General features: G+C 31.7%; 2 protein-coding genes across 13 annotated transcripts; one reads left to right on the top strand and one right to left on the bottom strand.

Moving 5' to 3' along the window:
* Positions 1-5,127: 5,127 nt before the first annotated feature.
* Positions 5,128-20,978, bottom strand: LOC143242959 (G patch domain-containing protein 11-like). Its single transcript, XM_076486572.1, has 6 exons — positions 20,426-20,978; positions 18,128-18,351; positions 10,161-10,414; positions 9,290-9,406; positions 8,958-9,039; positions 5,128-5,427 (listed from the first exon to the last, which is right to left on the bottom strand). Exons 2-6 carry the CDS (start codon positions 18,174-18,176, stop codon positions 5,414-5,416), a joined length of 516 nt encoding a protein of 171 aa, XP_076342687.1. The 5' UTR covers positions 18,177-18,351; positions 20,426-20,978; the 3' UTR covers positions 5,128-5,413.
* An 805-nt stretch (positions 20,979-21,783) lies between these two features.
* LOC143242201 (RNA polymerase II-associated factor 1 homolog) lies at positions 21,784-90,090 on the top strand. Of its 12 annotated transcripts, XM_076485560.1 has the most exons (16): positions 21,785-22,409; positions 23,895-23,971; positions 32,721-32,821; positions 38,395-38,516; positions 41,365-41,431; positions 41,748-41,849; positions 44,624-44,729; positions 50,713-50,781; positions 69,345-69,416; positions 73,292-73,374; positions 75,694-75,771; positions 79,760-79,805; positions 83,595-83,700; positions 85,375-85,447; positions 88,927-89,256; positions 89,955-90,090. In XM_076485560.1, the coding sequence occupies exons 4-10, from the start codon at positions 38,462-38,464 to the stop codon at positions 73,313-73,315; spliced, it is 495 nt and encodes a 164-aa protein (XP_076341675.1). In that variant the 5' UTR covers positions 21,785-22,409; positions 23,895-23,971; positions 32,721-32,821; positions 38,395-38,461; the 3' UTR covers positions 73,316-73,374; positions 75,694-75,771; positions 79,760-79,805; positions 83,595-83,700; positions 85,375-85,447; positions 88,927-89,256; positions 89,955-90,090. The 12 variants fall into 12 exon arrangements, with proteins under 12 accessions (XP_076341680.1, XP_076341681.1, XP_076341682.1 ...); XM_076485563.1 differs by lacking the exon at positions 32,721-32,821; XM_076485558.1 differs by lacking the exon at positions 83,595-83,700 and having other exon boundaries at positions 88,927-89,037.
* The last annotated feature ends 35,036 nt before the right edge of the window (positions 90,091-125,126 follow it).

The following is a 125,126-nucleotide window of genomic DNA, read 5'->3' as shown; positions in this document are numbered from 1 at the left end:
TTTTTGACAAAACATTTTGTTGATATAAGAACGTATTGTGAGTAACCTTTCTTAACCAAAGTAATATATGACAAGTTTTAGAGTTCACTCGTTCCTTCAGTAGAAAAGCTCATTGAAAGCACGTATTTGTAAATATTGTTTTCTGTGGTATTCTCTTAACAGCATTCCAGATCTGTTATTAACTTTTGTGTAAAATCGATCATACTGTTCCTTTACTTACAGATTTACATCTTACCTACAAGTAGAGAGCCACTCTGAAAATAAAAACATTTCATTAAATAAACCAATATGAAACTAGGTATATGAAGTTACCATTAACATCTAATAAATCTGTCCTTTGCAATATTCAAGACAAACGTGGTTACACATTTTATGCACAAAATCTGAAACCTGAGAATACAACCCAGTCTCAACAAAGAATCTGATGAAGATGACCCAAGAAGTTCATTGTTCACAGAAAATAATAAAGAACAGGTTACATGTGTTTAAAAAAGCTCACATTTGATGAGTGGCTTGTCCACAAAACAGTGGTGATACATTCAAGGAATTATTTTATGAGTTGAACTGAGCACAAGTTTTACCTTGTATGAAAAACACTGTCTTGTGTAGTAAGGTGGTTACTGATATAGGCAAATATAAGGTTCTGCTCTAGAACTCCAATGTATTAAGCAACAGTAACTGGGCCTACACATACTGAGCTGTCACTGTCATAATATTTAAACAACACCTTATGCCCTAACTGAGAGAATTCTGTTGTCATAACTTGCAGATGATTCAACAAAAGTTTCAAGAAAAATATTCACTAATCCTAGGTGTGTCCTTTGTCCACTGTCATAAAACTATAGAAATTGGGACTCAGAGAAAAAAATTACATTGTCCAAAAATAAAGGAGTGTGTGATAACATCTGTTATGTCTTCTGCTGTCAATGTACAATACTGTCTGAAGTGAAGAGTAGCTTCTGTCCAGTTGCCCTGTCATTGTAACCCATGCTAAAAAAGTAACTTTTGATGGTACTGAGGCATGTTTATACCTGGTACTGCAACACTAGTGGCCATCTGAGCTCCACTACTTTCCATGCTTATTTTCACAGCATTAAGAGTTCATTCTGTTAGTTGTGGCTGCCCAGAACTTCTTGCTTTCTGACATGACTGGAATGTGATCTTATTCACAGTAGCTAGCATTATTACAACTGACTTAATGATCTTTTGTTAAAATGGACAATATTTAGTTATCTGACATGATGAAAATATGGTTAATTCCCAAAATATTTTCACTCATGACATGGCTCTTTCTAATGTTAGGGACATGTATATACCTAGTGCATGGGATATTTACACCCATAAGTATTAATTTCAAGGACCAAAGTTTTCTAATTCAAATATATCAGTTTGGTGTTGCATTAAAGACTATTTTGTTCTTTTAGGATTGAATAAATTTCTTCCTCAACTTAATAACTTGTTTTGGTTGTTACAAAACTCAATGTAAAGAAAGCATCAAACAAAATTGGGTTAAATCACTCATTTTATCTGTAAAATAACAGTGGTTAGTGTGATTATTTGAAGCATTACTATGTTTTTGTTTTCATGATTTTGGGTGATATATTTTTTGAGAGACCTATATACACAAGATCCTGGATCTAAAACTATTTGGTGTATAAATATTTTCAAAAAGGTGTTGAATACCAAATACTTCAATTACAATTCTCGGGTAAATAATTATATAAACTGTAAATAAGTGCATAAGTCTCTACTAACTTAAATGCTACTTGAAATATATTTCTGCTTTCATTCTTGATACGTGTTTCTAGACTACATTTTATTATGGCAGCACAATTAAAATGATTCAATACTACAGTAAATTACAACCTACTTGCCACAAAGTAAAAGTACATGGAGATCATAACCATGCAAAGAAATATGCAAGATTAACAGATTTTTGTTTATTAAATAATTAAACTCTGTTACACTAAAAATCTGAATAATTTCCCATGAACAGTGTGGACTAATGATTAATTCTTAGAAGAAAAAAATATTGCAATTCTAAGGTTGGATAACTGTTCATGTGAAGAAGCATAATATACTTTAGTAAGAAAAACTGAAGTTTTAACACTTTACACTTTGCAAAATCTATATCATATTTGAGTTATATTCTTTTAACTTAATCATGAAAGTTTGATAACAAAAGTACATTTTTCATGAATACATCTAGCATTTACATTTTTTTTTTTAAAGTGAGGAAAGGTGGTTGATGGACTTTAGCTTCATAGCACCCAGCATACACTATTCTACATAGACATAGGAAGGATGATGAGCAAGTTGATAAAGCTCAAGTTCTCAGCTGGTCATCTTATAACCAACTTGTACACTGTATAAGATACACATTTACATAACAGGTCATCTTATGAACAGTGATGACGAGAAACCCACTTGTAGAGAAAAAAACATCTTATAACCAACATATACACTGTATGAGATACATTTTTATATAACACCATAGATCACTGCAACTTAAACAAAACCAAAATGTTAATGTGGATGTATTGTTTCAAATCTGTTTTTGCAACATAAGAATGTAAGGTCAGCATACACATTTTACATGTAAATAACTTGCATGTTATAAAGAAACTCAAAAGCATGCAAATACCTACACATTAATGTAATCAGTTAATTACTGGGCTCTATTAGTTTAGACCTTCAGAGAGAGCTTGTTTGATTCCCACATAGCCATACTTATATTTAATAAATTTCTTAAAATAATATATAGTGTATACATAAACACCATGATAACTTCCACAATTAAACTATCTAAAGTCTTCTTGGGTCACGTTGTCAATCATTGACTTAATATGACCAAATATGTTTTCATATCACTATTTACAATTCAACAGTTCTTGGAAGTACTTCATGTTTATAAAATAAAACAAAGATATTATTTTAGTTAGTTCAACTACAGCACATTGTTTAATTTTACACAATTATATTTCAAAAATTTACAAACATTATTTTTTTACAATTTTAAATGGTACAGAAAGGTTTTTTTTCCAAACTAATTTTTGTAAATTGTTTGGGAAACCTTGATTATATTAGTCAAACTAATGTTGTAAGAGACAACACAGATAATGAAATTTTATATCAATTTCAAGTGAATAGAATCTGTAAATCAAACAGGCATCATAAAGGCAATACTATTTTGATACAAAGTGTATTGCTTCAAGTTTCAAAAGTAACAACTTAAAACAAAATCTTAGGGACAGGAAATCACCTTGCAAAGTCTAGTGATTATACATCTTATTACTCCACAGGTACAAAAATCAAGCAATTAAATTTGTTTTCTTGTCCAGTAACATGAACTTGGAAGTTTTGTTCCAACAATTACAAGAATTCCCTTGAACCAAAAAATGTATAATGTAACATTAATTTAGTTAGAAGATGGTACCTAACACATTACCAAACAGTGTGAAGAAAAGATAAGACAGAAGTATGTATTGAAAAGCCACCTTTGTACCTCCAGGAGAAAAAGGTTAAGTTAAACTAAAAACAAATGCATGATATGAAATTAAATAGAATTTATCAATGTTATTTGGTAATTAAAGAATTTTTTATTGTTTTGTAGATGGTATTAAATGTTACTTTATGTTTAGTATTAAATTACCATGATGCCTACTTAAAACAGCAAGGAGGAAATTGAGAATATATAACTACAGCATATAAAATTATCATGAAGATAAAATAAACTGGTTATTTAGCATAGCTTTAAAGAAACATTTTAGACAAAATATTCATGCATTGTGTAAGAATACAGGTGATTTCCATAAAATGAGTTATTACAACTGAATGAAATTTATCGTATCATTCTAAAAAAAATACTTGGTGAAAGCAAATAAGTCAATATTTAGCATTTTGAATTTACATTAAACAGAGCATTGCATTTTGTTTTTATGCCACTATAAGTTTATTAATATATGACAATGAATACTGTTCAAAATGTCATATATTACTCTCAACAGTTTAGCCTAATTTTTGTTTAGTGTTTGATCTCAGTTTCTATGAAAACTGACATATTTTAATAACAATCATATCACAACTTTAACAAAGCTAACTTACAATTCATCAACATCTTTTATTTTCACATATTACCCTATATAACATTTGGTGAAAGTTTGGAATATTGTCTTACTAGAGGAAGAATAATCCCTGCATGAAATGATGATAGGTTAGAATTGACCTTCATCTGTAAGTAATATGGGTGTCATCAATTTTGTATCGATTTCCAACACTACTGGATGATACATAGCCCACTGTTATAGCTATTTTATGTTGATTATAATCAGAATTCCTTCTATGATGCATGAACAAACAACAACCAGTCAAATGACGCACATTTAGTAATTCCAGCCATGCACATCCTCAGTAATAGTGAAAAATCTCAACAACCCTGGCAGTTGATAGGCTTAAAACTTAAATAACCAGCTGATAGTGCACATCCACACATTACTCTGATGCTGGTGTACATTAAAAGAAATCATTCTGCAGATGAATTGAAAAATTACAGGGAACATTGTCAATAAAAATGTTTTCCTCTGTATCACTGAAAAAACTATTGTTTATATACAAAAACAAGTTAACTTCAATATTTTGTTTTCATATTCTACTTACTTTATACATTGTGGTTTGAAATCAGATAGATGCAATGAACAGCAGTTCAGATTTAACTTCTGTCTTCCTCAACTTACAACATAATAAGCATTTTGTTTAATATCAGAACTCATCAGCTGGAATGGATGAGACACAAGAGATTCTATGTAATGCTATTTATTCATGTAGTACACAAGTTACCATTTAAATACTGAAAGCTGGCAATGTATTAGGAAGCATAACTGTCCTGAGGTGTTGGTTATTTTCATGCAAAAGGAGGAAACAATCAATAATAATTGCATTTTATACACACGTTATTCATTAATTTAATAATGACTTCCAATACTGTATAAATCAAACACCAATTAAAAAGCTAAAAACCTTTTTATACAGTTCTGTTTTAAGTACACAGCAATTACTTTATTACACAAAGCATAACAGTACCAGCCCAATCTTTATATTAAATGTTTATTGTCAGTAACATAGAGATTTTGAAGAACATTCACAGGTAAATAATACAGAAATAGAGGAAAATAATTGTTTCTAATAGTGATATAAAATAAGGTGTTGTGAGCCAACCTTCATAAAATATCATTGAGGTCGTTCAAGGTCCAAAATGTCTATTACAAAGATGTAAACAATAACAAATGTAACATTCTGAACCACATATTACCCAAACTGTACTTCAAGATCAACAGTCACAGGCATAAGTCCAGCTTTCCACACACACAGTTGTACTACACATAGGTCTGAAGTACAAGGTCAGATTTCTGGGTAATCAGTCCACTGCACCTTCAAAGGATTCAGAGAGATTAAAAGGTACTGGAGAAAAGCTCCCTACTTGAGGTAGCACACTGCTGCTATTGTTCCCCAGTCATCTAAAGAATAGTTAATATAGTCCACAGCATATTACCAGAATTTCCAAGCTGCTCTAACATGGTATATTGAATGGTTTCTGGATGTCATCCTTCACATATGATGGAAATAAATGTCAGTAGCTATGTGATACAGGTTCATATACTCATAACTGATGTACAAACAGATCAAAACTAAATTTCACAACCTCCAACAGTTACATTTAAAATTTAATTAAACTTTAGTATCAATGTATATGAATAAACTTGGCATCAAAACATAGTTAAACATCAAGTCTTAAGATTTTACTTTTATAAGAAAACATTTAAAACCACTCTTAATATCCCTAGTATGAGAATTACAATATTTTTTTTCTAGGTCTTTCCTCTTCTCTCATTTATTTACAACCCTTCTCTGAAGTACAGAATTCAATCTAAATTAATCATTGTGATGTAAATATTACTCAGGGAAAGTCCAATTTTTATAGTTTTAATCTTATTTGCTAATGGAACCAAGCTAGAAAATCTAACCCTCTTCCCATGCTCACCTGTTATATCCTCACAAACTTCCAACAGTTCTCTCATTTTTTTATACTATATGAGTTATAACCAACAGAGAAGCCACGTTTTAATCCCTGCAATGATGTATAATACTACTTTTGTATCAGTACAGAATTCTGTGAACTGTCTTCAATTTGAAAGTATCTCATCATATTCAGGTTGAGCAGTTAAAGGAACTGATTTAAGCCTCTCTTGTATTAGTTAGAAAAACCAGTTAAATTAAAATAGTTACAGGACACTGTTTGCATTGTATGCTATTATTCTATCTTAGGTGCATTATGTAAATAAACAAAATAATAATTTAGTTACCATCAATATAAAAAAGTAGGTATTAACTTTCACCAGCAACCAAAAACAAAAGAAATGAAGTAAAATATATTGTATTCATTATAAAAGGTATTATATTAATTGTAAAAGGTATTATATTCATTGTTTTCCATAAATATTTTTCATTTATGTGTTACAAAAGTAAATCAAATGAAAAAATTAGAAACTTTAGTTTAGACAAGTTTATATCAGTTAAGATTATGAAAACAAAAATCTTCATGAGGTATACTCATGAGTAATTTGTACATTAAATCATTCAATAAGGTAACATAAGCTTCATGTTTACCAAGCTATGGGATTGTGTGGCGGGATTATTAGTTATATATAATTCAAAAGTAAAAATTATAATAAAATTAAATATAGATGAAAGTAGCTGTGACAAGCTTTTAATTTATTTGAGATGAAGAACTGTAGTTTTCTGTTACAAACAGTAATCATTTTAGAAAGATAAAAAAGGTAATTTATGTTTTTTTTCATGGTAGTTACAGGGTTGGTCAAATTGATCAAATCTGTATAGTTAGGGTGAAGAAAATGATATAAAATATACAGTATTAATGAAAAACAATGTTTGAGAACTATTTAGGATGTTTTAGAGGTTATGCAAAAGATATTTGAATATTTTCAAATGAAATGTATTTCTAATCTGAACACAAAATCACTTTAAAGTCAGAGCAGTCAATACAGTGATTCCATATATTCACTGAGAAATCTTTAATAAAATTACTTAAATAAAAATATTATTTTTTAAAAACAAAAGACTTGCCGAAAGCTTGCCAAATTTTGTGAAGATAGACACATGAAATACATTAACTCTTAGACAACAAGCTTGCTCCCAAAGACTGACCTCATAACCATTTTGAACTTATGATTTTCATGCTATAAAGTCTAATACAGTATGTGTTTCTCCATGAAATTTTGTTGATCATCAGCAAACATTACAAGATTTTCATATGCAAAATATAAGATTTTTAAGCAATGCTTTTCTCATGCACTTTTTATTCTAATGTTGACTATCCAACATGCAGAGACATTTTGATTTTAAGATTAAAAAAACTTTAATGCATGAGAAAATGTTCATATTTCACAAGTCTTTGTAATCATCAGGTAATTATCAAATTTTTTAGAAAAAACTTCATATTTTATTGTCACTATTGTATCTCTGTACAGATGATAACCAACCTCATAACCAACATGAAAAGTTTGGAAATATATATAAATTATGTTTCTTCATTCTAGAATGACTACATTCTAGGATGAAAACATAAATGTTTATTCTAAATAGCTTAAATCTTAATGTTATACATCTAACAGATTTATTATTTTCATGTTATTGACCTTTCAACTGTGCCTAACTATTAATACAGAAGTTGCAATGATACACCACATATACACTCATGTTATCATATCCAAGAGATTAAAACTGGTCATTATATATTGACCTGTCTTTGGTGTCTTCTCCTGAGCCAGTACTTTGTAAAATATAGTTGTATTTCAATTATAATACATTACACACACATCATTACAAACAAGTTCTTAAATTTCAGTAAATAAAGAAGTATAGAAAACAATTATCTTTTCTAGTTACAAATTGTGTACTTGTTTGCTGCTTGCTGTAAGCTGCTAAGCCTCATCAACTTTCAAACATAGAGGATGTAAAATAAAATCTTTTTAGGTTTTATATATACATTTTGAAATAACAAAAATCATAAATTATTATACCAATACCATATAGTTCCACTACAATTTATCAAGCTTAGTAATTAAGCTATATTTCGGTCTTAAAAAAATATGAATTTTCAAGCTCACCAATGTCTTATCTTACTACTTGAAAACTAACATAAAAAGAAAGTTTGCCAAGCAAATACTTTCCAAAGGCTGAGAAAACCATTTATGGGACATTCTCAGCTTTTGATTGGTTATGTGCATGTTCATGGATGAAACAGGTGTAGATATGCAAGCATTTAAAAAAAAAAAGTGAATTGATTCAATAAATATATGAACATCTCAGAAAATAGAAAAGATATATTTAAGTTTGTAATTATTGATAATTTGAATATCTAATTCATAAGTAGCTATAGACTTTGCATCTGAACATATCAAAAATCTAATTTCAACCAATGCTGCATTTAACTTTTCATGTAACATGCAGAAATTGATATTTAGGGTGTTTTTTTTTAGTATTTATTTTTAAATTAAGAACCTAACTAATGTATAATACTAAATTTAAATTAAATGAACAATTTGATGCCAAACGTATTTACATACAGTCCCAAAATAGTTTAATAACATTTTGTATACACGTCTATAAACACAATGGCATGGCCTGTGACCATAAGAAGATACGTCAGTAGGATTAAAAGTTATAGTATGGAAACTATGATAGTAACTTTATGATCAGGTTACTAATACTGACCAACCATGTGGAGAAAATTAATAAACATATTGATGGATGCAATTTTGAATTATCGTGATGACATTATAACACCTCATTTGAAACCAATAACAATCATTTTTGTATATCTCTGTGTTTCAGAGTTATTTGTCTCTCACCCAACATATATATATATATAAAATTCTCACCTTCATGTGCTGTTCCACACCATACACAGTAAAAATGTGTACTTCTGAGGTAAGCTGTCAATATTTCCAGTTTTTCTGATGGCTATAGTAAAGAAGACCATTATCAATTTCTTTATATGCTAATTTAAGAAAATAACACTTTTAACCAGAAAAGAAAAAGTTTATACATTTCTATGCTAATATATTTTGCCAGCAAGTTTTTCTGATAATACTCATTTTAAGATAATAATTTTATCTGTGGAATTATTTGAAACACAAATGAACAACCTCTTACTGATTAATAGTTTTTCACCTTACTGGAACCAAACACTACTCTAATACAGTATACTCACATCTAATTCCTCTTCTTCTTCCTTTTCAGCATTACCATCATCATCAGATTCATTCAAGTTGGCATCAGTCATTTCACTGTGTGGCCAGAACCACGGTTCATGTGGTACCTCAATATCCTGAAATTCAGTGATGATTATAACTGTTTCTAAAAATTTCTGAGCAGAAAAGAATAAGCTATATACTCTAAGTTCTTTCTTTTTAGTATGAGTTGTTTGATGTTACATTACCCACAATGTTTCTAGAATATTTTCTTAATTCACTTCAGACCTGACATGGAACAGTAAAATGTTTTTGAAATATTGTAAGAGATGAAATAATTGACAGGTTGGTGCCAAAGTTTTATGAAAGAAAATTGTGCATCTGTACATATATATACTATAATTTTGTGATTTTTTTTATCTGAAAGAACTAACTAACTAAATTGATTTATCAGATGATACTTATACCTGTTAAAATGAAAGTGTTTCAACTTACTGTAACAGCAGAATGTTCTAACAGTTGTGGTACTAATACTAATCACTCATTTTAAAGTTACCAACAATCCTATTAGGATCAATAATGTCAATAATTTGAAATATACAATGACAATAAATGTGTTTCTAATCTTTAAAAGATATTTTTACAGTAAATATTAGAACAAAACACAGTTCAAGGAATAAGAAATGATACAGTCAATATATTTATGTATCTATCTCAAGCTATTGGTGTCAAAACTATAAATAAACCACAAAGTATCCAAAAAGAAACTTTGAAAGTTACTTTGAAAATTTTATTGAATGAGGGTTGAAGAAAAATTAGATTCTAATATATAGAAAAAAAGGAGGAGAATTGTGATCCATATCAAGAACTAATTTTTATCAACACACTTACTATGCTCTTATCCAGTTGTTCACATGCTTTCTGGCTATTTCTCAAGTCAGCAAGAAGTCTTTTCTGAGCTATTTTGTTCCTTGAATACTGTTGGAAGTTGGTTTTTGCATTTTCTGCATCTTCTGCTTTTCTTTTAACCATGGCTAGGTAGAAAGCTTTCTTTTTTTCAGCTTGAATTTTATCTTCTGCTTCTTTGCCAAGTCCAGTTCTATTTGCTTTAACTACCAGAGGTATTGGCTGTTGTATTCCCGAGTCTATTAACAAAACAAGAAAAACAGTGTCTTCTATACATTTCAAAAGGCAGTTACATTTAACCTAAGCTTAGGCCACACAAGAAAAGTGCTACAGAAACCTTTTAAAAATTGATAACTTTAAACATTAATAGATATACTTGTTTTGTTCCATGTTTTACTATTTTTATTGTCTTTTGGTGTTTTAAGAATTAACTTGTTTATTCAAACTTGGATCCATTAGTTTAAATTCATCTTATAGATATTAGCAGGTTATAATATAAATCAGGCTGCATTACAGCAAATACATAAATACAATTTATTATTAAAATTAAGTATATTGTTAGTTCTAATAAATTATGTTCTATATAGTTAAAGATAAGCTTTACTACTTCAGTGTGCAGACAAACTATTCAGAAAAAAACTGGTTCTTAAACATTAGGCTTAACAGTAACAGTAAATAATAGGCTACTGGTATTTGGTATCAACTATTTATGTTCTGGTTATAAGTTTTGATACAATGTTTATGACTAGTATAAGAGTCAAGCATTCACAATTTGTAGGATTTATTTGGGAACCGAGGACTTGCATGCTCTTTTAAGGAAGCTAATAATGAAGATGTGCAATTTTTATGTAGAGTTTATACATTGGAGCCTATCATAATTTAACAAGAGGCAACAGATAGAGATATGTAGACTGTGGGAAATGGCAGCAGAATTTCAGGAGGAGCTTAAGCTTTTATGTGCAAGGAATAAATCAGCTAGTAGTGACTTTCAGGAAGGCACAATGAAAAGTATTAGAGTAAAAAGTAATAAAGTTAGTTACAAAGTGCCTATTCTGTTGAACCTGAAGACTAGGAACTATTAGAGGCAGTTACATTTAACCTAAGCTTAGGCCACACAAGAAAAGTGCTACAGAAAGAAAAACCAAAGGATCAGCAAAGGATGTGGATGATGAGGAGGATATAGTTATAGGTGATTCCTTGAAAAGGCATGTGTGTGCAATAACCAGCATGTTAAAAAGGGAGAAAAGAATCACATCATGTATTCTAAAGATGGCTGGTATGGGTATTAAAACTTTTATTAAAATAGAGAACAATGTTAAAGTTTTCTTAACCTGAAGATGACCTAAGAAGGTCTATTTTAATAAGTTTTAATACCTATACCAGTCATTTTTAGAATATACTTCTACTTCAAGTAGGTTTCTCGTCATCACAGAAAATCAGATTATCCTACCCAGTGACATAGAAGGAGAATATAACTGACAGAGCAGAAAATTTAATAAAGGGAGCTTGCAGAGATGCATTTAGTTAAGAATCATTTAATGAAAAGTGTCATAAGTTAGTTTTATCAAAGATGCTGCCAAAATTAACTGTAGTGATGAAGCTATAAATAGGTCACTAAGGATAAATGCTTGGTTCAAGTATGAACAGCTTTTCTGGTTGATTTATGGGATACATTGAGTGGAAAAAGATTTATTGTAATGGATGGGTTATATTTAAATAGGGTAGGGGCAGGCTTGTTTGTTATAACTCTTAACTCAGCTATATGAAAAGAATTACACAAGGTCTAAACAATTGTCAAGGCCCAGGAAAACTAAATGCAAAATTAATAAGAGGCAAAGAAATGTTTAGGATATGTAATAAGCATAGGAGTTATAAGATTAAGTTTAATTGTTATTATTGTAATACTAGAAGTATAAGAAATATAAAAGATAACTTTAGAGCACTAGTAGGAATGGATCATTTTTATATAATGAGAATAATTGAAACATGATAATTGTAGATGATTTTGATACAGAAGTTGGTTTGAAATAAAGGGTTTCTGGCAATTTAACAGGGATGGAGTGTTAGAGATAGCAGAAAAGTGGCTTTACACATAAAATGTGACTTTCAGGAAGTTAAAAGGAGTTATTAGAAATAGGAACAAATTTGGTTATAACAAGCATTGTCTGTTGAGCAACAAATTTCAGCTCTTAGCTTCTGCATATGAGAACTATTGGAGAAAAGAAAAACAAAAGGATCAGAGAAGTATGTGGATGAAAAGGAGGCTATAGTTATAGGTGTTTCCTTGACATATGGATAGGATAGTCTGTGGAATAAATAGGGAGAAAATAATCAGGTTATGTTACCCAGAAGTACAAGTGGAGGATATTGACAGAGCAGGAGATATAATAAACAGAGATAGCAGAGATGCAGTTTTTGTGTGGAAGTATGGGTTAATGATGTAGGGATAGGTAGATCAGAAGAGCTGATTAATAAGTACAAGGTAGTGATAAAGTTCATAACTTAATTTTGCCAAGAATACTGTCCAAAATTAACTGTAAGGATGAAGTTATAACTAGGTCATTAGCACTAAATGTTAGGCTTAGATTAACCCTCTTACTATGGGCTCAGTACAATACACTGCTGGCCAAAATTTTAAGGCTAATGAATATAAAGAAAAAATATGTATTTTGCATTGTTTGACTTGACCACTTATTTGAGTAGAGCTTCAAAAGATGAAAATAAGAAAAGGGAAAATAAAAATAAACTTTTTTAGCATTTAATAAGGAAAATGTGAACACGAGATTAGCCGAAATACTAGCTGGTCAAAATTTTAAGATCATACTAAAAAGAAGTCCTAAACAGGGTAATAAATGCCCAACAAGAGGTCTCAATAGTGAGTTGCATGGCCATCATTGTGAATAACTTCAAACATTCGCTTTGGCATGGTCAATATAAGCATTTGCAGAAGGTTGGCTGGAATGTTATTCCAAGTGGTGAAGATGGCTTTATGAAGATCGTGCACTGTCTAGAATTGACATCCATTTGTATAGACTTCCCTTGCCATTCACCCCCCAAACATTTTCAATGGGGTTCAGTTCAAGAGAACACACTGGATGGTCCAAAGGAATCACGTTATTCACCATGAAAAATGTCCTTTGTCCTGCAGGCATTGTGGATTGCAGCATTGTCCTACTGAAAGATCCAGTCATTTCCACACAAGCAAGGGCCTTCAGTCAATAAGGATGCTCTCTCCATCATGCCAGTGTAGCCAGCTGCTGTTTGATGCCCCTGTATAACCTGAAGCTGCACTGTTCCATGGAAGGAGAAAACACCCCAGATCACTATAGAACTTCCTCCACTGTGTCATGTAGAAAATGTCTCCAGTTGGATATCCTTTTTGTGCCAGTAACACTGGAAGCCATCTGGACCATCCAGGTTAATTTTTTTTTCTCATCAAAGAACAAAACCTTTGTCCACTTTTTTACATCCCATGTTTGGTGCTTCTCAGCAAAGTTTAACTGAGCTATCTTGTGGTGTGGAAGGAAGTGTGGCCTTTGAAGACGTTTACAGTTTTTTAAAGCCTTTCTCTTGTAGATGCCTTCTTATTGTTCTTGAGCTGCATTCTGTGTCCTTAAGGACCTTAATGCGGTTCGACAATCTGCTGGTGTGTTGCCAGACAACCCATCAAATCCTCCTGCTCAATGCTGGCAAAATTTTCTTAAGCCAATCACTTGAAATTCTCATTCTGTATCTTTCAGGGTCTTTTAAGAAATTTGCAACATCAGTTTTACTACTCCCAATCTCACCAGTGATGTCACGTTGAGAGAGACCTTGCTCTTGCAGCTTGACAATTCTGTCACGTTCAAACTCTGTCAACTTTTTAGCCTTTGCCATGTTTTAACCCAATGTAACACAGGAGATGTCAGTGGGAGATGTTGACAACACTAGTGCTTGAACACAGATGCCTAAATTTCGTTACGTGTTTACTAATTAACGCTTTGTTTCAGTATGGTCTTAAACTTTTGACTAGCTAGTATTTAGGCTAATTTCATAGTGTTCACATTTTCTATATTAAGCACTAAAAAAGTTTTTGTATTTTCCCTTTTCTCATTTTCACCTTTCGAAACTCTACTCAAATAAGTGGTTGAGTCGAACAATGCAAAATACATATTTTTCCATTATGTTCATTTGCCTTAAGATTTTGGCCAGCAGTGTATATACCAATTCATCTACACATTTGTACATGTTAAGTATTTGCACTAACTTTTGACACAACATGTATATCTACCTAAAGTGTGGTAGATATTTAGCAAAGATGACAAGTATTTTGTAAATGAAAAATCTGATTTTTTGATGAAATATTTTTATTAAAGATTTGTTTGTGAAAATATAGTAGTTTTTGTTACTAGTCTCAGTACAAAAAGATTTCATGTTATGATTAAAACACTATACTTTGTCCCCAAAATCTCAAATATTTTTTGTGTAATCTCTAACACTTCCTAAATACACTTCAAGTGTTTGTTTTGAGCAACACTTTAAAATTTTATGTTATCTTCTATACTCTAATAACACTGCACAACGTGTATGCTTCTTGAACACTGTTGGGTGTTCCTTGTAGATTTTTGGCTGCTGATCAAGAAAAGCACATCCAAGTTTGCCCATTAAGTACCGTTTCATCTAAATTTTCAGTTTTGCTACAACGCAAAAAATTATATCAGGGCAACTGGAATCCGTCAATGCTTGCTGACTACTGTTAGACACTGCAACATGATGCACCAGACATTGAATACAAACAAAAATCAGAAGCAAAACACTTAATGATATTAAACTTAACAGTATATTAGAAACATAAACGCAATTAAATACATTATTGCTAGTAAACAGTTAACTGTCTACTTCTCAGTGTTCCTACATGATGAAGCAAAACCAAAACTATATTTGTGCATACCCACTAGGTACCTGTCACAATCAGCAAAAACCTTTCAGGAAGCAAAAGGTTCAAAAAAATTGTTGTGCAGTGTAAGTGGAGGATATAATTGATAGAGCAGGAGATATAATAAAGGGAGATACCACAGATGCAGTTTTTGTGTGGATGCTTGGCTTAAGTATGAACAGCTTTTCTGGTTGATTTATAGGATACATTGAGTGAAAAAGAGAGATTTATTGTAATGGATGGGTTACATTTAAACAGAGTAGGGGCACACTTGTTTGTTATAACTCTTAACTCAGCTGTATGAGAAAATTTATGGTAGATGGGAATAACCAAGTGTTACAAGAGGTTTGGTTTGTTCTGAATTTTGTGCAAAGCTACATGAAGGCTTTGTGTAATAGCCATCAGTCTCTGAAGTCATTCAAGAAGTGTGCAAATAGGATTTCAGATTGTATCTGCAGAAGTACTGAATACAAGTCTATAGAGGTTATAATTTCATTGTACAAGCCATTGGTTAGGCCAAACTTTAAATATTATGTTCAGTCTTGGGTTCCTTACCTTAGAAAAACACTGATTTTGTTGGAAATGGTTGAGAGAAGGATTAGTAGAATGGTGCTTAAGATGAAGAGGTTGTCATATGAGAACAGTTTGAAATCTTTAATTGTTCTCTCTTAAAGAAAGAAGAGTTACGGAGATCTGTCTGAGGTGCTCAAGATTGTAAAGGGAATTTATAGTATTGATGCATTGTTTTTCTCATAACTAACAGTGAGAGTAGCAGGACTAGGGAACACAGGTATAAATTTTGGCAAAATAGGAGTGATTTTTAGCTAATTAAGACAGTTTTATTTTTCTAAAGGTGGTCAGGTTTTGGAATGGGTTGTCTTCAGATGTTGTGGGTGCACCAAGTTTAAATGAGTTTAAGAAAATGCTTCACAAGTATATAAATAAGGGCTGGATTTAAGATATTTAAAAATATATACATTTTAGCTTAGAGAATGGAACAGCTGAGATGGACCAATAGGTCCCATGTGGTTCCAAAACATTATGTTACATTAAATCTATCATGACCAGATAGGTGCATTCTGCTTAAAGGGAAAAATTTAATTGTAAAAAATGAACTTGTAGTCATTCTTGGACATATTAAAAACAACACTTAAAAGTTGAAATTTATTCAATAAAATGTTTTACTTATTAAATCTTATTAATCAAAATCATAAAAGAATTCAAAATTTGATTATGAGTTCATTTCATCTTGCTTTAAATGAAATCATTAGTGTCTGTGAATTTCCTGAAATTTTTCTGGCCATAATACCCTCATGGAGGAGAGTTAAGCTAGTTCCAAACAAATAATGCTAATTTGATCTAGTAACTTGAATACAATTGTAGTTATTTCGATTCTTAGCCAACAATTGTTTCTGAATATTTGTTATGGTGTAGTATAATTGCTTTGAGAAGTCAACAGTTTGTGATTTAATCATATTATAAACACTGTTCTGTTCAAACATATATGCAAATATAGAATTCAGTGGGGTTTCAAGTAGAGACTGTAACAAAGTGATAAAAACTTAGCTTGTTGATATGTTGCTTTATAACTTTAAATTACTTTTGAACTGTAATACTGCAATATGATAAGAAATGTTTTCACAGAACATGGTGAGGTAGGTTTAGCTAAACCATGTTGTACTCGACTATACCAATTTACCTCTTATCAACAAGTCAGCTGATTATGGTCTTGTTTGATTAAGTTTTATCAACCATGTTACAATTTGAATAGGCAAAGGCCATCATAAAAAAGAAACTTAAAAATATTACATATTCAGTGAAACCTTCTGAATAGAAATTCTTTAAAAAGTTGGCTAGCTTATAATTTTGGTATAACAAAAGAAATGAAAATGAATGTAACTTTTTTTTCAATTAAAATATATATAAAATTTAAAGTTATAAACATTTAAAAACTTTACAGGAAAGGTTTACAAGAATGTAAGAAAATACAAAAACCAGGAATTAAAATTACAATACAGGTAAGCATTTCTGAAAAAAACATCACAATGAAATATTTTCAAAATTTCAAAGCTGCAAATTGACACAAATATCACATACAGAAATAAGATATTTTAACTGTATAAGCTGCTTGATCAGTAGAATGTTCATCCAGTTCTTTTTAGTAGGGTTTGGTTTGGTTTGAATTTTGTGCAAAACTACACGAGGATTATCTACACTAGCCATTTAACAATGTAAGACAAAGCAGCTAGTCATCACCACCCACTGCCAATTTTTGGGTTACTCTTTCACTAAGAAAGAGTAGGATTGACCATCACATTATAATGCTCCCATGGCTGAAAGGGTGAGCATGTTTGGCCTGATATGGAATCTAACCCACAACCCTCAAATTACAAGCCGAGCGCCTTAACCACCTGGCCATGCCTGGCCTTTTAGTAGGGGCAATAAACAAACCACACAACAGCTGTGTTGTTCCCATTAATCCAGTTCTCCCAGAATTAAGATTTTGACTCTAAAGAAATGTTTTAACAATTAAAAATAGTAACCAAGGTGTTATACAAGCCAACATTATCGTAAACAAGCTTATAACATGCAAAAAATCTTAGATTCAAATTCATCAACTCATCAAATGTTTAAAATTCATATGAATAAAAGACAAAAATAATACTTGTAAGCAAATCTTATTAGTGTTAATGACACAAGTACATATACTTTCAGGAGTTATTACTGAAAGAAAATGAAATGATTACAAGCAATACAATATATTTCCATGTGCTTATTTGGTTGCTATTAGTTCACACAAAGAGCATCCATTAATTTCTGCTTAAATGCTATTTGTTGTAGTATTTTGTCTGTACAAGGATAACTAGTTTTGTAAATTGCTTATTATGATATATAGTTATATATTATAGTTAACTATAATGAATCTAGCTGTCAAACAAAAGAACAATAAACTGAACTTGATGAACTAACTAGTATTATCAAAACATTTTGTTACATTCTATTGCTGTAATGTGAATATACATTTAAACTATGTTACCTTTCTTTCCCAAACTCATTCCTGGTTTGTATCCCATCTTTTGCAACATAGCAAACCCTTTATTATTTTCAGGAAGAGCATTACTAAGTCCTTGTAAATGATTTTCTTCCTCTAGCTGTCTTATAGGCTTTTGAAAATTATGTTTTTTACTTTCAATTTGTTGTTTCTCTATTTCATGTTTTCTCTTCAATGAGTGGTTTAAAACTAATCCAGGTCAAATGTCACTGATAAAAAAAAAAATGTCAAAATTATATGAAAATATATTTTTATAGAAACTGAATACTCGAGAAGAAAGCCAAAACAGATTTATTATAGGGAAATCTTACCTTACTAATCTGTTAATTTATTTGTTATCTAGATTATCTAGATGACAGAAAGTCTGGACTTAGTGGACTTCAGGTTTTTAAGAAATATTTTAAGAGTGCCATAAAGAAAATTACCTAGGAAAGTCATAAAAAAGGGTTGGTGAAAGAGACGTTAACTGTAGTGTACAGTAATTTGGATGGGAAGAAACAAAAGGTTATTAACCCATTGTCTTACCTTCTCCTTATACCTATTTAAAATGTTTTTCCTAATCAATTTGGGTTTATACATACTTAACTTTACTGTTTTATAATCACATATATAAATTTTGCATTATGTATTACAAGTTGTTCACTATATGCAAAAGTAATATTAATGAATTCATATTTTAAGGAATAAAGTAAGGGTACAGGATCACCGAGTCCAATCAAACTTGAACAATTATAATCAAAAGCATGATCATCCACAGTTTGTGGGGGGTCAGAGCATACTGATTCCCTCAATGCAAATGCTCCCCAAAACAACTCACATGAACCAAAAAATCCAGGAAAGTAGGAAACAAAACTAATAATCTAAAGACTAGTCTATTAGAAGAGCAGAGGCAGAAGACAGGAAACTGGGAATAAGGACATAAACTGTAACATGCCTTAATAACCAAATCCATCAAAAGGGAAGAGGCCTGACACAATATGCAACTGAGAGGTACACTCAGGAGGGAGAAAAATGCTGTTCAAATCCAAAACTTCCCAATCACTGAAAACCATGATGGGACAATCATCAGTTTATTATAATTGCTGTGTGAAATTGATCAATTTCCAACAAACCAGAGCCGTCGCTTCATGGGTCAAGCATTTTGGTTCAGACCCATTGGATGTGGTCAATAATAGTACTTGCAGCAGTTGTCATCATTACAATCTGAACTGCAGGAGCATAACTTATGAACTCGAAAAAAGGATATAAAATAACTTGTAACTTTCTACAAAGAAGAATAAAAATGGTAACGAACAATGTAACTAAAGCAGAAAAACCAAGAAAGTAAAAACTTATAAATTTATTAAACTTCAAGGAAAAACATTTATTCAATAACACTGCCAAGTAAGTAGTTAACAGCTGCAAAATTATTTGCATGTTAGTATGCAGATATGCAAGTTTCAAAATCAGCACCGACAGAGAGCAGTACGAGTTAGAAAAAAACACTTTGTGAGAGGAGATAAAATAGTGTACTCAAATAACATTTTTGTAATACAAAGCAATAAGGACTAAGCCTAGTTCTTGTTAGGTGTTGAAGTACACGATATTACAGAGCATACTGATAGATTTAAATATAAATAGTCGGTGATCAAGAGGTTAGATTTATATTGGCTATCAGGGGCTCCAGAGGTAGAAACATTATAATAGACAATTTTTATAGATCACATGTTCAAACAGAAAAAAAAAATCGATAAGAAATCCTGTGTTTTCACACTTCCAAGTGAAACTTTTTTCAGATAGTTCTGTGGTAAACTTATTATCATGACAGTAACAAGCAACTGAATGGAATTAACTTATGCGTGTTGCTAACAGTGGGAGTTGTCGTCTTCTGAGTCGAATTGTCCGAATCTGTCTTCATGTTTCTTCTAATTAGATCTGGACTCGGCGGTATTTTAGTAGTTTCATGTTGGAAGATTTCCGTTGGTTGTTTGCGATATCTGGGTGCTTTGTTTGAACCAGTATAAGTGGTCGTCGATGTGGGCGTTCGGCTCTAAAGTGAAATATATGATAATAACAGCCGTCACGTAAAATACAGTCAGCACTGTACTTCGACGTTGTCACTATCTTCATGAAGTGGGTGGGATGGTTACTGTTCTTAGAAAAAATTCGATGAACTGCATATACCTTGGCTTGTATTTGGGGTTCTATGCTTTGTCTAATTTCTTCTGGTTGAATTGATGGGTCGACGCCCCTGAGGAATACAGAATAAAGATTGACTGGACTTTTAGTGGGGGAACAACTTACTTTAAATTCAGTGTTCCATGGCTGGCACAGATAAATTTGGTCTGCAGCAGTGGCTGGTTGGATGAGGATTCCGCCCCGGCGTAAAATACGGGTCCTGGACGGTTCGATGGTTGCCCCAGGCTTGGCTCGGGCGATCAATGTGGCGACTTGGTACGGCATGAGGTTCGGCGGTAGGCCGTCGACAATTACCGGCGGCACTAACTGGCGAGGATGAACGTTTCGTTCTGAATAGCATGTTGGCAGAAATATTGGCACGTGTGACTAGCTCAGGCCCTCTCTCCTATTACTTATTATGTCAACTATGCTATATATATGCTCGCAGGCATAAGGAGGGTCTTTCTTTGCGCCCCTACGTCGTAGAAAAACCATACGATTTCCGAGGGAGATTGCATAAAATAAAAGGAAAAGAAGAAAAAGAAAAGAAAAACAAGGGCAAAAAGATAAAAACAGGAAGAAATATGGATCGGATAGAAAGACAAAAAATCATAGTTAGAATATCAAGATTAAGGTTTGATTTTTGTTTCTTCTTCACCCATTTCCTTACCGTCGGGGCGCCAGCGCATGAATTTTAGTAAACAGTTGAACAATGGATCAAGCGAAATGATCCAAAGACCTCTCAATTCTGTATTATTCTTTTTTCTTATACGTTTCCTCTTAGCCATGGGAGCGTTATAATTTTTCAGTCAATCCCACTATTCGTTGATAAAAGAGTAGCCCAAGAGTTGGAGGTGGGTAGTGACGAGTAGTTGCTTTCCCCTACACTACTAAATTATGGATGGCTAACACAGATAGTCTTCAAACAGCTTTGCGCGAAATTCAAAGCAAACCAAATCCTTTAAATGTTATAAAACATTTTTTACCCCGGTTGAAAATCTGATTTGATGCTAAATAAAAATCATTCGGGCTACCCATATATCATGATAACTTAAAATATAGATACTTTTAGTTTTTAGGAAGTTCAAATGCTTCGCATAAACCGTGCCTCATGGCCAGCTAACCTAATTTGAGAAAAATACTTGAATTTATATTAGCACTACGTTTTCTGCAAGCAGCTGTTTAATGATTATTCGGTTCACTAAACAGATCACAGTTCAGCTTTTTAATTTAAGTTTCATTTATATTGACTCCTTCGAAAGAAGCAATATTTTAAACAAAACGGTGCAGTTGTAAATATTATCTCTAACTTAAAAGAAATATTCACAGTAAAGATGTTTAAAATGTTATAGATGGAGCGTAAAAAATAAGGGGAGAAATATTTATTGTTGATAAATAAAATACATTTTCAGATGTTGTTGTTTCTTAATAATGTCTGTGTTAACGGCCAGGCATGGCCAGGTGGTTAAGGCACCCGACTCGTTATCCCCGTCACATCAAACATGATCGCCCTTTCAGTCGTGGGGGCATTATAATGTGACGGTCAATCCTACTATTTGTTGGTTAAAAGAGCCCAAGGGTTGGTGGTGGGTGGTGATGACTAGCTGCCTTTCCTCTAGTCTTAGACTGCTAAATTAGGGATGGCTAGTGCAGATAGCCCCCGATTACTTTTGCTTAAAATTCAAAACAAACCAAGCCTGTGCTAGGACTGACTGTAAAAAAGTTGCTCGTCATATGCATACAAAATTATGTATATCTTTTTAAAAAAAGATAAAGACTGCAAAAAATACCGCTTTTAGTGAAAGTTTACGAGCTTTAGAATAACTTTTATTGATATCTAGGTGTTTTCATGCAAAAGCTTTGGTGACCAGATTCGCACCAGAATGGTGAGGAGGCTTCATGCGAGAGTTTGATTTGAACGAGAGTACTTAGTAGTGTTATCATTGGACGTGTTGTTCGTATTTTAATATTAGGCTTAACTATTTTATGTATGTTAGCTCGTTATTAGTTTATTTTAAATTTTTATCCAAGTAATGCCGCTTACAATACAGACGGGATCTCAAGCAAGCACATCAGAACGAGATAGAAAACTAAGGCCCGGAGAAAAAAGGTTAGCTAGATAAGTTAGAAGTAAAGTTACATAATGTACATTAAGCTGCAACATACTCGGTTTGCTTTTAGTTTGACTCATAAATTCTTAAAATTACACAAGTTATCCAGCTAAGTACTTTTTTCTTCCTTTCTTTTTAACAGAACAAACATGACATCGTTGGTTTTAATTACTAATACTTTTAATTAATGTGAAGCATGATAATAAAGAAAGAGTTAGTGCCATAACAATGTTATAAGTATGAAGTAGAATAATAATATTAATACCAATTTAGTTTTTTTCTTGTGTTAGACGTATTATATAATATATTATTGATCTAATGGTAGGAAGATGTAAATGAAACATGTGCAAAAATAATATTAAAATAGCAAGATTATATATTTTTACAATCTTTCAAAATGATTGCTGCGGAGAACTGAAATTATTTTTATACTAGGAGTATGAAAGAATTGTGAAAGATGAAAGTATTAACTTCAGTTGTAGATATTTAACAAGGAAGAAGATGGTATTTTCAGGTCTAACTGTTTTCTTTTAGAGTGACAAGATAGGTCTACAGAATAATAGGAGATTCAAAAATAAATTAAAATGTAATTTTGAGCTATTCGAGTTTAACAGAGTTTGTAAGAAATCAAGAGACTGGTCACAGTTGTACAAAAACATAATGAAGAATCTTCATTCAAAACACACAGTGTTTTATTTATGTCTCCCAACCAGACAAATGAATTTTGCTGGAGAAATTGATCGAATTTCGTTTTTCTCTCAAGAGTGATTAAACTTCATGTTTTTTAGTTATATTAGTAACATTAGTCCTACCCATAGCTACTAATATTCTGTACATGACTGGTAATTTTCATTAGAAAATATCTCAGACAGTAACTTCAAGATACCAGCTGATCTACTGTTGGAGAAAACAGCTGTCTACTTTAAAACTCAAGATGCAGATTGATATTTATTATTCCCATGGACAGACCATGTGCTGTCACTGGGGTATGACATAGAAATATAGGCAGAAATAATAATAGTGACATGAAAATTTCTTGAAGATTTGTAAAATGTTGCAAAGACCAGAATAACTGACATATTTTGAAAAATCCTATATTAAAATACAAAGGTAGAAAATGTATGTAATGCCTACATACCACAAAGATATGAAATGTGTTGTGAAAGATTGACTTTGTAACAGAAAAATTACAAAAACTAACAATTGGGAGTTATGTGAAATATGTATTATTGTAAAATAATTTCTCTAATAAAGTATATCAAAAGTGTTATTTTAAGCAGATAAGACTGGTCATCAGGTTAAGTATGTTAAGATTATAATAATGTGTTATGAATTCTTAACATAAAAATCTAAATTTTAAATTACTTAAATAAAATTGATGATTACAATTCATTCATATAACTTAGTTCTTATCATAACAGCCATTGTTCATGAAAATTGATATATGTTTAGAGTCTATACTACTGTATTTGTTGTTTGCCCAGGCAGTCTGATGAGCACTGGTGTTAGGATAAAGGCCTTGTTGGTACTAAAGAAGCAGGTGTAGTGTAGTTGGTATTTGGTATGTAACATATTTTCCTTTGCTATCACTTATTGGTTCTTATTATCATCAGTGACAACAAGAACGTACCAAAATGCACAATAAAGAAAAATGCCAAAGGACATGTTAATATATACAAAACATTATTTTTCCTTCCATTGCTATAATAATGTGCTTTCAATTATTATATCATTAGGAAATAACTTTTTATAACTCATGTTTATGTAATAAGCTTTTTAGTGTAAAGTCTGTTTTAAATATGTTGAAGAATTGAAACTGTATCAACTGAAGCTCATTGATCTTACCAATTCTTAAAGTATTACCTTTTGTACAACTACTCTCAGAATACAACACAAAAAAATATGAAATGAAATATGAACAGTTAACAAAACATAAATAATAAGTGTCAACAACTGTAAATTCAAAGGAAATACACCTCTCACTGCATATTGTCATCGTATTTTTCCAAATATATGGATAAAACCTAGCAAAGTGTGCTACAATACTTTTTAGTCAACTGGATCAGATGAATGATTTTCTTGAAACATTAGAGAATCCAAGAATCTATTTTTTTATATTGGAAAGCAAGGATCCCAATGTTCTTTCAGCCAATGATTGTTCTATCATTTGGCCATCCTAGGTAGCTGTCATCTAGTATTTGACAGGTATCTCCTCCAGTGAAATTATGTCTTTTTGTAATGCTTCTTATGTTTGTTGACTTAACTGATTGGCAAACTCCTGCATGAATATGTTTAATGAATAGTCTGTAAACTTCTGTTCTGTTACTCTGTATGCCATAATAATGTAAGATAAGTGCTCATTCCAGGTGGTTTGGCTGGAATTAACAAACTAGGCATGCTTATGCTTGGAAATTTGTATTATCATCAGATTAGGGGTGATTAGAGTAAATGCATATCTTCACCACATTTATTACTTTAAACAGTTTGATGTACAATTTATTGTTTAGATTAGCTTCCTGCTTTGTGTGTGAATATATATTAGTGTTTTAAATTGTGCTATTCAGTGTTCAGTCAATATAACAGATACAGGTTGTGCCAATGTATTAACTAATGGATAAACCTAGGTCCACTTTGAGGTAGGATTCCCATGCTGGAACTTTGTTCTTCAGGTGTTATTCATGGAGCTCTTGAATTTTCAATTATGGCACCCAACCACTAGTACAATCTCCAGCTGTATGGCTTGACATTGCTATGATGGAAATGGCTTCACCTTCCACAGTGTCCAGGACCAGGACATTCCATGAATTGACAGGATCTTGCTGTGAAATTAGAAAATTCATCTGCATTTCCATGGTGTGCACCCAGGAGGTACATCATGATAAATGCAATGGTATAAACCAAGTGCTTATCATCCCTTCTATTCTGCAACTATAATAAAACAGCTCTGATATCATTGTTGTTGGTGCCAGTGTCTAGCAGGAATTCATTATTTTAGTATGAATATGCTAGCTCTGGAGCTCATTAAAGCAAGTTTTAGGGAGTTGAATGCTTGTTCATATTCCTTACACCATTCATATCGGTTATAATGAGAACAGTGGTGTTGATATCTTGGAAAGCTTGGTTACAAACCAAAGAAACTGCAGATGTCTCTTTGTACAATATAACCTTGAATTACCACTTTTCTACACATGCATGTATTTTCTTGGTTTAATTTTCAAGCTTGCTTTCTTTATATGGTAGAATACAATTCATGAATTTTTAACTGTAGACTCAAAAGTGCAGCTAAACATCAACTTATCATCAATGTTGACCAGACAGCTTTTCCATGACAGACCTTTCAGTGTGAGCTTTATTGGCATTTAGAATAGGTTGGCATGTGACACTGGCTGAATGGCATGACATAATTCGTATATAAGCTGTCCTTCAAACCAAAAAAAGTCTTCGGTCTGCTATTTTCATCTGTCTAGATATCAGAACTAAGGTTTTGAACAATTGGGAACTTCTAATAGAACCATATGCTCTTCTGTTTGCACCAAGTGAAAAGTGTCAGAGGGAGTTTTGTGTTCACCCAACTAAAATTGCAGAAACTTGGTATACTTTCTTTTTATCCTAACAGTTGCTACTGGAGATGATCAAGCACTCTCTAATGGTTTCATTATCCAATTATTTAATATTAATTGTATCTTGGCTCTGGATACATCTCTTGTGTTCCAGGGAAACAGGTCTGGCAGTAGTTTATTTGGATAGGTGTTGCATATGTATATATGTTATGGCAGATCACTGTTGTACAACTCATTCAACTATCTGTTCCCATAAATATAGGTTATTTGTTTTTTTTCATTACATCGTCTGAACTGTTTGCACAGTCCTCAATCAACAATGTTGGTAACTTCATACTGGCTTCTGATTGAAGTTAGAGGAGTGAAACCTTAGCATTGCAGCCAGATTTGGTTGCATCCTTTACACATAGTGTTTTGATGGGCATTACAGTATTAAATTAGTTATCGGTTTGCCCACTATAACAGAACAACAAAATTCATCCTTCTTCAAACAGGCAATTGCCTGAGCTAATGCTGCTTAATTTCTGGGTGTGTAAAGTTCATTTCACATGTGGTTTCTGTAACCATGTTACATGATGTCAGTGCAATTGACTTAGTGTTAGTAAACAATTAAACACCACTTGTGTATACAGAGGTACTATTAATCTCTGTGCTACGTACAGTCATGCAGTCCATTGCTCTTGGGCTCAAACCGATTAACTAGCTTTGGAAGATAAATGTAGGTTACCAGAGTAACTTGGGAGTAAGGTGGAAGTAGCCTGTTTCAAGCTACTAATGTATGTATTGATATACAAAGTGGATATATATATATGTAACCATAATTGTATATAAATAAATGTCTTTTAGGTGCATCTTTCTTAGGTAGGTGATGGAATCCAGGGCTGGACCTCCAAGTTTATCATCATACATTATTCTTGCTGCTCCTGAGACTAGCCATTCCATGTATTAACTACTTGAAATATGTCAGAAACTGGTTTACATATTCTTTTATTACACCTTTGAACATTAAGGACAAAATCTGCTTTGCTTCATAAATGGGTACCTGTGGTGGTAGTCATTGGGTAGCTAACATTATGGGTATGGGTCAGCAGGAGTGTCCTTAGGATCCGACTCTTAGATAAGTTTGCACCTCATTCAGAGCTTGAGTCAGAGTAGGTTGAAAAGTGCTTTTTATTTTCCCATATTTCACAGTCTTTACTGATGAGTACTGTTTGACCTGCCAGAGAAATAGCTCTGATTAGCATACTTCACCCACCATACAATACTGACAGAAGCTGAAGTTGTGTTATTCTGGTTGGTGACAGGCTCGGAGTCCTGCATAGACTGTACCCAAGACTAACCAAGAGGGACTGTGCCATTGCAGGAGGATGTTGACCGATAGGAGCTGTTTCACCAATAGGTAAGATAGGGGAACTAAGCAGCAAGACATTAAGAGGAGCCTTGAGTCTAAGTCCACATGTATCCTGTAAGGATGACCATATATGTCATAGATGACAGAGAAACCTGAGTTTGCATAGAGCTAGAGGATAAACTGTTAAACACAGATTATCTTTTTTCTTCCTTACAGCAAGGGTATACCTTTTTACATTGTTATCAAGCCTACTTGAATGTAATTATTACAATACTCCATGAACAGGTTTTATTAGTTTGGTGTTGGTCAAAAATCTGATAATCTTATGACACCCTCAAGGGCCAAGCATATTTCTCCTCAACATTAAAGGGTGAAGCCAAGGAAGGCTTGGGCTGCTTTCTTAATCATTTCCAACAAATCACTGTATGGAATCTGTGGTTCAGAGTTTAATTTAATCTAGTGTTTGGATAAGGTGGAAAAATGAGAGTTTACTTGATTTTTCATGATGGTTTAAATGAGGAAATGAAGGATCTAGAAGCAAGAAATAGTTCTAACCATTGTTTGAGCTACTTGTAAGTGTCTCCTTTTCAATACAACTGGAGTTAACTGTACCAACAGCTAGGATAGTAATTTGATTAAATGACTGAAAGGAACTAGTGTTCATTACATTTTAAACTGCTGAGTTAGGATAGCTGGTGCCAGTAAATTTAATGCCTTGTGTGTCAACGGCTTTGGCAATCGAATATGATAAATAGGAGTTCAAAAACTCAAAGAACATTGCACGCTTTTCTCTCCAAGCTGTTGGATAGTGTTGTATGGTAAAATATATGCACTAATTGTGTGATTATTATGTATCTACCTAGAGTTAGCAGTTTGCTGATTGTAAAAACAGTTGAACTGAAAGGATTTCACAAGTTTACAACCCTTACATTATAACATTGAGAAGTTTTAATATGAGAGAGATTCATGAGCTATTGGATGAGATCTACTTGATTTTCCACTGTAAACCCTTCCATTAGGGATTGAGTGGAGTTCACAAAAGTATCAATTTCAAGCAGATTAAAAACTCAAACTACCTTCATGAGTCCTGTTTTAAAAGAAGGAAATGATGACACTTGAAAATGGCTGAGAAAGCCACAAGGGAACATTCTGAGCTTCCATTTGGTTATTTACATTTCTATATGTTGGTAACCTTATACTTTAGCCTCATTTGCGTGTATAAAAGGAGCATTTCTGAAAATGGAAAGAAGTGAGTGAGGCCATTGTCTGATTCAATACAGGAGAAATATATCAACAAATAGAAAAGATAAAAGGTTCTTATTTGATATTCTAGCTTTTCAGTATTGGTAAGTTGAGTTCCTAATTTGTGTGAAACTAAATTTTTACATCACAAAAATATAATTTGAACTAGTGCTGCATTCATCATATCATGTGACACATAAATATCAATATTTAGGTGTTTTTTTAATATTTACTTTTAAATTAAGAAATTAACTAATGTGTAATACTAGAATTATATTTTACAATTTGATACAAAATTTATAAACAAACATCATGACAATAAAGTATTACCTGTAACCAAAGGAAGACCTATCTTAGTAGGGTTAAGATGGCTGGTATTAGTAGGTGTAATGTAATACCTAGCCCATCAACAGCTTGCACATCTGAAAATGATGGTTTTAAGTATGGAACCTCAACTGAAATGACTTTTCAATCTCTGGTTTTTTATCTTTTGAGTAGTTTTCTGATGTGAAATGTTTAACGTTTTGTGTGAGTCACTTTGTTCATTTAGCCAGTTGGCAGGAGCTTAATGAAGCATACCACAAGATCCTTTCCAATACACTAAGAATGTAATTTCTTCAAAGTGAAGTTATTCCACCAGTTTTTGTTTATTTTGTGATGTGTGTATAGTTTGATTCATAGATGTCAGCATATTAAGGTAACATAGCTACAGATATCTATCTTCTGATACAGTACTTACCTCTTCTTACAAGATTAGCTATTATCATTAAGTGCTGCTTTCTATATGTGAACTTTTTTCTGTATACATGCCACAAGCCTTCTGCTTCACTACCCTCATTGGAATTAGAAGATTCCAATGTCTCGTGCAAATTATGTATCACTAATTAACCAATAGGAGCATGACATGCTCACATGATGCATGTGGCTCTATCTACACTTCATTACCAAACCTTCACTTGGCAATTTGGCAGGAATGAGCACTAAAAAAAGTGTGGAGGAAGAGTGGGAAGTGTGAAAGTAGGTAGATACTCATCAGAAATATATTTTCAGTGCAGGAAAATTATAACTTCCAATAGGGTACTTACTTCTTCACATAAGATTAGCTAGAATCTCACTGGTGCAAAGGAGGAAGTGAAGCATTCCTCTAAACATCTGGAAGATACCACTGATGACAAGAGAAAGAGATCCATAGAAATTTTTGTCCTTGTGAATAATTTGGAAAATACAAGGTGCAGAGTGGCAGGTTAAAAATGGTTCCACACCAAATATACAATATCGGACTGCCACTCGTGGACTATGATGAGTAAAGCATTAAGGAACTTTGCCCTCCCTGCTAACCTCTGAATTCATACTAATGCTGAGATCGGCAAAGAAGAGAAGCATTTGTTGGGATAAAACTAAAGTGCACCAAGTACACCCACACTGATCTTCTGTAAATCAAATAAATTGATAATTAAATGATGAAAACATGGTTTACTCTTATGATATGGGAAATAATGTTTTTATTTAAAACATGTCACAATTACACTTATTAATAATTAAGTAGTCAGTAAGACAGTGTATTTATAAACATTGTTTAAATATGATTTGCATAAAAACAATATCCAGCAATGATTTGAGTCATCACAATATTTTGCATTCTTCTATCATGTTCATTAAACAGTAAACATACTTGATTTCATGACAGTTTCATTTTATTTGATGAACATCATAAAATTCTTTTGTTTACAAACATTGTAACTCAATACAACAGTAATGTATATATTTAAATTTAAATGTTGTAATTTTTAAACTAAAGCACATATAAAAAGTAAGGCAAATGCTTGAATATCAAGAAATGGAGAATATATTCTCAAAATATAATAAGTTCTTAGTTAAAATAGTTATTATTTGGGACTGGAAGAAAACTTCTGAAAAAAAAAATGTAGATAGTTTCTCTTCAGGTAAAATTCTTTGTACCTGTGTAGAAATGTAAATATAAACTTTTTTTTCTTCAGAAATTGTACTAAAAATCAACATGGGGCAAAATATTGATTCTAAAATATTTTTGAATTAAAATTGTTTAAATACTTACAAGAAAAATATAAAATTGTCTTCAAAATTTCTAACAAAAATATATGAAAAGCTAGAGGAAGTCCTGTCTTTGGGTACAATAATTTTTGAGAAAGTTATTTTGTTTATCCTAATCTGTTATAGATGAAAATATATTTTATATGCAATGTAATACAACATTAACAAAACCTGTAACAACATGAAAATACTATTAGTTGTATTTTGTGGGTTTCTTTCTACAACCTTTAAAAACCACTAAATTTTTATTGATGAAAATAAGTATATTACTTTGTGATATTTGCAAATGAGTTCTCATGAATTTTTTCAATTAAAAAAACAAAAAAATACAGTGAACTTCAGCTATATGCCTACATTGTGTGTAAATTAATGGATTACTCTTTCACTGTTTAAAATAAAATTATTTTTCACAATATGAAAAAATCAGTTCACAATATATGACAAACAATAATGATGTTCATAAAGAAAAATAAGATAGAGAAATGTCAATGTTCTGTAGATGGAGTGCATACATTGAACATTTTTCAAATGTATGATTTATGAATGTTTCAAATAACATTAGAGGTCCATATTTTGAGAAACTGTTAGTCAAGATGGAGGCAATCCAGAATACTTTAAGGGGGGAGAGTCCATCTATATCTGTATAAGTACTACTGATAAAAACATGTTACTTTCATTATTTCTTTCTTTTAGCTGCACATTGTAACTGACTTTATTACTAAAGTTAGTAGTAAAGAGTATAAAATAATTTTGAGTAGCTCAGTTGGAATATGTTTGATGGCTTCATTGCATATATCTTTATTTCTAATTACGTGATTTATATGAAAATAAGAACAGTTAAACACAAACATTTCAAATTTTGTAATTAAAATTAAATATTTATAATATAGAATAAAATTATAATGTCTACACCTAAATTCATATTTTGTGTTTGTAAACAGGATTTCTGTTGTTTTTTTTAAGTCATCTTACACTGTCATAGTATTTGCATTTTTGTTTATTAGGGTATTGACAATACAAAATCATCATTCTTGCAAGTATTACAACTTTCAAACAATGAAAAACCAATTTTGTAATAAGTATATAAAGAACTACAGGTGTCCTGAGAAGTGCTAATTGTAAACAGTTCTCATACTTCACTTCTGATGATGCTGCAGTGGCATAACATTGGCTGAAATAAAGGTTGATTATTATCTGGAGAGTAAAGCTCTTTTTTGTTTAATAACTTTGTTACTAAAATTTCTAAATCCCTTCAGTATATACTGCATGTTTTAAAAAAGCAAATAACAAAAACTATAACTTTGATAAAAAAAATAAATCTAAGGTCTAGAGCACATATGCAATGTTAGTGTCTAGAACAAGCAAAGGCACCAAGGCATGAAAATATACCATGGAAGGGTTTAATTGGGTTTCATATTGTTGTATTTACTTAGGAATAGTATTTGACTGAGGTTGTAATCAGATTGTTTTATACTCCAGTTGTGTTAATTTCAGAAAATTTTTTATATAAATTAATAGACCAAAAATAAAAATTGACATGTCTAAAAACAGCCAATAATATCAAAAATAATTAATTTCTTAAAGAAACAAAAAAGGGGGAGGGGAGGAATGAGGTGAGAATATCACTCCCTTAGACCCCTCCCCACTAACCCATGCATTCCTCTCCTAAATCCATGCCTGGTGATACAATGTCAAATAACATTGTTATTAATTTCTTAAACAGTAAATTAGAGTCCTCCTTAGGCCCCTTTACTAGATCTGAGCTTGCTTATACAGCCTTTAAGAATACAGTTATTAATGTCTGAGAAAAATTTAGTTCAAACAATCAAAAGATGCAGTGAATTTCAAAAGACCCAAAACTTGAATGCTTTCAAATGGTAGACAAATAATAAGGATGTTTAGAGACAGGTATGGTTTTAGACAGAATTATTTATACACTAGAAAATTTAGATAGTGGAATAGTTTACATTGACAACTTTAGGTTCTGAGTTTGGATTTTTAGGGTATAAATTACATGCTTAGCTTTCTTGTAAATTTAACAGGTATCTTTTATTTTTATTGCTAATATATTATTAAACTTTTTTCAGATCTGAATTAGTATGTCATATGAAATTTTGTAATACTTTATATTACAAAATATAATTCCCTTTGATCCAAAGTTCATCACATACCCTTTTGAGTCAAATAGGTAAGCATTTATTAACTTTTCTAAAATTGAAATGTGTGGGTTATGCACTGTTTATGTGAAGCTATATTGTATGTAAATACTTATATCTGTTGCAGGAGAAGACTGCTATGAAATTAATATAATTATACCTGTATTTGCATAATACATTAAATGCATTGTAATTATTTGTTAATCACAATGTGTGTGTGTGTGGTTTTCAAAATTACACAAGCCATATAGTTGACAAAAATACATGTAAATAAAAATAAAAATTAATTGTTAATTTCATACAATTATATTAAAAAATACAGTAACTGGTAATGATTTGATATACATTTAAAGTTTTTTTAAAACAGGACTAACTAAAACAGATGTGTGGTATATCACAGTCCCATTATAGTTTATATTTTACCCATGTACAAGTAGATTAATGTATGCTTTATGCTCTCTTTCCATTTGAAGATTAAAGATTATTTAGGTGTGTACTAGAAAGACTTTAAATTGTGGATAATTTGCTAAATAAACAGGAGATTAAAATACACTTTTAGGAAAAAATTAAATTTTAAAACCCATGTAGTTATAAATCATTTTTATAGCTTGAATTTTTAACAGTATTTTGAGCTATTATCTTATTATAATGAAGCTTGCAATGTATACATCCAAAACTCAGATCTTGGAAACTACCAAACTAATTATTATTAAACATAACTGGGTAATATTTTTTATAATTGAGAAATAAAAATAAAACATTTGAAATTTCTACAACAAATATATTTCATATTTGATAAAAATTACAAACAAAAAGGAGTAAGTTTCAAATATAAAATAATCAAAAACAAACTTGAAAAAAAAGTTTTTCTTTAGTTAAAATCTCATGAGTGTTGCTACAGAAAAACAAGGCACTTTCATTGATAAGTTTATCTACAAAGAAATACTTCAATAAAATCTAATCTGTGATGTAATGCTATGATAATAATCCATTTTAAGCTAAAATATCATTAAAATATTTTTCTCATGGATGGTTAACATTATTATTGAATGGCATGTTATGAGTACAGTGTTGTAGAACTCTCAGACAAATCTAGAAGACTATGGACTTGTTTTTGGGTCAGTAGCCTTCTGCTAGTGTCTCTCTCAGTGTGAATTCCTGTATGTGGTGAGGGGACCTTCCAGGGAAGGTTCTGTTTTTTCAGTTTACCTTCTCTGGGATCTAAACATCCACCCACATGTTTGCCGTGCGTGGCAACCTGTTAAGGGGAGGAGAGGATCCTGGTGGTTGAGGGGTTCAACCCTAACATGCCACTTTGGCCTTAAATTCCTGTAGATGTGTAGCCTTGTGATGGCCCCCCTTGACTCAGTCAGCTGGCCCACTTGAGCTAGGGTCAACTAAGTATCAGTGTTGGATGTTCTCAACAGTTATTGTGGACATTGTATCTGATGCTGGTGTTTGGGTATGGTGCTTACGAAATCCTGGTGCTGCTGTATTGTCTTTGTTTGACATCGTAGAATATCCCCTCATAGGGGTCCATGGTGGATGGGGTCAGTGGGCACTGAAATATTGCTTATTTTATAATGGATCTTCCAAGTAAACACTTAAATAAAATAGTGAAAAAACAGTCCATAGGTAAACAATGTTTTGAAGATTTTGAGCAGCAGTCTTCAACATCTGTACCACCTGTTGTACCTCATTTTCTTATCCTACATTCTCTTTCAGACAAACCTTTAGGGCAGATGTCTCCCTTTTTCATTTAGAAGGGAGTAGAAGGACTTTCTGGCTCACCAAAGTCAGTAAAGAAGCTTCAACCTGGTGACATATTGGTGGAAACATCCAGATCTGAACACAGTGAACTCCTCTTGCATTCAAAGGCAATTGGGGATATACTTATTGAGGCTACATCTCATACTACTTTGAATTCATCATAAGGAGTTATTGTTGAGAGGGATTTGAAGAACATCCCTTAGTCAAAGATTCTCACTGGTTTCTCCACTCAAAGAGTTTTTGCAGTGAGGTGTATCTCCACTTGTAAAGATGGAATTATGATGCCAACCAATATCCTTATTCTTACATTTACATCACCACGTCTACCTGCTACCATCAAGGCAGTTTATCTTAATTGCGGGGTACAGCCATACATTTCAAACCCTCTCCGATGTTTCCAGTGTCAGTGGTTCAGTCACTCGAAGACATCATGTCGTGGTTCCTTGACGTGTGCTCATTGAGGTGGCAAGGACCAAGATACCTATGAACATGAAACAGACCCTCATTGCATCAATTGCATTGCCTTTCACCCATCCTACTTTTGTTCTTGCCCTAAATGTTTGGAAGAAAAAGAGGTGCAGCATTTGAAAACGATTCATAACATTACTTATCCTGAGGCTTGAAAGTTGCTCTCCACAACTTCATCTCAGATGTATGATGATGCACTTCATTCCACTACTACAGCGGGAGTGCAGACAGATCTCTCTGTACCTCCAAAAGAAACGTTCTCAAAACAAATGAAAAGTCTTTTGACCTCCATGGTTAAAAAAGTTTATGAATCAACTTCAACACCCATCTCTGTCATTTACATACATTCCATCAAATCCCAGGATTCACATCCTTTGGTTCTGAGTACAGGCATTTCCTTGGATACATCTTCTCCCATCCCAAGATGCAAAACAATCATTCGTTCATGTCCTCAGTCACTGGAATCCTCTTCTAACAGCAAAGACATGCCCAATTGACCCAGGGCAGAATATATGGAGGTCGATAGATCTCCCTCGAATTAGGACAGTAAAGAAAAAAACATGGTTATAAACAGAAGGGTTCTCCACCCATTTTGCCTACACATAAATAAAAATGGTTACCTTGATACAATGGAACTGTCGAGGTTTACGTTCTAATCTGGATGACATCAAAACACTGGTTGCTTCCTACCATCCTGTATGTCTTTCCTTACAGGAAACATTTCTGAAACTTGCTGATACAGTCATCTTTTAGCAGTTTTCTTTGTATAGAAATGACATGTTGTGTGATGGACGAGTGCATGGAGGGGTGGCACTGTTGGTTGATCAGCATGTGCCCACCCTATCTTGGCCACTTAACACACCCTTGGAGCCCATAGCTATTCTTGTTTCCTTAGATCATACCATTACTGTTTGTTCTCTTTACCTGTCAACTGGAGAGACCTATGATCAATCAGACCATGTTGCCCTAATCAAACAGTTGCCATCTCCCTTTTTAATCCTGGAGGACTCTAATGGACATATCCCCTCTGGGAAAGTGCTGATATTGATAGGAGAGGCTGTTCTGTAGAGTGTATGCTCTCTGAACACAACCTCTCTGTTTTCAATACTGGTTCTTCTACTTCTTTTCATGCACCTAGTCAGTCCTTTACTGTTATTAATCTCTCAATTTGCTTCCCCTTCACTATTCTCCCATTTTACATGCAGGGTTGACAATAATCCACGAGGCAGTGATCATTTTCCTATGATTTTGAGAGATACTGGTTGTGGTCAATGCCACCAGATCCATTTGCCCTAGTGGAAGCTGGATCAAGCAAACTGGCCCTCTTTCACTGCTCTCACACAGCTTCATCTTGCCATCATCTGTAAGCCATCAATAAATGACTGTATGGCAGCAGTAACTGACTGTATTATACAAGCAGCTGCCCAGTGTATTTCTAAGGTATATTGAGCAGCAGCTACAGACTACCCTTCATTGTTTACCCAAGTGGACCACAATAAAAGGCTTTAATTTCTCTCTCTCTAAAACCGTTTGCATACACTTTTGCTGCCAACTGGGTATTCACCCTGATCCTGAACTCTATTGGTGAAGTTGTGCTGCCTGTGGTCCCTGAGACAAAGTTCTTGGGGCTTATCTTTGATCATAAGCTGGCCTTTGTACTACACATCAATATGCATGCCATTTTTCCACTGAAACGCGGATTTCTGCGGTTTTCAAACGGCCAACGATCACCCACGAGATTTGTGTAAATTCGAGGAGAAATTATGAGCGATTTGGGGGGCCGGGTAGGTGGTTTTTGAGGGGAAATCGTATTTTTTCAATGTTTATTGCAGAAAAAAAAATCTGACCGCCATCTTGGAGGCAGTCTCGTTTCGTCTCGTTGCAGGTCTCGTGGTCTGGTATCGTGTGCATACCAGACGATAAAATATTCTCTACGCTCCAAAGAAACAACAGCGATTGAAATGTTTAAAAGGAAAGATGTTCATTTTGATCCTGTAGACAAGAGAATGTGTAAGGACATTAGATCAGCAGCCTCAAAGTATACCTCAAAGCTGAGGGAGAATCAGAAGAAAAGGGCAGAAAGGCTTGAGGCCTATGGTTCTGTGAAATCTGGCCCAGCCACCTTGGCTAAAGAAAAAAGTCCAGAAAGCCGCAGAGGCACAGAGAGCTGCCCATTCAGAGAAGGAGAGAAAAAAAGCTCGGAAGAGAGCACTGGAAACCCTTGTCTCGAAAAAGAGGAAAGTAGCCAAGATTGATTAAAGGAAATTAAGTGATTTGAAATTTGACTGTAATTTATGCAGCAGAGCAGAAGTTGATATCAGTGACTGAAAAACATTTTATTATTATCTGCAGCATACAGTGCCAGTGGTTTATTTTAAAGCATATTATTAATTTTATTTTGAAGCAATGTCAAAGCTTTCCTTGATTTGCTGTTTCAGACCCTGGACCCCCATAGTCAGGTGCGGCTGCGCCTCGCTGTGGTGCCTCCAGCACCAGGCTATATACCTTTTCCTCTTTTTTTCATAAATGTCATTGGCATGCCTGCATCAAGCAGCTATGGGGCAAATGTACAATAGCACTGAACATCCTCTGTGTCCCCTCTACCACCACTGGGGGGAACATATTAATGTTCTACGTTAAAGATATATTGTGCTCTTATTTGATTGAAACTTGCCTATAGATCACTGGTCTATGGCTCTGCCAAATCCTTGGCCTTAAAGATGCTGGACCCTATTCATCAACAAGGACTTTGGCTCTGCACTGGGACTTTCCACACTTCCCCAGTTTAGAGTTTATGAACCTTCTTTGCACCTCCACTGTTTGCAAGTGTCCTTACTATATGCTTCAAAACTTCATTACTTACCAAAGCATCCTGCATGGGGTTGTATTTTCCTTCCTCAGTGGGCCGTATTTTTTCAGAACAGATGGTATGCCAATGCTCCTGTTGGCCTTCATATCCAGGTGCAGTTGGATGAATTGGGTCTGTCCTTGGATAACATTGCTCTATCCACTGGTCAGCCCATCCCACAGTCCCCAAATGTGACCTTTCTGTAAGTCATCTGAGAAAAGCAGATACTCCAGATTGGAAGTACCGTATTTATTTGGTGAACATCTTTCAAACCATCTTTCCATTCCTATTTATACGGATGGTTCAAAATCTGATAAGTTTTTTTGTCTGAAAACTAATCCAAGACATGTTATCCATAAAATTAAGAAAATTGAATTTCTTAGGGAGGGTGATAATTAAAAGAACATTATGAAAATAATTTTGGCAAAATGCATAAACAATTGTGGGTTTAAAGAGTTAAATTCTTGTAAAGTTAATTGTCACATTGTCTTTATTTCTTATTATAAATTGTATTTGTAGGTTTGTGGAATACAAACCAACATCTTTAGAAAGAAACTACAAGCATGACCTTTTGACAGAACATGATATGGGTGTTGTTATTGACCTAATAAACCCAAATACATATGCTGTGGATTTGAATGGTATGTATTAAACCTCAGTAACAAGATTTTGCATTATTTTTAAACCATTAAAACGAATTTTCTGAGCCTCCATTAAATGATTTCTAATTATGGTCTCAGTTTATTCATAATTCTGTGAATTGACTTTTTAAAACTTTCTTCCATTTAGTAATAAACCTTATGCTACTGTTGTTACTTTATAGCTGACAGAATGCCCATATTGAATAATACTTTCATTTGGGTGTTTATAATTTTTCATGCATTTTTGCTGTATGTAGATTATTAAATAGGTTAATACGTTCAACAGAAAAGTAAAATATAAAATCACTAGCAAATTCTTATATTTCATAATCTGATTTAGGGAACAAAAGTGTGCTTCTGGTGGCTCTTTTCTTAAAATAATTACTTTTTTAAGGTGTATAATAAATAGAGCATCTATGGCCAGTAATATGTATGAGAAGTTTCTGAAAGAAACTTAATGATATGTCTTTTTGTTATGAAAAACTATTAGCAAGATATATTAATATTTTTTTTAATGTGACCAGAAGTGTATTTCATATTTGGATTAAAAGAGCTGACTTGCATACTATACAGATAAACAAATGAAAAACATCATTAGTTAACTTTCTTTGCCCTAGTAGTTGTAGTTATGTAGCCATCCAATAAGCTAAAAATACATGCATTAAGACACTAAATTTGACTTTCTTGTGGTTGTTACAAGTTAATGTTTGTTCAGCCACTTCACTCTGTTTTAGCAAACTCTCTCTTAAGCAAACCCTGTATTGAGCACAAGTATTATCATATTAATATGTATGTACAGTATGTTTGTAGATCATATCATTTATAGGTACTTGCTTCTGTTCCATTTAATGTTAAGTGTTTTAAAATTTATCTTTTTTAAATGTTGATTTATTTTAAAGAATAACTCATTGACATTTATAGTAGTTAATGTTTTGACAAAATAATTTTCTATTTTTTTGTATTATATTTGCAGTTTTTTACCTAAGTCTAAATCAAATAGATTAAGATAGATATCTTGTTGATGACTTGAATACCACAAATTTGGCAAGTTTTTGCTTATTAACCCTTAAACAGCAGCCATCACCAATTGATGTTTTCCTAGAAAAAGATGGCAACCATTAGTTGATGATTTCATGCTTTATGTTCAGTACAGCTGTTGTTAATTGATGATACAGGTTAAAAACATTAGTGGGCAACCCCCATCATACCCACTCAAAGCATCGCATTTATTCATTTTTTTCAGTGTAAGTCATGGAGCAGGAAAGGAAGGGTATGCCAGCTAAGGGAATGAAGCAAAAACATTTTTTTCATCAAAAGATGAAATTGAAGTATTAGCATGTGATAACACTGTGTAACAAAATTTTTAATTTTTCTTGTTCCTGGGCAGAAAGTGTTATTTCCCAATTGCTTATGCCTAAAGTAAATGGAAAAGACCTATTTTTCTCTTCAAACTTTGCTTTTGTAACCTGGAAGCATATAACGAAAACATGATGGGAGACTATATTTGGGGGCTGATATGTGAAAGGGATTTACATTATAGTTGCAAATCTCGAAAAATTACTCACTTCTAAACATTTTTATATAACTTTAGTATAAATACATGGAAATCTTGATTCATGTGTTGTTTTATTCAGACCTTATGTAAATTAAAATGTGCAAGTTTGCCCATTTTTACATAGAAAATAGGTTAATTTCTAAATTTCATTATCTAGGTCACAGAAGCAAAGTTTGAAGAGAATAATGGCCATTTTCTATACTTTTACAACATAAGCAATTAAGAAATAATACATACTATCCAGGAACAAAATTTGTGTTTCATAGTGTAACTATTCAAATGAAGAAGAAATATTTTCATCATCATCAAATATAATAATTTAAAGCTTTAAATGCAATTTAAATAGTGAATCAACATCCATTGGTTCCCAGTGGGTAAATTGTCATGATTTGGATCCATTTATTCATTCTTTTGATGGTATAAATGCTGGACTCGCAGATAAATTTAGTCTCATGGATGAATCTAAAGAATATGAATTTTTTTTACTGCTATATTTGATCAAAGTATAATGAGTCATATTTTGTGAGAAACACATATTATGAGTTTTAGAGATCCTTGAATTCTGAAGAAAGTTAAAGTAACACTCCCTCTACTTCATGAAGTAAGAAATGGGAAGATACAAAGTATTGAGGAAATTTACACTTTTTTTTTGCTTTGTCGATGCTTATTTCTCATTTAAAAAAGCACGTGTCGGTTGATTATTGGAAGAATGACCTCTTGTAGGAACTCCGTTTTTTCCAAAATACATTACTTGAGATTGATTCATGAAGATCCTTAGATATTTGCACTTTGAAATAACAAAAAACCAAATGCAAATGATTGATTAAATTATGGAAATGTCATATATATTGATAATTATTACACAAGTCTGGAATTATGCAACATTCTCTTTGAAAGTAAGACATGCCTCTGAAAAAGGGAGATATTAAGAAGAAAGGAAATATTTTAGCAATTCAATGGAAAGACAAATGTTGTGTTACTTTGATTACTACAATACATGAAGGTGAAATGAAATACAGTGGAAAGGATGATTACAAAACTAAACAACCAATAACTAAACCTGGTGTGGTTTTAGATTATACTATCAAAATGAGGCTAGTTGAAAAAGTGACATGCAAATTGGATAAAATGGTTGCCTTTGTAAATGTGTGAAATGGTACAAGAAGCTCTTTTTTCACCTTATTAATATCTCAATTTTGAATTCGTATAAAATGTGTCTAGTAAATACTGGTGAAAAGCTATCATGATTTTTATTTTCAGTAGTGATAACCATAACTTTATTATTTTTTTCAGCATCATTAGACCTTGAAGATGAAAAGCTTCTTGAAGAAGACAACCTTGGACCACAAGATTCCAAAGGGTTTGTTTTGTTAATCAACAAACTGGTTTAAGTATCTTTGTTATATAGGTTCATTGGTATATCATGTAAAAAAAAGTAATGTGATAACAACATATTTGCATGTGATACCATCAGTTGCATATTTTCTGATTTTCTTCATTAATACAAGTAATATATGAATTTTTGTTGTTTTAGTAAGACTTGACAAAAGTTGAAATTTTTGTTTTCTGAAGTTAAGTAAAAAGATAAAACTGAATGATTATTGAAGTATAACCTTACTGTTCATTTTCTGAAAGAATTTAGTCAAAGGTATTAAGATAATTTATTGTGTGCCTAGATCACGACATCACAACAAAGCTGTACCTTGGCTGAAGAAAACTGAGTACATTTCTACAGAGTTCAACAGATATGGAGTTTCTAATGACAAAACTGAAACAAAGTAAGTGTATACACGAGTACTGAAAATGGAGTATATTTACTTGTGCATAAGAAAAATTAGGGTGTAATATAATGCTTTTGGTATTCTGTTTTTGTACATTTATATTATTTGTAACTTTGACTGTTGCTTTTCCATGTGTAATGAAATTAATGTCTTTACTTTTTTTGGCATTTTAAAAGTATTAGCTTCTGGTATTATTATTAAATACAAAAGCAAGTTCTGTTACTTCAAGATCATTATTCTGTACATCAGAATGCATGTATAATTACAACTTTCCAACTTAAGTTTCTTCTACAACAGTCAGTTCTTATTTAAAAAGCTAAAGCTTATTTACATACCAGTTAGGTATATGTATTATGTTTCATTATGTTTTATAAAACTTTGAGCTGTGGTAACATTAACACAGTGTTCCATTTTTTCTCTGATCTTTTTTCACTGGATTCATTAAACAAACGTGTAAGGTAACAGATATTTTCCTTCTTTAGACAGCTGTACTAAATGTTTTACATTACTATTTTCTAAGCTAGTCCTCAATCTGTTTTTAACTACTTAGCTTTTGATATGGGCTAGGTGTACTGCACTTAACTTCTGAGCATTAAAGTAACCAAGAGATTAGTGATGCAATAACTTTTGATAATGTAAGCATATATTCATTAAATTTCATGTACTATTAGTACATTTTACGAGTCTTTTGGAGATAAAAGTTGGAGTTTTTAATTAAGTACTTTTAAAATAAATTTCTCCAGGAACGTGTGTAGTCAGTGTTGACTGCTCTGAGTTCAAAGTGAGTTTTATGTTAGTGTCAAAAATACTTTTATGCATCCTAGAATTGTCATAATTGGTTTGCATAATTTGTGAAATCTCATAAATAGGTATGATTTTTTTTTAAAGGAAATCATTATATTTTAGCTGTTAATTTCTCTACCCTAGCTTTAAACTGGGTTGATCAATTTGACCAACCTCATAACCACAATAAAAATCAGGAAATAAATCTAAATTACTTTTTTTCTTTCTTGAGTGACTGCAGGTTGTAACAGGAAACTGTATTTGTTTATCCTAAATATCTTAAAATTAATAACTGTATACACCAATTTATATGTTTTACTGTTTTATTGATATTTGAATCATGTCTTACTAATAATTCTGTCAAATAAGTTTTAAATTATTCCATTAACAAACAGTTCCCATTATACTGGTATCAAATTATTTAATGCATGAGCTGCCTGCTAGCATACCCTGTGGAGAATTTTTGTTTTTGCTTCATTATCTTACCTAATCTTGCCTGATCTAATAAGTTTCTAATTTTTATACATTTTAGTTACTTTTATAATAATAGTTAAAGAATACTCATGAAAAATAAGAAATATATTACTTACCTGGGTCTTCTCTTTTGGCTTTTGACTGGCATTGCATCAGTATAGTTATTTATGACTTGTTGGTTATTCAACTGTTTATATAAAACCTTACAAATATTTTGTTTGGTATCATTCACATTAGAAATTTTAAAAAAACTTAGCAATCTATGACCAGTAGCGACCAAGTTCAAAGGTCATAACTGGAAGAGATAATTGTTTGCTTTACTTCTTTAGTTATTGTTCTGTATTTTAAGAAAAGTTTCAAAACTTGTCTCTAAATAGTAATAATGTGTGTGTGTGTGTGTGTGTTAATAGTTTAAATGTTACTGTATAATACAAAATATTAGTCCACTCAAACACAACCAAGAATGGGCCAATTTTATATTATTGGATACGGTAACATGATTGCATTACATTACTAAAAGTCTGCCAAATTTTATCTTATAGCAGTTTTAACATTTATCATCTGATTAATCATTCATAAACTTTAAAAAAATGTAATGAAAGTATAGGAGCTTAAAATATTGAATAGGGCTAACATTTAGGTCATAACAGCATATACATGTATTGTTCAAGCATATATGTCTAACAAGAGCTGCAAGCTGAAAATATGTGCACCCACATGTTAAGGATTATGTATTGAATTGGTTAATGAGCAAACTTGTAAATTTCAACCAAGAAAATTTGTATGTCCTGTACATGCCTTTTGACATGTTTTCAATTTCTGATAATATTCTTGAATCTGATCAGCAAATACACTGAAAAGTCTTCATTGTAAGTAGCTCTGAATGAGACACATAGGTATATATAAACAGTGATTTAATTGGTTGGTATTTCTCTGATCTGTTATGCTCACTTTATGTTCTTGCCTTATGTAGTCTAAAAATATTCAACTTCAAATGTTCTTAGTTGTCAGACAGTATAATTTTTGAAAGTGGTTATACAGTACATAGGACTTAGACAATTTCTCGTATTTGAAATTGAACTGAAATGTTTTACACAGTTTACCATCTTAATGTAACCATTAAAAAAGCATATTCTTGAAATTCAAGTATATTCTTTTTCTTTTGAAGTATGTTTTTTCCAAACATATTGATTATTAGTTAAATTTAAATAGGTATTATCAGAGTTTTGAGATACCTGTCTTGCAGTTTTTACTTAATTATACTTTTAGTATATGCTACTTTACTGTTTTTTCTTAATATTTAGTTAATTGTCTTTTAACATTTGTGAAAATAGCTATTAAATTAAATTTTACTGTGATTTAAAAAAACTACATTCTTGAAGAGTTTTCTTATTCTATAATATCTCTAAACATAGGTTTAACTGTAGTTACTGATCAGTCATACAATACACTCATTAGACTCACACTTTACATTTGTATTTCAATTATTGTTTATTTCACCTACCTTTCTGCAGAGTTGGATACAATGTCAAGAAATTGTTCAAAGAAGAAAACCTTTATATGGACAAAGAAAGTAAAATTAATGCTATTAATAAAACTTTTGAAGATGCCCAGACACCTGTAAGTAGTATAATAACATTTTAGTAACTCTCCTAATACATAATATATATGTATGTATGTGTGTGCATGTGTGAAAATAGTCAACAAGCACATAATAGTAAATGTATTTATCCTTCTACTTTTCTGTATGTTGTTAATATCAGTCTGATCTTTTGTCCTGTCTCAATGAGAGTACTTGATAAAATGCAAAGAACCTAGCACAAACTTACTAAATTATATCTCATTTCTGCTTAAATAATGTGGTATAATTTTTATATCTTATTTTTATGGTTTTTACAGGTTGGGAAGTTTTCAAAATTTTGTGAGATGTTGTTTTGAGATAACATTAAAATACCTTATTTAATATTTTTCAATATGTACTCTACATCTGTCCAATTGATTAACATTCATTTACATACTTCTTTTGATACTTTACTAATTGCAGTAGTCATTACTCTTAGCTATAAGTCACAAGAAAAATCAGAAAATTTAACAAAGATCTATTGATGACCTTGAATCTCACCTTTCTAAATGACATCACTATTTGTAATTTTTACTAACAATATTGGTGGTCAAATTCAGCTTATATTTAACAAATAAAGTTTTTAATAAGTAATAAGTTTATTTCTGTGAATTGTTTGAATACAATGAATTCAAATGTGATAAAAAATATTCAAAAAAAGCAAGATTTAATCAGTACAAGAAATTAAAACATTTCATAATATTGAAATTACCTAATGACAGTTTTGTCTTTAACTGTTCCATTTGCTTTTTTTGTGCTGGCACTGACCAAGTGAAAGTATTAGACAGCCTATATAAAATATACAGTCCTCTACCCTATAGGGCAGTGATTAATTTGTTAATGATTTGCATCATTTCTGCCAAATAACTTTTCATGATCTTGTTGCTGAGATTTAAGGTTATTTATTGGTTGCTCTTTTAAACAGTTGTTTGCTTTCTGACAGTTTTGAGCTTTCTGTTAGAACAATAGAATGCACACACATCTGATGTAAATCCCAGTAATAGTACACCTTAAAAAAATATCTGGTTCTCATTACCAGCAGAATTTTATCCTTGATCAGAATTCTCATGTTTTCAAGATGGTGGATGATACACAAGTCTTTGGCATGTGTTCCACTGTCCATTGGACACTTGCACTGTGGGAGGCATCCTCTCTCAGGACATAATACATCCTAAAGGTCATTTTCTAACTGTTTGTCTACATTTATTCATATTTTCTCAATATATTTACAATACTTTAATGTACTTTAACTCAATGAGGTTTTTGTGAACTGCTTTGATGTACCTGTTGTTAAATTGCATTACAAAAAAAAACCAACGAAAACAAACTTCTAAGGGAAATACTTTGGAATTTCAGAATTACTTTCTATAGGTTGTATAGCTTCTGCAACTAAAATATTTTTTGTTCATTTTTGAAGTTATTAGTGCTGACTGAAGGATAGAAACCATATTTCAGAATTAGAAACAAGTTTAGTAAAATGTATTTTTTACTCAACATTTTATAACTGGTGCTTTTTTTCAAGGATTTTTGAGCATCATATGTTAAAAACTGATTTTAAATAGGAGTAACTGGTTAATATCCTATAAAATGACTTCTGTAATGTATGTCAATAAATAACAAAAAGAAAGTGTTGGGTGAAATTTATCTTTCTTGAATATCTTGTTTTTATATGGGATATATTTGAATTTGCAGCTTTGAAATTTCAAGATTTCATTGTAATATCTTTTGCTTAAGTATTCTACATTCTTATAAAACACTTTGTAAAGTATTTATTATATAAAAATGTATATTTTATCTTTGCTTTAAATTGGAAAAGTAAAACTGAAATTACAAAAATTAAGTATGATGTACAGGTGGCAATGCTAGAAAATACACAAACAAGGGAGGGTTGTAATATTAACTCGTAGCTACTTGTGTAGAAAGTTTTGTATGTTTTTTTTTTGTATTCAACCGTACCTTGTTTCTGTACTTTCTAGCACTGCCATCTCTACACTATACTTATTTTTTAAAAAATCTTTTGTTTGCTACTTTATAAATTGGAACTTTCAAAACAACAATTAAAGAATTTGAAAATTGAAGTAAATGGGAAGTATTTTAATTGTTTTTCAAAATAATGTCTCACAATAAAAGTTCTGAAATTTTAAAAAACCAAAAAAATACTACTAATAAGTCAAATTATATGGTTTGTTGCATGCAGAATCTTTATACGTTACTTAGAACTTTGTACTGTTCTCATGCAATTTAACTAAATATTTCATTGTAAAAAGTGAAGGACAAGGATATCAGTTATATTTTTTCAGTATAGAAAGGGTAAACATTTCAAGAAGGTCACCATTTGAATGAACAAATCAGAAATGCTTTGTGCTGTGCCTAAACAGTCCAGCTATTGATCAAACTAGACATTTAGAAGATGAGTAGCCTAATGACTAACTGTGGGAATTTTATCTGAGTTGTCCCAACATTTTGGCTTCATAAAGAAATGAACCATCATTCAAACCAAGTTCAGAACTCAAAAGCAAAAACTTCAAGAAAGTTGACTGTTTTTTATAAATGACTTGCACTTCCTAACTGGATTACATGTTTCACTATGGAAGCTGCAAGTGTCAGTTATATCATTTTCTATAAGCTTTTTAAGGGTCACCCTCCTTTACTGTATGGGGATATTCATATAGCTTTACTTGCACTAATTACCATTTCTGTGTCAACTAGATTTGCAGTAGTTATATCAAGCTTTTCACATGTAAGGAAGAAGCCTACATCAGTAGTTTCAGTGGTACGAATTCAACCAGAATAATTTTCAGAGATCACAGCTGTTTGTGGATCAGTCATGACTATGCCAAGCACCAAAGAGATCCACTATATGAGCTTTACATCTCAAGGGTGTACTCATGGACCATTTCATCAAGAGTCCATCAGATAAAACCATGGGATGCCATGCTTGAGGAAAAAGTATCCATTAGTAGCTTTGCTAATATTCCTTCAGTCAAATTAACCATTAGAAATGCCAGTATCTCAAAATGCTTGAACTCAAACAGACTTTCCTTCTACCAATACCATCTGAATTTTAACTCTGGTCTTTTCAGAGCCTCTGTGATTAGTTTTTCATAGCAGCATGAAGTGTTTCTTCTCCACATCTCTAGGTGACTTTTTGAACAAGAGGGATGAAGTCCATGCTGTGACAGTAAACTAAATGCACATTTTGAGAGGAATTATTTGTAAAATTATGTAAGGTAAGAGAGGGAGAACATGCAATTCTATAAAATCCCACAACAGTCACAGGAAGTCATATAAAGCCACAACATAAATTAATGATGTCCATGTTGGAGTTTGGGTATTGAGTTGGGGAGTATAAGAGTCTGTTCGAATTCCAAGATATGGCGATCAGTTTGTTTCATAAAGGACTGAATGGCATTTATTATATGATGATAAAATTACACTGGTAGAAAGTGAAAATTTTTGGTTGGTGTAGGATCCTCCAGAACTCTAGTTGTTTCTTCTTTGTATCAGGTACTTCAAGTAAAACCACTACTCTAAGAGATGAATATGGTTGTCTCTAATCTAAAATTAGGCACTGGTATCTAAGGTTTAGACTTGTTGTGGAAATTAAAATCAGCATGACCTATGAAATAAGCTTTGGCCTTTTAATGAAACAATCCAGTGCCAACATGTTAGCATAAATATCTTCAGAAAGGAGCACTATTACTTCTCAATCTATAAGTAGTATTTCAGATTCTTTTAAAAAGCCAGTTTAGTGTGTAGTTGGTGTTTGATGTGGTAGTGGAACCAATATGTGAAACACATTGTTTTTGTCCATAAATAAAGCTGCATTTGTTCACAACACCAAAGGCTTGCTTTGTGTCAGTACTAATCTGTAATTACAGGAAATGGCTATTCATTTTGCTGCTAAAATAATTATCAGCTCATTGAATGCAATGGAAATGACTAGAATAAACTGTTGCTAGTGTTGCTTCAGATGCATTGTGACCAAGGACAGATCCATGGGTACCTAAACATCTGACATCACTATTTGAGAATTGTACAGATAATTTGGGCTCATTGTAGTAACAAGAACGTAGTAAATATTGAATAAATTTTCCAACATGTATGTCGGATCTTATAGCCAACTGAATCCAATATCAGTAACATGCGCTACATAGTCAATAGATGTATCTAAGTAAGTGTAAACAGTATGTGTGTATCTAGTACTGAAAGGAAGTGTATGTGGTTAAATCTTTAGTGTGTGTCTGGTCAAAAATAGGGTATTCATGTACATACTGGAAGATGTCCACTTGTCTAATGCATTACACCTTGCTTCCAGGAACTTGCTAGTGAAACAAGAGCAGATGTAAAACTGCTCCCAGATTAAAAAAGTTTTTTATAAACTTTTTGTTGTACCATTTGGGTTGCATAATGTACTTGCCATTTTTGAGAGTTTGACAGAGAGGATTAGAGTTGGATAAATGTCTCATTTATATGGATAACATTTTAGTGTTTTTTTGTAGACTACAGTATACAATCAATGGTTTTTCAATAGGTAAAGAAAGCATGCTTGAAGTACATATCAGAATAGTATGTGCTTATATGTACTCTTTGAATTTCTCAGTCACATTTTGAGGGGGGGTTGGAATGTTTATGGATCATAACAGTAAAGAACAGCTCCATCTTGTGAGAGAATATTGTGCAATTTCTCCAGCTGAAGTAAATTTTAGGTTGACTATCCAAACTGTTCAGTCAATCTAATGGGATTTCATTGTTAACAAATATTCTAGTTAATCATAGCAGCATTGTCAGGATGGAGTATAACATGTTATCCTGTTTATACAAAGAATTAACTACTGTCATCTTGTATTTGTCAAACCATAGTATCACTGATTGTATGGTATAAAGTTTACCATTCAAATGAACCATATATCATTTAAATGGCTTATGAATTTCAATAATGTGTAAGAGATATCCACATTTAGAATTACAATGCTGTATGAGGACAACCTTGTACATTTTCACTAGGTAAAGCAGATGGATTGTCTACCGAAATAGTGAAAATCCAGATTCTGAAATACATTGCAGCAGCAGTGACAACAACCATATACTTTATGATGATTTCCTTGTGGTTGTACTTCACATTAAAAGAGCTCTGGCAGGAGCTTTCCAAAGATTGTGATCTAACTTGAGTGTTACTTGTCATGCAACAATAAGAAGGGTAACTATTAAACATTGAAGAACGTAGTCTTGGTTCCCATACCATTATATGACCAATTACAAATGCAGGTAGTGCATACTATAGAGTAGTGGTTTTGAAACTGTGATATAACTACTGGTCCCCAGAATTCTGAGGTAGGAGATACTATGATGCAAAAACTGAAAGCCATTAGTTGTGCCAATGTATGGAACTAATTTTTCAAGCTACACCTGCATTAAGGTATTACAAGAGAGTTTAAACTCCTTGTTAGAGTTGTATGTTCAACTTTATAGAAAATAGATGTAGATAGTTCTTTACTGGAAATGAATAAAAGAGATTAGTATGTACAGTTTTTATCAGTTACTATATTAAGGAGTCAGTTTTGTTACTTCAACACAGTCTCTTGCTAATTAGTGGAAAACATAATTTTGAGCAACCAGATTGTTCAGTGACTCAGTTTTAACAACCAGTACACAAATATGTACTTTTTTTGCACATTTAAAATTATAAAATTTACCAAGAAGAAAAGTAAATCCAGTTTATCATGTAATATTTTTTACTTGCCACTAAAATAAACCATTTTTGATTGATTTCTGGGGATGGGTAAATAGAAAAATAAGACTTGGACATCATATAATACTGATTTGTAGTGTATGTCTTGAAAACAGCACACTGAATCAAGCCATTTACTTATACAATAGAAAACTGTTTTACAGTTCAGAGTAAATAGAATTTTATGCAGCATATACCACCTATACAAACAGTGGCAATATATATATATATATATTTTTTTTTTTTGTTAGATTGAGAAACATTACAGTAAACCTGGAATTTATCCACTGGAAGTATTGCCTCTATTTCCTGACTTTGAGGTTAGTATCAATAATAGCTTTATTCAAGAGTCTGTAAGTTATCCCTATTATTATTAATAATTGTATTACCTATACCAATAGGAAGTATTTATAAAATAATAATGATCTTAGCCACAAGAATGGAAACTTACCCTTATTTAACCCTTCATACCCAATGCCTAATTTGCACTTAACATGTGCAAATACGTAGACTAACTCGTGTATATTATATTGAGTCTGTAGTGAGAGTTAATAAAATAAATAAATAAACAATAAAGGAAACTGTTAAGTTACTACTTTTTCATGGCATACAAATAATAAATTTTCAATAACTTATAAGACAAAACCCTGCTTAACTTTGAGATGTCTCAAAATGTATTTAGAAATTTGAAAATTGCAAAAGAAAACGTGGGAATAGTTGCCTTTTAGAGTTTTTGACATGATCAAATTCTCTGCTTTCAAATTATATGAACTAAGATAGCCTTAAACAAATATAAAATTACTAGGTTTTTGGCTTAAAGTCTTTTACTAACAAATTGCACTTGCATAGGTGTGAAATTTAATACGTACCACCAACAATAAAATTATAATGGGAAAAAAATTAGGGCTAACAGTTTCTATTCTTTTTTAAGGGGTTTTGTGTTATAGTTAAGAAAACTATTCTTCGTTGTAAAAATCTTGGATATTATTTGCTTAATCTCTAGAACCTCCTAAATACATTTCAAATGTTTGTTTTTAGTAAGATTTGACATTTCATGTTCTTTTCTATACCATTTGTGGGGTCTATGAACTGACCAACATCATAACCATCATAAAAAAAAATAGGAAATATAAATTATTTTTGTTTTCATGCTGGAATGATTACATAGTATAACACAAAAATACAAATGTTTAGTTTAAGTTGATTAAGTCTCATAATGCTATATAGTTAATATTTTATATTATGTTGATTCTTCCAGTCATGCCCAGCTAACATTACATAAATTGCATTGATGAGGTGCAAGTGTATTCATGATATGTATTCAATAATATAAAATTGACCTTTAGTCTTCTCTGTCTTGGCTGTGTTTTAGTGGAGTAGTATTTTGTAATATACAGTCATATTTCAATTATTGTACATTATATATGTATATAAATTATTACTATTTAGGAATAAATTATTAAACTTATGTTTATTGAAATATAAAACAATAAGTCAAGAAATAAAGCATACAATTGTCTGTTGTCGCTAAGACTTGAAATTGGTTGCTGCTGGACATAGGTTGCTAAGCTTTTTAAAATTTTGAATGTGGAAGATGTTAAACAAAGTTTTTTTTTTAGGTTTTATATATATATATATATATATGTGACGTCCTTTGACCCATGACCCATCATAAAAGTAACTGTCATGGGCATTTTTTTCCCATTAAAATAACTGTTGTATATTTCAAGGCCATTGTAAATATGGGTATCATAAAATTTGGCTTTGAACAAAGATAAATATTATGAGGTCTACTTTAAACATGTACATAAAGTTGTAAAAAGAGGACATAGATAACTTTTACATTTTAAAATAGTGAAGTGAATACTGTATTTAAAGTGGTTTTAATGTTTTAGACAATTTTATTCACTGCAGCAGTTCTTTCAACAATGCCTCCCAGTGACTCAATCTTATATCTGCAAATGTGAAATTCTAAAAACTGGGTTTCAGTACTCATTGTGGGCACAGCACAGATATTCCATTATGTAGCTCTGTGGTTAACTACAAAAATCTAAATATTTCAACAAAATAGCCTAGAGCATGATGTTACTAGGCATGCTATAGTATATGTACAAAAATTGGCTTTCAGGTCAACAGTTGCAGGTCATGCATAGCCAGGGGTGTAGATCCTGGGGGGATGGAGGGTATACATCCCCCCTTCATTTTAGGTAGGGGGTATAGTGCATACAATCATCCCCCCCCTTCAGTTTGGTCTGTTGAATTGTTTTATTGCATCACAGACCTACAAATTGTGTGTTTGTTCTTGTGATTCTCGTGTTCTTACCAATCGAATTACATAATTAGGCCTAGATGTAGGCACTTTCAGTAGCCGAAATGTACATCTTTAATATAGGCATGCTTCTGAGCTTTTCGATCTAAGCGATAGTTCATAAGTATCAGACAGTAGACCTAAGTATACATGCAAGTATCGTGGCAACAAGATTACTCTGTAACTGCATGTTTACAGCTTTCAGGTTCACGTAATCACAGATTACCAATTTGCAAATTTAACAGTCCACATAAGTGGTTGCAAAAATCATCCCCCATCGGGTATAAAAAAATCTACACCCGTGTGCATAGCTACATACTAAATAGTTATATAGTTATTTTTATTGTATTACAAATCATCATTTAACTAAAAAAATCAAAATTATAATTTAAAATATCTCAAAGTGAGCAAGGTGTGTTTGAAGTTTCTGTATTTTAGTTACTGTGACTTTTATTACTTATTGACTCTCACAATCCAAGGCCAAAGGTGGCATTATACTACCCACTAGATTATAAAGGGTTACACTGGGGTGTTAATTTTATCTGAACTTGGGATCATTTTGGTAATATGACATATTGTTAATCTGAGGGCTTGCGTTTTACATTCTGTTGCAACAGAAATGTCTTGCCTTTTGGGGTTGCTGATGTACCGAAATGTTGGTTTTCAAACCCCACTATTCAGTCAGATGACAATAGGCAAATCTTGCCTAAGAATTGTTGTGCATATTGGTTAATTTTTATTTTTACAGTCTTTTCTTTTTATCACTCTTTATTCAAAGTTTAATGCCACAAATCCTGTTTTAAATCTTTACTTATGAACAAATTAGTAACTTTTTTTGCTTCCATGTAATTTCAACAGTCACAATTTCAAATGTAAATCATTAGAAAGCATTCTCACATTAAAGTACAATCACAAAGATGCCAACTATTTCAAATGACTGAGCATAATGATTGTAGACAGAGTCCTTTATCATTTGTGGCTACTAGGCCTGACCAATGTCTCTAAGCTGTTTATTATTATATTATTATTATAACTATTATTATTTATTACTGCTATAGATTGCTCATTTATAACTGTGTTTTGTGTATTTAATAAATAAATTTTAAAAAATATTTTGAAATTATGTCTTTTATTTAGTTCAGAGTAACAAATGTACTGGTAAAACAACACTGAACATGCACAAACAGTAAGCAGAAAAAGCCTTTGTGTAAGGACTAGTTTATATCATGTTTATGATGCTTATTGTAATAGTTTTGCAGCTGTTGCAGCCTTTGCTTTCATGAGAATGTCTCTGGATGGTTGGGAGTTACAACAACATTGTCCATTTGACTGCATACACATCTTGTGCATTATAATACTGCTCAAAACTGAGGTGCTCAAGTTTGGTCTGAACTTGCTTTTGTTTTTAGTCACTAAACTAAATATCCTTTTACTGTCAGCATTAGAATGGAAGATTGTAAGAATTCCAAGCATAACCCTACACAGAAAGTCATACTTCTGGTTACCATTTCCATCCTTAACTGTAGACAGCTGAACCCAAAACTTGTCAACATTCAACTGAAGGACAGTTTCTGAGAAAATATCAATTTAGTAGTTCAAATATTGACCTTTCATCTTGTCAATAGTGTTGTGCTCATGTGTATTTGCAAGGACAGAATACCTGTCTGTGAAGAAGTGTAGAGAAGAGAAATCTTTGCTTACTTTCAGTTTTGGATCAGCAACCTCTGCATGAATCAGAAGTTCATCATTTAGAGGGAAATGTTTCATCATGTAATTTGTAGCTGCAATATAGTATTTATTGACACTGGTGTAGAAGCTGATCAGGTCCAGGTCCTTTTCATATTTAACAATGTATTCCTTGGCAGCATTTCCAATAGAAACTGCCTCATCAGATTTGTATAAGGATTCATTGTTGTAATCAAGTTCAGTGATGTTGCCTTCACTGGCTTGATGTATCTGACAAGTATATTTTTAACTTGTGTAATCAGAGTTCTATGCATAATGTGTATGCAAGGTTCTTCTCTTTGCAATATCAAATTGGCTTTCTCAAATAAAGGAATTGCCGACTGAAGAAAAAGACAAAATAACAAGTTCATTTTGTTGTCCAAGAAACTGTCAACTTATCTAACTTGCTCTGCACATAACTTTTCTTGGTTACTTCCTTGCTAGCTTTTGTTTTCTTCTCTTTTTTCATTGATTGTCTCTTCTTTAGTTCAAGGTAAGACTGCCTAAACATATATTGAGTGATATCAAATGTTTCTTTGTCTGTTTTTGGAGACTCTTGTCTTGTGTCCCTGTGTGGCTGAGAAGATATCTTGACTGTGTCCCTGTGTGGCCGAGAGGGTGTCTTGACTGTGTCCCTGTGTGGCCGAGAGGGTGTCTTGACTGTGTCCCTGTGTGGCCGAGAGGGTGTCTTGACTGTGTCCCTGTGTGGCCGAGAGGGTGTCTTGACTGTGTCCATGTGTGGCCGAGAGGGTGTCTTGACTGTGTCCCTGTGTGGCCGAGAGGGTGTCTTGACTGTGTCCCTGTGTGGCTGAGAGGATATCCTGACTGTTAGTCTTGCTACCTGACTGAGCTGCATGCCTTGCTCCTTTTGAATCTAGTTTTTCCTTTTCACAGTGAAAAATACTTCTTCAATGGCTTCCACATGTCCAATATTCTGTTGAGGCACATCCCAAGTGATAGCCATCTTGTGTTAACAAGTTGTAGAGTTTTTCTTGTTTCTTTGTCATACAATCCTTGAAACTCTTTGAAATGTTGTTTTCTGCTAGCACTTTTGTCCAGAAAATAGTAGATGTATATCAGAAACTAGGCAGGGCAGTTTTCTGGAAGCTTTCTGGGCAGCAATATTCATGAGGTGACAGGCACAGCCCATGAAGTAAATGCTGGGCTGTCATCTTGAGATGTGTCCCGTCACACCTTTACCTATACCAGCCATTGTCTGAAGAAAAACTAAGACAGATTTCCAATGGAATTTTCCTCTTTGTCAGTTCATGGTCCAAAAGCTTAAATATTCTTTCCCGTTGAAGCTTCTTTCCATTCCACCATTGTCAAAAGAGAACAAACAATTTTTCCAAGTAAAGGGTCAAGATATCGTACAGCCACTGGATACAGTTTTGAGTCATCCATATCTGTGGATCCATCTGTGGCTAAACTGTAAACACTGTTAGTAAGTATGCTTGAAATCATTTTGTCATCTTCACAACCAAACATTTGTACAATGGCTGTAGTTTTAGTTCTAGCACAACCATATTTTTTCGCTATATCAGTCTGGGAACATTTTTCTGAATAGATGTCCTGCATGATCGGCTACAGCTATGGGTAAATTATGAGCAATAACGAATTACATGAACATCACTTCTGCATTTATGGTTTCATATTCTGAATTTTTACTCATAAATGTCGTTATCTGCATTGTTTTTGTCTTCACCTCAGCCTTTTTATGGTGAGATGCTAATTTTGTATGCACCACAAAAAAAATCGATATGACAAACTGTACAAAACACATAACTGTCACTGACTTTTGATGCAATGACCGAAAATTTTGCACTATACTCTTTTTCTAAATTTTTGATTCACAGTTTTAGTCCTTTTAGATTTGCCAGAAACAAGACAATCTGGTGAGCGAGGCCTCTTTTTTTTTTTATCTTGTGAACGATCACATTGGTGTTTCTATGCCAATAGAAATACCCATCTACACGAGCGCTGAGTGGCTGACAAGCACTGATGACGTAACTATAGATTCCCCCATGTACCTAGTATGGGGAAGCACCACACTCAAACTATTGGTAGAGGTCAGAGATACAAATATTTTTTTATTATTTCAAGCACAAACATGATTATTGCAAGTAGCCATTTGGACTATGTCTTTTATTTATTATCAAAATTTATCTGTATCTCACTAGAAATTTCCTTTTCACCCCTTTCAAGCCCTGGGGGAACAATTTATCACTTTATTGTATAGGCCTATATAATATATAATAATTTGGGAGTTGCAACAAGTCGTAATATTTGTCTGGATGAACGTATAGTCATAATGGTTACGCTCAAATCGTAATGGTTGGCATCTCTGCAATCAGTGTTTACCATTTTAATTGTAAAGCAAAACTTGACTTTAATTTTACTTTTCAATTATTTCTAACATTTTACATTGCTAGTGCTTTGTTTGCATTATTTGTTACTTTATAAAGTGAATGGATTTCTCTTGCTGTTCTCCTTTATTCAACTACTGTAATGTAAATAACTGAATCCACAAACTAGACTTTGTATTTCTAGCTATTGATCACAGTTTTATTCTAACACTTGATGATTAAAATAGTATAAAATTGTGTACTGTGTAAACTCTTAATTTAATTCAAATATAATATTATCCATTGAATTGGCACAATGATGATTTGAAATTTCTATTGGCTACTTTCACAGTAATTTTATGATCTATATAGCATATTTTACTGAGATAACATGTAAATGGAAACCACAAGTATACGACATATTTTAAGTCTACTGACCTTTGATGAAGTTTTGATATCATAGATTGTAGAATGTAAACATGGTAAAGAAAGGCTAAGTGTTTTATAGTATGTTAAAACTTCATACAAGTTATTTTCAATTAATAATCTATGAGCACAGCATATTAAGGCTTAACAAATGATCCAACTACTATGTAGGTAAAATAATATGTTTTAAGATAGAACTCAGAGTTGTTGTCTTGAAAGGGGTGATTACAATAAAATTTTGAAATGACATCAATGTGCAATATTAAAGTTTCTTTAAAATAATATAAAAACCTGAACTTACTATTTCAGGAAAGATGTTATGAATAATTGTTATTTTGTTGTAACTTATTTTATATAGGTTTTAATAATAGAAGCATTAGTTTTTTATAAATATATTGTTAATGAAGTTGTAAAAATGATTAAAATGACTTTTATCCAGTAAAGTCAGAACACACTTCAACAGATTATAATTTTCATTATGCTTTTTGACAGGTTTCCTTATTCATAGAATCTGTAAATTAATCATAGATCATAATATATATAATCCATGTTTTAAAACTTAAAATTACAAAAATAAAAATGTGGTGAGAATTTATGCATATATTTTAAAGATGTTATGCTTGAAATTTAAATTTTGGATTCATGTGAGTAGGATCTTACCTTATCATTATGAAATTTCGCACAAAGCTACACGAGGGTTATGTGTCCCTAATTTAATAGTGTAAGACTAGACAGAAGACAGATAGTAATCACCACCTTGGGCTACTCTTTTATCAGCGAATAATGGGATTGACTACCGCATTATAATGGCTGAAAGGGCGAGCATGTTTGGTGTGACGGGGATTTGAGCCCAAGACCCTTGGATTACGAGTCAAGTGCCTTAACCACGTGGCCATGCCCGAGCATTGTAAAAAGTTGGATTTATACTAGTGAACATATGCAAAGATATCCAAAGGTACTATCATATTCATGATGATAAGAGGTAAAATGCAGTGGTAAGTTTGAGGTAACTAGATACAGTTAAAATACACGATAACTTATTGCGGAGGACTCCAGAAATTGGATTTAACTAGTCTGTATAAAAATGGATCTTTAAAACTTTAAAATTGATTTTGAGATTAGGAATCTCACAGTATTATTGAAAAAAAAAATGTTATAGAAGGAAATACAAAGTGTAACAAGCAAAACAAACGTTGGATGTGTCACTTTTCATTTTTTTAATGATAATTTATGGTAATTTTTTTCACTAATTCGTCACCCAGCAATCAATATTAGAGACATGACAGAGGTTTGGTAAAGCACAACATGAAACTGTTTGGAAAGTCTTTCGATGACCTAAGTCTTTTACTATCAGTTAAAGTAAATAATTTTGTGTTTTAACGTACAAGGTAACAGTAGTAAAACTGTATTAAGTTTACTAACAGTAGAGTTAGTACTGTATTTACTTGGGAGTGCTAATGCCAAATTACATCTCATCAGACGAAACATGACTTGCTACATGTTTGACTGAACATTAATAAACTATGAATCTTGAAAATATCAAAATCACTTTAAAAAAAAAACTACAGCACAGTTCTTAAGTCTCAGAATGAGCCAACTGTCATAGAAAATGTTCTTACATGAAATTAGTACAATAAGTATCTATTTTAACTAAAAAACGTACAGAACACCCACTTCCACCACGGCGTTAATGAACTGCTTCCCTACCACAATTATAGCTAACTGTAAAGAGAGATCAAACAAACACCCTCCTGTTCTACACTAGAAGGAAATGTAGAAAAACATTTTCAAAATTACTGTTATATCACTTTATAAAATATCTCAGAAAGGACACAAGACTGAAAAGTACAATAAGGTATAAGTTAGTGAGAGCTCTAATAACTTGTCCAGAACTAAATGGTCCAAAAAAATAATGTTTCAAACCTAAAACGTTAAAGAATGTGTGTGACTAACATGAAAAACTTTGATTGATTCTTCATTGTTTAACTTTCTCACGACAGGCTCAATCCCAAGAACTGACCTAATAATTATTCTGTGCTTGTTATATATAGTATTACAATGTATTCATAATTATTCTGTGCTTGTTATAGTGTTACAATGTATTCATAATTATTCTGTGCTTGTTATAGTGTTACAATGTATTCATAATTATTCTGTGCTTGTTATAGTGTTACAATGTATTCATAATTATTCTGTGCTTGTTATAGTGTTACAATGTATTCATAATTATTCTGTGCTTGTTATAGTGTTACAATGTATTCATAATTATTCTGTGCTTGTTATAGTATTACAATGTATTCATAATTATTCTGTGCTTGTTATAGTATTACAATGTATTCATAATTATTCTGTGCTTGTTATAGTATTACAATGTATTCATAATTATTCTGTGCTTGTTATAGTATTACAATGTACATAATTATTCTGTGCTTGTTATAGTATTCATAATTATTCTGTGCTTGTTATAGTATTACTTGTTATAGTATTACAATGTATTCATAATTATTCTGTGCTTGTTATAGTATTACAATGTATTCATAATTATTCTGTGCTTGTTATAGTATTACAATGTATCCATAATTATTCTGTGCTTGTTATAGTATTACAATGTATCCATAATTATTCTGTGCTTGTTATAGTATTACAATGTATTCATAATTATTCTGTGCTTGTTATAGTATTACAATGTATTCATAATTATTCTGTGCTTGTTATAGTATTACAATGTATTCATAATTATTCTGTGCTTGTTATAGTATTACAATGTATTCATAATTATTCTGTGCTTGTTATAGTATTACAATGTATTCATAATTATTCTGTGCTTGTTATAGTATTACAATGTATTCATAATTATTCTGTGCTTGTTATAGTATTACAATGTATTCATAATTATTCTGTGCTTGTTATAGTATTACAATGTGTTCATAATTAGTCTGTGCTTGTTATAGTATTACAATGTATCCATAATTATTCTGTGCTTGTTATAGTATTACAATGTATCCATAATTATTCTGTGCTTGTTATAGTATTACAATGTATTCATAATTATTCTGTGCTTGTTATAGTATTACAATGTATTCATAATTATTCTGTGCTTGTTATAGTATTACAATGTATTCATATTATTCTGTTGTTATTCATAATTAGTCTGTGCTTGTTATAGTATTACAATGTATTCATAATTATTCTGTGCTTGTTATAGTATTACAATGTATCCATAATTATTCTGTGCTTGTTGTTATAGTATTACAATGTATTCATAATTATTCTGTGCTTGTTATAGTATTACAATGTGTTCATAATTATTCTGTGCTTGTTATAGTATTACAATGTATTCATAATTATTCTGTGCTTGTTATAGTGCTTGTTATTACAATGTATTCATAATTATTATGTGCTTGTTATAGTATTACAATGTATTCATAATTATTCTGTGCTTGTTATAGTATTACAATGTATTCATAATTATTCTGTGCTTGTTATAGTGTTACAATGTATTCATAATTATTCTGTGCTTGTTATAGTGTTACAATGTATTCATAATTATTCTGTGCTTGTTATAGTGTTACAATGTATTCATAATTATTCTGTGCTTACAATGTGTTCATAATTATTCTGTGCTTGTTATAGTATTACAATGTATTCATAATTATTCTGTGCTTGTTATAGTATTACAATGTATTCATAATTATTCTGTGCTTGTTATAGTATTACAATGTATTCATAATTATTCTGTGCTTGTTGTTGTGTTACAATGTATTCATAATTATTCTGTGCTTGTTATAGTATTACAATGTATTCATAATTATTCTGTGCTTGTTATAGTATTACAATGTATTCATAATTATTCTGTGCTTGTTGTTGTGTTACAATGTATTCATAATTATTCTGTGCTTGTTATAGTATTACAATGTATCCATAATTATTCTGTGCTTGTTATAGTATTACAATGTGTTCATAATTATTCTGTGCTTGTTATAGTATTACAATGTATCCATAATTATTCTGTGCTTGTTATAGTATTACAATGTATCCATAATTATTCTGTGCTTGTTATAGTATTACAATGTATTCATATCATTTTGACAGGCTTTAAGTAAACACAAGTTTTTTGCACACCAAAGATAATATTTTTTAATGGAGTATTTTTACTAAAAATGTATCTACTAATACTTACATATGTATAAATATATAAATAGAGAATTTCTGTATACCAGTCTGAGTGTTCATTTCTATGTTTGGATTAAAAATCCTTTTTTTTAGTCTCAAAAATTACAAACTGATACATGTAGTTATAAAAAAAATAAGGAAAAAGTAACATACACTGGTACATATAGCTATATAAGAAATACAAAACAACATACACTGGTACATATAGCTATATAAGAAATACAAAACAACATACACTGGTACATGTAGCTCTATAATAAATAAAAAACAATATACACTGGTACATGTAGCTCTATAATAAATAAAAAAACAATATACACTGGCAAATGTTGCTCTATAAGAAATAAAAAACAACTTACATTGGTACATGTAGCTCTATAAGAAATAAAAAACAACTTACACTGGTACATGTAGCTCTATAATAAATAAAAAAAAACAATATACACTGGCAAATGTTGCTCTATAAGAAATAAAAAACAATTTACATTGGTACATGTAGCTCTATAAGAAATAAAAAACAACTTACACTGGTACATGTAGCTCTATAAGAAATAAAAAACAACATACACTGGCAAATGTAGCTTTACAAGAAATAAAAAAAATATACACTGGTACATGTAGCTCTATAAGAAATAAAAAACAACATACACTGGTACATGTAGGTCTATGAGAAATAAAAAACAACAGACTGATATCAATAACAATATCCTGACATTATACCACTTCAAGATCAATAACAATATCCTGTCATTATACCACTTCAAGGTCAATAACAATATCCTGACATTATACCACTTCAAGATCAATAACAATATCCTGACATTATACCACTTCAAGATCAATAACAATATCCTGACGTTATACCACTTCAAGATCAATAACAATATCCTGACATTATACCACTTCAAGGTCAATAACAATATCCTGACATTATACCACTTCAAGGTCAATAACAGTATCCTGACATTATACCACTTCAAGGTCAATAACAATATCCTGACATTATACCACTTCAAGATCAATAACAATATCCTGACATTATACCACTTCAAGATCAATAACAATATCGTGACATTATACCACTTCACTTCAAGATCAATAACAATATCCTGACATTATACCATCAAGATCACAACAATATCTTGATATTATACCACTTCAAGATCAATAACAATATCAGTAACAGTATCTTGACATTATACCACTTCAAGATCAATAACAATATCCTGACATTATACCACTTCAAGATCAATAACAATATCCTGACATTATACCACTTCAAGATCAATAACAATATTCTGATATTATACCACTTCAATATCAATAACAATATCGTGACATTATACCACTTCAATATCAATAACAATATCATGACATTATACCACTTCAAGATCAATAACAATATCCTGACATTATACCACTTCAAGATCAATAACAATATCCTGACATTATACCACTTCAAGATCAATAACAATATCCTGACATTATACCACTTCAAGATCAATAACAATATCGTGACATTATACCACTTCAAGATCAATAACAGTATCTTGACATTATACCACTTCAAGATCAATAACAATATCCTGACCACTTCATCACCACTTCAAAGATATCCTGACATTATACAATAACAATATCGTGACATTATACCACTTCAATATCAATAACAATATCCACTGACATTATACCACTTCAAGATCAATAACAATATCCTGACATTATACCACTTCAAGATCAATAACAATATCCTGACATTATACCACTTCAAGATCAATAACAATATCCTGACATTATACCACTTCAAGATCAATAACAATATCCTGACATTATACCACTTCAAGATCAATAACAATATCCTGACATTATACCACTTCAAGATCAATAACAATATCCTGACATTATACCACTTCAAGATCAATAACAATATCCTGACATTATACCACTTCAAGATCAATAACAATATCCTGACATTATACCACTTCAAGGTCAATAACAATATCCTGACATTATACCACTTCAAGATCAATAACAATATCCTGACATTATACCACTTCAAGATCAATAACAATATCCTGACATTATACCACTTCAAGGTCAATAACAATATCCTGACATTATACCACTTCAAGGTCAATAACAATATCGTGACATTATACCACTTCAAGATCAATAACAATATCCACTTCAAGATCAATAACAATATCCTGACATTATACCACTTCAAGATCAATAACAATATCCTGACATTATACCACTTCAAGATCAATAACAATATCCTGACATTATACCACTTCAAAATAACAATATCCTGACATTATACCACTTCATACAATATCACATTATACCAAGATCAATAACAATATCCTGACATTATACCACTTCAAGGTCAATAACAATATCCTGACATTATACCACTTCAAGGTCAATAACAATATCCTGACATTATACCACTTCAAGATCAATAACAATATCCTGACATTATACCACTTCAAGATCAATAACAATATCCTGACATTATACCACTTCAAGATCAATAACAATATCCTGACATTATACCACTTCAAGATCACATTATACCACTTCAAGATCCTGACATTATACCACTTCAAGATCAATAACAATATCCTGACATTATACCACTTCAAGATCAATAACAATATCCTGACATTATACCACTTCAAGATCAATAACAATATCCTGACATTATACCACTTCAAGATCAATAACAATATCCTGACATTATACCACTTCAAGATCAATAACAATATCCTGACATTATACCATTTCAAGGTCAATAACAATATCCTGACATTATACCACTTCAAGGTCAATAACAATATCCTGACATTATACCACTTCAAGATCAATAACAATATCCTGACATTATACCACTTCAAGATCAATAACAATATCCTGACATTATACCACTTCAAGATCAATAACAATATCCTGACATTATACCACTTCAAGATCAATAACAATATCCTGACATTATACCACTTCAATATCAATAACAATATCGTGATATTATACCACTTCAATATCAATAACAGTATCTTGACATTATACCACTTCAAGATCAATAACAATATCCTGACATTATACCATTTCAAGGTCAATAACAATATCCTGACATTATACCACTTCAAGATCAATAACAGTATCCTGACATTATACCACTTCAAGATCAATAAACAATTTGTTTTTAATATATATCTTTGACTAATTAGCTCGATCTCAAGATAGTTTTTATTCATTGGTTAAAACATGAGGTTACATCTTATGTGACCCCGTATTTTTCATAATATTGTGTATTGATATGTGAACCTTAACACTAGGAGAAACTTCTGTCAGTTTAATAAAACATACACTCTCAAAATCAAATATTTCTGCCTACATTTGTTTCTAAATTAGCGAGAGCTATGCCTGAACTTAATGGAGCTCCACGTGTGGTCATTTGGGTCATCTGTCGAGCAATAAAAGTGTAAGAAAAAAAGTTCATGTTTTTGGTTTAAATCTAATTTCACACAGATTTTACGCTGAGTTAGTTTGTTGGTAAATAATTTGACTTAAGTTTAAGTAATGATAATTTCCCACTGTTGTTCTTTTAGTCAGTTCAAGAGGCTTAAGAATTATAGTCAGATTGTTGTGGTTATACATACATTGACATACCAGATAAATGATTAATAAATATTCTGTCAGACAGTTTCCGTTTTTGTAAACAGGAATCAAATTCTAACTATTGCAGTCCATCTGAGTTTTTCATCTGTGTGTTGAGGAACAGTACTGTGTTATACCTTAAACAATTCTTCGTAAACTTGTTGTTATTTGTTGTTAAACACAAAGCTACACAAGGGGCTATCTGTGCTCTGCCCACCAAGGGGATGGAAACCAGGATTTTAGCAGTATAAACCCACAGAAATACTGTGCCACTGGGGGCTCCTCTTAAATTATTTCAACATCTGTGAATTTTTTTTATTAGGTAATTGTATGTTATGTCCTATATTACCTTGTGCATAGAGAATGCTTTATGGCTGCCAACTGTAACAGAAATACTTCCAAAAACTTGTGATTCAATTTTCTGATTGATTAACTGCACAGAGAATGTGAACTGTGAGAACCATTCTGGTGGGCAAGTACTTGATGTCTGGTCTATTGTTCCTGTTTATTGTAGATTCTGCTGATTTTAATACATATTTTCTTAAAGCCAAGCCATCCATCATCAGCATATTTACCAGTGAATTTCTTTTTTTCTACTGTCAATTCCTGATACATACATTTTACTTTTGAGAGGCCAGCAATCATAGGCTGAGTTATCAGTTATTTCTAGAATTACCCCTCAGTTTTTGTTGTGTAATAGCTTGGCTTTTACACTTTGTCCACCTTTGGGCTCACTTTACATAATACTACTGAGTTTCACAAATTTCCTACAGGAGCATTATTTGTGATTCAAAATCAGAACTGTATATTTTCAACTGAGATCTGAAGGCATTCACATGGAGAATGTGCTCACTAGGTCTGCAGCTTCAGCCACTGTATGGACATATGGAATTCCCAGTCCTATTCTGAAGTCATTATCTCCCATGACTTTCTTTTTATTTTGGTAATCTATTCATTTGGCTGCTGTTGATTCAGTACTGATTTCTTCAATATCTGATTACTTGCTGAGTGAGCTCAACCTTCTTCTTTACATTTTTGACATATGGAGCTACTGAATTCTGTCATTATTCTCTTACTCATGAGGTTCTGTATGTTTTGAGGTCTTATGCATGCTTTGTTTATGTTTCATTTTATAGATTCTGCCAAATCAGTAGAAGATACCATGTGATCATAATTTTCTTTTATTTCTTTATCTTCATTGCTTTAGCTCTTGCCTTCCTGTTGGCTTTGATGTTTCCCCATAATTTTGGATATCCATCTTTCTCCATACCGCTTATACTACATCTTTCACAAATGAATTTCTATCTTGGTGTTGCAGTTGAGGATATTTTCACTATTTTCAGTATCTGGTTTCCACATCATTAATTCTGAGATGGTGACAATTCCATTGAATTTCACAGTTGGGCAAAGAGTATACATGACCCAAAAGTGGTGTGGTTTTACTTTTTTGATCTTTTGATCTGAATATCTTTTTTCCAGATGTATCATTTGGATACTTTTGGAAGGTATTTGTCATTTTCTCATGCCAGTCCCTCTTCCTTATCAACATGGGGTTCTCATTAATCTTTTGTGAGGAAGTAAGTACTGTATCAAAAGCTATTATTTTCATATACAGAAAATGTATTTATGATAGGTAATATCCTCTTTTCACACTTCTCTAGTGCTGTCATGTTTTGCCAAACTTTGAAGTGATAGTTCAGTAGAGGAATGTAGAGGGAGTCACATGAGCATGCCATGCTTATATTGGTGAGGAGGTGATGCATGATTATTTGCATGAGCAACATGATCTAATATTACAGTTCCAATAGGGGGAATCAGAAGACTTGTGGCATGTGTAAAGAAGAAGTTTGTATATAGGGACAGCACTGAATCAGAATAGATAGTCTTGTGACTGGATGTCAGTGTCTATCATAAATACATTTTCAGTATAGGAATATTATAACTATTCTCAGTAGAACCGTTTTTTTTGTAAAATGCAATCACTTTGTTACTGAGTTGCAAAATATTACCATTTGGACCTTGCAGTGACATCATAAGGTTGTTGAGCTGAGTAAAAATATTAGCTTGATAGCACAGTGCAAAAAGCCACTTTTCATCCATAAAATGTACTACTAATGTAGGGCTACAATCTAATAGAAAAATACAAAATTATTTTTTCATTTGTATAATGTAACTGAATACTTTCCTTTTAGACAACCAGCACACCTCTGTATGCATCAGAAGTCGTTGTAGATGGATCACATTTCTACAACAAATAATGAAAAGCCACCTGCTGTCAAAAAATCAAAGCTCTTTGTTTCTCAGAATTTACATACTTTCAGGGACTTTTAGCACTTTCTTTGCTTCACGTTGCATAGTTTTAGGTGTGTAACCTCTCTATCTGTTTATTTTTCAGCATACAATTAACCTCTGCTTGTTCCATGACTGACCCAGTTTTCCCATGTTTTTGCTGCTATATTACTCACTGGCAGTGACGTTCAGCCAGCAGTTTTCAAACTTGTTCATTTTTAAATTTGTTCAGATGTAATATATGTGCTCTCATAGTCCTAATTACATATCCCATCCTTCACCAACCACCAATCCCCCCACCCTGGGGCCACACATCACAGTTTGAACACCATGGTTCTTGCTTCCTGTTATTGGTCATCCATTCCTTTCACAATCAATGGCTGTGTGTTCCTTAGAAAAATAAAAATTATCTGTAATGTGCTTTCAGATGAGTAGATGTTAGCTTTGTGCTGCATGTTTGCTGCATCATTATACATTAATATAGGCTACATAGATTTTGGGCTTTGTTGTTCATTCGTGTATTTGTCTTACATACATGCCCGCACCTTGTGTGTCAGTGGTAAGTTTTGTAACTTACAATGTCTAAAATTGGATTTTGATACCCATAATGGACAGAGTACAGATAGCTCATTTTATAACAACTTCATCATCATATGCTGAATCTACAAGAATGAATTCGCCTTGACATCTGTAAGTGTAAAGCAAACAATTGTCTTGTAGTTAACTGTATCTAAAACACTGGTCTTTGTAAAGACTTGTATAAAAACTCAGAAATATAAGTGAGGTATGAAGAAAAGTATCTGTTTTTATAACACCACTATTTATAAATGTATCAATAGTGATAAACTGAAAACTTACTCTGTGTACATGGCATTTATGTCACCATATGCACCTTATAAAGAAGGTATTCAGTACTGTTTATGTATTATAAAATATTTGAAGTATAGTTGTAACATGCTTTGATAGAAGATCATACATTTAATTCTTATATTGACTGATTTAGCCACATCCATCTAACATGCTCATATACATTGTTTGTAATCTTTATTGTTTTGGCTGCCCCATAAATTAATGGGAGCATTACATATAGCACAGTGAATAAGAGTTTATTATTGACACCCTTATATATTATGAGTTTGTTTTATAAATAAATCATTGTTTTGTAATTGCATTTGATAATGAGTAATATGATGTCTTTTCCTACAATTTATGACTATTGTATAAATAAATAAAATTAACTTTAGTAAAACTATTCTTATAGCAGTTTTCAAACAGAGAAATGCTACAACTAAGTAACTTACTAAGTAATCACATAGACAATTTATAATAGACAGGGTAACTTTGTTTCACAATTTATGGAGGAGAAAGAATGGAATAAACTAGTACTTTCTAGGCATGTGATCATTAATGCAGTGGATGTCAATGTTACACGTTGTAGCGTGAATCAGTTTGGCATTGTTAAATAAAATTTGATTGGCTGTATAATAGTTCTGGTTACTTACCATAAAGTAATATATTTTTTTGTGAAAGGGTAGAGTTTTATGGGGTTTTTTTCCACACTTTATTTGGTCCAATATTTAATAAAACCCATAAAACTACTTTCATTTAAAGAGTGTGGGATTAATCTGTGAACTTGATTGGGCTCATCACGAATGCTTAAGGAAGATGTGTAGCTGCTTATAATCATCTACAAGAACTAATGTAGTGTGTTATAAAGAATAGCATGATTATAAAATGAATCATTTTGACTGATTAAAAAGTACAATAAACAGTAAATGAACTTTATGAATGAACTATGCATGTATTGTTATAAGAAATTGAAAAAGACCATGGAAAATTAAGAATATGAGTTCTGTATGTTAGTTTGAATTTAAGTGCTTTATATGTTGAACATAATGTGGGATGGCATAATAAAATAGTGTGTATATACATGTATTTTTTGTACATTTGTCAGGTTGTTAACCTAGTCCTAGATGATCTGTTAGGGAACAAAGACTTTGTATATGGAATTCTAGATGTGTTGTGGGTAAGTTGAATATGTTTTTGATTATAGATTGAATCCAAATTGTAAAGTTTCTGGTGTAGTACAGTACTTCTTCTTACATGTATAACTATTTTCATTCAGTGCTGCCTTCTGTGTGCAGAAATGTTTGTCATGCCATAATCCTTGAACTTCCATGTGGCTCAACTGTGTCTGGCATGTAAGTTGTCATGTAAACTCTCAATAGGAGTGTGACACACCCTCCTGACTCCCTTTACAATGAACTGTTACTTCTTATTAGACAGTGATTGAGTGCAGATGTTTTTCAGTTGTTAACTCTTTTCCTTCAAGTGTTCATTCCATTTCTTTTGTGAAGTAACGATTAACTTGATTTGCTACAGTTAATTGTTTCTGTAGTCGTTTGCAGAGATAATTTACCTTTGTTTATTAATTTTGTTTTCTCTTTTTTGAATTCTTCATGGTTTAATATGACTTCTTAAGTTTGTTTTACAATTTCTGAAATTATTATTGTTGCTTTGAGCACCATTACTGTTTTCAGGTCTGAGTGTCTCAACTGAGGGTTTCCTAGTTTTAAACTGTTGGGAGATTGGTTGTTATAAGAGGTGTCTTTTTTCTCCTAACAGTGTTTGTTTTTTTCCTGCAATGCAAAATGCCACACTGGTACGTCCCTTCACACCATCATTTGAGTGTTGGACTGTTGTATGTGTGGGTGGTTGTGGATTTGCTCTTTTGCTTCTTTTAGTAGATTGGTTAGGCATGTGTATAATACTGTTCTACTAACCTTGAGATAAAGATGGTGGGGATCCTCCTCCAATCACAAGTCAGAAATAGTAATCCTGATGCTGCTTGGGTTTGGACTGGAGTTGATGAGCCACTTGCCTTAGCGACTCAACACATTTTGAGCACATTTCTCACATATCTGATTGTAGATGGTTCTTGTCTAGTCTTTCTTCATGGGGACTGAGATTCCAGTGTATTGTTGTTTGGATTCAAACTCACTTAGTGTTTCTTTCTTTCTCTCCCATTTGATTGTGCTCTTCTCACTTTCCACCCATATATGTGACACCTGTTTCCACACTTTGCATAGTGTATACCTGGTACAGAAGTGGTGTGGTTTCCCATGTGTGTTCCTTGTTGGGATCACACTTATGATGTCTGTCATGTGCTTTTGAAGGATACTTATTTCTATCATTGTCACTGGACTCTGCCTATTCTAGTTACACATTTTAGTGGAAGTAATGCATGGGTACAACATTGGGTGTAGAATATACCTGTAACAGAAGTTGTGTGGTCTCCTACATAGGATCTTCTACTTTGATGATCTCCTGTTTTTTTGCATGTTCTTCAGAAGCTTGTGATGGATGCTTCTTTTTTTCTTGTACCAGTCAAGAAAACTTACTTGTTCAGTGTGAGATTCTAGTTGTATATGTGAGAAGAATATATTGAAAATATATATCCTATAGATACTTGTCACTCCTCCTTTATACTGAAAACTGGTGATTACAATTTCTGTCAAAAACAGTAGAATGGAATAGAGGGAGGGTGTGTTGCACTTGTATTAGTAGAGTGCTGTCTCTTGATCTACATGTGAGGTGCAGTTGAATCACATTGATTGTGTGGTTTGTGAAAGTTGAAGACTTGTGGCATGCAAAGAATTTTGCATATAGAGGGTAGCACTGAACCATATTGCTATATTTGAGAGAGGAGATAAATACCTATTGCAAATATATTTTCATTACAGGAAATGTATAACTTGGAAGAAATAACCAGTTATGAATTAATGTCACATTACTCAAGCCTTCTGAATTTTTCTTGTTGCTTAAATTGAGTACTGTTACATCATAATGTCTCAAATTAATGCAAGTATGTTTGTAAAAGTGAAGTTAGATTGACTTTCGGTTTAAGTCATAATGGACAGTTTCTTAGGTGAGTTTCACAGCTTGTAATAACAGATATAGAGAAGAAATAAATTGTCTTATTGAATGGCATTTTGAAGTTATTGAATCTGTCTTGTGGACTTTGATGAAAAGGAGAATTATTTAATCCTTTAGCTACTGACTTGGTATTATATACGACTTCACCTTCAAATTTGCACATGTTAAGTATTTGAACTATAACTTTTGTTATTGCATGTGTATCTTCACAAAATTTGGTAGACTTTTACTAAATATTACAAGTATTTTGTATACAAAAAATCAAACTTTTTAATGAAATATCTTTACTAAAGATTTGCTTGTGAAAATAGGGTGCAAAGTGATTTCATGTTATGACTGAAAAAAACTACTCTTCATTGTCAAAATCTCAAATCTTTTTGCATAATCTCTTAAAACCTCCTAAATACATCTCAAACGTGATGTCATTGTGTTTGTTGCCTTACATTCAAAATTTTATTGAACTACTATTTTATGAATTTAGGTCAATAAATTTGGAATCACATTGTAGAATATAATTCAAACTTTAATACTATGTACATACATAAGTTAATTTCTTAATTTAAAGGTTAAATATTTAAAGAATCTGAACATAGATTCCAGTGAGTCGTGTAGTACTTTGAATGCAGTATTGGTTAAAATCAGATGACTGTGATCCCAAAATACTAAGTCTATAGTTTCATACTAATTAGAAACTCAAATTATTAATATTATCAGGCTAGAATGAAAAATAAGAACCTTATATCTTTTTATTTTGCTGAGATACGACTTGCATACTGAATCAAACCTAGCGGCTTCTTTCACCATATGGTTAGTTATATACACTTACTTCAAAATGATATGTGAATAACCAATCAAAAGTTTAGAATATCCTCCAGAGTAGTTTACTTAGCTCTTTTAATCTGTAAAAAAGCTGCCACATTCTTTCAAACCAAAATTTCAAGAAGATAGGTTGTGTCTTTAGTCTGCTTGAAATTTCATATTTTACTAAATCCAAATAAGTTTTAGGTACTAAGCTATATAAATTACAGTTAAATTCTATGGTATCAGTTCAGTTATTTATGATGTTTTGGTTATTTAACTGTGCATATATATATATATATATATATCTGTGTGTGTGTGTGAAGAAAACCTAAAAAAAAATTTGTTTGATATCCTTCATATGCAAAATTTTAAAAGACTCAGAGCAGCAACTGAGTACAAAAATTGTAGCAAGAAGAGATAATTGTTTGCTTTACTTCTTTATTTTTTATCATTCAATATTTAAGAATGATAAATTCTTATTTCTTTTGATTATTTTATTATTATTTATGTATTTCTTCTTGTGAAACTCACAGTTGAGTTTAAAACTGACAATTCATTTATCCCCATCACAGTATTGGTTTCTACTTCTTCAGTCACCTCTGAAACCTATGATACATTTTATATCCCATGTCTGTACCCTAGGGATTCTTCTGATTTGTTCAGTTTTTTTATTTTTGTTTATTAGAAAATATATACTTGCACACACACACACACACACTGGAATAAGAATATTTTATCAGATGTTTGTCAATGGTTGGTATTAAGTGTTATTAACTATTGTCAGCTGTAATTTCATATCCTATTAAATGAAATCTCAAGAGTGAAACATAACCACCTTGTCATATATTTATATTACAGTACTTTTGATAATATAGTATGTATGTAATCCCCCAAAAGAACAGTGAATTAACAATGAGTGTTTTGTGATGAGAAATTCACTTGAAGTAAAAGTTTCTCAAAACTCTCTTTTTTTAACCTAAAGAAGGTTAAGGCTTAAGAAGGTTGAAATGTTGTTCTCTACTTTATTTTAATAAAAGTTTTAATACCCATACCAGCCATCTTAAGATAAATTTTAACAATGAGTGTGCTTATCTAACAGTTTAACTTCTATGGTTTTTTACATGAACAAAATTTGTTATTTATCATATACATTTATTTTCTCAGGTAGAGATGATGGAGGTTCCTTGATTTATTCTTTGCTGATGTTAGCATTAGAAAATAATTGTCCAGTCCAGCTGCTTAGACAGGTATATAACTGTGAACATTATAAAAAACCAGCTTTATGAATTGGGTTAATTTATACTTTAGATGGTATTTCTCTGTGTAGCTGTGTGTTGACAGCTTGGCCAAGAGAATTCTTCTTGATCAGTATTTAAATCATTAATGTTGTTGTACAAATTGTGGATTTATTATGGGCAAAATATTGAACAGTGGTAGATGAAAACAATATTTGCAGTATTTTAAGGTTGTTTTTTGTGTACAAAATAAATAAGAAATTAGGTATGAAATTTAAAATATGAACATGGTCACTTTTGATTAAAAGGATTTTTATTTTAAATTTAAATAGTCAAAGTAAATCATATATTGTCATAATTTATATTTCATTTTTAATTATATATTTAATTTTAGGATTTTGATCTTTTGAATAAAAATTTTAAATATTTTGCTACTAAGAAGAGAACTAAACTATATACTGTCATAATTTATATTTCATTTTTAACTATATACTGAATTTTAGGATTTTGATCTTTTGAATAAAAATTTTAAATATTTTGCTACTAAGAAGAGAATTAATTTTATTTAAACATAATAAAATGGTGACAATGGTATTACTCTTTCTTATTCTAAGTAGCTCCTTCTTTATTTGAAATATGCTTAATATAAATTAATTTAGTACATAAAGATAACATTATATTTTGTTTTTAAACTTATGTACTAAAATAAACATTTCCATTCTGAAATATATAAAATAAAAATAATGTTTTTCTTCAGGTATTACACTTAATTCATCACAATATTAAATATAAATGTGAAGCCTATTTGATTTACCAACTGTCACTGAGTTATAGAAAATCCTATATGAATATATCTTTTCTTTAGTTAGTAAAATACAATTACACTTAATTCATCACAATACTAAATATAAATGTGAAGCCTATTTGATTTACCAACTGTCACTGAGTTATAGAAAATCCTATATGAATATATCTTTTCTTTAGTTAGTAAAATACAAATCAAAATACTACATATTAGTTCATCATTTAATTAAAATTGTTAGAAAAGTGTAATTTTATTAATTCCTCCTTTTTGTATATTCTGGTTTGTAATCATTTTATTGTTCACTTTTGGATTTATATTTTTTTTACATTGTTTATGTTCTCTTACTTGTTTTCGTTTAACACTAAGGATCAAACTTATCAGCAATGCATTTATGGAAAATACATTCTTTATGCACATAAATTAATAATAGTAACATGAAATGAATGTTCTTATTTTATGAAATTTACGTGCATGAATGGTCATAGAACATATTGAATAATAATAACAAAGAATGTGGTAATTAAATTATGATAAAAGAGTCATGCATCACTCTGATTTTTGTAAGTCCTGTTTATAACTGTTTGAAATGTGCACAACAGATATCATGGATTAATGTTATAACAGGATTATTTCCACACATTCTTGGAAGGTCAGTGACATTGGAGTCAGTTATTGTTGTAACTAGAGAAAGGGGTTTGGTAGAGAAATACAAATTTTACTAATTGTAATCATAGTAAGGGTAGATCTTAAAAACAGCTTAACTTCTGTACCAACAGATGTTTTGAAATATTAATAGTAAAATATTTATTTCATCCTCAAAATTTAAACCAGACAGAGTGATGCTTCTAGAACTTAAGAACATTTGTGTGATGAACAGTTCATATTGTTTCTGTAATTAGTGTATATATTTTGAAGATAATCATAAAAACCTGTTGGTTTAATTGATTCTCAGGTTTTTAAGGCAAAACTGAAATTCAGAGTTATCAATCAAGTTAAAAACTTATTTTAATAAAACAACTTCTGTGTCATATTCTTATTGGAAAGTTCAAAGTTGAGCCATAGCACTGCCAATGGTGAGCTAGTTTGTGTTAATAATCTTTGTTTGTGTAATATTAAACAACAAGTTTTTATAGTTGTTGAAATAACTTTTCATGTAATCAGTTTAAGTACAAGGTATTTATAATTTTGTTCATAAACTCGTGGGTCATCAGAAAGAAAAATTGTTGTTTTGAAGGCTCTTTTACCAGGTTAATAATGACTACATCATGTTGTTGTTCCTTCCAATTTAAAAGTTGATAAGTTAAAAAAATTTCAAGCATAAATTACAAATAGTCAAATTATAATCTTAACTGTGTGTGTTTATGGATTTTGACATTTGGGTCAGTTTTGAGTTGTTTAGATTAAAATAATATTGAAATATCCAATACTTTAGTATCAAATAAATAAATTTTGCTTTTACTCAGGTGCTCTGATTTGTATAATTTGTTATTAAATTTTTTTTAATTTGGATATAATTTTTACTACAGACTATGGTGTGTGCAAATCAGATCAAAACAGGCTTTATCTGCATTCTTTGACATTGGCAAGGAAACCTCGAGTATAATGTAAGAATTCTTTTTTGTAGTAGTATTAAAATTAGTGTTGATATGCAAGGTAGATTTTTAATTACTATACACAGGTATTTTATTGCAAATTCAATGTAGCTATAAGATGTTGCTTGTAGTATTACATCTCAGGTTTTAGAGAAGTATTATTACTGTAAGTAATTACTCACAACAACTCGTTCCATAACTCAATGATCCTGTTAGAAAAATGAAATTACCTTAAATGTAATTCATTTGGTCCATTCCAAGACCTAATCTGTTGTCCTTTTAAGTTATCATCAGAGTATAGCTCAACAAAATAAGATGAAAGATCTTACCCTGCCCCTATAAAGTAATCCTTCCATCCCTGGAATAATCCTAGTTGAACACATTTCATTAAGTCAGTATCTTGGATAACAAGACCAAAATTGTTCATAGCATTCCAAGTGAGACTTAACATAAAGAGGTATTTCTTTAAATCGTTTAATTGTGATGTTTTAAAATACATCATAAATTATATTAGCTATATTTATAGCAACAAAGAAGTACTTTTTTGAATGGCTTGTGAGAATTGTTTTCTACCATGTAAAGACATTTTTCTTTATTCATGCTTTGAGCTAGTTTCCATCTTTATTGGATGTGTGATCTAACTTAAGTCAAATGAATTATCCTGTACTTACTGTATTTAAATGTCATTTAACAAACATTTGTTCAACTTACCATTTTACTTAGTTCATTCTGTAGTACCTCAGAATCTTCAATACAGCTAGATGTACCCAAAGATTAATTTCACCAACAAATTAAGATAAATTGCTAATTATACACTTAAAAGATAACTTAAGCATTAATCCCTGAAGTGCTTCTAGAAACTAAAACAGCATCAGTTGGTAGAGAAAATCTGAACCACTCCAATAAATCTTTCTCTCTGTTACATTCTATATGATTCCATTAAATGTGTAAAATTAAAATCTTCCATGATTATTGAATCAGTTTTCTTATCAGTAACAATTTTGATCTCATCATATAATATACCATATGTATTCAACATCGTGACCAGTGTTTTATATTTTCAATCCTAACAGGTTACAGTTCATGTCAGAAAAACACATTCATTTCTTTTAGTAATTGTCCCTATTACAACATCACATCCTAATGCAGCTGGCTGCCTCTATACTGCCTCTCAATTTGGCACTTGGATGTTAAGAGTTAAGATGTGTCCAGTTTTTTTTTGGTTTTTTTTATTGCTTGCATGAAACTTTTCAACATCAATTTTTTATTTGATACTGAATGATAAGAGTTATCAATTTAGGCAGGGAACTGTGAAGCCACACATGTGGCTGCTCATTCCAATGTATTGTTGTTAGGCCCAGTAAATCATTAACTTATTCGTTTTTCAAATAGATCTGTTTGTTGTAGGTCTATTATTAGTAGTTTTGAGTAGACATTTTCGGTGTGTTCACTCACTGATGATATACATACATATATATCATAAAAATATAATAATTTTTTTCTACATTGTATCAAATAAATCAGCCTGTATCATGAACCTGTGTTTAGACCTAATATATGTCTGATGGTTTGTAAAAGGAACTCAATAGGCCTTTTCTTAAAATAGTCTTTGTCTGATTATTTTGGTACAGTTTAATAAAACACACTGATATCACTGTAGCAATCACCCCTTGTCAGCAGCTAGTTCAACCTTATCTTGAGAAAATGCAATCAGACAAGCCCATGACTCTTCTTCTGGGTGGTGATGTCCAAAACTGTGCTCATGTATCTTAGGATGACTGGTTCGGGTGTTAAAACTTTTATTAAAATAAAGTAGAGGACAACGTTTAAACCTTCTTAGGTCACGTTAATAAATGTTTTAATATCCACAGGGCCTGCCTTGAGATACATTTTTACTTCAAGTAGGTTTCTTGTCATAAAAAAAACTGCTCAATCTTGTTATGAAACCAGATATATTGAAAACATTGAATACAAAGCTCAAATTGGATTGATATAAATTGCAGGAAGATGATCTCTTGGCTTATAATAAAATCGACATTAGGTTTTCTTCAACAAGGCTTCTTTCTTAACTAGAACTAAGTGACAAGCACAAAAATGGTGTTCAGAATACAGTATAGAATAGAATTACTAGCAATGGCCAAGACGTTGTTGAAAAAGTGCTAATTATAATAAGCTGTAGTGAGAGACAATATCTGCTTTTTCCCAGCAAGTCTTGCTGTTGTAAAGTGTTACATTTCTTAAAGGAAATTGAATAAGATTCTCAACTCCTTTGTTGAATTTGACAGAGTTAAAATAAACACTGATGAAATCACAGAAGAGTTTACTCAGTTTCTTCACAATGAGTTCATGGCTAATTTCAGTACATTTAGTGATTTCAACTTGGAGAATAAAAGAGCAGATGCATTTTTTGGAAAAGCACTTTATAAAGTATCCAAATTTGTAGAGTGTGATGGAAGATTCTTTCTGTCTTGTCACATGGACAAACTAGTGTGGAGACTGGAATCTCAGTGAACTCCAAGGTGAGAATGCCCTAAGCAAAAGGATACACACGACACAAAAAGTAGTTTATGATGCTAATAAGCATACTGGAAGTGTGCTGTAAGTCTAGATCATTCTACAAAGTATTATATTTGTGAAAGGGGTGAGAAAAGCATTTGGAAACAGAAAAGTTACAATTTAAACAAAAGTAAAAATTGGTATAAAAGTGAGAAAACCTAGATTAACTGAAAAAAGAGAAAAACGATTGTGCTTTGACATACAAACCCTAGAAGTCTCAAGTGATGAAAAATGTGAAACCTGCAGCAGTAGAGATGAAACTGAATCTATTCTGAAAGGTCATTAAGAGAAAAACCATGATTGGATCAAGTCAAAGAAGAAATGGAAATGTGACACAGACTGGGACATTGATCTTTTTGTGCATAGAATATTTATGTCAGTGAAAATTATTCCAAACATTTGTGAAATTGAAAACATGCCTTGGACAGTTGATGTTTTATTGATACACATATAATATATTTTATTAAATAATTAGAAATACACCAAAATAGTTTCTGAATACTGTCTTTATTTATTTTGCAAATTAAGCTCTTAACATTAATACTGTGTACTCATTTGTCAATTTAAAGCACAATTATAATCATATTGTTAAAATGGTAACCTTCATGACAGTGTGAATTCTGCTTTCCTGGCCCTTGAAACCCAAAAGAAAGTCTTTATAAAGTTCTGGAAGTTGTTCTGCCAAGTTTTATCCATTGATAAAACTCATAATTCTTCATCCTCTGTTGTTTCCATTCTTATCCCTTCTCTTCTTTCTTATATTTGTCTAAGGCAATGCCAAACCTTTCAGGCAAAGTTACTGTCAAAAGGATTTATCACCCTTTCCCAAAATTTTATTTTCATCTGTTTCTCATATCCCGTAGCACTGGGGGATTTGGTCATCATTCTGTCTCATGTTTCTAGACCTTCCTCAGTTTATAGTGATGAGTTTTCTCACTTCTCAATGTTCTTTTTTGTTTGAAACTTTGGATGACCAAGATTGATGTTTCTTCATATTCCCATTTTTGCAACATCCATATTTTGTTGTTAGTTGAGTTAAGAAAGTTGAAAATGACAGCAGGTAGAGTTACTAGTTTTGTCACAAATATAAATGGGAAGTAATTATAAACATCTGAAAATAAGTTGTCTAATAAAAAATTTATAATTACTGTTATAAGGTAAAAACCTGTCAAGTAACATAGAATTGAGAAAAATAAAGACAGCTGTATGTTTCACAAGTATTTGCAAAACAAACTTGTCTTTGCTTTTGTCAATTCTGTAATTATGGAGTTTCTCCAAACACTAATAGTTTCAGTTCTTAATCATATATTAAGTGATATGTTACTTCTTTATACATGTATACAAAATTTGACTTGTCATAGATTTTTGTATTAGCTATGGAAACATTTATTTAGTTATAGGCAGGTTATTAATTAACTATTGTGTTTTCTTTCTTTGAACATAGGGTGTATTCATTCATCTGCAAATCTGTTACTTTTGGTGGTTACTAGGTGTGTATAAATTTGATATATAATGTTTAGTAATTATTTGTATACTCTAGTTCTTATTAACAGATAAATAATTGTTTGAATTTATAATATTTAATATTTGTAATGAAAGACAAGGGGTATATATACTTTCACACTAACAACAAACTAATTTGCTATAAAAATTACATCAAGGTGCAGGAACATAAATTTAGCCAAAACCAGTTTATAAAATGTAAAGTGTGTAAGACAGAATACATGTGAGCAGTGATACATCAGAATTTCAGTTTGTATTGAACAAACAACTGTGGGTAGTTTGCTACAAGACTGTTACAAGTATATATTTGGTGCATTAACATGTCTTAAGAAGCTCTGTTATGTTTTAAATAAAAATATAATTTCTAAGTTCTTGCAAGCTTACTGCCTTAAGGAAGTTTAACTGTTTTATTATAATTGCATAAAGTTGTTTTTTTAGTAAAGGTTTCAGTTTTGTCATAAGCATTTGATAGCATGACAAGTGGTGAATATCAGTACGTAGATATAATATACTTTAAACTTGATGTTATTTCTTGAAACTTTGTAATAGAAAACAAATAGTTGAAAAATCATTTGTTTTTCTTTAATTCATTCATAAAATCTAACTTGAAAATTGAAAAATGTGGCCATAAGAAAGAAAGAAACATATCAGGAATTTAAAATTTACTGAAAATACTATATCTTTCTTTTTTCTCAAAATTAAGTTTTGTCAACTCTTAGTTTAGTTCAACAACACTTTCACAATTAGCTTTTTTTCTCTGTTCAGAAGTCTGAAACAATATATGATACTAGGATGTATTTTATTAGAATAAGATATTTATGTTTGTTTATATACTAAGAAATAAAATTTTGATTACTCTAAAATATTATTAGAAATAAAAATGAATCATGAAGCAAGGTGCTTAAGTTTAACTCTTTCAATCTGGCTATTGCTTACTATGGATGATGGAGAGTTTGTGTCTCACCTTTTGTTATTCCAGTTACTATGGCATGAAAACTTAGCCAATAATCTATATCTTAATAGTATGTAAGTTTTAAGTTCTAATTCTGTAAGGAAATATGTTTTGAAATATCCTGAATTCCCCTAGTGTTACACAGTAACATATTTTCTCTTTTTATGTAAAAGTCTATGGTTGGTCGTCGCTTAGTGGTTTGTGTAACACCAGTTAATGGCAGTTACGAAACAATGTTTCTCCAGACTTTGGGAACATAGTTGCACTCTAAGAATCATGGTCTCTACTTGGTCTTATATCAATAGACCATTAGTAGATACTGTGTATTAGCTGTCTTCTGTCATGTAAAAGTTAGGGACAGATAGTTTAGATAACCTCTGTTTAGCTTTCAAAAATATATAAAATAAAAATAAAATGAATAAGCAATGTCTATTAAAACCCTTTTTAGAACTTTTAGTTAAAAGGTAGGAAACCAGTTGAGTCTTAATAAAAGTTGTGTTTTCAGATTTTTAAAAAAAATGTCACCATTCTAGCTACTTGAGCTTTTAGAGATCATAGTCATTAATAAATGTGTATGTATGTATCTTGTTGTACATAGTTAATTCTCTTGACTCAGTTGCAGTATTCATGCTGACATGTAGTTTACAGATTTAATACCATTCTTATCATGTTGGCCAGTTGTTAATGAATTCACTAGTTACATCCTGTTATCACAAAATCTGCTCCATACCTTTGCTTTGTAGGTTTATTACAAGAGTATCAGTTGAAAAGAATAACCTGAAACTTTGCTGTTGACCAGCTGCTTTCCTCTTTATCTGTCAGTTTCAAAATTAGGGACATATATATTGCTGTGCTTGAAAATGTTTAAGACTGGAACAACAATTTTTAATCTCCTCATCAAGACTTGAATTCTCAGTTTGATCTTAGTTTTTTGCAAATGTTAAATGCTTTTTCTGACCTTTGTTCTATAGGTAATGTAGTTTTATTTTTTTGTTGGAACAAATGTTAAACAGCTTTTATTAAATTCAGGTACTCCAATTTATAAATTGTACTCCTTTCCAGGCCAATTCAATTGAACAAAATTAAAATAAGGTAGCTGCTGTAGGATTTTAAAAATCATACCCTTAACTGTATGAAGAAAAATTGTTAGTTTTTACATACAAATGTGATCAGTGTTTGTTATTATTACCTGTTGTAACGTTTGTTATCAGTCACCTGTTGTAACGTTTGTTATTAGTCACCTGTTGTAACGTTTGCTATTAGTCACCTGTTGTAACATTTGTTATTAGTCACCTGTTGTAACATTTGTTATTATTACCTGTTGTAACATTTGTTATTATTACCTGTTGTAACGTTTGTTATTAGTCACCTGTTGTAACATTTATTATTAGTTACCTGCTGTAACTAGATAATTTTAAAAATAATTATTATGTTGTGTAAATACTATTTATGTATTAATAATATTGAATAATTTTATAGTTGTTTCTATTACAACTATCAGACTAAAGAGCTTACCACAAGTTTTGGAGAATCACTCATCTTCTGTGTAAAGACAATGTGATATTAACTACAATATTAATGATATTTGTGGTTAATTGTTTTCTGGGAAGGTTGTAGGCTCACAAGTAATATGATGGATAAATAGTTTAGAAAAATGTATTAAAAGGGTACATGTGGTTCATGGACACTTAGTAATTAGAGGATTAAAAATTATAATTTTTCTTAAATTATCCTTTCATTTATTTCACCTTATGGATAGGCCATTTGGCATAGTTTGTATTGAGATATGACAAACAGTGCAACAATATGATAATTCTGAGCTTTCTTAATATATCTTCACAATGCCTGGCAAAATTTTGTTAAAGATTACAAATAACTTGCAAACCGAAAATAATAATATTTTAATTAAAGGTTCTTTATTTTTGTATTCTAGTTATTTGCACTCAGAATTTGAATATTTTGAGTGTTACCATCAACATATTGTGCAATGAAATATTTAAAATTAAAAGTAGAAAAAAATATACATACATTTTAACTTTTCATCAAAGGATGTTATATTCTTAATAGTAAGTTTTTACTTTGTCACAAAATTTAATATTTTGATGTTTTAGAATCCAAAGAAATTTATTTCTCTTTCCTTCCAGTGTCTCCTAAGTAGCTTGAACAAAGACTGTGTAAACAGAGCAGTTAATCTAGATTCTTTCTGTGTACTTGCTATATCTAACTCACAGCTAGAAAATCTAACAGTTAAAACTTTGTGAAATTGTTCATCAAACTGAATTTTAAGATTTCTCCTTTAAGGGTTGTTTTTAAATAAAGAAATTAAAACATAGATAATATAAAACTTTGGACTAGAATGTAAACTGTAATACTAACTTCATTGATAATAAGATTGCTTTATTAATTTTGGAATGTTAGAACATAAATTCTTATGATGTGCACAGTATAAAGGTGCCTGTAATTATAAGGTTAATGTGTTTTTATATATTTATATTTAAGATACACAAATTTCTGTAAAACTTTATGCTTCTGTTATGTAACAAAGGTTTGTGTTGGAGGCAGAAGATGTGATTTCTCATGACAGGTTAAGTCAGCTAAGTTTTAATATGCAGACACTAGTCTTTGTTAAGATAATATTAAATTTGTCAATAAAACCCTTAAAATGTTCAAGAACATATGCGGTGTGTACCACGTTTCACATTTACAATTCTATCAGCTTATGTTTTCATATGTGGTATAATTTGCTTTTAGGGGTGGGTGTATATATGCATAAATTTACACACACTACTATTTATATTTATAAGCAACACATTATTTTTAATAGGTTCAAAAACCATATGATTCAGATCTGTGGGTTGATTTTAACCTGGATGGTCAGAGTTTATCACTTTACTGTGCAGACCTTAATCAGGATGAACATGCGAGTTTTTGTGTGTAAAGTATTACTTTTTTAGTGTGAATTTCTTTAGTTTAATATAACAACCATGCAGTTTTACTAAGTGCATTATAAGTGTAAATGTGTGAATTCCTTTTTTATAAATATCTATTTGGATCTATGAATTTAATGTTGAATAAACATCACACCAGCCAACTTGTTTTTATTTTCACTTTCTAAAGTCTAAAAGGTTTTGGTGTACTTATTACTAACTGCTTGGACATTATGAGTTTAAATTTCCTCTCAAGTGATTCAACAACACATTTGGAAAAGGGGAAACAAATATTGAGAACTTTTTTTATGTATACTTTTGTCACCCTAGGATCTATTGAAGACTGCACTTGTTTTAATAAGTTCTAAATTGTTCAAGCATTTTTGTAGGTTTGTTTACTCATAGTTTTGTCAATGAATGCTTATTCTCAGTTTTCTGTAGGTTTGTTCACTCATGTAGTTTTGTCAATGAATGCTTACTCTCAGTTTTTTGTAAGTACAAGATAACAAATAAAATAAAACTAGATGAGTGAACTTTAAAGATAGTAGAGATTATTTTCCTAATTCAGTCACAAATTTGTTTACTGTCTGTGAAGTATACATATTTCATTAGATTATTTTCCTAATTCAGTCACAAATTTGTTTACTGTCTGTGAAGTATACATATTTCATTACATTATTTACATAGAAGCACCATTCCTGTGTACTGGATAAAAGGGACAGTATATAAAAAATACACATTTATACAATAAAATATTAAGTTCTGTTGAGAAGTCCTCACTAGTGTGGATACTCATCATATGATTAAAAACTTTATTTTTAATTACAGACATATCAATTATACTTTGTAGTTATTGTTTAGTATACATTATAATTTCAAGTTTAACATCTCTTCTTTGTATTATGTTGTACTAATGAGTTAAAGCTGGAGACAGTCTACATGCTACCTACAAATACATGAATGAACACATGGAATTTAACTAGGAGTAGATATCACTTAAATAATCTAGCTGAGTCCTTGTATCCAGTTATACAATGAGAATAACAACTACCCCATATTTTTTGAAAAGTTTAACTAAAAATTCTCAACTCTAGATTATGGAGCTTTTATTAAAGAAAGCCTCTAATAACATCAACCCCTTCATATTTAACCATTAACAGTTTCTCATTGTTTTTATTTGGTTGCTATTATTATTTTAAAAGATGCAATATTTGTACTTATCTTTGATCCTTTCTTTATAATATCTTCTCTTAAATATATTGAATCTGTGTATGTATTATGTTTATTGTACCTATCATTATATTGTTACACTTAATGTTTATTTTTAAGTTAATCAGAAGATTGTGATCCAACTGTTTCAGGTTTTAATGTTGGTGTTGGAGTTTTAAGGCAATACTGTAATGAAAGATGTATTTTGATATTACTGTGTTTTTAATATTTATTATAAACTTTTATTTCTACTTGTTGAATCAGATGCAAAAACTTGATTTGTTTTGAAGCTGTTGACTAAATGTCCAGTATATCTTTGTTTTTTATAGAAACTAGAACATAAACTATTGGTATATATATCTTTATGACTCATAACACACATTTGTCATGTATTGTAAAACTTATTATATTGTTCATGTACCCATGAAATAAAATATCTATAATATTAAAATTAATATTTTATATTAGGTGTCTAACTCTCAGAGCTTATGGGAAACTATCATGTTGGAGAAAAACAATGTTGTTTGCTGTAGCACTGTTTGTAAGTGTATCCTTTCAATATTAATTATATTAAAATTTTTCCTGATGCTCAAAACTCCTTATAAACAACCACATTTATGTTCACACATGTATCTAGTATTTTTACCTAAAAATAATTAATATGTAAATTTGTATGCTCATTTAATAGGACCAATGCATTTCCAAGTGAGAACACAAGTTAAAATAGTTACTAAATTTGCTTTTAGCACAACATGACAGTTACTGAGAGAATACTTGCTATCATACACAAAACTGCTATTTCGCTCACATGTCAGTCTATCAGATTTACATGCCACTAGCCTTGTGCTAAATCCTATCTAAAGTTGTGTGTTTAATGTGGACCATGATGACATCATGAAACAATAGTTCTCCAACAAAAGGAGGGCAACACAACATACATGTGCAGTAAATTCCCCTATATGCTTGCACTCGTGATAACTTCATTCATTTCCTCAGCAGACCTGTTAAAACATTTTTGAGTTGAGTTGGATGAGATTTTTATTTCTTTATGAAACATTGATTTGCTTTTTTTTGGTTGTTGTTGTTGTTGTTACAAAAGCTTTAATTTTTGTCCTGAATTTTCAAGGGATAATTACTTCAAATATGTCTTGTATGGGTGATGTGTTACGCACACAAGTTTTATTTATACTTTGTTTATAATGGAGTAGGTTACTACCATTGTACAGCATTTTGTGGGGAAGCTTGTTCATTATGGAGTAGGTTACTACCATTGTACAGCATTTTGTGGGGAAGCTTGTTTATTGTGGAGGAGGTTGCTACCTTTGTACAGCATTTTGTGGAATCCATCATGCATCATATTGCTTTCATTCTCTTCAACCAGTGTCTTGTGATCATCATGTTCTTTCCTCAATGATCCTAATCCTTGTGATTATTTAATGCTTTCTTCTTCACCTGACAGTAGGGTTCATGCTGATTCCTTTTTTTGAATAGCTTTGCATATGTTCCCACATGCCTTGACTTTCACATTTCCATGTCCTAACTTACAACTGTTTGTTCTTTCCCTTTTTTAGATTATCAGTTTTTGAGATCTGTATCTGCTTAGAGAGTGAACCCTTCTCCTCTGTTTAGCTCTTTAGTTCCCAGTTTTTGCAATTTCTTTTTCCGCACCCTCCTATGGTATTTTTCCTTTCTATACTTTATGTCTGAGGTACTTCATTGTGCTTCAGAATGATTTTTAGAGATTTATTCCCCTCTTTTGACCATGATGACCTGTACCCTGTTTGATTCATGATGATGAGAAAACCCACTTGTAGAGAAAAATATATATGTAAAAATGGCTGGTATGGGTTGAGAAAATTCTATGTAGAGGAGCGAACAACATAGAGTTTTCTCAACCCATACCAGCCATTTTTACATATATATTGTACCCTACTTACTTAGTTCTACTGTTGAGACCTGTTTGGTCAGGATACAGTCCTTACCATTGCATGACTACCTACTTCTTATCCTTTTTTTGACCTGATGTCTTTAGTGGTGTTCTTAATTCTCTGCAGTCCATGGACCAAAGCAGCTTGGCATCAGCCTTATTTACTTTCTCTGATTTCTCATCTTTCACAGCCTTGCTGTTCCTTGACAGGCTCAGTCTATTCTAATATATTTGTTTCACCTCTAAAACTTTCCCCTTCTTCCTGTCCTCCCACTACTCAGTGTCAGATTTGTTGCATGTCTTGTCAGCAACTATCCTGTTTGGTCATGCCCAATAGACACACATCTGTTTGTCACTCTTCTGCACTTACATGTTGACTCTACAAGTTCTCACCCACCTTCTTTCTTTCCACTTCATTTTTTCTCTTCTCATTTTATTTTCTACTCCTTCAGACCCACAATCTATCTTTGTTTTCAAGGATGTGATAAAAGATCTTGTGGCCAAAGATACTGTCAAGGAGGTATAAAACTTTTTTGGGTTATACTTTTGTCTCTTTGTGCTCCTTAAGAAGACCAGGGGCTGGTGTCCAGTAACACCTATTGTCCTTCAACTGATCGTTGGCTGTTCCATAATTTTAGATAGAAGATCTCTTTTCTCTCCATTGGCCATTTTCACCTGAACTGTGGATGACCACATCCTGATTGCCCCATCCTCTAGACATTTGATACAGTTTGTTCATCACAATTGTGTTTTTCAATTTTATGCTCTTCCCTTCAGCACAATGCTTGCTCCTCATATGTTAAATTGAATGAGGAAGACCCTCACTTGCAACCTTTACAGCATGGAACTGAGATTCCATTTCTACATTGAAGAGTAGCTCCTCTTAATCCATTTCCAGATGGTATCTTCTTTTAACACCTTTCTTCATTTACAGGAGGCTACTATTTAGAATACCTTGGTATCTTCTTCAACTATCATCTCAGCCGAGCTTAGCCTTTTCCCCTTTGCTTGCAAATTGTGGAGTGTGTAATCATTAATACTTACATTTTTTGCACTGTATGAATGGTTCTATTACTTCTGGAAAGTCTGGTTTTTCTGGAACTCCTTACTCCTTTGGGTCGTGTACTTCTGCCAGTGGGCCTTGCAAGACCAATGGAGTAATTCTTGGGATCATTAGCCCTCAGTGATAAATCTTTTCTCAACTCAAGGAACTGGTCCCTTTGTCTTCACTTGTGGTAGTTATCTGGTAGTAACATTCTTCTTGTCTTGTTCCTATTCCTTTTCACTTTGTGTCTGTATAAATATAAGTAATGGTTCCTTTCTCTTTGGTCCATCCTTTACTCCTGTTTTCCTGACTGTTGTACTGTAAAACATCTTTCAGCCTTTTTTGCTTCACTGTTCAACCGTGGTTTGCTGGTCTTCACCATTACTTTTGATCGGGCAGCCTTGTCTACAACATTTCACCTTTCCTTCATGCTTCATCAACTTCCTTGCCAAGCTCCACCTTAATATGGTTTTGTATACTTTCACACACGTCCCATTAAATCTGTTGGCTTCTTGCTCTTTGTACCATCTTTCTTTTAGAAAGTATTTCCTTCTTCTAACCTGTGGTTTCTGTCATTTAGATATCTATTCAGATTTTACCTCTTGCACCTTCTTCTATCACACTTATCTATTCTTTTTCCCATGCTAGTCTTTCCTTCCTAACTCTTGAAAAGTACACTTATTATTGCAATGTTTCATCTCAGTATTTGTTTGTCTTTCTAGTGAGGGGATACATATACACCCTAGCTTTGAGGTACATGGTTCTGAATAGATTACATTTCGAGTGTTTGTGTGAAGAGTTTTAATTTTTCTGTAATGTAACCTTTTTGTGTCATCCATTATTATATACATTGTTCATTTAGTTTTCTTAAAACATTTGAGTATAGAATAAGTTTAAAGAAATTTTTCCAGCTTAAAGTGATATATTTTTAATTTTTTGGCCCAGAGAGTTTTCAACTGTTATTTTAACATTAAATTTTTCAGTGAACCATTTTAACTATATTTTAGAAGTTATTGTGTTTGTTCATGTATATTTTGCTATCTCACAGGTAAATAAGAATATTCTAAAAAGTAATAGTTGTCATACACCATTGGAAGAAGGATTGAAGTCTTCAGAGATGTTCATATGAGTTCTTCCAAAGTAGAAGTAAATCTTCCAGGTATCCAGTTTTATTGTATTTCTCTCAATTGCTTTACAACTTTGACTCCTTTATCAGTTTCTGGTCATTTAACTCAAATCAGGAATAGAACTTGCAACACAGATTGCAGTGAAATCCACATCAAAGCAGATGGAAAATCATACTCATGTGTGCCTCTTGTGCAGACATGCACACATTTCTGTTGTTCTTGCAGTTAGTAAAGAGTGATTACAAATTGTGGTAAGGTTATTATGAATAACACTTCAATAATTTAAAATTCATAATAACTTTCAGTGATTGTAAATTTTTTCGAATATTTATTTTTTATTCTTGTGATTCATATTTCCATGCTGTTAGTTGCTACATGTGTGTTTTTACTTCATCTTCATTTTTGTAGACTGTTTTGGTAGGAGATTTATGTACATTTGAGGTACACTCTATATATTTTTTTAATCATATCTTTATCGTGTGAATTTTTCTACACTTTTGTAAACTTTATATTCAATGTAGTACTTTGTTGGATGATACATGTGACAGTTTTGAGAAGCTTGCTTCCTATTTGTTTTTTTCAGTGTTATTCAACATGAATTAGATATTAACCAAAAGGATGTAGAATTAGTGAATACTCTAGGAGAATTCCAACTGGGAAATGAAAATTCACCCAACAAACAACACACTTCACTTAAGACATCAGTTTGTTTTTCAGAACCAGTTTTTGTTGATGAACAGAAAGAAAGAGGAACAGGATAATTCCTTCAGACAGGAATTATCTAAGAAATAATTTCCATAAAATCTCAAATAAACATTCAGGGCTTTATCTTAATGAAGTCTATCTGACAAAAGACCCATCAAATTCCATTCTATCAAGAGATCTTTCAGATAAAGATACCCATACAAAATATATTCTTGTGTCCTCAGATAATTTCTGTAATATAAAGGTGGTATCTACATGTGCTGCTGGAAAACTTAATCCCCCTAAAGACATCAGCTGGGAAATAATCACCTCGTCATACCTTCACAGTAAAGAAAGTACCTCAACAAGTCGTTCTAATGAAGTAACACCTTCAAAAAGAGGTACACATGTTTTAAGAGTACTAAAACACCTAACTGTAAAACATGTAACCAACTAATACTAAGTTGATTATTTAATTTTGATAAAAGAAACTTTGTTCAGACATGATTTTATTTATCACTTTTATTATTGATATTTTTGTCTTGAGAAACATTATGTGGGTGGAAATAATTGGTAAAGTTGCTGATTTCCTTTGCTTCATTTGAAAACAGATGTCACATTTGAAGAAACTTCTCATAATTAAAATAACTTTACTAGATATGCTATAATATATTAAACTGTTTGTTTTAAAATAAAGCTTATTGTAATGCTTAAGAAAAGTGTAAAATTATGACAACATTTATAAACTTCTTGAGTCAGTTGAAAGCATGAATTGTTATAAACTGTTTCCAAATTAGATTTTGTAGTCAAAGAATTAAGAGAGTAATTTTTAAGAATTGATTCTTCAGGTAGAAGGACATAGTTACATCTGTTAAATGTAGCATGAGGGTGTAATGTAATAGAAAATAATTGTCAGTACAAAGCAGTAAACTTACAGAAACTGCACGTCTAGGTTGTTTTATTAATGCAGAAAAATAACCTGAGTAAGGATAAACAGACATGAATTTGTTGATCTTTGGTTTCTGGAATTTTTAATATGATAAAGAACTGAAACTAACAAAAAGTAAATTTGATTCTATATCATTATTTTAATTCAAGATACAGTAAATATCATGAATAAAGTTCTTTGTATAAGCATTTCATAGGGATGTGCTTTACATATCAAGCTAAGTGAGCTTTGAATGCTTAACTTTCATTATGCAAGTTCAGAACTTTATATTGTCATCTTAGCTAGTTGTCTTTACTTTATGTCCTATGAAACTATGTCTTAGTGATTTGTATTTTTTAGAACCATGCAGGAACATTGTTATGAAGCAAAATTAGATTTTATCTCAACTTTTTGGGTTTGTTGACAATAACTTATGTTTTAGCAATGGTACAATATTAAGACAGTGTAGATAGAGTACCTGAGTGTTTATGAAGTGGTTGATTGGTTAATATCCACAACTCTAGTTGTATAAATATCATTGTGAAGTGAAACTTAACATTTATTGACATATCTAAATAAGCAGAAGTACAGTTATGATTTGACCCTAACTGATTACTAATGAAGAATGTAATTATCTGTCTGTTTATTTTTATTTCAATCTAAACAGAAAAAAATTACAGGTCAAGAAGAGTACAGACAACTGCTAACAGTGAATTGTCTGCTGCAAAAACTTTATAGTAAGTTTCTTTTTCAAATTTTAAATATTGTTTACATTTGATTACCACTTTTGGAATGGCTGATTAATGTATGAACAAGTAAAGAAAAAAAACTTTTCAAAAAATGAAGTAAATGTAGGAATGGCTAATACCAATCCTTCAAAAATAATGTAGTAAAAAAGTGGTGTTTATAGTAACTTGTGATGTTTTTAAAGAATTAATAATAACATCCCTATATTTATATTTACTTCATTTCTTGAAAAGTTCTTTCTTTTCATATTTACTTGTTTTTTGATGTAGTGTTTCAACAGACATTAAAAGGTTGTACTAACAACAAAGTTCTAAACACAATGAGGTTCCAATCAGGTACATTTCAAGTGTATAAGGGTACTGAACATTCTCTGTGCCCTCTCGTTCACCACTTGGGGAGCAGATTGATGTTCAATGCTAAAAATCTATCATGCCCTCATTCAAATAAAACTGGTCTATGGCTCTGCCTGGCAATTGGCAGTCGACTTGGAGTGAGCAACATGATAACAAGCTTTTCCAGATAAAACTCTCAGTGTACTTTGGCTGTCTTGTATCCTTGAGAATCAGAAAGAGGATGTTATTCTAACTAGACTACATGTTGGTCACAGTTTTTTAACTCATCATTTTCTTTTATCCGAGACTAATACACTAATGTGTGGTCTGTGTGACACTCAAGTCACAATATTCCACATTTTACTGTCATGCCGTCATTTTGACTCCAAACAACAGCACTGTTTCAAACGTTTTTGTCCACAGGTTCACCCCTAATACTGGACAATGTCACTGGCAATGGTGACACTGTCACCTTACGAATGTTTTTAATGTCCATTGGTGTTTAGAGTCCTATTTAAGTTTTAATTCAAAAATTGGACTTTACTGGGTTTTTTAACATGATTCTTTTTACAAATTTTAATAATTTTATCTTATTTATAATTTTTTATCGGTTATTTGGTGCAGATAACTCAGTTGCACTATAAAATGCCAAACAACCAGCCAGCTTCAAATATTTTTTTACAATATATGAGATTTTTATGTTTGACCAAACTATTCAGAATGAGAGAATGTCTTTAGTGTTGTATCCTATTTTATACAAGGGTTTTAAATGAGACTTCAGTTTATTTACTGAGTTACAAACTAGAGTTCATCTCAAATCAGTAGATGTTGTAATTTTATTAAGAAGCACATTGTGGATCACAAGTTATTTTTCATGGAAAATTGTAATCAGGCATGTCAGTAATTGCTGTAATTTTAATAGCAAGCTAAAAATTAGCTAGTCTTTATGTGAGTCTTCAGAATACAAACAGTGATCTTTCTTTACCTTTGTTTGGTAGTAATGATAATATTTTTACAGTCTAAAGTTTTGGAAATAATTATATGAAAATGAACTGCACAGTAGTTTAAACTGTAGTTGGTTGTTATGTAATAAATTTAAAGTGCAACACCTATAAAAATGCAAGCAATCATACTCTCTTCAGTAGTAATGGTAATAATCCCCTAATAGCTCATAATACTGGAGATCAAAGTTGTAGTTGGCTAAGAATATTCTATGCAAAACATTGTGGTTAGGCTTTCTATTTTTGTAGAATATGGTATGTGATACTGGTGTTGTTAATAACAAAAGTTGAGGTAGAAAACTAAAATGAAGTATTTTAGTGTATATTCTTTATGTGATAGGTGAAGGTTGAATACAGATCTTTTCACTGTGTTATCCCAGCTACTTAAAAGAGTTAGTGGTTGAAATGAATATTGAACCACAGAGTGGAATGGGAAAAGCTTTTTACATATAAATCCAAATTTGAATTGTTTGGCAGAAATAAGTGAAAGTTTGTTTGATGATGAAGTAGAATAATAGTGAATTAGTATCATCTACAATGCATCATGGTGAGAGTTCAGTGCAAGTTTTGGTTTGCATTTCAGCCAGTTGTGTCAGTGATCTACCCTAAACTCATATCCTGACAGCATTGCAATTCCCTGAGGAACATGACACATTATGTAGGGATTAATCTGCAAGTAATACCGTGATCTTAAGCATGTTGTAACTTTGATGGTAAAGATGATGGAACATAGCTATGGCTTAATCTGTACTAAGTTGCAGTAGGAACACATTTAAATCTCTCTGTGTAACTTTAAACACTGGCTGAATTTTGTAAAGCAATACAGAACATATGGAATAATATTTGACAATGGTACATTGATAAATTGTGTGGCAGTATAAAACTTAGGTGCAGTTCTGTGTAAAACCAAGGGCTTCCATACAAAATATCAATGCTTTGTACAGTTTATTCACATTTTTTTTCTCTCTCTCTCTATAATAATGTTTTGTATCATTAATAACTTCCCCATCTGGCATGGCATGAAAAGTTAGTTATTGCACATGGTTCAATCGGGCTTAGTTTAAGTTTCAAAATGTAACACCCCATTATCATGTGACTAAACCAATAAATGTATAAAATATACACTTGTCTAGCTTCAATAAGAAATATGCCTAGAATTCTGGAAAATTTTGGCATTTTTGTAAATTAGGCTTAAGTGGATCAGCTTGTTTTTACCATGCTGCAAAAAATTGTTGTCTGCTAGTTTCTTCTGTGACATCATTCATGCATAACAACAGCCTTAACATCATGTGATGTTTTTTTGGCTAGTCATAGCAACAAATTCATGCTAGAGGATGGATTCATTGTTTTTTACTTTTGTATGTTTATTTAATTATTTCTGTTAGCACAACTTAAGGACATCAAGGGGTTCTCCAAGACTGTCCTTCCATGCCCACTCTTAGCAAAAGTAGAAATGTATGTTCACTGTTGTTCTTTCTAGAAAGTTATTAATTGTCCTCTTAAGCTCTTCTGTAGTGCTAAACTCCATTGGTACCAGTTACAACTTATCTCATGTTACATGTCACATGTTAGAAAAATTAAATTGGCTTAATAAACTAAAAATAAGTATTTATTTATTTTTTAAACAGCACATTTACAGAAGATAGTGGTCTTGAAAGTAGTGTTTCAGCTAAAACTCGAGTGAGTATCCTAACCAAATATTCTGTAGTGTTTTAATTATCAAGTAGTATCTATTTAATAATAATACTAAAAAATACAAAACCAAAGAGTATCCTAAAGGTGAAATTATTTTTAATGCAAGTTTCAAATAATTTACGTTACTATTTAAGTAACAATTCATTATTTACCCACAATAACAATATTGTAACAGACTTCAAAGTTAAACAAAAAGAAATTCATGGAACTGAATAATGTCATTTTCTAATTGTTACACATTTGAAATTGTTTTTAAATGTTATTGCTCATCAAAACTCCAAATTCATGAATGCAAAAATATACATGTTTACACTTCTAAATGACAGGGATATTTGTTCATCCAATTGTATTCATAACAGTCAAAAACTTGATGTCTTTACCAGCTTAATGATCCATGTAGATTCTCACTTTCATTTGTATGACTAATTTGTGTTCAGTATCATGATACAGAGTTTAGCTGGAAACATAATTATGTAATTTTCTTATTTGCTAAATTCTACTTTTGTTAGAAAAGATTAAATATTAAGAATAACTAGAAGTGTGTACATACTGGAGTGTTCATTATATCTGAACACCACTTCAGGATTCCAGTGCTTGTCAGACACTAGTACTAGTATAAGTGTAAGAAAATAAAAAAGGTTTAAGAGCATAGAAAATAACAAAGGCCAATTTGAGAAACAAACATGTGGTATCTCGGAACAGCTGGTATGGGTACTAACACTTTTACTGATAACGAGAGAACAACATTTCGACCTTCCTAGGTCATCTTCAGGTTAAGAAAGAGTGTTTGAATGTGACCATTGATGGGCGAAAGTATAAACGAGTACTGGATTGTAGGGGGCATTGCAGGTGGAGGTTAGGTTATTAATTGGTAAAGTTATAATGGTGTTTCTTTATATTGGTTTAATTTTGGTTTTAGTTGCTGTATAAGTAGGGCTTCTTTGATTTTGCATTTGTTTATATTTATTTCCCTATTTTGTATCTGGGAGTTTTCTATGGTTATGTTGTATTTATTTGATTTGCAGTGTTCAAAAAACATGTGAAGGTGTTTTTTTGTGTTCTTTGAATCTAGTTTCCATTATTTTGCTTGTTTCTCCAATATAGAAGTCCTGGCAGTTGTTACATTGCATTTTATAAATTATGTTGGTATTGTGTTTGTCAGTGTAGCTTTGACATAGTATGGACTTTAGTTTTTAACCTGGTTTATGAATAAATATGGTGTTTACTGGAATGTTGTGTTTTGTTATATGTTTTGAAATTTATTGTTGTTTGTTTGTTGTTAATCTAAGTGTGTATATAATTTTTTCCATGGTTTTTTGAAGAAATTTGTTAATGTTGATGAAATGTTGTTTTATTTTGTTAATTTTATTAGGTGAACATAGTTTTGTGGTTGTGTATATTTTGTTTCTTAATATGTTGAGTTTTTGTTTTGTTTCATGTGCTGAGTCCCAGGGAATGTATAATCCAGTATGGGTGATTTTTCTGTGGACTTCTGTTTTGAATTGTGTATCAGTGCTAGTGATCTTAGGGTTAAAAAATTATATTTGGTTCGTTTTTTAAGGTGAACTTAATTTTGGGTGTATAGAATTAACGTGATTGAAAAAAATTAAGTATGTGTTCTGTAGATGTGAATCCAGCAACAGTGTCATCAACATACCTGTACCAGTATAGTGGTGGGTGGAAGGCTGAACTGATTGCTTGAAATTCAATCTGTGTCATAAAATTGTTGGCTAGAACTAGTGGCATGGGATTCCCCATACTTAGGCCATTTATTTGTAGGTAGTTTTGGTTATTGAACATAAAGTTAGTTTTGGTGGTAGTGAATTCTATAAAGATTGCATTTTCGTTGCTGGAGATGTGTATCAATGGGTTGGGGCCTTGAATATAAAGTTCTAAAGCTATCTTGCAGACTTCAGTTGTTGTGACTTCTGTGAAGAGGAAGATTACATCAAAACTGACCATTAAGGCAATGAAACAAAACAAAAAACTCAACATATTAAGAAACAAAAGCCACGAAACTAACATAAACTTAACAATGAAACCAACAAAATAAAACAACATTTCATCAACATCAACAAATGTCTTCAAAAACTGTGGAAAAAATTATACACACACACTTGGACTAACAACAATAAATTCCAAGATACAACAGACTACAAAACCTTATACTTCTCCATACCATATGTTCCCAATATCAGTGAAAAAATAACCAATATTTGGAAAAAAACTTATAACAAAACACAACATTCCAGTAAACACCAAATTTATTCAGAAACCAGGTACCAAACTGAAGTCCATGCTATGTGAAAGCTACACTTACAAACACAATACCAACATAATTTATAAAATACGATGCAACAACTGCCACAACTTCTATATTGGAGAAACAAGCAGACAAATAGAAACTAGATTCAAAGAACACAAAAAAACACCTTCACATGTTTTTGAACACTGCAAGTCAAATAAACACAACATAACCATAGAAAACTCCCAGATACAAAATAGGGAAACAAATGCAAAATCAAAGAATTCCTACTTATACAGCAACTAAAACCAAAATTAAACCAATATAAAGGAACATCTTTTATACCTATACTAATTAACAACTCAACATCCACCTGAAACACCCCTACAATCCCATACCCTTTTATGCTGTCGTCCCTAAGACGTGTCCAGCAACGGTCACATTCAAATACTCTCTCTTTCTTAACCTGAAGAAAACATTGTAAAAAAACAAGGTCAAAACATTGTACTCTCCTTATCAATAAAAAGTGTTAATACCCATGTTATGAAATAAATTTTTATTTCAAGTGGGTTTCTTGTTGTCAGGAGAAACATATGATATGATTCTGATTTACTGAAATTAATCAAACTTGTTTTCTGTTTTTGATACCTTCCATTTCTTTGGTTGTTTCTGTTCTTTGCATACATTACCCATTTATCAAACCCTATTAAGGAAATATCTACTTAAAAATGAGACTGTCCAAAACCATTTAGAAAAAAGTCACAATAAACAACATAATCAATTACTATTATATTAATAAAATTATTGATATTGTATAATTATACATTTATGTACTGAAAAATGTATATATACAAAGAGGGAAAACGAAAGAACTACAATAAGAAAACATTTTAAGAAAAAGTGGATTGTAGTATATCTGTTGTACCTTTGTTAATTTTGGGTTTTAAAATGAACTAACTTCTTTACATAGTGAATGTAAAATTGATTCATTTTTTCAGAAAACTTTATGATAAAGTAAAACATGAATTTGATAACAGGAAGTATTTATTAAACATTTCATAATCATCATAAATAATTTATCAGTAATCTAGATGTAGAAAAACAAACTGTTAATAATTAAAACAAAAATGTTAACAATTTAAATATGCAATTTTAACATGAGAAAATAAAAAAAACTGATAAAATAGGTGTCAATCTTGTGATGACTGTGTGTTATTTATGGATGGAAGGAATGTTTTTATGTATAATGTTAATTTACAAAAGTTCAGTATCATGTTTGGCTGTTGAGAGAATTTTAATATTTTTTTAGTGAGAAATCAGATGTTCTGTTTTTGTATTGTGCTGATAGTGGAATTGGGAAGATTTCCAACCTTTCTTTCAGGTTTTATAGATATGACCAAGTGTTCATGTGTATATTTTGAGGTGACAATAGGTTGCACCAATATAGAGGACTTTAAAGTCTCCACACATGTATAAGTAGAGAAGACGTGAATAGTGGAGAGTCAGCAAATGATTTTTATAGTAGAAAAATTGTTTTAGTCTGAAATTGGGTATCATAATAACTTTTAGATCAATTGGGAGATAGTAAGAGTTACATAATTTCTTTCACTGCTCTGTGATAATGGAGTTCTGTCTCCTGAGATATGGTAAGCAGGTATACAAGGTAAATTTGGGTACAGTGGGTATCTTGTGTACAAACAAATTAGTCAAGGATGAGATAGTTATTTTTTCCAAGAAATGTAGCTGTTCTTTAAGCTTCTGGCCTGTTATCTATAGAAGTAATGTTGATGAAACATACCCAAACCATTGACTGTCTTGATTCATATCACCCATCTATACAGTTAACTCATGAAATTGAGACAAATAACTCTTGTATGTTTTCTTTTAACCATAATGTTTATGGCTTTTCAATTTCTGTCTGTTGTAAAAACAATTAAAGACCTTCTTACTCAGTTTGACACCCTTTTCTTTAAAATGCAGTTTTATTCTCTGTTTATTAAATAGAAACTAATCTTATCTCATCCAGTCTAGCCTTTTGTAAAGATATTACTTTCATTCAAAGCATTCTCTTTCAAAATGGCTACCCTATGCACTTATTGGAGAAAATAATTTTCTTATTCTTAATTTATTTTCCATTTTCTTGTGTTATAACTGTAAATTTATGTTGCTTATTTCTTAAGTACATATTTCTCTTGTAATTACAAATATTGTTTGCTTTGTATCTTTAGATTATTGGTGATTTAATTATTATGATTTTGAAATGCTTCCTATTATCACATTTGTGTTTTGATTTATCATGAATGTAAGATCTTTTAATAAAGTCAATTTCTAGTATGTGATATCAACTTCTTTAATTGCCAAAAGTTTACTAGTTTCAGTTGTGTGTGTTCAGATTAAACATTTTCTGAAAGTGTTTTGATTTTATGTTTAACATAAATTACAGCTTTTACTTATTTTAAATGTGTTTACCATAGGCATTTCTAAGATAACATGCAAACATAATATAAAATCATGAAGAAACTTCTTGTATATCAAGATTATTTACATTATGTGTACAGGCAGGCTAGTAACCATCTTGTCAGTAGATTGTATAAATAAAGACACCATCAGTGGTTATTGAAAGTACGTACATATTTTATTTGCTTGGATTGTTATCTTGGTATTGATATTGAAATGTGAAAATTATTGTAATACTGATGAAGGATATTATTCTGTTTGAACATAAAATGTTTTAAATAATGATTGCACCTTAGGTGTTTTAAAAGCTTCTTGTTTTAAACAGATTTTAATATGCTGTGACCATATGTTTCACAAGTTTTTATGGCATTTGTAAAAAGTTCATAGTACAGAATGTATAATTTATTAAATCTTTTACATGTATTAAACCTTTTATCACTTCAAAAGACTTAATATACCTAAAACAAATTTGCTCTACTAATGCTATGTAATAATTTAACACAGTTGTTTTACTGTTATTTAGGATCATATCTAAATAGGCCCTGCATGGCCAGGTGCTTGATTCACAATCTGAGGGTTGTGGGATCAACTCCCTGTCACACCAAACATGCTTGCCCTTTTCAGTCATGGGGACATTATTATATGACAGTCAATCCCACAATTCATTTCTGAAAGAGTAACCTAAGAGTTTGCAGTGGGTGAGGATGACTAGCTGCCTTCCTTCAATCTTGCAGTGCTAAATTAGGGGCAGCTAGCCCAGATAGCTTTTGTGTAGCTTTGTTTAGATATGTTTGTTTATTCTTCAATTTTATGCAAAGAAATGCTTGAATGTAACATAATTAATCTACGTTTTTGTGTAATAGATGTTACTTTCACATAATTTTGAAACCAGACGTGATCGTACTGAGAAAATGTATGATGTAAACCATATACATATTTTGGAGTAGTGTAACACCAAACTTCTTACATTAAGACACTGACACTGTTTGTCAGTAACTGTTTTTTATATAAGTGAATGAAAACTTACAGAATCAGAAGATTATTAATAAGTTGTTAGTTTTTAAGATTTGTTTCCTGGTGGGACAGTTGCAAGTATTTTGATTTACAATGCTAAAATCAAGGGTTTGATTCCCCTTCGTGGACATAGCAGATAGTCCAATGTGGCTTTGCTATAAGAAAATACACACAGAGATTCAAGTTGAATTAATTTCTCACAAAACAATTTGACAATACTTGTCCACCTCAACATTGTTTCAGTGAATATCTTTTTGTTTAAGATAGTGATTGTTGCCTCATGTTTACTTTTTAATCCATTTTGTTGAAAATATAGCTTATTTTGTAAATATATATTTATTCTTTTGAAACAAAATATATGTAACCAATAGTATTAATGGGTAGAAAAGCGAGCAGAGAAAATAAAGTCAGTATATTCAGTATGATGTTTGTGATTTGTGTGTTATATTCAGATATCATTCTAAAGTAACATACAATGTTACTGATGTAATTATTTTCAATTATCATAGCATTTCATTTATATTTGCAACATAAGTCAAAATAATTTAACTTTTTAATTATATCATTCCAGCAGCTGTTGTAATAAAGTACCCTTTTTTCATGTTCTAAATCTATTTTTCATTCAACCTCTGTTTGTAAGTTTTTTATGCCATAGCTTTTCCTCCTTTTTTACATCTTCTGTGTATCCTACATTCCTCTCCTCTCATGTTAAGAAGGCTTCTTTGGATCCTAAATTCCCCCCTCTTCCTCTCCGTAAGTATCTTGTGAACTGTAGGTTATTTAAGTGTCGCAGTCCTTTGGAAGCCTTACAAGCACAGCTGAAAAAGGGTTCTCATTTCATCACGTTGAAACAAAAGGTGTGAAACTTGGAATTTTAACATGTATTTTATGATTGCAAATGTTTCAGAAATGGATATGGTCATGTTTAAAATTCATGAAATTATTTTTGTATGATACATTAAAAGTTAGCATTAGAATTTTCTACTTTTTAGCTGTTTCAATTGGAACTCTTCAAATTAATTGTTAAATTTTCTGAGGTAGTTTAAAAATCTAATATTTCTAAATTGCAGTTTTACATTATTGTGTAAAATAGTTCAGGATGTTAATCCTGACAAAAGGAAATTCTAAAAAGAAATATTCTTTGGGACAGAAATTGTTTCTAAAGATATGTTGCAAGAGACTTCTGATTAATTTTTATATAAAACTGAATAAATTTTCTTCATAAATTTTTGAGTACATTATGAAAGTATTAATTGAAATATTAGCATTAATTAATTGTTATTAATGTAAAAAGAGTAATATCTGGAAAGACATATGTATTTTTGTTTTTTCTGTTAAAATATCTGTATACCTACTTATAATAGATGAATTGTTGAACCAGTGGTCTGCATGCCTGTCATGTATCCTTTGACCCTTAGGCTCTTTCCTGAGAGTGACATGGATGGGTTTAGATCTGACCACTGTATGTCACTTTTAGAGGACCTGTGTCTTTTCCAAGCCTGATATACCTTTAAGGCTCCTCCTGAAGAATGACATATGAGAATTAGCATTTGTATCTGATTACCACCCTCTGTCACTTTCTGTAGGTTCCTTTATCTTTCTTGTGCTTTGAACTAGTATGTCAAGTGGTATATATGTGTGTACATACATGAGAAATATATTTGTAATTACTTTTAAGTTTTATCTACGAATGATAGTATTTTAATAATAAACACACGTGTATATTTATATGCAGGATTGGAAATAATTATAGTAATGGTGCAGAAAAAAGTTGTAAAAGTCTAGTACTACAGGATTGACACCCCTTTATCTTGTGTACACAAACTACATCAACATTCATTCACATATTGATAGGTTACACTACAACTGATTGTCATCTGGCTAGTCAGAAATTTCTACTCTAGAATAAAGCTTATAAAAGTAGAGACAGTAATACTATGCCCAGTAATAGTAGTGTTAATCCAGTCATGCTTCCCATGAAATACTACAAACTTGTAGAATTCAGATTTTTTATTGAACATATTTTATTCAACATACATATAAGTATTATATCAAGATTTTCACATGAGAAAAACCTGTGTGTTTTAAATTAACTAACAAATCTTTGTTTTGGTGTGTGTGTGTACTTATGCTCTGAAGACTGGGTTGATTGATGATAAACCCTACAAAAAGGAATTCTGGCATACATCAGAAAGTTCTAGTGTTTCTTATTGTTACTTTTTGAGTTTGTGGAGTTAGGTTTGTACACGGTCATGTATAGCAAAATCGTATGGTGTACAGTCGGACTAAATCAGCCTGGTAGTGAACATGCAGGAAGCACTTAAGTTTAAGTGAATGACGTGTTGAAATTATAAAAAGAAAATTGCACAAAGATGTAGTTTTAGTTTCAAAGTTTATATGGCTGTCTGGTGTGTGTGGTCCAGAGTTTGTTGGTTAACACCAATTTCATTAGTTACAGTATACAGCAGAGAAGTGAGAGCCGGTTGTAACATGTATTTTAGGAAAATGTTTATACCTCTTCAAACAGAAATTTAGAATTACACTTTTAGTAGCCTGTACATGGTGGTGTAAAAGTCAGACCCCATAAGGATTGTGAATAAAAATAAAACAAAAATACTTACATTTTTATTTGTTAAGGTAAATATTCTAGTTGCTGGCCATTATCTTACAAGAACATGCTGATTTGGAGCTAATGGCCAGCATTGTGAACATTACATTAATAAACAAATTAGTTATTACTTTTTTATTCTTGTTTTTTTCAAAATCCTTATGGGGGTGCAACTTTTGCACTACTCTGTGAAATCACTTGACCTAATTCCTTAGTGTTTTTATCCTAAATTTTGGTTGCTTGTGTGCTGTCATCTTCAGGGAAATCTGAGGATGATTTTTTTTTGTATTGGTAGTAGTAAGGATTCAGTTATGAATTTTACTCTGTAGAAAGATCTGGATGTCAGGTTTTTGTAAAAATATGAAGAATAGATATATGAATTACAAATAGTAATACAATGAAAAATAGAGATGTGGGTGGGAAGTGGTGGGTAATACAACGAAGAATAGAGATTTGGGTGTTAGATGTAGTGAAGGACAAGAATAGATATTGAAGAATAGATAATGAAAGTGCTAATGCCCATACCAGCCATCTTGAGAATGAATAAAGTTTGTTTGAGTTCAAATTAATATTATTTGTGCTTGAGTAAGTGTGTTAAAACTGACTCTTGTATGCTTATTTTGAATTACCAAACTGGATTTTTTTTTTATTATAAAGAAAAATGTATTGAATGTGAAATTTTTAAATTTTTGACAATGCATGTTGTTGTCATTCTACATGTTTGTGACCCCCCTTCATTGAGCAGTGCTGTGTTTATGGACTTGCAGTGCTATAAATTGGGTTTCAATACCTGTAGTGAGCAGAGCACGGACAGCTTTTTATGTAGCTTTGTACTTAACTCTAAACAAACAAATCGAAAGTATTATGATTTTAGAAAATTATTAACATAAGTGTTTACATAAAATTGATGATATTAATGGTAATCACAAAATGAAATTTAATTTTCAGATAGTTAGTAGATACAAATAAAACTTATATACCAATGTTTATAGGATTATTTTCACTGTTATTTTTAAAAGTGATATGTATGGTGGTGGTACGAGTTGTCTTTTACTCACCGTATTAAACCTGTACATAGGAATAAAAATATTCATAAAGTTTGCACATTGCACAGTCATTTTAGTGACTTTCAAAAACAAATTAAATTTGCTTAAATATTTAAGTTTTATCACTTGTTTTGGACTAGTGAGTAAAAGATAATTTAGTTAAGAAGCATTGAAACATATTACAATATGCAGATTTAAGTTGCAACTTGATAGATGAAATGACTGAAGTTTTCTTAATGAAATAGCTTCAAGATATAAAGTTTCAAATATTAACTATTGTTATTGGTACATTGTGTTTAAAACTTGAAAATTGTTTGTGAACTGTCATGATTAGCGTACTATGTAAAACAAAATTAACCAAAAAGGCTGGAAGTGTTGGGTATTTTTTACTAACAAAAATATTTGAAAAACTGTTTGTAATGGACAGTCTTGTATCTGAAAATGTGAAATCTTTTTTAGTAGTCAAGAGGAAATATATATTTCTTTTGTGAATTAAACAACTCAATTAATGACTTATGCTACTCAAATGAAAAGTTTACCTAATATTTTTGTAATAGACCCACAAGGATATATTTTGACATCAGGTGAAAACATGTTAGCATACACTAACTGTAGTTCTGTTTAAACAGTTTGTCTGGTGATCACCATATAGTACAATAGTTTAAATGTTTCAAGAGTTATTAATTTTAAATGTTGACTGGTAACATTTAAAAATAAATTTCATTATTAATTTAATATTTTGTTTTGGAACCTCTTCTACTACAACTTAATTTGAGACCAGCTGTTACTTATTTTGTCTGTAAAATGTCAGCATTCTTAACATATGTATGCAATAACATAGGACAATATCTCTACTCAAATGTGTATGTTGCACTCTATTTATTCTTGTGTCATTATAATTGTAACTGGACTGTCACTGTTAGAACAAATAAGCTACTTTTTATTTTCATAAGTTAGGGTATAATATAAGCTAACTTTGGGAATGGTTAACAGTTTTTGGGTGCAAAATTTCTGGTACTCAGTTTCTAAAAAAATCATGTGATGAAAATGTTAGGCCTAAAATGATAAAATATTGGGTTGTCCAGAAATAAATGTCGTTTTTGAACTGTGAAGTTTGGAAAAGTATAATCCAGTGTTGTAAAACATGCTTTAATCAAAGTAAGCACCATTTGCTTCAATACCCTTTTACAAACTTGTAACGATGCTGTTTGTGCCTCTGCTGTAGAAATCAGACTTTCTGCAGTCAGTGAACTCTCTGAAAGCTTCTTCTGCAAATGCCTGGTTTTGAAAGCATTTATTGTTCAAGAAGTTGTAAGGGAAAGGTTTTTGGAATAAGGTGGATGAGGCAGATCCTCGATTTCCAATTCGTTTGGAGTGTCATCCTTGACAGTTCTCATAATGCCAGTTTTGTTTATTGTCAGTCAGCTCATGCAAAGCCAACTTCTTCACCATTTTAGTCACAGTCATATGGTTGGCTATGCTTGATTTGCTTGTGTCTAGCTTTTCTGCAAGCTGACATACTGTTGTACAATGGTTTGTCTCAACTGCTTCCCTTAATGTGTTTTCATTTAAGGATGGCTTCCTTCCACAACCTTTGTGGTCTTCAAGACTTTCATCTCCATGTGCAAACCTTTTTAACCAACACTGAACTGTATGTTTAGTAACAGATCCATGGCCAAATGCTTGGTTGATGTTCCTTGTAGTTTTGGTAGCTTTTCATCCAAGTTTGAAGGAAATCAGGTGAAGGTTTTTCTTGTCTATGCTGCCTTGGGGGTTGCAAAACTTTCTCTGAGTACAGTTGAAACAGCAGACAATTAAAACACCTTGTAAGTGACAAACATTGGATTAAACTAGCCAACTAATTAATGTTACTCAATATTCAGCTTCTAAATGTCATTGTGAGAATTCCGACATTTATTTCTGGACAACCTAGTAAAAACAGAAATTTTGCGTAGTTTGTTTTCTGTATCATGTCTATTTTATATGTTGTCTTACTTTAAAACCCATGTAAGTAGATGCACATAAATATAACATAATATTCAAAAGTATCTGATAGTTTGTTTTTTAAAGTACCTAGTAGTTTTTTTCACTTAGAGCACCCTCTACAACTTCCAGCTCAAATTCTTATTAAGTTTTTGCTGTGTAAAAATTTCTCACTTATATTCAATTTCAAAATCAATTTTCTGTATCATTGTTCTGCTTGTTTCAGTTATTAATTATGAAGAGAACCTCTGTTAAAGGTTAATAAGATCATAAAATTAAAACTAAGTAAATGTTTTTGTTGCAGTTTACATAAAAGAAAATTGTATAATTGATGCAAGACATTAAGTTCTGTAGTCACTCTGTAAGAAAACATGAGCAATGTTGGTAAGATTTGTTTTGTAAGGAAAGAGGTAAATCTTAAAATAATAAAGTTGTGATTGTTTTTTGTGCTACAAGTCCAACTTAAATTGAATGTTGTATTCTCTAACTTCACAGTTGATTTAACCTAAAATTCTTTTTCTTATAAATGTAGAATACTAAAGGTTGTTCACAGTAGTAAGTGATAATAATCAAAATTCAAAGCTTTTAAACTAATTTACATAAACATATTAATGTTAATTACTTTCATATATTTTCTTACTTCTGGTATTGATTTTCAGAATGATGTCTTAAATAAAACTTTTGAATTTCTATTTTTTTGTCCAGAAATACAAGAGTAAAAATAAGGTTCCACCTATAAAGAAGGTGGACAAGAGAAGTGGCAGATCTTCCAAGTAAGATATTTGTTGTACAGATGAAGTAATTATTGTAGTCCTTATTGTATGTTGTTCTATGAAGCCATTTTGATTTACAATGTTAGACCTTATATCACCTTACATAATAGCTTTTCTCATTTGTTGCTGCCTTCTATATGTGCAATTTTTCACACATCACTAGCCTGACACTTTCACCTATCCCATGTGTTTACATGTGATAAAGCTGTAATGTAGCATGCAATAGTCTTCCACCCATAGGAGTTTGACACACTCTCCAGACACAGCTTATTCCCTCTTTACTGAAGAATACAATTTTAGCTTCATTATTTAGTGATAAGTCTAAATATTTACAATGTTAAAATCAGGGGTTCAATTTCCCATGATGGATACAGCAGATGTCCTGATGTAGATTTGTTACTTAAAAAATACAAGTCACAGCCATGTTATTTCAGCATTGTTGAGAGCATATTTACGAAAATTTTGCTCATGTTTGTTTTGAGAGGTTTGGTTGATTTTTACTAGTCACCCACATGACATCTTTCTACTCATTTAAAGTTTTTATAGATTTAATACTTCTAACTTTTAATATAGTGTGTATATCTTCACAAAATTTGTCAGTCTTTCACATACAAAAAAATCATATTTTTAATAAACTTAGATAAAGCTTTGCCCATAAATATATTGAGTCCAATATAAATAGTCCAATATAAAATTTTAAATAGTCCAAATGCAAAGTAATTTTTACGTTAAAACCAAAAATACTTTTTCTCATCTTAAAAATCTTGAATTTCATTATTTGTGTAATCCCTAAAACATTCTAAATATCTGATACATTTCAAACGTTTTTAGTTTCTTTCCATTAAAACTTTATACTTTGCCTGTTATTTTCTCTACTCTAAATCAAAACCGGATTGGTCAGTTTAATCAATATCGTAACCACCAAAAACAAATTGAAATAAATCAAAATTACCTTTCTTCCTTAAAATTGTAACATAAGACTACATTTGTTTAAAATAAGTAACTTTTAACAATATCCATCTATTTGTAATTAAAGTTTATTGTTTGCTTGTCTTTAAACTGTGTTTAACTACAATTTGTACCGTTGTAAGTCACTTGGGTAACATGGAGGTTATAATATACTATGGAATGACATTACCTGTGAGCTACTCTGAGCTGTTCATGTGAAATTATAGGAAGGCTTAAAAGTACTAATGCTGTTTAACTTGCAGGTAATTTTGTGTGTCCAGTAAATTTTTTCTCAAAAAGTGTAGTTAATAAGGTTAGTTTACAAGATAAAAAACATGATGTGATATCTTTCAATACTTACCAGGTTAAAGTAGCAAGGTTTGAGCAGTTCCACTGTTCACTTGACGTATCATCTCTAAAGTATTTAATACAATGACAATTGTACTAAAGACAGTTTTGTGGATGGAATTTCATAATATACACAAATGTGAAATTTCAACACAACAGCATTTTTGAACATGCTTCAGAATCCTAATGTGGATTTTTTAAAATTTATTTAATCTTTTATTACAGGGTGGCAAACCAGTAGTATCATCTAATGTATTATCATTAAATCATTGTCATTTTGGACTATAAGAAAAATAGTTATCTACGTTTGGTTGATAGCTTATGAAAACTGCAAAATATGTTTTGATATTGTGACATAATTAGTAAATAGTAGGGTTATGATAAAGATGAATTAGTTATAAGACTATTGATAAATAAAAGTAGAACAAGTAAGTTTTTATGAGTGTTTCTCAACAACATGTCTGACAACCACTTACTCAGTCTGTGGGATTTTACAAAAACAAATAAATATGTGAACCAATGGATTTTCATTGTGTTTGCATTTTAGTTGTCTGTGACAATTTGAAAAGGTTGTAAGTGGGTCACTAGTATTGAAAAGGTTGAGAAATTATGGTCTATACAATTTCTAAAAAATACAGGAAGAAATACTTCATGATGTATTCATCTTTAAGCTGATAATGTTTATATGAGAATGAAAATAGATACACGTTGAAAAGAATATTTAGTATACACACATGCACATTTAGTATACACACGTTTACATTTAGTATACACACGTGTACATTTAGTATACACACACCCACATTTAGTATACACACACGCACATTTAGTATACACACACGCACATTTAGTATACACACACGCACATTTAGTATACACACACACGTACATTCAGTATACACACACACGTACATTCAGTATACACACACACGTACATTTAGTACACACACACACACGTACATTTTCACTTTTTATGGCTTTAAATCTGAATTTCAATTTGAAGAATAAAATGCTTAGGGTAACCTAATGGCTATATGTAACTAAATTACATGAATATTGAGTTTTGGTCAACATGCAGGTGAGTAGGTTCTAGTAATCTGAAACTGACAAACATTTCAATGTAACTCTATAAGTAATAATTTTCCAGGATTTTAAATTAGGTCGTAGTACTGAAAAAGTACATATTAATTGTGATGAGATTCTGAAGTATTAAAACTTTCAAACTCCCATTTCAGAAACTTGAAATCAAAAAAGACAATGGAGGTGTATACAAGCATCAGTTCTGAAAATGCTCAAAGTGAAGAAATCAAAGGAAAATCACGCTTCAGTATGGTAAGCTTTGTATCCTTTATAACCAGCTTATTGTAAAAATAAAATTAGTTAAAATTTCTATGCTTAAATCCATGCAGTTTTTTGCTTACACTTTGAAAGAAAAATTTAATTGGGAAATAGAGGGAGTTCAAGCATGCAAATGTGATATTATAATTGGTAATTATTTTAGATAAGTAAAACATTACTACTGACTGTAAGCATATACAATATATATTTTTATGCTTTTAGTACTGTGAGCTGCATACACATGTATATGGTGTATTTAAATTGACATTATACATATGCAAGAAATGCTGTTAAACAATGAGTAAATTTTAATTTAAAATAGTCCTTTTCAGGAATGGTTTTTGAATTGAGGGCCAAATATATCTGCTAATACTGATATCAAATGACCATCATTTATAAATACTGACACTGGAAAGTTTGTTTTGTCAAGTAATTCTACCTGTGAACTGTTCAAATATATTCATTTAGACAGCTGCATAGTTTGACATCCAGTTTTTCTGTATTTTAACCACTGATGTGAGATAATTTATCTTATAAATTATTGAGACACAAAATGTACTAATGTAGTTACAGTTCCATTTTGTACTTTAACAACAATAAAATTATTGAGATACAAATAGCTGTCATATATAATGATAAACTTAGGAGTATACATTAATAACCAGGAAAAAAAAATTTCACTAAAAACAAAATAAACATGTTATGAACTCAAGCAGTCAAAATGCAGATAGCATTCATGCAGCTTTGCACAAAATTCAAAAACAAACAAGCAGTCAGTATTGCAGTGTAGTTTTTATGTAAATGTAGTGCTCTATAATTAGTATTTATGATACTTGGATACTGTTAAGAAACATATTATTAGTTTGGGGAACTTGATTCAATTATTTGGCATATTTTAAAGTACACTTTAAACTAAAAGATGGAGCTTCCTAACCTACAGTCATGTGAAAAAGTTAGTTCACCCTATGAAAGCCTGTGTACCTTTGTAACATTTTTGGATATATGGATACTTAATCTCAATATTAACAATACTGAGAGATTATAGGAATATAACTAAACAATTAAAATGGAAGAAAAGACTTTTCAAGATCTTCTGTAAATGTAATTCTACAAAAATGCATATTCTAACTGAGGAAAAAGTTAGGACACCCCCACATTTATTCTCACTTAAAATGGCTCAACTCACACACAGGTGTATCACACCAGGTGCACATGACTAGAAGATTGCTACTCAGCATTTTGAATGAGGCTTGCCTTATTTAAATCTTAGACATTTAGTTTGATGTGCTCCTGACTGTTGAAGTGAGAGTGAACACCATGGTGAGAGCAAAAGAGCTGTCTGAGGCCTTCAGAAAGAAAATTGTAGCAGCGTATGAGTCTGATAAGGGATTTAAAAAGATCCCAAAAGATTTTGAAATCAGCCATTCCACTGTCTGGAAGATAGTCAGCAAGTGCAGAGCTTTCAAAACAATTGCCAACATGCCCAGGTCTAGTTTTGATGTGAAAGTGTATACCTCTACAATCAGAAAGAGACTGCACAAGTTTAACTTGCATGGGAGGTGTGCTAGGAGGAAACCTTTGCTTTCTAAGAGAACCATCAAAGCCAGACTGACGTTTGCCAGAGAGAATGTAGACAAAGATCAGGGCTTCTGGAATAATGTTCTTTGGACAGATGAGTCCAAAACTGAATTATTTGAACACCAGAACAAAGGACATGTTTGGCATAAACCAAATACAGCATTCCAGGAAAAGAACCTCATACCAACTGTGAAGCATGGAGGTGGAAGTGTCATGGTTTGGGGATGCTTTGCTGCAGCAGGACCTGGACAGCTCACAATCATAGAATCCACCATGAATTCTACTGTGTATCAGAGGGTGCTTGAGGATCATGTGAGATGAAGTGGAACTGGACCCTGCAACACGACAATGACCCAAAACATACCAGTAATTCCACTGAGGACTGGCTGAAAACTAAGAAATGGAGAGTCCTGGAATGGCCGAGTCAAAGCCCAGATCTTAATCCCATTGAGATGCTGTGAGGTGACTTGAAATGGGCTGTACATGCAAGAAACCTCTCAAACATCTCACAGCTGAAATACTTCTGCATTGAGGAGTGGGGCAAACTTTCTTCAGACTGATGTCAGAGACTGGTAGATGGCTACAAGAAGCATCTCACTGCAGTTATTTCAGCCAAAGGGGGTAACACTAGCTATTAGGGGGTAGGGTATCCTAACTTTTTCCTCAGTTAGAATATGCATTTTTGTAGAATTACATTTACAGAAGATCTTGAAAAGTCTTTTTTTTCAGTTTTAATTGTTTAGTTATATTCCTATAATCTCTCAGTATTGTTGAAAATGAGATTAAATATCTATATATTCAAAAATGTTACACAAATACACACGCTTTCATAGGGTATCCTACCTTTTTCACATGATTGTATATGTTTCTCTATGGTTTTATAAAGAAATGCATCATCTTCAAAGAGTACATTATAATGTTTCTTATTCCTATTACACTTGTGGTTTTGATTCAGTTTTCTTTTTCTGAAACTAAACAAAAGCATCAGATCTAATCTGATTCAATTACCAGTATTCCCTTTTTGGTTAATGTTTGAGGAAACTAAAAAGAGATTTTAAAAGTTTCACTAATTTGTATGCCAAGACAGAAAGAGAATGTACTTAATTAGATATGAAAAAGAATTACATTTTTAAAATTCACATATTTTTCTTGTTTCTACATCGTACATTCACTTCTCTTTTGTATATAGAATGAATTTAAGTACCTAAGACTCAGGCCTAAATGTTTTGTTTATTATACCTACTTTTGACACTCATTGATAAATTACTTTATTATTTGCAATTGCTCAGTCATATGTTTGAAAGTGAATATTGTTACAGATTCTCATGTAATTACTGTTTTTAGTTAAATTTGGAAAGCCTCAGTTCTTGTATCACACCTGATGATGCCAGATAAACCTGATGAAGTATCATGAATAAAACAAAAAATCTAATTTTGTTTAATAACATGGGAATATATAGGTATGGTTAAATACAACCTAATGTGAATATACACTATCATCAGACTTGGAGGATTTTCACTCATTTTTTAGCCTTGTCTAATGTTAAGTAGTTTATTAATTTTCTAATTAGCTTTTACTTGAAAAAGAAACACAAATTCTCTATGTACAAGCAAAAAAAAATTTATATAAAGTATTTCAGGTTTGGTTTGGCTGTTTGGCATTTATTAATGCAAAACAGCTAGGCTGTCTGTGTCAAACACCAGTAAAACCATAAAAGTAAAACTGTTATAAAACTAAAACCAAACAATGTCCTTAGGTCAGACAGAAGACTAAAACAGAATTTAAAAGGTCAATAGCTTCTAAAACTTTAAAAATACAATCAAGTTGGATGGTATCGTCGTTGTCAATGACACCATCCAATGTCAGGGTCAAACCCTTAAAAAAACACATGTCAAATATGGTGCCATCACTCAGAGTTATAATAAGAGCACAACAGTAAAATGTGAGCCTTTGGGACTAAAGTGTTACAAAGGCCACACATTGGTGGATCATTTCCAGATTAAAGAAAGTGATGGGTTAAACTGACCAGTGATAGCCAAGTTAGGATAACTTCCTCCTGACCAAAGAAAACAACAGATGGTTTGATCTGGAAAAACTTATGATGCTTTCACTCTTAAGTCGATTACCAACTGGTGTGAAGCAGAGCCTTCAGTAGAGAACTGTAGCCACATATAAAGTAGACACAGGAGTAACAGCATCAGAGCAGACAGACTCAGCAAGCTTATTCCCATAAATGGCCAAGTATCCACATAGAAACAGGAGATAAAGTAAAATGAGCCAGTTGTTTTTTGAATATTTACAAGAACAGTGTGAGTAATAATGTGAAGTGATTACAGGATTAGTAGAATTAGTGTACTGCATAGCTTCTACATGATCCAGGGCAAGAGAAATGGCATACAACAAGGCAGTGAACACAGAAACTATAGTAGGGCCCACAGAGTCGCATGATTTTGAACCAAGTATATAAATAGGAGTGGAAGATGGTTGAAAATATTTTTGACAAAGAGAAGATGGTGTTTCCAGTAGGGTGTATCTGCCTTCATCATATGCCTGAAAGATAGGTCACAGGTAACAGGATGGGCTGATAAGTGGAGGTAGCCATGTTTACCAAGGACAAACCCTGTTACCACTTCATAACCAAATTAACATGTTTAGCATTTATCATTCTTATAACATAGCTTATTTTCAATTATATAAGTTGAATCATCCTTTTTTTTAATTTGTGATAAAAGTATGTTTGCTCTCTATTTGTATAAATTTTTATGTATACCTTAACCCTTTTGTAATGGGCTCAGTGTAATATACACAAGCTCATACACACTATTTACACTATAACTTATGATACAATATGTGTATCTTCACAACAAATTTGGTATACTTTTAGTAAATGTTACAAGTTTTTTGTGCACAAAATCATATTTTTAATGAAATATTTTTACTCAAGATTTGTTTGTTAAAATACTGAGTCTGTTTCTTTACTAGTCCGAGCATGAAGTGATTTCATGTTATGATTAGAAAATTATTCTTCATCCCAAACATTTCAAATATTATTTGTATCTATAAGACCTAACAATACATTTCAAAGTTTTGGTTTGAGTAAGACTTTATATTTTATGTTATTTTCTACACCATAAGTATGTGGGATCTGTCAATTTACCCACCTTGTAACCATTTTACAAAAATTGGGAAATAAATATAAATTATGCTTTTTTGTGCTAAAGTTACTACATGTAACAACGTGAAAGTACAAATGTTTCTTGAAGTAGCGTAAGTCTTAATGTTATATATTTATTATAATGACCTTCCAGTCATGCCTAGCTAACATTGCATAACTTGAATTGATGTGTACTTGTGTTACTGTAGCCAACAGTATAAAACTGCCCATAGTTTTTCCTGTCTTAACTGTATTTTAGTAGACTGGTATTTTATAATATTCAGTCACATTTTAGTTATTGTATTTTATATGTATATAGGAAACTATTTAGAAATAAGTTACAAACTCAGTTTTCTTAAAATATAGTGCAAACAATTATCTTTTCTAACTTGAACCTTTGAACTCAGTTGCTGATGAACATAGGTTGCTAAACCTTTTAAAATTTCACACATGGAAAATATTAAACAAAATTTTATGTTAGGTTTTGTATATGCAGTTGAATAACCAAAAAATCTTAAATAGCTCCTGATACCATAGAATTAAATTTTTTTAAGCTCAGAATCTAAGCCGTATTTTGGTTTAAAAATATGAAACTTTGAGCAGACTAAAGACACAACCTAACTTCTTGAAATTTTGGTTTGATAGAACAAGGTAGACTTTTCAAAGATTAAAATAGCAGGTAAAACCATTCTAAGCTGTTAATTGATTATTCACATGTTATCTGTTGAAGTAAGTGTATATAAGGAACTGTTTTCAGAAATGGTGAATGGGACCAATGTGTTTGATTCAGTATATAAACCATGTCTCAACAAAACAAAAATGTGTGAAGTTCTTATTTTATATTCTAGCTTTATAATAATAATCACTCGAGTCCCTATAGTCAGCATTTTAACATCACACACATCTAATTTTAAACAGTACTATATTCAACATACCATGTGACTCACAAAAATCTATATTTAGATATATTATTTTAATAATTTAAAAAATTAACTCATATATAATTTAAATGTTTTTATACAGTTTTAGGTGTTTCTTACAGGCGATGTAGAAATACTTTATTTTAAAACATTAACAGGTGTCAATTTCTTTTTGTAAACTATTGTAAGGGAATTGTTTTCGTTACCAGAATTTTCACCTATGTGGCACTGCCCAAATCCGGCATGTACTGGTTTATAATGCTATTACCATATTAATTGCTTCTATTTAATTACCAAGACAGTCATCACTTAGCTATGTAGCTTGGTTTACATATATCTTATAGTTAATCTAATTTCTATTCAACTTTTTGCTGATAAAAATGATGTATTAAAATGTAATTTTTATTATAAACTGTGTGTTTTATGAATATGTATTTATTACTGAAAGTAAAATATTAACAGTGGTTAGGGTCAGTTGGTGTAGTCTCTGTCTTACCAGACATGAACTGTAACTATGTGTCTTAGTGTGGAATCAGCAAAAATACATTGTTTTCTAACTCGGTTTCAATTTCTTTCTTGAAAAGTAGTGAAATTTAAAAGTTATTTTGTTGTCAGAAATCCAGCCTAACTATTGTTTCTTGTTATTGGTAAAGAGGAAGAATGTATCCACCTCTGAAAATATCAGGACTGTACATCTTTACAAGCTCAGAAGATGAACCACAAGATCCAGAAGTAATCTGGCTTTCACAAAAAGAGCAAAATGATTTGAAGAATTATCTTGCATTCAGCTTAGCCCTTGACAAATCTACAGACATATAAGAAAACCCACAACTGGTGGTATTTATTCATTATGTTTCCTCTAATGTAACTGTGAAAAAAGAGATGTTGAACTTACTGACACTAAAAAAACAACTCGTGGTGTTGACATTAAATATGCGTTTGAAAGAGCATTAACAGATGCTGATATTCCACTGGGTAAACTCATCAGTGTTGCAACAGATGAAGCACCTGCAATGGTAGGGAAAAATGAAGAATTAATTGTACTTATTAAAAGTGATCCCAGCTTTCCTGAGTTTCACCCTGTTCATTGCATTGTTCATCGTGAACACTTGGCAGTCAGATACTTCAAGTATGATGATGTTATGAAACTTGTTTGTGAAATTGTCAATTCCATACGCTTAAATGGGAAGATCCACCGACATTTCAAAAATGTTATTAAAGAACTGGAATTTGAAGATAAACCCAGTGATGTGTCTTTCTTTTGCATTGTGAAGTGGTTGTCAACCAGCAATGTTTTAAATAGGTTTTTGGATATGATGGAACCTATTTTTAATTTTCTTGAAGAAAAAAAGATTCCATGCTCAACTGGAAAATTATGGATGGATGCAAGATCTAACGTTCCTTACATAATGACATAATGAATCATCTACAAACTCTCAACTTGGCACTACAAGGGAAGAATAATATTGTTTCTAATCTTACTCAGACAATTTTCAATTTTCTGAATAAAATAAGAATTTTTCTAAAGAGACATATTTTGAAGAAACTTCAATTACTTTCCCAATCTCAAAAGGAGAGTAAATACATTCTTTGATTTTGAAATAAAAAACCAGAAATTGGAATAATTTTAAGATAAATTACAAGGACTGGTTAATAATATCTTACACAGGTTTAAGGACTTGCAGAAGCTGAAGCCCTGCTTCTCCTTTCTTGTACCTCCATTCATAGTTGATGTGATCAATGATGGTTATCCAATTCTCGAACTAGTTACAGAATCATCTGCTGTGAAAATGGAACTAATAGAACTACTGGAGGACCTGGGTCTAAATATGATCCATAAATCCCATTCTACAATTGAGTTCTGGAAGCAAATTCCAGAAATAAAATATTCTGACCTGAAGAAAGCCAGTGTGCGACGCATCTCAATTTTCAGCACAACATCCTGCTGTGAATTACTGTACTCTGTAATGAAGTTTGTGAAGTTGAAGCATCGTGCAGTACTTATAAATTAACACCTGCCAGAGCTTACAGCTTTGACAACATATCAATCAGAATTTCAACGACTCACAAGACCTCTGCTAGCAGTGAATAGCCTGATAATTGTGTGAATGTCTGTGTCAGTAAAATATTATGACAAGACTAAAATTTTGTAAGGTGATATCTGATAAAAATATCTCTTATTGCAAATTTGGATATTTGTCTCAGATGTTTCCGTATTATGTACGCTCAATATAGTTGAAGTAATAATCGGCCAGGATTTTGAAAACATTTGGAATATATGTGTGTGTGTGTACTTTGTGGTTATTGAAACTGATACAAATTAGCAGTTTGAAAACTATACACATTAATAAATATCATTACATACATGTATTTATTAATATTTATATAACACAATGTGTGTATAATATTTCTTCATGTTCTCAAACATCTGAAGTTTATCGTATGTGACTCTCACATTAAGCAAGTTTGGCCGCCCCTGCTCTAGAGTATCACACACAAAATATTACAATTTGTTTTTATCACTGCTAGTAAATTGTACATCCTTTCAACTTTAAATCTTTCTTTCTTATTACCATCTATTTGTGTACTTTAATTTAATCATAAAACATTTTGTGGTTCTCTCCATATTTTTATTTCATATAATACAAACATATAATATATATAAGGTTAAAGACGACAAATAAAACTTGTCACATCTAAAACTTGTTGTTTTGAAATCTATACAAACAAGCCGTTATACACGTGATCGCGAGGAACAACCCTTTATTTATAACCTAGGTACAATTTGTTAACTACCTTTAAAGGGGAAATTGTTTTTTTTTTTATAACTCAACTTTGAACATCTGTCTTTTCCCAGTGCTACCTCACACTTATCAGTTTAAAACATGTCTTCAGTTTCGTTTTCTTTCACTTACGTCATATCTTTATAAGAATTGTTGAAAAGTATTGCTTGATTTCTAACCAATACAAACTGAGAAAGACAACAATAAAATGATTGTTTGTTTGTTTGTTTTGAATTTCGCATAAAGCTCCTCAAGGGCTATCTGTGCTAGCCGTCCCTAATTTAGCGGTGTAAGACGAGAGGGAAGGCAGTTAGTCATCACCACCCACCGCCAACTCGTGGGCTACTCTTTTACCAACGAATAGTGGGATTGTCCGTCACTTTATAACGCCCCCACGGCTGAAAGGGCGAGCATGTTTGGTGCGACGGGGATGCGAACTCACGACCCTCAGATTACCAGTCGCACGCCTTAACACACTTGACCATACCGGGCCGCAATAAAATGAAAGCATAATATTATTGAATATTTGCATACGTAACTAAGGAGACGAAATCTTAAAGTAAGAATCGAACTGCGTGAAGGAAGAACTAAATTTTATCGTCAAAAATTTCTCACTTTGCATTTCATGGGTACTTCAGCCAGTACAATTTGTAGGTGTAACGTTTTGTATAAATATTTTAATTGTATATTCTCGTAAGTTCTTTGTATGAATCTGAATTAATTTCTTGAAGTGAGAAACAAAAGTTAGACAACTAGTAAGTAACATTTACGTCACTATATAACCTGTGTGAAGCTAAGTGATTAGGGTTAGCAAACATTGGGCTGGTTTAGATAGTGTCATACTGAAAATAATGCAGTGCAACTTCACCAACTATTTGTTCTGCTTTCCTCAATGCTTCATCAACAGTGCTACCAGCCCGCTACTTTCTCCGGTCATGGCTGGTGCTCCATCAGTTGTCACACTTACCAGTTTCGTGAAATCCAATGAAACACTACTATACAGTCATACTGTCTCCTCGAATAGAGCAGACCCAGTTGTCTGACCCTTCATGGAACCATGCTGATTTGTTTCTCTGTGATATCAAACGATGACGACACACCATGAACAAAAAATAGTAGCTGTACTGTTGAACTGATGACAGTCGACTCGTCTGCTGCTAAAGAGAAGTAGACAAAGTTGGCTGCTTTATTTGAAAGCAGTCTTGTCACATCTGCTGAGAGGTGTGAAATTCTTCACTAAACTGTCGTACGATTCAAAGCCACCATCTGCAGCTTGCGAACTGCTTCTGGACACAACTTTTCCGATGCGGTAATCATGCATTGCTTGACAAAATCACCATCAATGAACGGTTGGTCAGATTTCGCTCTCATCAACGAAATATCGTAACTGACCTCACATGCTGCACCTAAATCTGCTGACTGCTTTGAGGAAACGTTCTGCGACTGCCGCAGAGATTCAATTCGAGCTGTTTGTTCATCACTGACTACGCTGTGGAAATCTTTTTGCTCCGACTCATAATGACACTTTATATTGAATACCTTTGCCACTGCTACTGTCGAATGACACAGCAGACAAATCACGTTCTTCTGTTGTTGAACAAAACAGTATTGTGCAGTCCAATTTTCATGAAACTGCCGGTTTTCGTCGTCAACTTTTCTTTTACGATTAGCTACCATTTTTGTGACGAAATAGTATCAAAATAGGGCTCGTAAGTAAATCTCGAAGAACAATTGGAACACGTGAGATTTCGTAATTATGGAAATATTACGTCATTAAGCCAATGATTAAATGCCTATGCATTAACGAGATTTTCTTATTAAATTTTCTTTATTGCTCGACACAAATATGGAACCATCCAGTATCTAATCTAATGCATATTCTTCTATAGCGCTTAATCTTCGCGGAGGCGCGAACTCTCTCTGTTTGAGTTTCCCGTTGGACATCGCGGGCCTGACTTTGTGCACCACTGGTATAAACAGATACGGGAGAAACAGACACAGAAAGTTATTCACCCATTGATGAAATTAAACGTGGTTATTTTACTGTCGAAACAAGGGCAAACTGTTATCTGCAGTGTCGTGTATGGAAACAACATAAACCACGACAAGATCTTCCCCCAATTTTAGTTAACCTATAGCTAGAAGAAAAGCCTAATTTACAACCTGAACTGGTCTCGCGGGAAGACTGAAATTTTTACTTTGGGCACTCAACCATGTGACTAAGTATCGGGAATGTATTGCTCGTGCTAACTGGATACTGCTGGACAGATCACAGCCAAAAGGAACTTGCTTGATCGATGTTCACAAGTGTCTGCGACACACGCTTCAAAACCACAGTCGTAATATTTGTCTGTTCATTCTGTCATTGTTAATTTGTTATGTTACTTAATAGCATTACATACAAAGTAAGTTTTATATGTGTAAAAACGGCTCGTTTGGGTTGAGAAAATATTTTACGTAGAGGAGCGAACAACATGGTCAGCTTCCGGTCAGTTACCTCTTTCTTTCTTTGTGAACCTGACGATGACCGAAGAAGGTCGAAACGTTGTTCGCTCCTCGACGTAAAATATTTTCTCAACCTAAATGAGCCGTTTATACATATATATTTCTCTACAAGTGGGTTTTCTCGATATCATTAAAGTAAGTTTTACTTTGCAGGTAACATTGTTATCAAACAAATGAAGACAACATGTACTACTCAATGTTCCTCTTTATTGAATCACTAAATGTCAACACAAATATATATTATATACACTGAAAGTTTGTCACATTTCATACAGATACATAAGTCGTATCGATACACTCCTCTCGAGTTCTTCATGGTAAGTACTGGCATATTACTCTGTTATCGACGCATTTTTAATATTTAGTGTTTGAATTAATTTAATACAGAAACAGACAAGGAAAGTTATTCAACCATTGATGAAATAAAACATGATTATTTTACTGTCAAAACAAGGGCAAACTGCTATCTGCAGTGCCGTATATGGAAGCGTCATAAACCACAAGAAGGTCTTCCCTCCAATTTTAGCTAACCTATAGCCAGGAGAAAAGCCGAATTTACACCCTGACAGGCAAACCGTAATTTTCACTTGGGGCACTCAACCGTGCGACTAAGCATTACTAGTACATCTGTACAACATACATGCCTGATTGACAACTTTACGTAAGCATGTGTAAAACATACATATCGTGTTAACTACTTTACTGTTACCACTCAACAGCATACATTCCTGGTTTACTTCTTTATTAATAGCTTTGAACAACATACATTCCTGGTTTACTACTTTATTAATAGCTTTGAACAACATACATTCTTGGTTTACTACTTTATTAATAGCTTTGAACAACATACATTCTTGGTTTACTACTTTATTAATAGCTTTGAACAACATACATTCTTGTTTACTACTTTATTACTTTATTAATAGCTTTGAACAACATACATTCCTTGTTTACTACTTTATTAATAGCTTTGAACAACACACATTCCTGGTTGACTATTTTATTAATAGCTTTGAACAACATACATTCCTGGTTTACTACTTTGTTAATAGCTTTGAACAACACACATTCCTGGTTGACTATTTTACTGATACATCTGAATAATATACAAATTTAAATGAAAATAACAATTATAAATCTGTACGAACAGTTTTACTCAGATATACTATAGACTTTATAATTTTGTAAGATTTATTGAGTGTAAGTCACAGAGATGTGATGAACCAATCGAAACTTTCATGTTTGTTTATATGTAAAGTCTGACGAGATTCTACATTATACAATTTACCTGTTGTTTTTAACCCTTAATTCCATAGCCTATGGACGTATTTTTAACAATACAAAATTTACCTATTATTTTGAGCTTCTAAACCCAAATCCTATTATTGTATTTGTTAAGTAATTCTCATTTCTTGACATCCTAAATACTCAAGCTTGGTTTTTCGAACAATTTTTAGTGGTTTACTTTTTACAGACTTTTTATCTTACCCTCTTTTGATGCTACAGAATTCGATCTCAACAACAGTCAATGAAAACCGACTTTGAAAGTAGCTGTAGACAATATTTGATTGGACAGAGAACATTATTTACTACGTGTTTTATACATACTGTGAACCGTGGTGTCTGTCCATCAGTTCATCTGTCGTCTGTTTATGACGGCTTCACTTCTCATGTTGAGTGTGAAAAGATACGGATGAAGTCAAAGTACAACATTAACTTTTAAATAACAGTAGAACAGGTATGAATAATGTTGACAACAAACAGGATATTCTACACTAACTTGTTATGAATTAATAACACTATTTATCAAATGTAAACATAACGGTTTGTTATTGTTAAATTGTTCTTAGCAGAACACTCACTATACAAACATGGAACATCAAACACAGAAAACCAAAACTCATGTAACACACTTACTCTAGAGTATCACACAGTCTTACAATTTGTCTTCAATCACTGCTACACGAGGGCTATTTGCGCTAGTCGTCCCTAATGTAGCAGAAAGACCAGATGGAATGCAAGTAGTCATCGCTACCCACCGCCAAGTCTTGGGATTGACTATCACATTATGCCCATTCATTGACATGGATAAAAGGTCGATCATGTTTGGTGTGGCGTGGAGAAGTACACCGGACTTTTGTACCATTTGCTGGTGTATAACTCATCATGTACAAACATGGATCATCATTAGGTTCCTCGACTGAAATCACAACAAGTTGGTGTATATATATAAATAATTTACGTAAGTTCTCATACACTTTCTCGCTTCATTTACTACTATAACTGAATTTATATATACACATATATACGTATGTACATAGATGTAGACGGACGGGAATTTAAATAGAGTTGTTGTTGGTTGTTGTTTTTTTATGTAAACACTGTCTTCTCAGTCAACGTTGTACGAATGTTGATGACGAAGCCACGGATGGACAATTCCTCAGAAACTGCGCATGTCAGGTAGATATCAGTGGTTGTCTGATTTAATAACAAGCTCAGCGATGGTAAAACTATTTTAAAATTTGAAGAAAAATAAACATGAGTATCTAGAAAACTATGGGAAAATATCAGTATATTTAGTGAAGTATTTGTTGTATTTTTTACTTTATAAGCAATTGTATCTTTTTAAGAGTAGTAACACAGAAATTCAAAAATGTTTCGGTGTTTGTCCGATTATGAATTATTTAGATTTTTATTGATTACTTCAATTACCACTCCTCAACATATTTCACACTTGAACATTGATAATAAAACTGTAAACAGTTTCAGGTTTGTTTTGTTTTCTTTTAACCAATAGATTAACCTTTTAATGTACTCCTAAACATCAGAATCCCCAGGCGTTAAGTGATTTATAGAACTGTGTATTCTTAAAAAACACATTAACTCAATACAATAAAATTTATGTCAGGCTGTGACTGTTATACAAGATTAAATATTAAAATAAATAGATACAGCTTAAAGGATTTACCGGAGTTTTCAAAATCTATAAAATAAAAATCAGTCATAGCCTCAGACTCACCAGAATTAAAAATCCACGAAACGTATCAGGGATTTTATTGGAAAGAAATGCAAACAGCTTTCCAAAAGAAAATAAATGTCAGAAGAGAATAAATAACTGTTTTTACAGGAAAGTCATCAAAGCTACTGCGCTTCTTTTCCGTTTGCTCAGAATCACTTATTTTCTCTTCTGCATCAGTCCTCATGACGATACTCACCTAGAGAGGGAGTACATGGTCACTAACGCCTTGTTGTAGTCCTCCAAGTAAGTCTAATTTTAAATGAACGGGAAAAGCAAAAAAATGTGAGTCTAGTTCTTACTGGCCATAAATCTGTTATTTACACATGGCCAGGTGAGTTAAGGCATTCGACTCCTAATCTAAGGGTCGCGGGTTCGCATCCCGGTCGTACCAATCATGCTCACCCTTTCAGCCATGGGGGCGTTATAATGTGACGGTCAATCCCACTATCCGTTGGTAAAAGAGTAGCACAAGAGTTGACGGTGGGTGGTGATGACTAGCTGCCTTCCCTCTAGTCTTACACTGCTAAATTAGGGACGGCTAGCGCAGATATCCATCGAGTAAAGCTGCGCGAAATTCAAAACAAAAAATAACCTTCTATTTTGCTTACGTCACTTCATTACAACAATTGATTCACCAGTATTGTTACGCTTACTACTAGTTAAAACTGTAAAAGACAACAATAAAATGGGACCACAATATTATTGAATATTTGCGCATAGTAACTAAGGGGACTAGATATTAAAATGAAAACCGAACTGTGTGAAGAAAAAAAAAATTATGGAAGAAAGTTTCTCACACTGCATTTCATGGCTACTTCGTCCAGCACAATTTGTAGGTATAAACTTTTCTTTAAATATTTTAATTTATATTCACATGGAAACATTTTATTCATCTGAATTAAATTCTTGAAAATAAGAAACAAAAGTTAAACAATTAGTAAGTGACATTCACTTTACTCCACAACCAGTGAGAAGCCTAGTAAGTAATGTTAGCAAATACTTGTTTGTTTTCGATAACGTCGTATTAAAAAACTTAGAAAAATTGAACATTTTCTATATAAAAAAAGAGAGAATCTTTATACAAGTACTGAATGGGAAAGGATATCGGATTGTCCTAATATACACTGTATTTTTTATCTATTAAATGGGGTACCGTTTATTTAAAAAATAATTTTTGAACTCCATTTCTTAAAACTGTATCTATAAATTATTTCAATAAAAAAAAAAGATATAATCAAATCTTCAGGTTAGTCCTAGTGAAAATCGGGCTCTTGTAATACAAAGAGTACTTAATATTTATTTCTATGGAAAACAAACGCTTGTTGTTCGTATCGTAGTTACTTTTAAAATTATCCGAATTTAGAATGCTAAAGTTGGAATTTTTTATAAATTTTTCTTTATAGCGACATTTGATAAATAGTGACACACTGTATTTATTATTTCGGTCAAGCCTAGCATGGCCGAGCACGTTAAGGCATGCGCTCGTAATCCGATGGTCGCGGGTTCGCATCCCAGTCGCGCTAAACATGCTCGCCCTTTCAGCCGTGGGGGCGTTATAATGTGACGGTCAATCCCACTATTCGTTGGTAAAAGAGTAGCCCATGGGTGGTGATGACTAGCTGCCTTCCCTCTAGTCTTACACTGCAAAATTAGGGACGGTTAAGGTTTCTCTACCTGGTTGGGGGTTGTGCAGTGTGCTAACAATTTACTCACTTAAAAAACCAGCCTGTTTATGAATTCGCAAGAGATTGCGGCCCTATGTTCCTTCATGGAATTGAGAGGCATAATAATAAAAATAATAAAATTCAATTACGCTTAACCGAATATTGAGATTGTATGTTTCTATCAAAACGTATCATAATTGGAGGTTTCAGCATTCAGTAGTATATCGTGACATGAATCTTGAATCTTCCAATGCACAAGCTAATCTCTAGGTCGCTCTAGGCTCGACCTTATGCAGGAGTAAGTACGACTGTACGAGTAACATGTGAATATTCAGATATTTAGAGCTAAA

The sequence above is a fragment of the Tachypleus tridentatus genome, unplaced genomic scaffold (genome assembly GCF_004210375.1).
Source record: "Tachypleus tridentatus isolate NWPU-2018 unplaced genomic scaffold, ASM421037v1 Hic_cluster_2, whole genome shotgun sequence".
NCBI classification, from domain to species: Eukaryota; Metazoa; Arthropoda; class Merostomata; order Xiphosura; family Limulidae; genus Tachypleus; species Tachypleus tridentatus.
The sequence above is the reverse complement of the archived record's forward strand: the minus strand, read 5'-3'. Positions and strand labels throughout refer to the sequence as shown.

Bases quoted from the DNA above. Each gene is read 5' to 3' on its own strand.
- LOC143242201 (XM_076485561.1), top strand. From the start codon at position 38,462: ATGGGTGTTGTTATTGACCTAATAAACCCAAATACATATGCTGTGGAT. The intron at 41,432-41,747 runs GTTTGTTTTGTT...TTGTGTGCCTAG, and splicing joins GGACCACAAGATTCCAAAGG to ATCACGACATCACAACAAAG. The intron at 69,417-73,291 runs GTAAGTTGAATA...TTATTTTCTCAG, and splicing joins GAATTCTAGATGTGTTGTGG to GTAGAGATGATGGAGGTTCC.
- LOC143242959 (XM_076486572.1), bottom strand. From the start codon at position 18,176: ATGTTGCAAAAGATGGGATACAAACCAGGAATGAGTTTGGGAAAGAAA. The intron at 10,415-18,127 runs GTAACATAGTTT...TTTTGTTAATAG, and splicing joins AATGAGTTTGGGAAAGAAAG to ACTCGGGAATACAACAGCCA. The intron at 9,407-10,160 runs GTAAGTGTGTTG...ACTGAATTTCAG, and splicing joins AACAACTGGATAAGAGCATA to GATATTGAGGTACCACATGA.